The sequence below is a fragment of the Mercenaria mercenaria genome, chromosome 4, assembly GCF_021730395.1.
Source record: "Mercenaria mercenaria strain notata chromosome 4, MADL_Memer_1, whole genome shotgun sequence".
In the NCBI taxonomy this organism is placed as follows: Eukaryota; Metazoa; Mollusca; class Bivalvia; order Venerida; family Veneridae; genus Mercenaria; species Mercenaria mercenaria.
The window spans coordinates 40,014,090-40,142,127 of NC_069364.1; the positions used below are offsets into that span (position 1 = coordinate 40,014,090).

At 34.2% G+C, this 128,038-nt stretch overlaps 1 protein-coding gene across 1 annotated transcript; it reads right to left on the reverse strand.

Moving 5' to 3' along the window:
• Positions 1–13,945: 13,945 nt before the first annotated feature.
• Positions 13,946–121,307, reverse strand: LOC123552825 (receptor-type tyrosine-protein phosphatase beta-like). The gene is made up of 54 exons (XM_053542144.1): positions 121,266–121,307; positions 119,583–119,660; positions 117,469–117,672; positions 116,963–117,040; positions 115,346–115,456; positions 113,582–113,650; positions 109,741–109,866; positions 108,551–108,554; positions 106,846–107,151; positions 105,374–105,679; positions 104,082–104,387; positions 102,627–102,932; positions 101,639–101,944; positions 99,672–99,977; positions 98,090–98,395; positions 96,780–97,085; positions 95,484–95,789; positions 94,163–94,468; positions 93,174–93,479; positions 91,229–91,534; positions 89,911–90,216; positions 88,615–88,920; positions 87,292–87,597; positions 77,030–77,323; positions 75,717–76,022; positions 72,192–72,497; positions 61,264–61,542; positions 60,608–60,886; positions 59,930–60,184; positions 59,205–59,501; positions 57,354–57,562; positions 55,546–55,741; positions 53,029–53,355; positions 52,009–52,293; positions 51,487–51,651; positions 50,318–50,446; positions 49,242–49,387; positions 48,294–48,380; positions 46,213–46,279; positions 43,068–43,250; positions 41,296–41,445; positions 38,561–38,702; positions 38,278–38,345; positions 32,976–33,078; positions 32,705–32,800; positions 27,214–27,301; positions 26,362–26,452; positions 26,033–26,109; positions 25,717–25,851; positions 25,025–25,147; positions 23,997–24,157; positions 19,834–19,969; positions 16,632–16,713; positions 13,946–15,455 (listed from the first exon to the last, which is right to left on the reverse strand). The coding sequence occupies exons 1-54, from the start codon at positions 121,305–121,307 to the stop codon at positions 15,382–15,384; spliced, it is 10,638 nt and encodes a 3,545-aa protein (XP_053398119.1). The 3' UTR covers positions 13,946–15,381.
• Positions 121,308–128,038: the final 6,731 nt, after the last annotated feature.

Consider the following 128,038-nt stretch of genomic DNA (forward strand, 5'->3'; position numbering starts at 1 on the left):
TAAGGTGTGTGATTTTTGTCTGTGTGCGAAAGGACTAGAAAAATGTCAAAACATACGATATATGTAATAATGAAAATGATATATGGTCTGAATTGCAGTGCAGTAACGATTATTAATCTCAGATAATGTAAACTTCTTGTTACAAAAGCGTTCACAGATTTAAATGGGTAATATATAAAATTGAATTTCGCAATCTTTAGTCCTCTACAGTTGAATAGCCCTACAGCCGCACTCCAAGAAGTTAAGTCATTACCTATTGGGGAATAAAATCACGTCATTGATCAAGGAGAGAGACCACAGGGCTATATCATGCGTCTGTAATCTGGGTAACTTAAAGGTGAATGAAAGAAAGTCAGAGCAGACACTCGACACTCAAAGAAGTTGATGACACAGGCATATAAGCCGGCAATACAGGTCATATTTCGTCTCTGCTTTGCGTGAGCGCACATTTCAAAATATACGCGCACTTATATAGAGGATTTTACATGAGTGTCTCATATTGAATTTATTAAACGAGTTGAATGAAATGATAAAATGCGAGGCTCAGCATTTTATCAATTTCATTCATCGACTTTAATAAACTCAATGTGGAAAGTCACAAATGTAATATTTTTTACCACATGTAAGCTTTTCAAGCCGAAATATAAAACATTCTACTTTCTTTAGCTATTATAAACAAGTCAATTTGACCAACGTCCCCGATACTTTAAACGACGTCGACGTCAAAGCTTTATTATAGTGTAATGGCTTTATTTCACTCACGCGACGTCAAACATGTGATAAACTAGCGTATATCGTATTATCAAGTTTATGTGATGACTTTATTTCATTCCCACGACATCAAACATGTGATACAAAATATATGTGCAAATGTAAATATGTAGGTGCATGCTTATATGGACGTGCACGTGTGTATAAATTTACTAGAACACGGGTGGTAAACGCGCAATCCAATTCCCGCTGGGAATACGTTTAAAATGGGTTGCGCAACGTCCGGTGCTAGTGTTGCGCGTAAAAGAAGACGAAATTGAGGTATGGGAAGTTATGATTTTGCTTAGTATGAGACAAGAATAAATTTTCTCGAAAAATGCTATTCGACACAAATATGATAATGCATCATATGTGTAAAATATCTGGTTTGTAAGTTATGATTCGGCTCTATTATCACAAAAACTCATGCGACAAGAAGCGTGAAAAAAGTATGCAATCAACAAAAATGGACGTTTCTGACCTCATATGCCTAATCTGAGGACATTTGATGCGTTTTATGATAACTCAACTGTTATAAAGTAACGAATATCAAAATTATTTGCTTCAAATCCTGCTTACGGGGATATAATTGACAAAAAAATAATCAGGAATGGGGTTGCGCAACGGGAATGGAGTTGCTCATATACATCATAATGTGTATAATGTATACGCGCAACTCCATTCCCGGGGCGCAACCCCATTCCCGATTATTTTTTTGCCAATCTTTCCCCCGAAAGCAACATTTCATTTAATTGTGTCTGTAATATTCATGACTGTTTTACACGTGTTTGATCATTAGAAGCGTCACATTTCAAGAAAGAAGGCACAAGAGTTAGAAAATTGGCATTTTTCATGATTTTATGCTTTTTTGACAGTTCGAGTCAGCAGAGTTTTCGTGATAACAGAGCTGATTCTTAAATTAATAAGTTGGTATTTCACCATATGATCTTTATTCATTTTTGTGTCGAATAGCATTTTGCTTTTTTCGAAAACATTCGTAAATGTGTCATTATTTACAAAAACAAAAACCCACCTACCTCGATTTTGTATATATTGATGCGCAACTCCAGCACCGGAAGTCGCGCAACCCATTTTTTAGCGTATTCCCAGTGGGAATTGGATTGCGCGTTTACCACCCGTGTAGAATGTGCGTGCACGCTTAAATATATAATTATGACCACGTGTATAATTTAAACGTAAGTGCGTAAATTTGTGGGTGTTTACGCGTGCATGTATAAAATATACACGCGGACATATATATTTACACGTGTACGCATGTTTTTATACGTGCACGTATAATTTGAAATATGTGCATTTTAAACATCGACCCAGAATTTCATTTTTCCCTAATGTTTTCCTGACTTTTCTACAATTTCATTTTTCGCTGACCATTATCAAGATTTCCCTGAATATTCACTGACCTTGAAAAAAAAATAAAACAGTTTTCCTTGACTTTTCAAGGTAAGTGGCAACTCTGTAGCAGGCTATCGTTGGTTCTGTAAATATATTATCTAGGAGCTTGTCAGATGAGGTGCCACGAAAAAAGGGCCATGAATCCAGGGAAAATCATTTAAACATAACATTTAAACATTATACTGGACGGCCGATGTGCCATGCCAATTTCCAAATGCTAAAATGTCGTGAGAAGGAGATGAGATGTCGTGCGCAAAAGAAAAGATGTCGTACGCTCGAGATAAGATATCGTACACTCGAGAAAAGATGTCGTGCGCTCGAGATAAGATGTCGTGCGCTCGGGATAAGATGCGTGCACACGGGATAAGATGTCGAGAGCACAAGATAAGATGTCGTGCGATCGAGATAAAATGTCGTGCGTACGAGATAAAATGTCGTGCGCACGAAATAAGATCTCGTGAGCAAAGATAAGATGTCGTGCGCTCGAAATAAGTTGTCGTGCGCTCGAGATAAGATGTTGTCCCCACGAAATAAGATGTTGGGAGCACAAGATAAGATGTCGTGCGCACGAGATAATTTTATCTTAAACAACAAAAATGCATGTCCTAAACATACCACCGTAAGTACGCACACATTGAGTGTGTTCTATTCTGAAAAAGGATTGGATTAGGTTTAACCTAGGTTTGTAGTGTACATTTAATGCATGTGTACGTTTAATGTGGGAGAATTAATCCCTTCTCAGTTCTGATAACACTCGGATAACACTTTCATGGACATTGTTGTAAATAAGGTTTAATGAACGTGACAGATGCATATGAAGAGACAAGGCAGTGATAAAGTCATTTACTTCCATAAAATAGCATTCTAAAGACATGTCGAAAAAGGCATATGCAGAAAGTAATGAGCCCATTCTATGAAAAAAAGGCAATTATTGAAAACAGACTCGGATCCAGGACCGAGTCCAGAGTACGCGTGCCCACCCCCTCCCCGCAGTCGGCTGAGAGATGAACCATACTCATCAAAGTTGTACTAAAAATTTAGATCCAATAATGCACCAGAAGCCATCATTTCCGATGATTAGCTGGTGCTCCCATTCAAATATTTCTGGATACGGGCCTGGAAAGCACCCCGTAGAAAATGAGTCTTCTTGCACGTTTCAATGTCAGTATTTGCTACCCAGCACGTGTTGTACTACATCGCGTTCATTTTGTAGTGATGCTTCTATGAGTGATACTTCTTTAACTGCAGATCGATAATCGATAAATATATTCTTAATTTTCAATCAATAAAAAGCAAATTGTATTGTTGCTTTTAATGTTTCCAACTACCCTTTACATCAATACAACAGTAGTCACATTTTCACATCAGTTGTATGATTAACCTGTCATTTTATGGTTTTTTTTTTCTCTTCAAAGTTCTGCAAATTGACACATACATTTTTTATTTTCCGATAGGACTCTCCACATACCAAAATGATACGTATAAAATTTCCAGAGTTGGGATTGACTCATAAAAATATTTTTTGTGTAACAATTTTCACTGAACGTGTATTAGTCCGTAGAAATATTATATAGCTGAACAATTCACCTGATCTAATAGTATTAGTGGATGCGCTCCTTTGAACTTGCATTTGACTGACATTTTAAAATGTAAAAAAAAAATGGTTTCCATGAAACAAAGCGTTCGGAATCTTTACAATATACAACAAACTTTGAAGGTACAGTAACAGTAGGCAGTACAGTGCAGACATTTCGAATTGCAGCTGAATTATAAAAACTATGTAAAACAAAAATATACAATTTTAGCGGGTAATTTGCAGAACTAAAAATAAATTTGAATTGTTATAATAATGATGTGTCAACGACATAAATATAACATATTTTCAAAAATTTGTATCCATTTTGCATTTCTTACTACGGCAAGGATACCTTTTAAACTCTGTATGAAGGACTTACAACATCAAAAATGTACCACTGATAACAATTTATAATTTTTTTTTTGTTGCGACCAAGAAAGAGCGCTGCTATATTTTATCTACTGTTTTAGATTAAGGGCATATTAGAATAGAAATAATTTATAGCAAAAACGTGTTTTAACACTTTTTATACACCCGGGCGGTAATACGTCGTACAAATAATATCACTCGAGCTGCGCCCTCGTGAAATTATTACGCCCGGCCTATAACCGCCCATTGTGCATAAATAGTGTTAAAACACTCTTTCGCTATAAATTATTTCTTAAATAACGGCGTAGATATTGTATAAAGACCGAATAAATGCCACTTTGTTCTTCATTTATATATGCTGGCGAGCACTCTAGAAAAATACATATGGGATCATGCATATGTTTATTTCACAGAAAACATACAAAACTATATTCAAATTTCCGTTTGACTTGGCGTGCATAAAATAAGATAATTTTTTCGTGAAATCGTCAACAAATGTAGAAATTCTCCATATACCCCTAATGAAATTGTGTATCTTTTAGCGTCAACGGTTTGTATCTTTTAGCGAGCCTAAAATGTTGTATCGTTTAGCGTTAGTTTTGTATCTTTTAGCGAGCCTCGATTTTGTATCATTTAGCGTTGGTTGTTTCATTTAGCATCAGTTTTGTGTCATTTAACGTCAGTTGTATCATTTTGCGAAGTTGTATCATTTAGCGTTCCCACAGGGGAATCTTTGAAAATCTTCTTGTACAAAACCACATGGTCTGGGACTTTGATATTTGATATGTAGCATTTCTGTACAGTAGTCCTTTACCAAGACTGTTCAAATTCCCACCCAACCCCCTCCCTGGAATTAGAAATGGCCCGCCCGTGGCCACAGAGTTTAAATAGACTTGTGTAGGGAAAAGCCTTATAAAAGATTCTTGTCTTAAACGATAATGCCACGAGCTTAGATCTTTAGTATGCGGCATGCTCTAGTGGTTCTCTACAAAGTTTGTTCAAATCATGACCCTGGTTCAATATATGCCACGGCCGGGGGCTCCCTGTTTTTCATTGACTTATAGTGGAAAAAACTTTAAAAATCTTCATGTCCAAAACCATAAGGCCCAGACCTAAGATACTTTGTATTTAGTCAGCTATCAAGTTTGTTCAAATCATGACCAAGAGGTCTAATTGACTGCACCCCGGGATCAACAGTTTTTACATTGGCGTATATAGTGACTTTAAAATCATTTTTGAAACAATAAGGCTCAGAACTCAGATATTTAGTATGTGGTATGTTCTAGTGGTTCTCTACCAAAATTGTTCAAATTATGGCCCTGGGGTCAATATAGACCACCCCGGGTAGTCCCTTGTTTTACATAGACTTATTTGTTGTTTAGAAGCAGTGGCAAAGAAATTTCGACAACAAGTATAATGTTTGATACAGATTTTAACACTCATCTCAATAGTCTTAATCGTTACCTACTGACCTATTTTCTCGTTTTTGAAATTTCGACCACATGTAAAATGTTTGATACAGATTTCAATGCTTATCTTACAATATTGACCTACTGAACAGCTTTCCTGTTTTTGAACTTACAGCATAAAATTTTGGACCACTTTTAATACAAATTTCAATACTCATCTTGTATAGTCTTAATCTTGACCTTCTGACATACCTTCTTGTTATTGAAGGTACAGCATAGACATTTGGACCACGTGTATAACTTTCGATACAGTCTTTAATATTCTGAACCCTGACCTATTGACCTAATTTCTTGTTTTTGAAACTACAGCAAAGAGATTTGGACCCCCTGTATAATTTTTCCTTCAGATTTCAGAAGTTATCTTGAATAATCTTTACCATGACCAACGCACCAACTTTTTTTTTGTTTTTTAAGGCTTCAGCAAAGAAATTTGAGCCACATGTAAAGATTTTCATACAGATTTCAATACTAATCTCAAATAATCTGGTTAGAATTACACCAAACTTGGTCAGTAACATCCTGGTATTGATCTTTATCAAGTTTGTTCAAATGGTTAAGCCTCCGGAGCTGAAAATATAAAAACCTTTAACGACTTTTTTCATAAACTGCTCGATGGATTTTCATCAAACTTGGTCTTTAGCATAATTATAAATCTCACAAAGGTGTTTAGCTTAAATTATACTGACATCAAAAAGAAATTGTGCACTTTATATCGAAAAGATAGATTTTACTATCATGAGTGACAAAATAATCTTCCATACATTGCACTAATTTACCCAATATTTAAGCGCGTGGATGTCCTTCAAACTGACCGAAGGCTATTATACAACTTTTTGCACGTGCTCCCGTGTAACATGTTTGCAAGTACAGATTGTCACTGACCGATATCTTTACTGGTTATGTAATAATAAAATCAGAGTACATCTGAATTTCACTCGTTAACAAGATACCAAGGCTTCAAGAAAATGAACGAATTCAGGCACTTTTGCAACTTGCATCAGGCGTCAGCGTCTCTGACGTCGCTAGTCAATTTGAATGCCACAGAAATACATAGAGGATATTTGTTTGTTTGCAGTGAGATATCGAAATATATCATCACCGATAAGGGAGACAATTGAATATTTTCACGAAGGCGGAGCCTGAGTGAAAATATCAGAATTGTCTCTCTTATCGGTGATGATATATTTCGATATCTCACTGCAAACAAACAAATTTTCTTTTTATTTTATGCTGGTTTGTGAAGATCAACGAATTTTCTGTTTATTACGTGCATAAATGTTCATATAAATCCAATATTTCATGACGAAATTCGGATTTATTTAAGCTACCGTGTTACATATGATACATCCGCTAAATTACCATGGACACTTAGGCACATTAATATCGAATATTGGTGATTAGGTTCATTAAATCAACACGACGCCATTTGGTTTTTAAAAACAAAAATTGCATTTAAATATTTTGTATAAAAATACACAGTCCGCGGCTAACAGAGACATTGACAAATGCCGGTAGTTAAGTAGAAGCATATTTAAAACTTTTCGGGTCAATCCGTCGCCAGTAAAATCTACCACACGATAGTGAACCAATGGAAAAAAAGTAGAGGAAACACACAATCTGTAGCTACATGAATGGCAAGGCCTAGCAACCAAGCTGACAAAGGTAACACCCAGCGGGCATGCGACGTCGAAACGACGTCGGTTCTAAGTTGTTATTAGGTCGCGACGTCGACAACCAAAATACAACGTCTTCCCGACGTCGAAAGTGCGACATCGGTACGACGTCAGGTTTCGACGTTGTATCGACGTTGAATTTTGGTCGAAATTGTAATTGTTGCAAGTGGACCTGGTTAACGTATTACAATAAAATTTAGTCATTTTCTAAATTAATAAATTAATCGGAAATCGATAAAAGATGCATTGCAATTTCTCCAGGAACTGCATTCACTAGTTTACCTCCCTTGATAAAGTATGAGTCACAGCTAGGAGACGATTTTTCTGAAGTAAACATTGTACTTTTTTCATCTTTTTTAAATTAGATATTTTTTAAACTCATTTTTATCATAAATTAAACTTAAATGAATCACAGAAACTTTAAAAATATGAAATAAACAACTTTTTTTTACTTAACGCGCCAAAAACCCACGTGCTATATTCATTTCCGGTTGTAAACAACGAGAAACGAGTCAACAATTATACTTTCTAAATCCAACAAAGTTATCACTAGAGAAATTGGAATCAAATGAAGTTTCACATAAAAGTCCTGATTTAGAAAACTTCGATATCGACGCTTAATTATAGCTTCTAGAAGAAAACCATTATGAAAAATAGGTTGTTTACACGTTGGAAACCCGACGTTGAATCGACGTCGGGTGTCAACGTTGTTTCGACGTCGGGTGTCGACGTTGTTTCGACGTCGAGGTTTCGACGTCTAAAAAACTTACATTTTCAACCAAAACACAACGTCGAATCGACGTCCGTATCCGACGTCGTATCAAGACCGTTACGACGTCGAATGCCCACTGGGCATATTTAATTATAGCTAGCCTGTTCTATATAGGGTTGTCTAGCAGCTCATGACTCCTGTATGGCTTGAGTATAAGTATAATCCAGTAATTTTAAAGGCAGCAAAGGGAGGTAATTAACGAATATATTTCAAGGGAGATAGTTTATCTGGAAAAAAAGAAGTTCGGCACTGTGAGTGATATCAATTTATATCTCATTGCTATTTTCCAGTATTTCACAAATAAGCATAAAACAAAAATATCATAATGAACCTTCGACAATGTTACCATCAAAATGGAAGCGTTAGAGATCTTCCACAATCCGTCAGGCCAAAGATGACAACGGCACGTCAACGTCAGGATAGATACAAGACGTTAACGCATTTACGTCACAGGTTCAAAACTGCAACAAGCACTACAGTAGAGCAGAGAATAAGTAGGCTAATGGTTCTAAACCTGCTCTGGGCTAATGCAAATCCTTTAAGGGCTAGGATACCTTATGTCAGTCAGATCCTTAATAATCGACATCGTAATCTTCGTCTGGTCTGGGCCCGCCGTCATTTATGCTTGAATCGTGCCATGTAGTCTAAGGTGCTCTTTAGTGATGATTCGCGTTTTAATTTTAGCCCTGCTGACGATAGAGTTCATGTATTAAGGCGAAAAGGGGAACGTTTTGCCCAGAACTGTTTGTTAGAACGAGATCGTTTCGGCGGGGGAAGTGTTATGGTCTTGGGAGTTATCATGGGCGGTAGAAAAACAAACCCTGTGGTTATTCATGGAAATGTTTTGCGCCCAGCAGTTGCTCCCTTCCTACAACAAAACCCTGGATGCTTGTTTAATACATGACAACGCAAGGCCAAACACTGCTATACATACCAGAAATTATCTCGCTAGACATAACGTTAACGTCTTGCCAAGGCCGGCTTGCTCTCCGGACATGAACACCATTGAACACTTGTGAGACTCGCTCTGGCGGAGAGCAGGAAAAACCATGTCATCAACAATATCAATGATTTGACTACCGCCTTAATTCCTTCATGGAATGCCATGCCCAGACGTTACGTCCGGTCAATGCGTTCGATGATACTTGCCTTGATACGTAGAAGAGGAGGACATAACAGATATTGATTAACTTCCATATTTCTTGACAAATACTGAAAGCAATTAAGCATTTAGAAAGCAATACAGATTTTCAACTTTTACTTTTAACCCCTAGTTCATTCAAACGTAAAATAATGCACTTTTAATTACCCGAATTTGATTAAAAAATAAGGCATCGGGTAAAGTAAAGATTTTCAAACATTTTGATACCAAATGCCTATATTTCTTTCACAAAGGATAGAACTTTTATTTCTTAAACAAGTGCACAGATTCTTTTTGGTGTCAGTAGATTTCAAGGTCTAATAGTAAATTTCAGGTGAGCGAATTATGGCCTTAATGGCCCTCTTGTTGAAGTATAAGCATTTTCATTTTTACCAAGGGGGAAAACTTTGCTTTTACCGGGTCAAGGGGAATTATACTAAATGCAAGCAAAGGTCGTGTGCTATGAAGGTTGGTGATTCTGGCTAAAATACATTTTTGAGTAATATACATTTTCAATTTAGGACGGACGGACGAACGCACGCACGCACGCACACACGCACGCACGGACAAAGGGAGGACGGGAAAACAGCCGGACAGACAATGCTGAAATAATATCCCTCCGCCTGTGGCGGAGGCGGGGGCAATACATAAAGTTACTCAAATAAGAGAGATGTTCGGAGAAGTTAAATGTATAAATTGGCACATATTGACTGGACAAGCTTCTATCATATTTCTAATTGTCGGTTTAGTGAAGATACTATCGCTAAAAAATAATCATGTTAAAATAATAATTTTGAAAAAGATACAAATCGATGTCATAACATCACCTTGTATTTGTGAATTACTTTAAAATTATTAATCGTAGTTTCAAAACCTTTCATACTGTTTATACAATAGGGATATATTTAGATAAGTGCATGTCATATTGTATTAGCTTTTGATTATTTTATTCCAGATCGAAGAATAAAAGCAGTCTCCATGCAGTCTACAAAAATTGATAGATCAGAATGAAGTTCGCCATATATTAATTGTAAACCCAAAAGTCAACACCAGTTTCAAGCCAAGGAAACATAATCTGATAGACGATTCTACCGTGTTTGTGCAGTTGATGAACATTCTAAATGTTAACCTGCATGCAAAACTACATACAAATTATAAAATTGAGGTAACAGTCACAAAATTTGCCTAGCATTTACTTTGTCGGTTTTTAACAAAACGTCAATATATTTCATAACTATTCATTCCTCCATTGAAATGCAGCAGTTTCGGGAGACATGCGTTGTCTAGACGTTTTTCGAAATACTTCCATTTATAACACTCCCACAGTGTTGTATGTATTTCGAAATTTCAACGTGCATATGACAATATTATGGGTCGTACAATATTTTCCAAAAACAGGCATAATTATTTTTACCCTAAATATTGCAACTCTGCTAGCAAGATATATGGGACCCATATGGGCCCCTTATTGTTTTCTATATAGGGTCTACATGAGCTACCAATATGGGGCTCACATGGGATTTGCAAACGGGATTGGCATGGGTCACACATGGGCTTCAATATGGGTCATATATGGGTCTAATGACAAATCTATAGAATTGTAGCATGACCCTTATGCCGTCAGTAACAAGGAGGATAAACGGCGTAACCACGTAGTCCTCAAACTGAAAATAAAACAACATAAACAGACAAAACACATTTCATTGAACATCAAAACTGACTTAAAGTGACATTTGGTCAACCTTGGAGAAATAAACAGCCCGGTTGCCAGAAAAAAAAATGATTAGATAGCAGCAAATTACCAGGGACATTCTGTCTAACCATTCAAATCAGAAGGTCATATTTTAAAATGAAAGATTTCACAGCTTGATAACATATAAAAGAAGTGAAAATCTTAAACAACATTCTTGCATTAGTCTAAAATCGTCGTCAGTGTTGAAGGAACAAACTGTCAGCGAGAATGAGTTTTTACAAAGAAAAGTTTATTTTATCTATTTAAATTCAATTTCTGTCAATTTCCATTTTTTATAAATATTTTTCATGGAATATCATATAAGAAGAAAAAAAGAGAGAAAAAACAATCGACATCATCATTTTCAAAATTGAAATTTAAGCCAATTTTACGATGACAAAGATCACATTATAAATGCAAGTCAATAAATGTTGGTATAAATGTGCGTTAGCATGCATGTATACGATAGAACATGAAAACACGAGGGCCATGATGGCCCTATATCGCTCATCAGTGTTGATCTGGCCTACTGATCAAGTTTTTGACCCCACATGATACAGTTTCAAACTTGACCTAGAGGTCATCAAGACAAACATTCTGACAAGTTTCATAAAGTTAGGGTCACAACTGTGGTTGACCTGTAGTGTTTTAACCCCACCTGACCCAGATTAGAACTTTATCTAAAAATCTTCAAGATAAACATTCTCACCAAGTTTCGTTAAGATATGGTCATAAATGTGGCCTCTAGAGTTTTAACTAGCTTTTCCTTTGATTTGACCTTTTGACCTAGTTTTTGATCCCACATGACCCAGATTCATATCTGACCTAAAAATTATCGAGGTTAACATTCTGAACAAGTTTCATGAAGATACAGTCATAAATGTGGCCTTTAGAGTCTTAACAACCTTTTCCTCTGATATTTTAACCTGGTGACCTAGTTTTAGATACCACCTGACCCAGTTTTACACATTCTGATTGTTTTATAGAGATATTGTTATAAATGTGGCCTCTAGAGTGTTAACAAGCTTTTCATTTGATTTGACCTGGTGACCTAGTTTTTGACTCCACCTGACTTAAATTTAAACTTGACCCAACACTCATCAAGAATAACATTCTGACCAAGTTTCATTTAGATATGGTCATAAATGTGGCCTCTAAAGTATTAAATAACTTTTACTTGGATTTGATCTGGTGACCTAGTTTTTTATCCCATATAACCCAGATTCAAAGCTGACCTGAAAATCATCAAGATTAATATTCTGACAAAGTTTCATTAAGATATGGTCATAAATGTGGCCTCTAAAGTGTTAACTAGCTTTCCCTTTGATTTGATGTTGATATAATTTTTGACCCCACAAAACCCAGATTCAATATTGACCTAAAACTATCAAGACTAACATTCTGACCAAGTTTCCTGAAGATACAGTCATAAGTGTGGTCTCTAGATTGTTAACAAGCTTTTCCTTTGATTTTTTAACCTGGTGACCTAGTTTATGACCCCAGATTTGAACTTGACCTAAAGATCATTAGGATTAACATTTTGACCAAGTAGAGATATTGTCATAAATGTGGCCTCTAGAGTGTTACAAAGCTTTTCCTTTGATTTGACTTGGTGGCCTAGTTTTTGACTCCAGATGACACAATATCAAACTCGCGTCCAAGATTTTATTTAAGGTAACATTCTGACCAAATTTCATTAAGATTGGGCCAAAATTGTGACCTCTAGAATGTTAACAGTCAAAATGTGGACGACGGACGACGGACGAAGGACACAGGGTGATAACAAAAGCTCACTAGAGCACGTGGTAAGGTGAGCTAAAAGAAACAACGCAACAAACATATTTGGGTATTACTGATATTAATAGCAGGAAACTTTATTGGAAATGCAATAGTTTCTTACTAATATTTTTTGGTTTGATATGTAATATTTGAAAGAAAATGCACTAATTTTCAGTGAAATATGCAATCTGTGAATTTTACTTCCTGATAGTATGAGTTATGTATACCATGTCCACTGTCATCTCTGCTATTTATAATTTGTATGGAAATATTAAGCAATTATATTGCGAAAGACAAATTAATAAAAGGTATAGAAATAAATGGGCAAGAGATTAAACAGTCATTCTTTGCAGACGATGCAACCTTCGTTAATAGTGGAACAGAAAATTCCTTTGAACGACTAACTGATGTTATAACAGATTTTGGAAATGTATCGGGTTTAAAATTAAATACTGATAAATCTACTGTTTTAAAAGTTGGATCATTAAAAAACATAAATATTAAAACTAAACATAGAAATAGATTTATCTGGACATCGGAATCAGCAAAAACGCTAGGAATGACCTTTTCGAATGACTATGAACAAAACCTTGGTAATAATCTGGAACCTAAGATAAATAGTTTTAAAAACTGTCTTAAACAATGGCAACATAGAAAATTGACACTCATCGGCAAAGTAACAGTTATAAAGACTTTTGCTCTACCGAAATTAATAAACCCGCTTACAGTGCTACCAACACCCTCAGATAGCAAAATTAATGAAATAATAAAAGCAATGTTTCAATTTATATGGAATGATAAACCAGAAAAAATCAAGAGAGATACATTAACACTCAATTATGATGAAGGAGGTTTAAAATGACGGATTTCAAGTATTTTCTGAATGCATTAAAAGCATGTTGGGTTAAACGTATAAATGATGAAAACAACAAAGGAGCATGGAAATTGTTTTATGAAAACATAATATGTAAAATGAGAGGATCTTTAATATTTGAAAGTAATCTTAACAAAATGACATTGGAATGATATGCAAAGAAAATACTTTCTTAAAAAACATATTATTAGCATGGAAATCCATAAAAGATAATGAAAATGAAACAGAAGTAAGTCATCAAATCATATGGAACAACTCAGATATAAACATAAAATCAAAAAAAAACATTTTTCTATAAAGAGTGGTATGAAAAAGGCATTAACTATATACAACACTTCTTTGACTATAGGTCAAAGAGTTTTATTCCTTCCAAAATTTTAAATATATTTATGATTTGGAAAATATAGATTATTTAAAGTATCATCAGCTAGTTAAATGCATACCACAAAATATAAAGGTAAAGATGAAAGAGAGTAACATAGTATATGATAGAAATGAATCTTTACTTACAGCACTGTCTAAAACAAAAGCACCAAATAAGTTTTTGTATGAAATGCAAATGAAGAGAAAAGGAAAACAAAAATTAAAAAATGAAGCCAAATGGGAAGAATTTTTAGATAAAGAAGAAATAAAATGGAAAAATATATACAGACAAGTATTCAAATCAACTATAGACTCAAAACTGAGAAGTTTTCAATACAAATATATTCACCGTCTTATTTCCACTAATACGTATCTATTAAAGGTAAAATTAAGCAATTCAAGTCTATGCGATTTTTGTAACATGTATGTAGAAAGTCAAGAGCATTTATTTTGGGAATGCCAATATGCTCAACATATGTGGAATAGATTAACTGATTTCCTAAGTGCCTTAAACATCTCAGCATACTTTAATCGAGAAATAATCAGTTTTGGTCATTTTAGAAAGCGGACAAAATAGAAATGTATTAAACTTTTTGATCTTTTTAATGAAATCCTATATTTTTCAGGTGAAAAATAGAAAACTTTTACCTGTTTTTGACAATTTTATTTTATATTTGAAACTACGGATTAAAATAGAGCAGGAAATAGCCACAATACATAACAAAATAGAACAACACAGGCAAAAATGGTCAGTTTTTGATAGTATTGGAGAAATAATATGAGCTGTCTTAACATTTTGTATGAGTTAAAAAATGCATTTTTCCATCAATAACAGTATATATATTCTATCAGAACATCCAAATCTTGATTTTCTTTATTTTTCATTCTATTCCTTTCTCTCCTTTAATTTATTGTTGTTTTTTTTTACCTTTCTTTTTTTATCACATTTTTCCAATAATATAGACATATATAATAAAAATAAAATGAATATTGAAGATTAATTAAGAAAATACTTTGTTTATCAATATTGAAAAGAAATAAACTGTCACAAATGTATTTGTTGTAAATGTGCTGTATGTATTGGAAATAAAAATATATTACAAAAAATGTATACCATGAAAATGTAGTCGGTATTTGAACGTGAATAGATTCTAAAATTCAAGATATCAGTGAAAAACAATTTAGATGCAAGTCAAGATAATATGATGTACGACTTTGATTGATGAGAACATGGTCATTACACAATGACATATTTATGTAACTGATCAGGATGGATCTATAGAAGAATACATGTGAACTGTATATAGGTTACTCTATCAGGTCCCTATAAGCTCTCTATCGCACAATAATTATAGTGTCAAATAAGGCAATACAGACTGTGATGTCTGTCAAATATATATTTCACATAAAATAATATAGCACACATGTATACAGCGTATCCTGTTGAATAACCTGTCCTTTTTATGTTCCTCAATCCTTCTGATATCCTGAATTTTCGTAGATATTTTCCTCTTGCGCTCCGAATGATGTATTCACGTATACATCTACAACAGAAAAATAATAGCAATGTATTAAGAAACTAATACACATATCATATTTTCTTACATATTACCGCACATCCTTGAGAATATGGTTTCCAATCATGTAAAGTTCATGCCATACAATTTTGTTTCAAAACGTGACATCTAAAACTGTGTAGATAAACTTTCGGCAATCAAGTTTGTTTTGTTTATATATGTATAATTAAATTGAAGTTAAACAATCAAAGCAATCACTACTCTTTCTGAAAAATATTCCATTCATACATGTTTTTAAAAACGTCTTTAATGTACATGTTCTTACAAAATGTCTTTATTAAATGCAGATTTTATATGTTCTAGAATTTGTAATAATTAAAGTGAAAGTCTGTATAGATAAGAAGCATCTAGCTTAGAACATATGCCACACCTTTTGCTAAACGCTTTGAAATGGCATTATTAGATTTTTGGCAGCTAACTTTTCAATAATAAGACGCATAATGTCAGTATCTTTCTAAATTAAACATTTTTTCTAATCCTTCATTTTTTTAAAGAATACACATGCACACAATAACACCATTTTAAGTACATATTTTGTTTGCTCTGCGACCTCTCTTTGTGTTATATCACCTCTTTCAACTATTGTCTGATCATTTATAAAATGCAGCTATAAATTGGGGAACTGAAATAAACAAGTAGGAACAAAAGAATCTGAAAATATCACAGTAATTTAATATCACCCACACAAAGTGCGTTTTAAAAAGAGGCTTAAACTTAAATTATTACATAGATATGGAAAAAACAACGTCGGATAATGCAAGTGTTATAATGGAATTTTCTGTCCAAAGTGTTCTTTACACGCAGCAGTCATTTTCACTCTTTATACATAATTTCATTTTACAATACCACTGTGCACTAACAGATGCATAAGGCCATTAGATTAGACATATATCTTTAATAGAATTCTATTTCTTTTATAGACAAAGAGACTTGTGTACATAAAACTCCTGCATGCACGTTACTGGACCGAATGTATAAAAAGAACTTGTCGCTATGCGAATTGTGTCTTCATACATGAATCGTTTTATAACTCTTCATTTATTATGACATTAACGGTTAGTAGCATATCTCAAAGGATTACTATAAATAGCTTACTTTTTCTAAGACAAATGCGTAATTGTGAAAATATCAGAATCTACATACGTTCATCTTCATTCTCATCTTCTTCCTCTTCATCAGTTGTAATGAACGATTTCAGGCACTCATGGATGTAAACATACTGATCCTTCAAACATACAAGTTTAATTTTCATAAAAATATCACTTTTTTGAGTCAGTGCAAATGTACACATTGGTAAACAGGCCATAAATTAAATTGTACGTCAGTGGAATATGGACTAATTGTTTCTGACCCTTTAGGTCTGCGGAGTACAGTCAATGTTCTTTTACAAAAGAATTCGAATTCCGATGTTGCACATTTCACTACCAGTCATAAACAGAAACGAGTCTGTTCTTATTTAGTTTGGTTGCGGTCTATGTTTTAGAAGGATCTACTTAAGGCCTCACCAAATTAAAAAGTTGTTCATCGGATTTGTCGCTCGTATATTTTCAGAAACACGAAATATATATGTTTTTGGCCTGCGCTCGCCCCATTAAAAATTCAAGCCAAACTTTTATAATGCGATACTTGTCACGGACGCAACAGTGTACAAATGCGTATAATTCTAGTCCCAGATTGTTCTAAAATGAATTTTAATCACAATTACACACATTGTCTATAATATATCATGATACTAATATTTAGTTGCATTAAAGTTATTTCCCCTTATACAGTTACGCCATTTCATTTTAATGATTTACCAAACTGAGTCGCTGCAAAAGTCGGATTTATTTCATTGAAAATTGGATGGAAAAAAACACACTAATTTATTTAATAACATCAATCTACATTATTTTGGTAAGGGTAAATATGTATTGATGCATGTCACTTTTCATTTTTCTTTTTTTTTTTTTCCTGTCCAAATGATCAGCAGTTGTATACAAAAGTGGAATAGGTAAGGAATTTACATTATGAGTTGTGTTCAGACCAGGTTAGATCTTCAAATTTTCCAATCCCCGAGTAGAATTATGTAAATGCACATTAATCTGCATTTTATACCTTATTTGATACTTTGTTTCAACAAACTTAATCTGTTGAGAAAGTGTAAAGTTAGAACAAGAGCTGTCCGTAAGACAGCACGCTCGACTTTTCTCAGTGCTTGACTCTGAAATAGAGTTTTGCCAGTAAAAGGGGCTAAATAATCAATAGCTTTGAAAGTAACAGAGATATTGGACGTTATATAAACCTTTAACCAAACAATTATAAGTGAAAAAGGGGCATAACTCTGTCAAAATTCAAATCAGAGTTATCTGATTACAGTGTACTGTATGCCAATGTTATTACTTTTTTCGCGAGTTCGCTCTGTTGTGCGCCTGCAGGTCAAAGCGTACCCAAACCAAAATGTGTCCATGTTTTCTCAATTCCTGGCGAATTATTTTTAAAGTAAAAGGACTGTACATTCTATATTAAGGTTTTCATTAATTAATCGAGATCCAAAACAAGACAAATATATTTCTTTGCTCTTCGTTCGCTCCTGATTTGCTAAATAAACAAATAAAACTTTTTTTTTTTCGCTCACCGCCTTAATTTTTTAAGAAAAAAAATCCGATGAACAACATTTCAGTTTGGTGTGGCTTGAGGTTTATTTTCATTTTACCTTAATTCTGTATTTAAATTAGAATAATCCGTGTTGATTTACCAATCATTATAGTGTTTTTAGTCAACAAATATATGTCTACACGATCTATTAATGAAACCCTCTTCTCTAAAAGCTATGTCGATGCCCTCCAGCAAATACTTTATTCACTAAATTTGTCAAATAATTCAATGTAGTTCTCCAATAACCGCCACAATCATTCATACATAAATTTTGTTGTTTTTTTTTTGAAAAGCTCACAAACTGTACTTAACACCATAAAATGTACTAGTAATGTAATAATACAAAATACGAAGCCAAGATAGAGACATCTGTGGTGTATAAATCCGAACCTTCGTTGCAAGTCCGTCTTTCTTTACTCCCTACCATTTCTTTACATGCAAGAACAAGGACAGTAATTATATATTTGTCTGTACCATGGTTCCTCAATTAATCAACCTTATCGTGGTATCAGTACGGTGTAGTAAACAATTCATACATAGCTTATACATTGTTAATTCCATGACAAAAAAAATGAATATCTCTTTTATGTTTAACATATGTATTAAGTATGTCATACATGTGTCTGAATCATGTTAAGTTTGTAGGTTTAAACATCTACATCATCTTGACCTTCGATATGTTGTTACAAATAGTTCTTACTGTGCATGCCTTCTGCTATGTTGTAACAATTCTCTTATATCTGTCAGTGTCAAGTCTTTGGTCCCTCATTTCTAGGGCAAGACTGAATATATCTCCGACTTGTTGTAATAAGAAATCCCCACATATGTCTACGCCATATTCAGCCTATTTTTCTTTATTTCAAGGATTCAAGGACAAAATTAGATATGTTGTCTTCATCGTGACCTCTGGTATATTGTTACAATTAAACCTTACCATGTTTATTCCATATTCTGTCTGATTTCTTATTTCTAGGACAATGCTAAATATATCAATCTCTTTAATCGTGGTCTAAAAATGTTGCTACACTATAAGTTATACTTACCACTGTTGGTATAGTGTTCAGTTTGCGTCATGTCCTCTGATACGTTGTTCCTCTGTCTACCATGTTCAATCCATAGTTGAAGGTCATGCCTGAATGTATCTGTATCAATGTGATCTCTGATATATTACTATAAGTAAATCTAACCATTGTTTTTACCGTATTCAGTCAATGATTCGTCATTTCTAGGACAAGTTTGACATCTGGTATGTTGAAACAATTGATCCTTACCTCAGTCTATATACCCAACCTCAAAGTGATCTCTGATTTGTTGTAACAAGTAATTCGTACCTTTGTCTGTTCCAAATTCAGCCTATGCTTCCTCTTTTCTATGACTAGGTTGAAACAGCAACCTTGACGGGATCTCTGATATATTGCTACAAGCTATCCTCACCTCTGTCTGTATCAAGTTCAGCATGTTGCTGATCAATTTAGGACAAGGTTACATAATCATCCCCTTCCTGATATTTCATATGTTTTATCTTGGTTTTTATCATGCTCAGGCCATTGTTTTACATTTGAAAGACAAGACTGAATGTGTCAACCTAATAATGATCTCTAATATAATAACAAGCAGCCTTACCTCTTTTTGTACCATGCCAATGGGACAAGACTGAATATATCGACTTCGTTATGATATCAGACATATTGAAACAAGTAATCTTTACCTCTGTTTGTACCATATTGAGTCTATGGTTCCTCATTTCTAGGACAAGACTAAATATGTCAACCTCGTCGTGATCTCTAATATGTTGTAACAAGTAATCAACAGCTATAAATGTCCCAGTACGTCCTACACCGGCACTGTGATACAAAACAAGACTGACGAATTAGTAGATTAAAAACTGGTTACACTATTATCTATTTCATGTATTGTTATACATTATGTGTACTGTATTCAGTCGAAGTCTAGAACTCCTGTAGGCGTCACTGTAGAAATTTGAATTATCAGAATACACATATCATAACTTTTCTAAAGGAATATGTAAGATATTGATCGTGTACGATGGTCATTCATTATATTAAAAGCTATAAATTCATTAAATAATGGGTTCTTGCTTTGCATTTATGAATAACCAGTATTTGACGAGTTTAAGTAATTAAAAAAACTACTTAATAATGAGTCGTCTTTTGTTCGGCAACTAAAGAAACAAGTGGGTGATTGACCCTATAGCGCTCAGCTTTTCAAGGCTTCAAATGTGGCTGTATGGCATAATGGTACATGTACAGAGTTAAGTTTATACAGATATCAAGGCTCTGGCTATAATGGATTCAGAGAAGATTTTTCCTTTATATTAGCCTATATTATGTACATGTCACACAAATGGGCATGGCCATTTTTTAAACAAGGACAATAAGGGAACAGTTACGGTCGACATTAATACCCTGATGTCACACACCAAATATCCAAGAAACATTAAACATTAATCTAAATTGGGCCTGCTATTTCTGACAAGAAAAGTTTCCATTATATACATGGCGGCCATGTCTTATGACAAATCAAAATAATTTGAACAATCTTTGTAGGAGGTCATACAAGGACCATTTGTGTTATTTATTTTAAAATCGGAGACGCAGTTTCATTCTACTATATACAAATAGGGAAATGTAACCATCCCCTTTGGCGGCCATGTTTTTGACGAATCAAAAAAGTTTGTACAGGTCTGGAAGGACACAATAGGACCATTTGTGTAAAATGATTTTAAAATCGGGCAAGCAATTTCATACAGAAGATTTTTAAAGTTTTTTTATATACATATAGGGATAAGTGCCAAAGCCATCTGGCGGCCATGGTTTTTGACGAATCAGAATAATTTGAAAATCATTTGTAGGTCAGACAAGGACAATTTTGGTGAAATTATTTTAAAATCGGGCAAGCAGTTTCATACAAGAATATTTTTTAAAGTTTCTCGTTCATATATTTAGAGAAAAGTGACAACGTTGTCTGGCGGCCATGTTTTTTGACGAATCAAAATAATTTGAACAATATTGATAAAAAGTCACACAAGAAAAATTTGTGTGAATTGTTTTTTAATTTTCTACTTACTGGTAATTTAAACAGGGAAAAGTGACCACGTCCTCCGGCGGCCACGTGTTTAAATAAATTGAACAATTTTGGTAGAGAATCACAAGAGGACTATTTGTGTAAACTTATTTTAAAGTCGGGCCTTTATTTTCATACAAGAAAATTTTAAACGTTTCCACTATAAACACATACGAAAAAGTTATTATGCTCCCTCGGTGGCCATGTGACTGAAGAATTAGAATGATCTGAATAATCGTGGTAGAAGATTACGTAAGGACCATTTGTGTGGAATTATTTCAAAATTAGGCCAGCGGTTTAGGTGATGTGGTTCGAATTTTTTTCTATTTTTAGCTCTAGCGGCCCCTATTTTCTACCCAGCAAAACCGTTTGAATATAGTTGGCAGAGGACTACTGCCAAATTTTATCAAAATCCATTCAGTGCATTAGGATGAGATTTCGTTTAATCTGTTACTCCAAGTTGATACCGCCATCCTCCCCTAAACACTGAACCAATTCGGCAGTAAAGCCCCTCAAATGGTAGATCAAAAGCCTTAAACACGCTGATATGTTTTCAAGTCCAGATAAGGACAAAAAACTTAAGTCATAGTAGCCCGAATTACTAAGGCTTGTACTCATTTTCGTTGAGTCCTTTACGGATGAGTTTTTTGAAAACTGAAAGAAATCACCCAATCCTATATATTTTCCAAGCATGCAACGTATAGTAACTTTACCACTGTAAATATTAAATTTTACTCACCCTGCCCTAATCAATGAACCGAATCAGCAGTAAAACCCCTCAAATTGTAGATCACAATCTTAATTTCAAAGAATGTCTTCAATAATAAAGAGGGGCAAACACATAAGTCAAAGTAGCCCGAGATTAAAATAGGCTTGTAATGCGATGTGCACGCGGTTCGTACCTGCACTGAGTCGTATACGAATGCGTTATGTGAAAGATGAAAAAATAAATAAATAAAATAATCATATGCAACCTATAGTAACATATGCTCACTAAATATTAATCTGTTACTCCAAATTGATACCGCCATCCTCCCCTAAACTCTGAACCGATTCGGCAGTAAAGCTACTCAAATGGTAGATCAAAAGCCTAAGACACGCTGATATGTTTTCAAGGCCAGATAAGGACAAAAAACCTTTGTCATAATAGCTCGAATTACTAAGGCTTAAACTCATTTGCGTTGAGTCCTTTACGGATGAGTTTTGTGAAAGCTGAAAGAAATCACCCAGTACCATATATTTTTCATATGCATGCAACTTATAGTAACGTTTGCTCTGTAACTATTATATTTTACTCCAAACTGATACCGTCACCCTGTCCTAACCAATGAACCGAATCGGCATTGAAACCCCTCAAATTGTAAATCACAGTCTTAATTTCAAAGACATATCTTCAATTACAGAGAGGAACAAGCATATAAGAAACAGTAGCCCGAGATTAAAATAGGCTTGTAATGCGATGTGCACGCGATTCCTACCTGCACTGAGTCGAATACGGATGCGCTTTGTGAAAGCTGAGAAAAATTAACTAGTGAAATATATCTTTCATATGCAACCTATAGTAACATACGCTCTGTAAATATCGAAGGAAATGCTGATGACGGACGGACGGACGCATGCACGCACGATGGACAAGGCGTGATCCAATCTGATTAAAATCATATCCAATTGATGCTACATATCTTGGATCTGAGGACAGGCTAATGAGACACACCTTCACCAATCAGAGCCTTGCTTTCAATATTTTGTAAGTGAAAGCAGAAGTTTCAATAACTCTATATTTAAGCTGGAATTCAAGATTTTGATATGTGATTATCACGTATGGGCTTATAATTCTAGTAAGTAAGCTTATATAAACACAGGAGAATTATTTTCCATTCAAAATTGAAACGTTTTTGAGGGATACCGGAGGTAAACTGCCTTAATTATAAAGCTTTATATCCAACCATTGATAATTACGTTTTCCTCTGTGGTCTATTGGTCAAGAACGCAGGAAATTATTTATTTCCGCAGCGGCCCGAGTTCGATTCCCGACTCGGGAGTGATTTTTTTCTTGATTTCACATTTTTAAATATAGTTTAGAAACAAAATCTCATGTTCTTATGTTCATGATATGACGAAGTTTTATTCTAAAGAAACATTATTTTAGCCAAAATCAGAGTCCAGAACGCTTGTTGAAACAAGTCGTCTGATTGGTTCAAATAAAAATAGATTGGTGGAAATAAAAATAGCACTATTGGAAATCCGATCATACAGAATATGAATTTGAATAGGCTGTCTTCAGATCTAACTTATAGGAAGATCGAGAACTTTAGTCAGACTGAGAGTGATCACAATAGCTCACGAAGTGAAAAAGCAACGAGCATGGACACATTATCCTCTCAAAGGTATTTCTATTTCACATTACCTTTTTTCTGAAGAAACGTGATGAAAGTACGAGCAATTAGAGTCTGAGATATGTTTCATTTATCAAGTTTTCTAAACATCTAATCGGCTTTTGAAATAGCTCATGCTTATATGAAATCTATTATGTTATTGCAAGTAAATAAAATTGAGAGAAAGGCTTTGAACGTAATATGGGTTGCTTGTGGATGCAATAAAGTAAAATAAACTAAACGCAAAGAAGAACATTTCAAATGCATTTATATCTTTAGGGCGGGTAAAATTTTGGCATGTGACAATGGTTATTGTAAGCATTCATTAAACTATCTGCAAGTTTTACATTATGGCTACTTTATAAAACGAATTCATATTTCTGCATGTCTAGCCCTAAAAAGTATCAGTTACCTGCAGTGCACTACCGTCGGCCCCGATGTTGTTCTCTTTTTCCGAGTTGTGTACTGCCGCACAGCTTTTACAAATTCAAGTAATAATTCTGGAGTTTCGAGACAACCCATATCCGGCCATTTTAGGTAACTAAAATGCCTGACCATTTTCCGTTGCTCTCTCTAGAAACATGCAAAGATGAATGTACAAAAATAACATTAAAAGTAGTAACAAGTACGTACACTTTTAAACGTGCTATAGCTATGGGTTTCAAATACATGCTTTTCTGCATACAAAAACGGACATTATAGGTAAATAATTGTCTATAGTTTCTACTACTGGCATCCAATATCAAGACCTATTGTCTAAGCATTGTTGGGAAAAACTTTGTATTTATTGAAGGTCTCTACAAAACGTCCATATGAGTATCCAAAACAAATAATATTCATGCATGCACCTGAACGAAGGTTGATGCATTTTCTATCATGCAGTTTACCTGCAATAAACCAATAACGGTCCTTTAGGAAAAGTTGAATAAGTAAAATGTGTAAAACACAAATTTTATCTAATTACGATGAAAAAAAACACCTGTTTATCAACGGTCAATTGATATGTTAAGTATCTTTTAAATTCAAAAATGTTTTAAACCTAAACATAGTTCTCATAAGAGTAAATTTTAACTTAACATGTCAGATAATGACGGGATGAACAATAGTAGGGACAGGTACATGTCTAACGCGCTTTTATACTTTGTCCTATGCCTACGTTCTTATTTGTTGCATAATAATACATTTTTATGCAGATTTTCTGAATGTCACAATACAATTCATTGACTATAATCGGATATTATATATTTTGACATTTTGGCTTGTAACAGAACTACTGTATGTTAAAAGTATTTAGATTCAAATAACGTTTTCAAACATACAAAATATTAAGATCCATCTTCAATCATAGACAAATGAAGAGACACGTTTGACGAAAGTTTGCGATGTAAATATTCAAATACACACCATGAGAATAAGCGTACAGCAAGTTCGTAAACTTACCATTTTTACTTCAAATATCTTAATTGTGTAGTCTGACAGATTAGATTCTGATTGCAGAGACACAACCAAATCACCGTAGAACGCTGGTTCCCCAAGGTCTGGCCAGTACTTATCACACTTATGCTGAAATTATTTCAACATGTCCTTAAGAAGTAGAATTTTTAAACGAAAAGATCACCACAAACCTAATCAAAATCAACAAATAGATATTGTGGCATTAAGTTCATGTGAAAATATTTTTGCTGACAGACATTATCTTTTTTCCATTTAAACGTATGCATACTTTTCAATATAACTTTAATCGGCAACTTGCTCATTCAACGTTCTTGTTCAAATATTTGAAATTTACATGATCAAAGAAAGAAAAAATATATGTGATAAATGGTCATGAAGTGGTATGCCAATCTTTTTGAGTTCTATTTAGGTCCTGCATGTGACTTTGATCTTAGACGGACATGTCTGTCTCTTGCGGGCGACATACAGTCTGGTCATGCTCGATAGTTGTGACACATATAGCAGTTAAAGTTAAGACAAAAAGTGGTTGGTCTAATTAACAATATAAGGAACTAAAACAAAGATGGACAATGCTATTATTGCGTTCTCTCTTTGGGACAAGAACAATTATGAATAATGCATCGGTGTTTAACAAACCCCAGAATATGTTTTTGTCCTTGTCTAAATTTCAAACTTACCCGTCTTTTTTCCATAAGCTTTGTCAACATTACAATTGTATCTACGTTTTGCTCCCATATCATTCGCCAGAAATCATCGACAGTTGCTTGCATAACACCTTGGGTTGCAATATATTCTCTTCGAGAAGTATATCCCTTAAAATAAAAAAAATTATATATGAAGATGACATATCTTTATTTTATGAATAACCCCCTAATACAGGAATTCTTGACTTTGCATAAACCTTTTAATACGGAATCAGATACAAACGGATGATATATTGAAACACTGTAACAACTTGACATGTACAAGTGTCACTAAAGTAAAACTACATACAGGAATGTAGTTTGCGTTGATGTAGTCAGATCCTTCTATGTCATCAGATGGTCGTAGTTTTACTCTGGAGTGATCAACTGAAATGGAAGAAAGAAACGTAATATTAAAACGGTGCTTGAATTATCTCACCAAAAACAAGTACATACATGCTGAAATCGTTTTGTTTTGTGAATTTATGTATTTGAAAATAGTTTATTACATCTAAAACACATATTTCAATTGACATGTAAAGATATGGCCAACATATTCTAGACAAAACACATGAGGTTTTACATATGTCTAAAGATAATTTATATGATACGTTAAAATACCTTCAACAAAGTACTCACAAGGAAGAATATTTGTATATCTGTTTTTAAGTCTGCAACTCTGCTGCTCAGCTGCCGTCATTGGGTGATTAGGACTTTTTTCTTTCAGTAACTTAAAGAATAATAAACAGATGTTAAAACATTCTAAAACTAGGACAAAATGCCAAGACGACCACGCATAATCAAAATAGTGTTCGTAAGAAAACTGTTGTCTTTATCATTATTGTAACAGAAATCATGATATTCTTGTATAAAAACTATTTCGTCACTGGAACCTCTAATGTATTTACGGGAGAAAAATCATGTATAAAGAAAGCAATTCACGTGCCGTTTTTTTTTTTTTTTTTGAAATGCTGAGCCAGGTCCAGATATTTATTCTTGTGTTTTTGTTTACTCACTTTCGGAAACAGTTTATTAGTTTATTTCATTACTCATATTAGGGATTAATCAGCATGTCTTACTCATATATCATAAATAAGTCATATAAATCTTAGAAGCAGGTGAACACGTGTAAACAACGGCTCATACTTATAGTTTTTGCCAAGTTTGAACAGAAACAGAACACAAACAGGATTAGCAAACTCGGTGCAAATACTTAGGAAAAACAAGTTGAGGTTCTCTGCAAAATGTAAAGTGGAAAGAGTAATATACTTAATTAGGCATTCAAATATATTATTTCAGTCTACTTCCTTATTGGTTTCATCAATCGGATATATATATATATATATATATATATATATATATATATATATATATATATATATATATATATATATATATATTATAAAGCACACTGCACTATGAAGTATGTATTCCATAATTAAAATTTACTCGGAGGGAGATAAGCATTCAAATACAAGAAGTTTATCAAACCTTATATGCATCTGCGAAACGCAGATCCGAATCTGTGTGCATTTTTTCCACAGCATCTGGAAAATCACTTAGCTTGATCGGCCCTTGTCTGAAAAGTAATGACAATTCAATTAACATGGCAGTACAAATCAAAAGCATGCTGTTTATGACACCACATGCATCAGCTAGAGTTGCAAATGAGAATATATGATACAGATGTTTTGTTCAAAAGTTGTATATTTACGGATGCTGACAAAAATTGATTGTTAAAAACAAGAAATAGGATTGCCGGAAGCACTAGATAAACTACACATTCTGTCAAGTGGACACAACAATCTATTTACATACACAGAATCAGAAAAATTAGTATTTATATTCTGTTGTAAGTTGTTTTACCGCTGTTAAATCGAAAATATCTCGGGAATATATTGCGATAAAGTATATAAAAGTCTGCAACACTCTACTGGTCAGTAAAATATCTGGCTAAATCCTTCATAATTTCAAACTGAGTAATTACAAGGCTTCTGCAGTCAGTACTAACTTCTTCTACTTTACATACCACTATACCACATACTCTCATAAACAACAAACTAACTATTTAGATTTTAAAAAGTGACTGAGAGAATGATATATATCTTTATGTAATTCCAATAAAGCATTTTGTACCAATTGTATTGTGAAACATTATACAGTGTTAACCAGAAATGAAAGGACTTCGAACACTATCATATGCTTCTAGCCTACATTTTGAATGCAAAATTCTCAATAAGTATTTAAACAATATCCAAATCGTTCCGAATCACATATCAACCAATGTGTTAGTTAACATATTATAACAGAAAAACTGGTTTGTATCTGTTCTTATCAAGAAGTTTTGTTTTATTTAATCTAGGCCAGGGTATATTTTTTTGAAAACAATAGAATATTTAATTTCCGTAAAAGTATGATGTAATCACTTTAAGGAAGTTTCAAATATATGAATTCCAATTAAAAAAGTGACAAAATCTGTTTATTTAAGGGAAAAATAACATTTTAAGATTAAAATCCTATAAATAAACAAAAAAAAAAGAACGATATTTTTGCAAAAAAACCTGTACTTGATTTAAACTTACTTTACTTTCTTATCGATACACTGTTCATAACGTAAAGTTATTGATGCATTACATGTGTGAATAGGAATGCTGCAAATATACATACAGTGACCGGTCAGTTTTATTACAGTGGGCACTTGGTTATTCAAGTACATGTCTGTATAGCTCTGTTATAAGTGATGGCAGATATGTTTGTTTGTTTGTTGTTTTCGACAGTATTTCAGTTATGTAACGGCGGGCAATTAACCTAACCAGTGTTCATGGATTGTGTACCAGTACAAACCTGTTCTCCGCAAGTAACTGCCAACTTCCCCACAAGAATCAGAGTTCGAGGACGAATTATTTCAGACACAATGTCTTTAATCAAATCGTCACGGAGAACATTCGCCTCGCCCAGGGCTCGAACTCACAACCCCGCGATCCGTAGATCTGTGCTCTCCCTATCGAGCTAAGCGGGCGGGCTGATGGCAGATATGTGTGTGCTGTATAACTTTAATACTAAGAAAAGGCAGTTATCTTATTAAGGCCGTAGGGTTCTCGCAGTGACACAGACAATATTTGGCTAAAACATGTAATAAAAATGTATCCGAAATGATAGTTCTTTGTGGAGCTTGCCTAAGGAAGCTGTACCGGAAAAAGTTGACGCAGGATGAGTCTGACTGCAACCCCACTAAAGATAATGTTGTGCAAATCAGGGCTGAAGTTGTAGGCAACACGCATTCGAAATGTGTCATTTGTAGGGCTAAAGTAGAAGCAGGCCACTGCATAAAAATTCCACCTGAAGCTCGGCTTGACCTTTTAGTTCGTTTCCGAGTCTAGCCGTATTTGTATATGCCATCTGCATGGAAAGCGACTTGACACATCACTTTCATGGCATCATCTGAATGTGAAACCGTCACTGATATGACCTGCCAAGAAGCTACTTTTCTTGACCAATGCATCACAGGCATATCAATGCCAAGTGTTATTTCTGTTGGATAGACTATAGTCAGGATCAGATTAACTGCTGTGCATGCACATATTGCCTCTTTGTTGTGGTGTTTAGGCCTAGTCCGCCACATAGAACAATCTTCAGTTCAGTTTTCACAAAATGAAGAACATGAAGTAATGAATGCGTTTGACATTTAGTATGTGTCTAAAAGAAATAAATATAAACGCATAGAAAAAGATGAAAAAATAAAGGAAATGAAAAATATATAAAAATAAAAAAGAAATAAAAAAACTAATAAAACTAACTGGAAAACAAATAACTTCCTGATCGCTAGTGGCGTGCGCGTCGCGAGGAGGGCATGCAGTAGGTTGTCCGGCGTGTTGCAAGTATTTTACTGCATACATTTGCCAATCTACTACAAAAAAAACATCCAGGATAGGTCAAATTCAATGAAAAATCAACCCAACGAATAATACTGATTTCACAGTATTTGCTTCTCTCATTACCATACATGTATGCATAACATACCTATTTACACGCTTTGCAAATATTTGCATGTTATTTGAGTTACAAACAGATGTAAAAATATGTGACTGTCAAATTATTTAAAATGAATATAAAAAGTATTGGTTAGTTTACATTTGGAAACACCCTGTAGTTATATTTTTTTGTTTAAAAGTACTGTCCCCGCCCCCCCCCCCCCCCCCCCCCCCCCCCCCCCCCCCGCACCTACCTCCCCTTGCATCAACACAGTAGTTACAGAAAATGTGTATAATTAATATTTACATATCCCCATAGGGTGGGGGGAACAATGTTGTATAAAGAAAAATAGCTTTAATGTATATAAAACAGCGTACTACGTAATTCTATACAGAGCAAAACTCATCGTTCTACGAAACAAATATTGAAAAATAGACTTTACGAAATAATCTCAATGTACTTTGATGGTATTTGTAATTGAATATTCATTTCTAAGTGGTTTATTATTCACTGTTGGAATAGGCAGATTCATATAGAAAGTGTCCGAAGTCCTTTTTAAACAACATTTATATCATGTTTTCAACAGGTAATTGGTTTCTCAATGGGCACTACTCGTCGCAGATTTCTTTTTGTATTAAGCAAGACGTGTTTATATTGAGCTTTTTCTCTATATAGACAGGCGTTATTCTTGGCAGAAATATGTCACCACAGTTACTTCAATTTTAGTTTCAAACGATTAGAATTTGGCACACACAAGAAAGCACCAAGAACTTGTGCAAAATAGCACAATGCATACGGCATTGTGACATAATTCACTTTGACAAGAGATTTGTTGTAGCGACAGTAAGTTTACACATCGTTTTCTAAAACCTCCAACTTTTTACCCTTAAAGAAAACGTGCTTATTTGTTATTAAATGGCGGCACTGTCATAAATTTTTTAAATGCACGTTTGTGGAACAGGCCTGTAGCAATAAGGTAAACTGGCGGGTAAGCACCCCGAACAAATGTCAAAGTCTGATGATATTCAAAAATAGGCTTTGGGCAGTTAAATTTGTCATAGAATTAAATGAGAACTAATCTAACAACACATTATAGTCATCCTGGCTGGTCCTTAGGCCGAGTCAGCTTAGTTGGGACCAGCAGTCCGCAATATATAACAGATTAGGTCCTGAACTTGGAAAACACAATGTTGTCTCATACAACACTCATACAACAGCTATGGGAAGGTATACGTATCAGAGATTCAAACAAGGGTCGAAATGTAACGGAGTGTTATTATATGCTGAAATGCACTTTAAATTATCTACTATACTTGCATGTAAGATCTGGCCGGACATCTAGAGCTACACCAGATGTCCGATCTTGGTTTCAAATGGCATCAAAGATCTATAATTGCTTGTTTATTCGCAGTATGATATATGTTTTAATCAAAGGGGCAGGATCAAGGTCCAAAACCTTCAAGATATGATCAAAATAGTTAAATAGAATAAGTTAATACTGTATGTATACGGTCAAATTGTATGACCTGCCTTGACCTCTTTAGTTAGCTCATTAACCAGAGTTTACTCTCAGACTGTAGCTAGGCCATAGACGTACATGTCAATGTATAGTATAAGTGAAAAGTGCATGTCCTGGTTGTCAGTACACAAAGTCAAACATCTTTCCGGCATGGCCAGAATAGTGATGTCTTTGCTCCGTTGTCCAATCATATATTACCTTTTTAACCTCAGAATGTACATAAGAGTATATATTCCGGTCATAGGACATTGAATCTTGTCCGAAAACTTAATACACTAGTATGGCAATATTACATACACACGAACCAATATTTTGTCATAAAGTTGCATATGGTTGAAAAGGGTACGTTCGGTTTGCATTATTCTATTTCATTAAACTATCTCTTCTATGAAACATTCTATAAAAAATCTGAAAAGGAAGGACTTTTACGTACAGAGAAAAAGTAGGTGAACACAGCTTTAATTTATCTTCAAATCGCACAGACGGTTCCTTTACAATTAAAAATTATAGCTTGATGTCTTACTAGAAGTCATGACATTTTCTGCAATTAATTTGAATTAACGAAATTGCTAAGAAAAGGAGATTGTTGAGAAAATGATAAATAATTTTCTGTAACAACATGACACACATTCATAACTGATTTGTCATGTCTTAAATAAGTTGCATAGGAACGCTTTAATCATATACACTAAAATCAATTTAATATCGTTCTTAAAGAATATACAGTTAAATTTATGGAAAAACGATGTCACGTGCAAGTAAATTCCAATAATCAATTTGACCAGACTGTCTGGCAAAGTGTTTAAAAAGTTTATATCAGAAGTACAGGCTTTTGAAGATAAGCGCAGTGTTGGGTAATGTAGTTGTGACGCAGGAGAATGTAATGCCCTGTAGTATATCTGTTGTATATCATTAATACTATACAAACCCTAAAACGCTGAAATCACAAAGGAACTTATTCAGTAAGCCTTTATGCATATATAATTCAAGTAATAATGAGTGTTTCACGGACCTTTGCTCAAGCAAAATTTATGGACTGTATTTTAATAGTGATGTCTTTCAGATATCATCTTAATAAGAGGATACATTCATCAATCATTTAATATGTTTTAGAAAAAGTATGACCATAACTCCACAAAGACTTAGAGGATCCAGTTTTTTATCGATCATATACTAAATGAACAGCTCAAGTTAGAGAACGGACATTTATAAACACCGCCCTCAGCCGCCCAGGTGTTTCCATAATATGTCCGGTTTCACGGGCGTATAAAAGGAGCTGATGTGGAAAATGTTAATAAAGAGTTATGGTTCTTAAGTTTTGCAGACACTCTCATTGATATCTATCTATAGCTTAAGTTTAATTGAAATCTCTTCCGTACTTTAGGACAGAAATGTGTGACTGACCGATAGCCGGTAGCGAAAGCGACCATTATATAGAAATACAATAAAGATAGCTTGTTTCAGTGCAGGTAGCGACAAAAGAACACGTACCTGAAAGCATTCTTTCTCGTGGGTTCTATTTTGCCCATATGAATACCTTCGCCTGGTGTATGTGTACGCAGTCTTTCGTCATCTTTGGCAAAACAACTAACAATGATAAAGACACAAGTGTACAATTTTCACAACCTTTAGCACTGCTTAAACGAAATCTTGCAAATGTCATAAAAGATAAACAGTAAAATATTTTGACTAAATATTTTAGTGTACTTGTTGCGTTAAGTAATTTCTGTTTATTTTGATAGGTACATTACAAATTGCTTACACAAGCTGTTTCCTTCTCAGGACGACAACAACGACACCAACAACGGCTATGACTGCTAATGCTGATGATATACCAGCTACAATTGGTATCGTAAGGTCTGGAGCTGAGAATCACATATGAAAATAATAAACCAATTCTTAATATTTTATTTTAGACTAACATATTTCTCGAAGGGACTGTTTTTTAATCGTGATTATTAAAAATAAACAATTTAGGTTTTTTATTGATACTTGGTAACTAACTACCCGACGTCATTTTGTCGACCAATCTATTGACTGAATGCTGAAAATAGGCTGCTAAATGCACCACAAACGTAATATAGCACATTTGTTTTTATAAACTCTTGTTATCATCTAGGAAAAATGCTAAAAACAGAACTATTGAAAAGCGCTTGCTTTAATGCTTGCAATAGCATGCCATAAAAATAGTAGTATTACTTTGTCAAATAAAAACGCATGCAAAGTTTGAAATGTTCAGTCTGAAAACTAACTTCTAAACAGAAATAGCAACACTTCCCCTTGGAATTATAAAGCCGTATGCTTGAAAAATATGTATCATGCACATTCTTATTCTTAATATATCATTTGTCTTTGACCGCAAATTACACTATGTTATATTAAATACGAGTACAGTATAGATAATCGTAAAACAGAATCAGACAGGAGATGTCCTCCTTATAATTATTCATACTTTTTTTTTTTCAAATCAAAACAACGAAACACAACATTTCTTAAATTTGTTAAAGTTTTCATTTATGTCTCCTGATTTAAATACATGTTTTGAATCAGCCATTTTTGAATACATACATTTACTGTGTATTTTGTATAGAAAAGGTCAAGATTATTTTCAAATCAGTAGTGTAGTAACATTATTGGAAAGCCTTAGTCTTCACAAAAACTTAACAAAATGACGTTGAAAAATTGAACCGACAAGACTAAGTGATTTTAATGGATTTTCGAATACATTAAATCAAAACCATGAACAGTATTCTCTTCGGAACATAGTTATACTTTTAAGTAAGGGTGTAACAGAAGCCAAACAATTAGTAGCTATTCACTGTAAAAATGTAGACGTACGGATTGAATGTTATTCGGTGCGTTTAGACTGGTAAAATTACATATGTATAGCATCTGGCAAAATCTTTGCAAGAAAAAATAAATCTGCCACTGGAAGTAGGTGCACCTCTCGGATATTCATTTTTGCACCTATAACAAGTGAAGGATTCTTATTTTCTATAAACGAGTTTACACACTACTTTCTATCTGAACATTCCAGTTTTCTAGTTACAACTGAGGCTATCTCGTACAGGTATACTTTAATAGGTACATCAATAATACAGTATACAAGCTATGACTGACTAACCCACTTCAGCCCAAGTTGCACTGTCAGGTTTTAAGGACTAATTTAAGTATTGCTACATTTCCCGCAACTACAGATTACATTTTTTGTCCCGTTTCAGAGATGTTAGGTTTTACCTAGAGACCAATTACTGGATTATAGCGTTGTGCCTAGGAGGTATACAATACCGAATAAAGAAACATCAGCTATGCTGAAAAAGTATAATCTTTTGAAATACAGAGGTAACCGAGCTGGTCGCCCGAGGATAAAGTCTAAAGCAGATGTCCACTTGACAAATTTGACCCAAATTAAACTAGATCATACATTTATATTGCACACAGAAAGAAACAACTGAAACGTTCAAATTTGACCCATATTAAACTAGATCATTCATTCTTATTAAATACCCACTGAAAGAAACAATTGAAACTTTCAACTGTGCGAGGAAAGTCTGCTGACCTGCTCCAGCACATATTGGAGGAGGGTATAGACCTCTGTGTGATCACTAAAACTTGGCTACAGCCGGATGGTGATGCCGTTGTCAGGGGGGAATTGTCTCAGGATGGTTACTGCTTTGATGATGTCCCGAGACCCAACCGTAAAGGTGGAGGACTTGCCCTATTATACAGAACAATCTCAAAGTGTCAAAATGCCCAGCAAAAAAATCTTTCAGTCCTTTGAATGTGCTGAATGGAAAGTATGTAGCCAATCATTCATCCTCTACATCTTTGGAATATATAGACCGCCGTATTCGGAGAAACACCCAGTGACTCAGGCTATGTTTATGACAGTATTCACTTAGTTTCTTGAACAAATAACGACCAGATCCGAGTCTCTGGTGCTGTTAGGTGACTTTAACATCCACGTGGATAATAAGACAGATTGCTACACCAATCAATTCCAGCAGTGTTTGAGATCTTTTGGACTGTTTCAACATGTCAATGCTCCAACTCATTCTGGTGGTCATATTCTTGACCTGATGATCAAAAAGCAAGAAGACAAACGTGTGAATGTCTCAGAACCTTTGTCAGACTATTACATCTCTGACCACTGCTTTGTTAATTGTAAGATTGAACAGTGTCGTCCTCCCTTGATCAGGAAAGAAATCAAATCTCGCAATTGGAAATCTGTATCCAGTGAAAAATTACAAGCAGAATTAGGACAATTAAACAACAATGTGGTGAACTCGTCCGATGTCAATGATCTTGTGTCTGAGTTCACTAGAATCACGTCAGACATTGTTCCGAAACATGCCCCTCTAAAGGAAAGAACTATTCTCTGTAGACCGACAGTTCCTTGGTACTCAGGATACCTAAAACAGCTGAAACAATACAAACGATCAATAGAGAAAATCTGTATGAATGACAAATCTGACCTGTCAAAGAAAGTATATAGAGGTGTAAGAAACATATATCGTGCTGAACTTTCTAGGGCCAAGCATGAGTACTACCAGAACAAGATTGGAGAAGCAGAAGGAAACATCAAAAAGCTATATGCTGTAACATCAGATTTACTAGGAAGGTCGAAGGACAATCCGCTCCCATTTCACACAATTGCAGTATCTTTGGCAAATGACTTCCTACGATACTTTGCCGATAAAATAATCAAGTTGAGAAATGATCTTAACAATATACCAATTGAAACACCCAGCAATGGTAATTCTTCCTACTCTAATCCACCTGTGATTATGAATATATTTACTGCGTTCAAACCACTTTCCGAAAACGATATTTTGAAACTTGTATATGCATCAAAATCTACAACTTGTGAACTTGATGTGATTCCAACTAAGAAATTAAAGGAGCATTTTTCACAACTTGCTCCCGTTGTGACAGAAATTTTAAATCGATCACTGCTATCTGGTGTGTTCCCTAAGGAATGGAAAAGTGCTGTGATAAAACCTTTGTTGAAGAAGAAAGGTCTCCCACTTGAACTGCAAAACAATCGCCCCGTTTCAAATGTATCATTCCTCTCCAAAATTCTTGAAAAAGCTGCACTAACCCAAATCAATAAGCATATTGAAGCTACCAATCTCCTCCCAGCATACCAAAGTGCCTATAGAAAATATCATCGGGTTGAAACAGCAATGGTCAAAATGTATAATGATCTTTTGGAAACCATAGATAAAAATCTAGTAACAATCGTGGTCATGATCGACTCGAGTGCAGCGTTCGATACCATCGATATCCCGATACTGATTCAAATCCTTCAATATGAATTTGGTATACATAGCACTCCCTTGAAATGGATAGATTCTTATCTCACGAACAGAACAATGAAAGTTTTAGTCGAACAGTCAGCATCTGACAAGGAGCCGCTGAGGTTTGGTGTCCCGCAGGGTTATTGTGCCGGACCTGTGATCTTTACCCTGTATATATCAGCTCTCAACCGAATGGTGCAGAAATATCCAACCGATCTCTATGGATACGCAGATGAACACAAGATTGCGTTAAAAATTCAAGCGGGAAATTCTCAAAATGAGACAACTGTTCTTCAACAACTCGACAGTTGTCTCAATGAAATCATAAAATGGATGACAACCTTCAAACTGAAAACGAATCAGTCTAAAACTGAAATAATTAGTATGGAACCAGACAACAGTTAGCGAAATTGAACATCACAAGTGTAAACGTTGGAGGGTGTGACGTAATATGCGTCGATCATGTCAGAGACCTGGGTGTAACTATGACCAATACACTCAACTTTGACCATCACATCCAGAAAAGTGTCAGATAGCTCATGTGCAGTTACGAAACCTTAGGGCTATACGGAAACATCTCACACCAACGTCAATTGAATCATTAGTGCATGGATTTGTTCATTCTCACATTGACAGTTTATTTACCGAAATTCCAGCCTAACAAATCAACAAACTACAGCGAGTCCAAAATCATGCCGCTAGAGAAGTCATAGATGCTTCCTATGAACAACCAAGTGCTGAACTTCTGAAAGAATTACAGTGGCTTCCAGTTAAGGCTAGAGTCATGTTCAAAGTCCTAGTAATAGTCTTCCGTGTCATCAATGGTACCGCTCAAGTATATCTAAGGAAAATGTTTGTACCTTATCGACAACGGTGCAGACTACGCTCACAAAGTGACACTAACTTTAACATCCCTAGACGCGAACAAAATTAGCAGACAGATCTATGGCCGTCGTTGGTCCCAAATGGTGGAAGGATCTACTTAGCTATCTGAAAGACATTCAGTCTGAAGTCAGCTTTAGATCAAAACTGAAAACACATTTGTTTAGTCAGTTTCAACAATGAGTGTACTCTTGTTAAAATACAAAATATCAGTAGTGGTATAAAATATTATTTATACATGTCTAAATCTCTAAATCTAAGTTCTAGAATCCTGTTCATATTTTGAATGTATATATTTTAAACGTGAGTTATGTAATTGTAAAGCGCAGTAGAATATTTTATAATTTTTGCGCTATATAAATGCCATGTATTTGTATTTGTATTTAAGATAGTTTCCACAACATTTTACCTCGTATCCCCAGTCTAACATGCACAGCGACTTAGTATCACACTTTTCATTGCGGATGGATACATTTAACAATGTGTCTGCGGTTTACTTCGGTTCAGTACGTTTTTCTAGGGATTATTTGGTACAGCCGAAGACCAAAAACGTAGCTATTCGTAGTAATACGTACTACATGTAATACCTCACGTTTGCTTTGAAAAATCTTAAAAGGCATGCCTGGAGAAACCATCGTTATATGTATAGCCTTATCTAATACGTTTTTACTACGTATATTGTCATTTAACTACGTTTTATAAACGTAGTAATACCTAGCCCTTAATGCCTGGCAGTGGGAACTGGGTCTTGTCTGTTGTGCCTAACAACTGACATGACGTAAACTTATTGTGTGTGACGTTGTGTTTTGCGCACGATGTTAAATGGGTAAAATTGACAGAATTTAGTTACAATCATAAAGAAGTTAGCTTATAATAACTCACCCGTTGATATTGCCTTTGAATATTCTGTCTCGGTGCAGCCTCCGGCTGTGCAAACGAATGTTTTCACCCTATGTTGTATCGAGATATAATTGTTAATTATAGAATTTAAACAATTACCAGAGGTGCCCTGGAAATGGGAATGACAATTCAAGGTTTTCTGCATTAATAAACATATGTAAGAGACTTTGCGTACAGTAAAGATTAAAAATCCATATAAAAACTTTTATTACCATGAAGCTATTATATACATGTAAACGTATCATATCAATATAAATAATGAAACCTGTAACTACGTCCTGGTTGTAATTCTCCATTACAATATTTGTTATTTTGTTTGCCGGAACACTCCCCGTCTACTCCCACAATAAAATCTTCGTACACGTGCCCAGGCGTTGCTATTGTTGCAGCTCGTTTTCTTCGTTTACCTGAAATAGTACATTCTTCAAGTAAGACGTAAATGTAAAGCTTTGCCTGAAAAATTCGCGAAACATGCGAAAACAATCGCGAAATGACCAAGCCAATCTGTTTTATTTCAAGAAAAAAAAACACAAAAAAACAAAACAAACAAAAACACCTACCAAAGTAAAAAAAAAATATTATTTCTTTTGGTGAAACAAAACTTCACAGATCTTAACTACTTAAAGTATGGCCAGATGCGGTGTTCGTTATTAACGCGAAATTTCGACACACAATTTCGACACACCATCTTGAAATTTTGACTTATTATCTCGAAATTTCGACATACGCTATTTGAAATTTCAGCATACAACCATACATGCATGTATATGTACAGGTCCAGGATCAGATACCTTACTTAGCCCTATAGGTAACAGCCGGGGACCGGTCAATGTTAGTATTTCAAAAATATCACCATTTTGACCATGATTAAGTCTTCAAGGTTTTTAACACGGTTAGAACCATGTGTATAAAGGAGATATAGCCATACCCTTCATGAATATGTATCCATATGACCTTGCTACCGTTTGTGACCAAAAACGGGCAACTGTGGTTCCAGTAACTCTTGAATTAAGGACTGTTTATAGAAAATGATCGGTTAGTGTTCAGATTGATTTTGACCATATATGGAAAGCTTTTGATTTGCTTTAATCCCTACGACCAGGAAGTTGTAGGGATCATATATGTCTGCCTCGAGCGTCAGCGATGAATTTTATACGTGCCGTCAAAAGGACATGGGAAAAGCTGTCATTCACAAGCAGACATGTAAGATCAATTGTCTTGGTTATCACGTTCAAGACAAATAGTTTTGGGTTATGTACATATAGATTAAGATGTCATAGTAAAGCTTGTACTATGTGACGTCTCGTAAGTGCACGCTATTTCAGACAAGTTTTGCTTTAGGGAAAGACGGGAACATCTGTCCCTTACACGTGATCCGACAAATGTATATATCCTACGCAAGGTAGGCAATAACATGTGTATAAACGTATACAATTAATATTTGTTAAAGCTCTAGATGCCAGGGTAGCTCAAACCTGAATAGATGGCACGGCAATTTTAAGTATACGTAGATATTACGATACGATTTGACTACTGTTCCAGTCCCTGCATACTACGTACCTAAAAGTAAAATATATTAATGTACAGTGTATATGTACCCACTTTATGTTTTACTATTTAAGAGCAGTGAAAAGTTTTCCAAGCTCGGAAGTTTGGGAAAGGTATCAATAACAAATTACTCATCAACTTATTCGACATTTGACAGACTGATGGACGTTCAAATTTTGAGGATAAAGTGGTAAGGAACGAAGTTGAAATTTCGAGAAAGTATTTGTTTTAATGTGTCAAGTGTTTTCGAGATTTTGATGGTCGAGGAAGAACCTGGGCGCCACTCTGAGCATCGATTTATGAATGAGCGGGTACCTGGGAATATTTACCGATCTTCCGCAGCAAACTGGGTTGCTTTCTCACGTGAATAATTAGACGTTGGCCTCACATTAATCATTAGACGTATGTGAGGGACAAATGACTGTAATACAGTGAGTGACCTTAACCACTCGGCAACTGGCGCCCATTTAAATAAGTCGGGGTTTAAGTAAACAAGTCGCAGTTTCGAATAACGTAAGTCGAAATTTCAAATTGATAGAACAAATCCTCCAGACACGAATTAATGCTCGTTCGTACTTGAGTAGTACAGATGGTTTATTTTATACCAAACGACAACAACAAAACCGCACTTAACTGTCGTCATTTCGCATTTTTTAAACAATACATGAATACTTCCTGTATTTCTAGATTACTTTTGGTTTTGATCCCACTTAGTAAAGTCATATGTTTTTTAGCAAAACATATTGGTTTCACGATCTTCTAATAAAGAATTATACGTTACTTTTTTCATGTTTAACAAAAACGACTGCAACTAATTCAAAGTTGCTACATAACAATTATCAGCCCACCCGCTTAGCTAAATGGCGAGAGCGCAGATCTACGAAACCAAGGGTCCCGAGTTCAAACCCTGGGCGGGACGTATGTGCTCCTTGCCAATTTGATAAAATATATTGTGTCTGAATTCAATCGTCCTCCGCCTCTGATTCATGTAGAGAAGTTGGCAGTTACTTGCAGAGAACAGGTTTGTACTAGTACAGAATCCAGGAACACCGGTTAGGTTAACTGTCCGCCGTTACATAACTAACTGAAATATTGTTGAAAAAAATGCGTGAAACCCAAAACAAACAAACAAACATCATAGCGTCAAACGTCATAGCAAAGCACACGAAACCGGCAAATATTTTATGGATATCGTCAAGGATGCAGACAAGACTTCCCGATGTAGTGTTAGATCTACAACAGTGATCTTGTCGTTTGTCGTTATGTGTTATCTAATTTATTCGATTCAGTTGCATGATCTATATCTATGGGGTAAGACTATTACCCATTTGGTTTGTAAGTCATCCTCAAAGGAAACATATACAAAGTAATCTATGTTATGTTAATTGCTGTGTATCAATATACATTGATGCGACATCAATAAACAACAAATTTATATTTCTTAAAACATACTACCGTAAACAGTAGGACACTGCACTGTCCAATTTTCTGGTGTAGCTATGTAAGGTGGAATAGGATCCATGTCTTTAACTTGAAACCAGCTTTTATACTTCTCTTTCACTTTCTTGTTGAAATCCGTTGTGTTTCCTGTGAAACTTGTGTCTGATTGTTAAAACAATTGAAAATAACCTTTAGAACAATGTCATAAAATGAAAATAGTTTGTAACACAATAACATAATTAGTAATTTATATCTTACCACTTACCATCCGGCATATAATTATTGTTGTTTTGTAGGACTAAAAGTACACAATATGCATAGGTAAGTAACTATCTTATCGGTGAAGATATATTTCAATATGACAATGCAAACAAACAAATTGTCTGTTTATTTTATGCTGATTTCTGAAGAACAACAAATTTTGTGTTTATTACATGCTGACATGTTCAAATAAGTCCAATACTTCATGACGATATTCGGATTTATTTAGAGAACCGTGTTACATTTGATGCATCCGCTAATTTACCATGGACACTTAGGCACATTGATATCGAATATTGGTGATTAGGTCTGTGAAATCAACACACGCCATTTTGTTTTTAAAAACAAAAACGGCATTTAAATATTTTGTTTACAAAATACAAAATCCGCGGCTAACAGAAAAGTAAGCATATTTAAAAAATTTCGGGTCAATGCTGTCAGTTCGTTGACACCGAAAGCTTGCTTTGTTTGCCACAAACACACGCTGAAGGTCAGAAGAGAAAACAACACGAAAAACGTAAACAACTGAGGAATATCCGAAAGTCATTGGTAAATCAAGCTGCGGAATTAAATATCATCACGGATTCAATAGAAATAGCTAGGAAATATTGATCTAGGAGCTGCACAGCAATACAAATGGGGATGGAAGTTGTAACACAATACAACTGGCTTGAAACGATACTTCGGCGAAAATACCGGCATATAACGTAAGGTTGAGTTGATGTCTTGTGATAATCAACTCAGACAACAACCAACTAAATGTGCTGTCGCCAGTAAAATCTGCCATAGGATAGTGAACCGATGAAAAGTAGAGGAAGCACACACAATGTATGCTTCTATAGACACATGAATGGCAAGGCCAAGCAACCAAAGTAACATTTCTAGAGCAATATATTATTTCTTTTGCAAACTTTATTACAGCTAACTTGTTCTATATAGGATTGTCCAGCTGTACATGTCTCTTGTATGGCTTGAGTATTAGGATAATTGTAGAGTACCAGTAATTCTAAAAGAAACAAAGGGAGGTAATTTAAGAATATACTTCAAGGGAGAGAGTTTTATCTGGAAAAAAGTTCGGCACTGTGAGTGATATAGAGAAGTATCTCACTGATATGTTTCAGTATTTCACCAGTTAGCATAAAAAATCCCGTTTCTTTTCAAAACACTAGATAATCAGAGCCTAGAAAGATCGGTCAGAATATAGAAGAGTAATGAAATAAAACATTACCTAGTCGGTAGCCAGGCTAGTTCGCCAAGTGTAGTCCATCACTTGATATTTATCTTGTAAATGATTTTCAATGCATCATATGCACCAGATTGTCGGTCAGAATATTAAGTATCAGTGATTATCCAACCTCAAGAAATTAGATTGTATAATTGAAAAAAATAAAACTCAACGATTCTGTTGCAGTTTGTGTCATAACAATAGAAAGTTACTGTAATTATAGGTATCTTAATACAACTCTGTTACGAATAATTTAAATGTAGTTACGCAAAACATATAGAAAGAATTACTGCTGAACCTGTTGCTTGGTTTTCCTGGGCAACAACTACACCCCATCGTTTCAACTGACCATTACGTATATTACATAGGAGGTCTTTCAATGGAAGTTTCACGGCTATCTGTCTCTCATGATCCAAAAGCTTGGCCTTACTTGGCTGCATCAATAAACTATCTGCTGTTTCTTCGATAAGTTTCAACGGGGCTGAAATTTAACATTCACCAAACATGTAGGAATATATTTACGTTGAAGGAGTAAACGGTCAAAATAAATCTACCATACTGTTACTTTGCAGAAAATACTTGTGTGTTCATCAGGCACTAGGTATACATAAACATTTCAAATGTACAGGAAGACACAATTGTTATTTAAATAGGGACAGGCGATGCTACAAACGTACTAGTAGTGAATTTCATTTCAACATACACATTACGTGACTGTTTTAGTACAGTACTAATAGCAAACTTAGAGTGTTAAGCAAATGTCGTTGTAGACTATTGACTGCCGGTAATTAAATATCAAAATTACAAACTTTTTAACAAAGACAGAATAGAAACAAACTGAAAACAGAAACTTTTCTTAATAATTACAACAGGCAAACAAAATAAATATCGTTTGTAAGACAAAGTTTAAAACATTATATTCAGAATTGTTACACATGTACTCGTATAGTATTTTTTCTTTTCTTTAAACGATCAAGCCAGTTTCAGATGAATTAGTTATACTGAATTAAGTTCCAAATAAAATCTTAAACTATTTATTTTCCGCTGCTTTCAAAACGATTATAAAATAAAAGAAGAATAAGACGCATAAAACTTTGTACCGGCATGCGCTAGAAATATTATTCACTAACTTGGTGCTAGAATTTAGGCTAGAGGGTGCTGTTTGTTTTTCTTGATGATTAAGATGAATATTGAATCCTGTCGTTAATTTTGTATTTCTGCCAACTTCTTTCTTTAATTTACCAATTTGAAAGTATTCACAGTTGAGGCAATATTTTTTTTTCTATTTTGCTATTTTGAGCAAGGGTCACTTTAAATAATGCTGATGGCATTAATACAATAAAAGAAAATAAAAGATTATCTAATACCATTTTAATAACCTTATCAATCATAGTGCAACAGGAATAATATTGTAAAGTAAGTACAAGAATGTCTGACTTTGCCAGGCGCTATGTATTTTAAAATTTACAAAAACTTACCATTCCAAGACAAAATCAGAAAGAAAACCATTCCTGTTAGAACCAATCTGAAAACGGCTTATAATCTAACCATTGTACAGTCCAGACACAAATATTCGTAACTCGAATCCCCTCTCACAGATAGCTAATCGTGAGAATTAATCCTTATAAAACAATAAAATTATCTCCACAGTATTAATGGTACAAGTAAAGAGGTTCAAATGTCATGCAAAACATCAAACTTTGTTTTGCCCAAAATTGTGACAAATTTCTAACTTCAGTTATATAATAAGGAAAATCTACTCTTCTTCTAACTTGTCTGATATATATGATTGCAGATTTTAAAGATATCCAATGGCCATCTTTCACTTATATATTTATCTTTAGATATTCACTTCAATTGTTCAAGATCGTCATCAAGTGAATGTAACTTTACTTACTTAATATTAAAATTAAGTTTGTTTAAAGAGCTGTATTTATAATTAAAAATGTCATGCAGTAACAGGTAGCTGTTAAAAAACAGCCAGTTTCTTTTATTGGTAGTACACTTTTATACCGTGTTTATGCAGTGTGTATTTCAAATCAAACGCATAGTAAAATTTTTGTTTGTGAAACATCGATAGGATTGCATAATACAGGACAATACATGGCAGAACCGAGACACAAATCAAACTTGTGGAAATTGACAGGGTCTACACTATAACTTGAACAGTTCTTAACCAATTTTTTACCAGACAAGGTGATATTATAGCAGTATTCACCTAATAACTTTAGTTCTTATCCAATGTTCTCCAAACTTAGTCTGAACGTTTATGGGCATATCATCTGTTCAAAATTGATAACAAACCAGAGAGTCTTTGTCGCTCTGGAGGCACGACGTTGAGTATGTCGAAACTGAGAAAGTGGCAATTAGTCCGCTATTGCTATGACGGGTGCATATTCAATCTGATTAAAATCATATCCAGTTAATGATCCGCACCTTGGATCTGAGGACAGGCTATTGAAACACTCCTTCGCCAATCACAGCCTAGCTTAGTGAAAGTTTAGAAAAATCCATATTCAACCTTGGATTTCAGTTTTCGATATGTGATTATCGCGTACGGGTTTATAATTCTAATAAGTAAGCTTATATAAACGCACGAGAATTAGTCGTTTTTTCCTATTTCCCCTCATAATTGAAAACCGTTTCTAAGGGAAACCCGAGGTAAAATGCCTTAATTATAAAGCTCTATATTCAAACATTGATAATTATGTGCTTTTCTGTGGTGTATTAGTCAAGTACGCAGTAAAATATTTATTGCCGCAGCGACTCGGGTTCGATTCCCGACTCGGGCGTGATTTTCTCTTGATTTCACTTTTTAATGATAGTTTTTGAAACAAAAGCTCATGTTTTTATGTTCATAATATGACACAAGATTTATTCTAAAGAAAAATTATTTTAGCCAAAATCTGCGTCCTGTTCCGTTTAGCCAAACGCTAGTTGAAACGAATCGTCTGATTGGTTCAAATAGAAATAGATTGGTGGAAATAAAAATAGCAATACTGAAATCCAATTATACAGAAGATGAATTTGAATAGGCTGCCTTCAGATCTAACTTTTAGGAAGATCGAGAACTTTAGTCAGATTGGGTGTATATTGTGACAGTCTGGCTCTCTTGTTTTCATGTGAATTTTGGAATAGGTATATACATTTATGTATCTAATATCTAACATTCAATATACTGATGTGGAAGTTTAGTTTAAGAAAATGAAATTAATTTGTTGTGAACTATATTAATAGTTTTCATCAGGTGTTGGTTCTTTGTTTTCAACTGGCCATGCACCGCGTTATCTTTCCATTCCTTTAAAACGGACAGGGTTACATAGCCTAATGATCATTGAAATTGATAGGGTATATATTGAAGTATATTGATGTAAAATTTTCAATATTTGTAGAAACAAATTATAGGAAATGTACTGAAAAGGGTACACACGAAAGATACTCACCACCTGGACTAACAGTTATCGATTGTGTTTCCATCGTGCCATTTCCGACAGCCGTAGCAGCAAACACCTAACAGAAAATGTATCATTATTGAGTAACGCACAAAACGATGCAACAATTGTTGGAATCGATCAATTTTACCCCTTACAATGCTGGACAACAGCTGTCTTTGCGACCAGTGTAGATCATGATCTGCACTGTTCGCTATTCAGCCAGCATCTTTTTGGCATGCACCCCTTTTAACAGTAAATTTGGAAGATGGACAAGTTCATTCTATACATTTAGCAGGGTAAGGGTTATCATCGCGTTAGTTTTTAATAAAGTATCCCCTTTCAATAAAAGACACATTTAAATTAAGATGAGGATACAAGGTCTGTTCTTCTGTAACACGTGTAAAAATATTTCGCTATATTAGCAGTTTCCGATGAAATAAAAACATGATAAATTGACCAGAATATCTTTAAAACTAATTGCGCCTAATCACAAATTTTTCTATCGATTTTTACAACAGGTTACTCCAGTACTGACAAGAGTTGTTCATATGATAGCGCACTCATATTTTTCGACATCTTACAAGTTGAACAAGGGTCATAACTTGGCAAGACTTGTGTAATTGAATTATTGTATTAATACAATATAGTACTAGTTAAATTCTATTACAGCAATGAAAACAACAGGCATGCAAAACTTCAACCAAATCTTCAAATAAGGACCATAATTTGAATTAATTTCAACCAAAACTTCTCCGACTTGGGCATGTATGTACATTTGATGATAAATACATCTTGTGTGAAGTTTCACTTCATAGTTAGAGGGAAAATGCATATTAAAAATACATTAAATTCTAAGTAAAAAGGGGACATAATCCATGAAAAATTGCTGCGTGAGTTATGGACCTTGTGTCATAGGATGTGAGTGATGATTTGGAACAACTATTTTAAGTTTGAATCAAATCCATTTATTAATAACTGAGATAGAGTGAAAGTGCATCAAATTGTTAATCAAAAATTCTAAGTAAAAAGGGAGCATAATTCATGAAAGATTGCTGGCAGAGTTATGATCCTTGTGTCATTTAATGTGACTTAAGATGTGGAACGACTACTTTTACGTTTGAATCAAATCCGTTAAGTAATAACTGAAACAGAGTGAAAGTGCATCAAAACTTTAACCTGAATTTCTACGTAAAAAAGGGATAATTCGTAAAATATTAGTAAAAGAGTTATGACCCTTGTGTCAAATGATATGGGTGCTGATGAAGAATAATTATTTTAAGTTTGAAACAAATCCACCGAGTAATTCCAGAGATAAAAGTGCATCAAAACTTTAACCAAAGTGTGGACGCGGAAGGACGCCGACGCCGGGTCGAGTAGGACAGCTCTCCATATTTCGAATAGTCGAGCTAAAAATTAGGTAATAAATTTGATTGTTCTAGTGTAAATGCATATTGACACGATGTCCCGTTTGTTTATTTTTGGTTTATCGCCGTTTTTCAATAATAGTTCAGTTATGTAACGTTTGGCAGTGCTCTTGGATTCTGTACCAGTACACGCATGTTCTCCCCAGGTAATTGCTAATTTCCCTACATGAAGCAGAGTTGGAGGACGAATAATTTCAGTCACAATTTTTTTTATAGAATTGTCCCAAAGAACATACTCCCAGCCCAAAGGTCGAACTCATGACCCCACGATCCTTAGATTCGCACTCTCCCTATTGAGCTAAGCGGGTATTACACTTGCAACTTGACTATGTGAGTTATTCCAGGTGATCAGCGGTGTACACAAGCCACTTATTTTGAAGTTACCGACAAAACAAATACTCAAAATAGACATATTTATCATAGAAATAATGTTACAGACGTTAGTTGGTATAACTTTTACAAATATCAATGTCAAATATTGCAATTCTTTTCGATATACATTATGGTTACTTGGCAGCTGATCACATTTTTCTGAACTACAAACTACCTAATATAATAAAATCCGTAACATGTCATATACAAGCCTACGTTCGCTGTTTTTTCTTTCCAAGCAAAATAATAACCTAAAGTATGATCTATAATTTAAGATACACAATATACACTAACCTTGACAGAGTACACACCAGGAAACATGCCTTGATAAAAATAGTAAGTCGTAATACTGTCTTTTGTGCCAAAACTGACAGTTTTACCCTGAAAGAAACACATTTTGCTTTTAAGGTTTAAAGATCTAATAGATAAAGCAAATATGATAAACTTTTAAAACATAATAAATATTCTAGTTAAGCAAACACGTAAAACTGGTTGTCTTCTAAAACTAATACCTATTTTCCTGCAGAGGAGATAGAGGATACTTGTTGTTGTTATTCTCTTTATCTTTTTTTAAAGAATTATATTAGTATGCTATTAACATCACAGGGTTCTAAATGTATGCAAAACGTTTTTAAGAAAACAAATATTTATGGGTTTCCTGTTTTGTTCAATAGATATATCCTATGAATTTTAACCTTTACATATAATAAGGTATATTATAAACAGAGTGATCGATTCATTGCAATCAGTACCGAACATTACGAGAAAACATGAGTGTTTATACATGCCGTTTTGGCCTCTATAATTTGCAAATAAGGGTCATACGTGTTTGGAAATACCAGTCACACGAACCATTTTTACTTTAATAAGGTATGTCTCTTAAAGAATCTATACTCAAGCCCTTAATACTGTTCCTTTGGTGAATTGCCATGCATTTATTCTCCACACCCACAAGCGCAGAGTATTTGTGATGGCTTTTTGTCAATGCAATGTATGTCGTAAATAACGATTTTATCCTTTCGATTTGCAAAATTTCAAATTTTGATTTTAAATGTCTTGCCTGGCCATAAGTTTCATAAATTCTGAAACATGTGAATGTGCATTTCTATTCAGCACATATTGATCGCTTAAAAATATTGTTTTAGATGTAAGCGTATCCAAATATTTTGGTGTATGTGTCGCACTGATTACTGTTTGCGTAATTTGCGTATTTGATATTGGCAAATGGTTTTATATACATACATCATTGTCTTTGAATTCGATATGATATCTCTGGATGATTCCATTCTTATCCCTGTCTTTTGGTGGAGTCCATGTTACCTCTACAGATCTATCTTTAGTAACGTCGTCCTCTGATTTTAGACTCAAACGGCGAATCTTCCCCGGCCCTGTAAGAGTGTAACATCATAATTTCTTTCTGAAGTATCCTTTTTAAAGATAATAAGGGTTTTTTCATGGAATTAGAATCCTAGTTGTTTCACTTTCATGTCTTAGCTATTTCAGGTCAGTAAGCCTCAATCACTTGTGTGTGCCCATTTCAATACTACATACTAAGTATTTCGGCATTGATCTACATTATTTATTAATTCAAATTTCCACAGATCTTGTCATTTATATAAGAAATTAAATTCCTATGTACAAGTCTTTAAGGGTTGATTCTTTTTCTTTTGTATTTTCTTGATTAATTTCTAAAATGTTTGTAATATTTTTTTACAATCATGTTTCGGTATGATAAAAGAATTTCGCATTGCTGTTCGCGGGATATCAATATTGTAAACATTCTTGAAAATAATCCGCCTAGTTTGACAGTATTTTCATCATTTTGACAATAATAATTGTTCCACTAAAAGCGACACATTATTTAAATGATATCTATATCTCGCGCGGAATCAGCTGAAAACAAAACAAAACACTTTCGAATATCCAGGCTCTGATTAGTGAACGCGAGTCTCAATAGTCTGTCCTCATATCCAATCCGTAGTATCAATAGGAGATGATTTTAATCAGATTACAGTTCATCTTTCTTTAACTCAGTTATCCTCAGAGTAAACATACACAGTCCATGGTGTTATTCACCATTGACTGTGCAAAAAGATAAGCGAGTAAACAAAATAAGCCTTATATTGACAATAAGAATATTCAAGTTTTGGTACCGAAATAAGAGTTAAAAATGGCTTTCATGTTGAAACAACTGGTCAGGGATGGTTTTACAATGCGTTTTAGAATATTTTGGTATTATGCTATGAATGGCAAGGCGATTTTCAATAACAATGCACCTTTAGGCATTTTCAAATTAAATAACTATTAGTAGAACTAACGAGCTTCAGCAGTCTGTCCTGTTACTGATATAGAAGATGTGTTGCCGGCGTCAGTGGTTGCAATCACTGTAATATTATAATTCCAATACTCATCTAGACCTGACACTATGCATTCAGTAGCTTTGAAATCTGAAAATATACAAATTTTCTACGCTACTGCGAAAAAAATATTTCAAAATTAGATCTATCTGCAGTTGACACTTATGAAAAATTAGGAACGAAACTCACAAAAATAGGTATAAATTTAAAAGATAATCAAACCTTAGATTAATTGTAACTTATCGAATTATTAGTACTTGCAAGTGGTTGGATTCATAAACAAGAAAGATATCAACATTGTATGACATGTGTCTACAGATGATAAAAATAAAGTCCGTAATAGGACCGTAACTCCAGACAAATTATTATTATTATTGTTATACCAGATTTATATAGTGCCCTTTCCATGATAAACACGTTCAAAGGCGGTTTACATATACTGCAGCCACACAGGGCGCGAAATCATCCTCTACTAATACAGACAGAGCGATCTGACCAGAGGGACAGAGTGAGATAAAGCCCCCAGAACAGACAGAGAGAACTTTTCAGATACAGACGTGTCCGGCTAACTTAGCCTAGCTCTTTTCGAATAGACAGTCTGGTTTTTTAACGTGCCCAGTGTATAGCACCGATACACGCGAAGCCGTCTTTCCTGGAAAGAACCAGTACAGGCCTCTAGTTAGGTGGGAGACACTCAAGAGCATCTCAGAAATTTCCAGTGCCTGGACCGGGATCAAATAATCGGACATGAAATTCCAGGCCGTATGTTCATGCAGAGGATGTATGTTAAGTTTCATCTCAGTTGGATTGAAACTGTAGAAGGAGTTGAGTACACACTGTTCTGATGTAGTTGCAATATTCCTTAGTCCGAAAAGAGCCATACACAAAAATATTGAACATGGAAATCGTGACAATATGTGCATATTCACTTCATGTTAATGATGTATATCAAGTTTTATTACAAAATGGAAATACTAGAAGCTGAGTACAAACGAATACGTGACGGACGGACTGAAGGACTGGCAGTTCAAGCACTATATGTCTGCCGGGTCTTAGATTCCGGGGCCATAAAATATCCAGGTTTACCCTGAAACAATTATATCAATGAATAAACTTCATTTCTCTCTCACCAATCCCTGTTTCGCAAGGCTGTATCTTTATACTAGTGTTTTTTAAATCCATGACTGTAACAGTGTATTTTGTAGGACCAGTGTATAGGTTTGGTGTTTTCCAAGAAACGTTAAGACTCGTTGCACTCTTTGTAATGGCTTTTGGGTCTGTCGGCATCCTCGGCTCTAAAATATAAAATTTGAAAAGTTGGAACAATTGGATTTAATATTTTTACTTATTATTAGTTCGTCTAATTTGCATCTCATTAATTCGCTTATTCGTCAGAAATTATCAAAAATGTGCATTCGACTACATTTTCCTACATTGGTATGACCTTGTCTTGTCATATTTGAAACTTTGCTATGAAATACAGAGCTCTTGTAATGTTAATTGTTACGACAATCAATCATGTATTGGCAATACCCACCTTAGTCAACTAGGCACTATCAGATATTAATTTAAAGTTAAAAAAACAACAACAAAATGCAAAGGATTGGCGTTATTCAAAACAATTATGAAACAAACACACATTTAGTACTTACTAGCAATATTTGTCCGCAGACTTGTTTCTTGTGCAAATTTCCCAGGACCCTCTTTGGTGTTTGCAGCAATCATAATAGTATAGTTGCTATATGGTAAAATATTTCTTATCGTGTGATGTGTCTCATTTGAACTGGTTTCATTCGTCCAGTTTACGTTTGTGTCTACATTTCGAATATTCATTGTGTATTTTGTTAGAATGCCGTTTGTTCGGCATGGAGGTGACCAGTCCAACTCCGCCGTCTCAGCAGATGTTTGCACAGCTAAATTTTCGATATCACCAGGCGCTGAAATGTAAATAAAATCTTATCTACATTTAAATATGTGTATCAAAATAGAAATAGATTTGATAAGCACATGCACGGCATTGTTAATAATCCAGTTGTAAATAGACGCAACAGATCAAATTCAGACCCAGCTTTTTTAAAAAGATATTGCCAAATAATACGCTGTCTGTTTTGGTTTTTTCGTTTAAGTACATTTCTTTGACCTTTCAATATAACACTGGTCCCATATATATTATCACGGCCCTGGTTTAATCAAAATACAACTAGATTTGATTAGCATTGTTAATGTTCCAGTTGTAAATAGATGCAACAGATCAAAGTCAGACCCAGATTTTTCAAAAGGATATTGCCAAATAATACGCTGTCTGTTTTTGGTTTAAGTGCATTCCTTTGACCTTTCAAGATGACACTGGTCCCATATATATATCATCTCGGCCCTGGTTTTCTTAAAATCCAAACGTCTCTCGAAACAAGAAACTTTAATTCTTACTTACCAAGAATTCAAAGATAGAACGTTTGACCTCCTGTCGACATAATTCGCTTATCAGTTCATAAGAAAATGTATTTATCAGTATAGCCTGGCCATTGAATGAACACTATGGGACCAATATGAAATATGGTAGCCAAGGAAAATACATAAAGACCCTATCTGACTGAAGATACCCAGCCTGTTTGATGTATGATTTTCACTCTAAATCATTATAGGAAAAATAACTTTTGAGATTTTATACTGACTTGATTCTTTTGTCCTCAGATAGCAACCGTCGCACCAACCAAAGGGTCCCGCTCCCTCAGATGTAGATGCACCCATAGTTATATTGTAATACCAGTAAGGACGTAAATGCGACAAGCGATATGACAGATCACTTTTATTGTAAGAGATACTCTGCTCAACTATTTCGCCGTCTTCAGAATTCCAACAGGTTTTATTTTTCCATGCATATTTAATTGTATATTCTTTGATTTCCCCATTTGCGTCCTCTTCCTTTGGCGGTTTCAGTTTTATAATGATTTCGTCTTCGGTGGAATTCATATTTTCTATAGACGGTGGCGCTTCCGGAACTGTAATTTTGTAACACAAAGCGTTAGACATACACTCAAGAATAACAACGCCTCATCAATAAATGGAAACGTGTTTTCTTATTCAACTTGTTTGCAAAAGCTTTGAAATTCCCTTATTATCATGAATTGAATCTGAACAAATAGGGTACGTGTACCGACGTAATTTTATCAGCTCGATTTGGTCATGAATCTGAACTGAAAATAGATAACGTCGTATAATCTAAGTCACCAAGATAAGAAGATGTTGTGTGTATACACAAACATATTGTTGATAATATTCCTGGGATTCTATCATGTGTAAATTGTAGATTGTAATATGAACATGAACTCACAGTGATAATTACTGAAATGTTCAAAACAAAACTGGCCTCTATGACAGAAGTATGAATTAAAGTGGGAAACTGGGGGCTAATTTTGATCGCAAATGGATAAACGCATAAAACACTGAATAATTAAAATGTATTATCTCTATATAAATATCTTCCATCGTACTCTAAAATAATGTCATGAATAATTGAATTATAAAAACCCTAAACACCACCGTTACAGCACAACAAAAATGTAATTTACGCCTGTTCAGTGTAAGGCACATACAAAATACCGCTTGGTGATGATATTTCTTCTCATGAAAATTACAACAGTGTTAAAATCGTAAAAAAAAAATGTTTTCCTTCTTTAATGCAATATTATAGACCTTTTATCAGATCCGACTTATTAATAACTTTTATTCAACGGGTAAGCTTCCTAGTGTATAGCTCTTCCCCATGTAAAAACACGTTTCAAAATGAACTAAAATGTCTAATGGTTATAAAACCGCACAATCTCCATATCTGACTGAAAGTTCGGGTTGGAGTTATTTTCGGTTCACAGGGGTTTTGTCAGTGGAAAAGTTTTAACATTAGACTATACTAGTGGTTTGTTGATTACCTCGAAAGTTTTGATAAATTTAAAATGCAAATCCAATATTCTGTCAACATTAAACATTGCATTTGTTTGCACATATATATACTATCTAGTAAGAACACAGTCAACTTATCATGATAAAAGGCAAGCTTCAAAAGTCAGATGATCCCAGGTTTTGTCAGGTATTCAGGGTTATATTTGTATTCATATGCTTGGTCTTAAAAGGTTGTTCCGATTATGGAATAGTTGGGATCCGATTTACAGGCGTATTTTACTATAAAAAGAGGAAGCAAATTATCTTTAACAGAGTTTTCCATCTTACTTTACTTTCGGTTTTGAAGTGATTCAGTGTACACATTTTTTAAATTTATTTTGTTCTTCAACTCTTTCATAAACATTCATTTTACCTATTTACCTTTTTTCTACAAACTAAAAATATACATTTAATATGAATGTTGTTAATTTATTTAGATTCCTTTAAGACTGCCTGGACATAAGAGATTGCGCAAACACGCACTTGTCTGATAGAAGTTCTGCTTCTTATACTCATCCAGTGCGTCAAAATATCCAAAGAATGATTTTCTTTAGACAATAATACGACAGCATTTTCTTATTGTTTTTTTTTCTGCATGATATACAGCAATTTATGCTCTTCTTGAATGTTTAAGTTGAAATTTCATGTTCTGTATGGCGAAAGATTATGTATGGTACAGCTATCTGTAACACCTTACCTGTATCAATCGTGTACATACTTTCAACGTATTGCCATGTAGTTACTTATTTCATAAATTTCATTAAATTTTTCCTCGGGCTTTTTTCAAACTTATAAGCGTGCTTTTCTATTTACATACACGTTTTATCTTTTTGAAGACATTACAAGACTTTTCCTGGATTTCTTTGAACACATGTCATACGTAACAAGAACTGTTTTGATAGAAGTAAATTTCATCAAACTTTAGATAAAATCAACGGGGTCATTATTAAATTCAAGTGATTATAATACTTTTCACCTAATGATAAATTCTGACAAACCAGTATACACCTTTTTAAGACAATATCTAAGACCTGTTAACACGATGTTTGTATCAATTTTTAGGACATGCTAAACTTATTCGCATTTTCTTTTGTTGATACCGCAATTGAAATAAAGTTAATTACAGAGAATTAAGCGTAATTCACATATTTGTATCCACACTTTTCTCAGAATCTTGCGTGTCAAAGCGTGTCACTTTTATTGGATGACACATTAAAAAGGAGTAAATTTTGCTTTGACTTTTAAGAACTTACCACCAGTTTTGGTCTTTAGTTGCTGCCATGTGTATGTTCCCCAACATTTGGTATACGCCCGAACTGTAACATTGTAATATCTGTACGGGTGCAAGTCTTCCACCTTTTGTTCAAACGGTATGCTTCCATCTGTTATTGTCATGATTTTATTCTGGTGAGTGCCTTGACACCAAGTAGGTTCTGTAAATCCAACTTCCTATACCAAAGTAAAAATCAGTTTTAAATCATTTCATGATACAATGAGTAGCATTCGCAATGAAGCAGAAAACACTATGGGATATCATCCTATTGGGTATTTATTAAATTACACATGTAATCAGTGTACATCGGTATTTACAACAAAAGGAAAAACTTGAAAGAAAATTATTGCATTGTCCTGGTATATATAACATTTCAACTCGACATGAGAGATACTGATAATATTCATATCATATATTTCACACTCACGCAACACCTGCGATTAGAATGTTCAGTACGATCCGATAAATTTATTATTTATCAACGCAAACATAATCAATCAATGAAAAAACGTGTGTCACACTGGTGCACCCACTTCCTTTCACTGTACATGCTTTCATGACTCTAGGTAATTCTTTAAAGATATATGAAACACAAAATTTTATGCACTTTATGCATATTTCTAACTTAGTCAAAGATCATAACTCTGGTTTGGTGGAGTGAAATCCCAAAGAGAACATCATGTGCACAACTTCACATGCTATATAACAATCCTCTAATGTTTTTTTTTACTCTAAGTTAAATTCTTTTTATATATATGCGATACTAATATGTGTGCCCTTTTATGCATATTTTTACTTAGTCAAGGGCAATAATTCTTGTCTGGCTAAGTGAAATCTCAGACAAAACACCAGACGCTCAATAATATTCCTATAACGTTTCATAATCCACGGTCAATTCCTTAAGAGATACAAACCTTTAGGCCCTTTTTATGCATACTTTTGCCCAAGTGAAGGGTCATTACTCTGGTCTGGTAGTGTGAAATCCAAATAAAAACACCAGGTTAAGAACTGAACAGGCTGAATTACAAATCTGTGAGGTTTAATTACTCTAGGTCAAATACTTTTTGATATATGCACGACACATATTCGGACAAAAGTATGGAGAAGGGTTAATCTATGTGTCCCCGCCCCCATTATTTTAAGCGTGGAGGTACAAAAAGATACAACCAGTAAACCTATATTCAAACATTGTATAGCTGAACCTATATGCTAACACAACACTAGAGGGTTTGGTAGTTATCTTTCTTTATTGATTTTGCCATGTTCTTAATAATTTCAAGAAATTACAAATGTCCTATAGACAAGTTTTATTCCTTATAAAAAAGGGAATACCATTAGTAAAATAATGTTGTTTGTTTCTGTTTGTTTAATGGCTGTGTTTGGGATGCTCTGTGCTTCCGGGATAACTACCCTTATCTGTTAATTTTTAGTAAAATAAGATTAACTATGGGATGAAAAATTAAATGTTCATCTTAGATATGACACGGCGTTTTGTGTTTCTTAGATACATATGTGTAATTTTGAAACTATTTAAAACTGAGTAAGTTGTTAAATTGATAAAATAATATGATGACATAGCTTCTTTGAAATTTTTATGTAAAGTTAAAACAAAGTTTTTTCTTTTTTTAAAAAAAGCAGCGTCTTTTTAATTTCAAAAATGTAACGTCAACACTTTTTGAGAAATTGGAGAAATAACCAGTGTTGCACAAGAACTGGTGGAAAGTGTCATTATGACATAATTCACGGGAGGCTGTATCCCGTATGATGTTGCCTGTGTTATTTTGTTACCTGGCATTCGTAGTTATCGACATCTTTGCACGCATCATGTTTGCATAAATATGTATACTTTGCTTTCAGGCAGTGCACAGGCATGAACGTATCAACAACAAGAAATTGGTACTTCCGCACGATTCCATTAGGATTTAAAGGTTTACTCCAGCACACAGTTAATGTTCTTTTATCAGTCTTTGTGTCTGATATTTCGACATCTTCTGGCGCTGAAATTTAACAATGGCAAACTAAAGTAATTATATCAGGAAGTGATCATTTCCTTTAAATTAATTTTGCAAAACTTCAAGAAACGACGTTACTGTTCTAAATGTTTCTGTAACAGCAAGAAATAAGACATCATATTTCCAAATGTACCTAGAAAAATGTTTATCTGTAAGTTGCCTGCGAATTAAATGTGTAACAGAAGAGAAAATAAAAACTTATATGACAAAAGCAAATATTGAAATGTTTTATATATATATAATTATATTTGTTGTTTGATAACTTTCTTCTCCTCAAGGAATTATCAGTTTGCAACTTGGTTTCAAGGCCAAATTTAAAAGTGAATTTAAAATCCCTGTTTGAAAGGGTTATAGTGGTAATAAATAATACCACCTGAATGTATTAATTAGGATCACTACTCAATGTACTTTTTATGTTCAACTTTATATCTTTATTAAGAAAGAGATGTTGTTCTTGTGCTTTTCAATATTTTTAGTTTTCATTTATAAAGGTTTCGCGCTACATGGAATTCCCTTTATTAAATTGTTACTTTTATTGTTCTTAATAAAATGTTACAAGGCCTGCAAAATTAAGCACAATGAGTTTATTTCATCTCTTTGACTGGCAGGGTTATGGTTCTTTTGCACTTCATTTCCGTTCATGATCATCTGTCACTGCGAATACTCATACTAAACCCCTTCAGATGAGTCAAAAATACTGCCTTTAATTTACAGAAAACAAATAAGTACAAAAAATGGAGATAACCTTTCTATTGTTCATGGCAAATTTTTTACCATTGCGTATTTCTATTCCTCTTAATAGCGTGTATTAACTTAAAAAGTAACTTTAAAACCTCTTGGACACCAAAACATGTGAAAAATTATGTACAATTTGAAAAGGAGACAATTTTGTACAAAATGAGTTATGGGACTTGTTATGTTTAATCATATTTCACTGTGTAAATTCACATTCCATTCCCATGAGTTGAATCAAAGTAATAAGCATATATTTTAAAATTTGACAATAGTACAGAGAAATACCTTTATCATCGTTTTGGGCAGACTATTGGTTATAATGCCGTTCAATTCCTTTTAGAGACATGAACTTTACCAAGTTACATTAAAGTCCCTTTAATTCAATACAATCAGAAGCTTATCGGACATGTTTTGTCGACTTGCTTATGAGCCTGCATGTTTATGTATAGTTGCAATGAAGTTTATCTATTGGTTTAATAGCTGTTGAAGGAAAATAAATTATTTTGTCGCATGTTCTTAGTGCAATAGCCACATTTGAAAATCAAGAGGGGAAAATACACAAACAAAAATCATAAAAAGGTCAATTACTTTCATTTTAAACCTTTTCACAATTGAACAAACAATTTCATCTATTAGTCAATGTCCTCCTAGTTTATCGTAAGGATCTGTATAAAAATACAGGAAATATATTGTTTTAATGATGATCATATTTTTGTTTATCCATGTGGACGAAACAAAAAATACAAATGTAACTGACTACACCAAGCAATCTTATTAAGCGTATGATACGACTTATTAACACCAATGTTTGATAAAGGTAAGTATAACTGCAATAATTGTTATGTATGTTTAGTAAAAGATAAAACAAAATTTACATTATATTATAAATTACCTGTTTCTTTTGAAGTCGCATTAAGCTGAAGTGGAAACGGTTTGCCGACCTGATCTCCAATATTAGTTGTAATACTGACACTACAGTTCGTTCCGGGACCTAGATTTTTTGCGGTTGAGCACAATGCCGTCTCTGTATAAGTTTGGTTTTCCTTTAGTGTTGCGTTTACATTTGGGCTTTTACAAACAAAGTTGACAGTGTATTTAGCTGCATCTCCTTCTGTAGGCTGTAACCATTCAATCTTTATAGAGTCGTTAGTCGTCTCGGCAATAAATACATTCGCAACTGCTGCTGGACCTGCAACAAAGTCCTTAACGATATAATATGTAATGAAGATGATACAAGAAACTTGGTTCCAAATATATTAAAGTTAATTTGAAATTACTGCAGTGAATGCTTAATTATAAGCATGCATGAACAAACTCCTTTTACGTGTTAGACAACAGTTATGAATAACAAAGTGGAATGTATAGTTTCACTACAGAACTGCTTAAATAGACAGCAGACAAAAGGTGTCGTATCCCTTTTCGTATTTTATCGTTATTATAAATTATTCAAGGTACTACATTTTAGAATATAAACAAAAATTAGATTTTCACAATTTCATTCAAGGTCAAGTGTCAAAGATTATCAGTATTTGCCTCTTAATCAAACATAATATTTCGAATATTAATAACAAAATAAAGTATAAAATGCACTTAATTTTCGTTTTAGTTTATACTCACGTGTAAATGTTGTTATTGCAGAAAACCCGCCACTCTTAATTCCAGTTAGAATTGTGTAAACCTCAAAAGTGTATCGAGTGCCTGGCGTTAGTTCCGATAATACTGCTCTCTCTTCAGTGCGATTCAATATTCTCTCAGTTTTATTGTTGTACTGAATTTTGTAATAGTCGAATATTAAGTCATTGTTTCCAGAAAGATTTATTGTAACACTTTTAAAATCAACCGTGCCTCTAACTGCAGTGGACCTTTCAGGAGCTGAAATTATACCATAATTCTTGCAGACCAAAATAATTACACAAAATATTATAATAAAAATGAAATTTAATTCTTTTGTTTGTAATTTTTTGTGCTTTCTCATGAAATTTATAGTCGTTTTTCAAAATGTTTATAAGTCTATTTATTTTTCATACAAACGATGCTGTATTACAAAAAGATAGATCCAAATATAGCAACACATCAGTAGTAAATGTTTCAATTATAAATGGTCATATTCAAAACCAGATTTTATTTAAATAAATATTACATGTATGTAACTATATAATAATATTTACATTAGAAGTTATATACTGTTATTTATCTTGATATTATTTTCGCTCTTCAAAAAATATAAACAGAATGAACTGTACTATTGCTATAAAGTAAATGAAGTCATTTTAAAACAAATGGAAAACTACAAACCTGAGTACGAAGTCCCTGTCCCTGGGTTTTTACTTTTCAATACATTCTTGCTTGTATTTTTTACAGCATACACTTCTATTTTGTAAAATGTTGCTGCTGTAAGATTGTGAATTGTCTTCTTCAGGATTCCCTTGGTCTGAGTTTCAGAGAAACACGAAACATTGCAAATTGTGAATTGGAAATAATCGTACATATCATCCCAAACTCCATATTGGACTGTAAAATTAGTTGTATGCACCATCTGTTTTGGAATATCAATAAAATGAAGGTCACTTGGTCCTGTAAGAAAATAGAGGTGCACCTTCAAAAAATAGGTAGTAAGTCATAAAGGCATATTTTTAATTGTACATTACAGAAGCGACATTTAACACAGTTATATTGTGGACGCTCTGTTGTGCGTTGGAAAATCTATAGGGAAAAATAAGGTGCCAAAGTTAGTACATGTTTTATTTACTAATTCAATTAAGCACCATTTGTTTGAATAACGTTCAGGATATCGGCGTAGCGGAGGAGCAGAATGCAACTATATAACTTATTTGAAAAGATTTGACAATTTGACAGTCAAAATTGCACAGACAGGAAGTACCAAATTTGTTTTACTTGCAATTTTAAATTTGCTTTTTATACAAGAAAAGTATAATAACATGAAAACATACTTGTAACTGCATTTAATGTCCTGTTGCTGCTATTGAATCCCGGAACACTCGTTTGCACAAAAATACTATATTCTGTTCCAGGCTGTAAGTTATCAACTGGAACTGAAGACACATTTTTAAGCACCATCTTGGTCTTAGATATTTGTTCATCCGTTGATGTATCGAAGATTCGCAAAATCCAATGTGTGAAATGTGAACTTGGACCTTCATAAATTACAATGAAACTGTTGTTGCTGATGTCTCCCTCCGGAATGGTAATTCTCTTTGGAGGAAGTGGTACTGAAAAAAAAACGTTAACAATGACTGTAGCGCAAAAATATATCAGACACATTAGCGGTGATGTATTTTTTGAAAAGTTTCAAATAGTCCTCTTGAAATAGATGAATTTTAAAATCAGACATTGTAAATGAATTTTCATATTTAATTCATTCATTCAATTTTATAAATAAAATTTTGAAAAGGGTATGCATTTGTTTCAAATATTTCGCGAATCTCCTTTTCAAACTGCAATATATTTGAAACTAGAAACTTGGCAATGACACGAAACCAGTTGACAAAACATCCTTCGGTCTCAGCAGAGTTTGAGATTGAATTTTCGAAAGCAAATCTTAATTTAATTCCATTTGAGACTGACCATCAATACTGAATAGTCATTTGAAAATAGTCAGTAAATTAACATTGAGTTTTAAACTTTCAATTCAGATATAAATGTCAAATATATATCAAACTCATCTGAATGTAAGGCCAGGTTTTTGAACATTTGACGGACCGGAGATAGTTCTTATTTCATGTGAATATAATATTCAATGGAACTGGCAACAACAATTTCATGGCTGTAATATGTAGAGAAATTATATTAGATAAATGTAGTTTACATTACGCATGTTCAATCAACATTTAAGGAGGACTGTTGTAAAGTAAAGGAAATTGTACAGCCTAAATGCGAAACGACGACTATCACACTACCAAAGGACAGAATAAGTCATCCCAGACTTACGTTATTAGCGGGTAACAGTTAATGTAATTGTATTGACAGTGGCATTCACAATGACTTTAGCAGCTGCAAATACAGTGCTAAACTAAGTATAAAAATAACTTCGTATGTTTGAAATTTGGTCAGAAAACGTGATTCCTAACTTAAAGTTCTTACCCTGAAACCCAATCTCGAAGAAGAGCCATCCCTATAGGGGATTGATATCCCTAAGACACCGCTTTGATACTTTGAAAGTAAAATCTTAAAATAGCTGACCTTCAAACGTATCCTGACCTAATTACCTGGGTTGTGCACTCTGCTTGTCGTTTTGGTGAGGTTAACAATGGATGCTTGCTTTATGAAAATCCACCCAGCTGTTAAGAAGATATGGAGCAGACACGAATTTAAGCTATTTGATCCTTGACCTCTAAGTGTGACCTTGACCTTGTACCTAAGGATCAGGGTTATCCACTCTTGATGAGGTTACAATCTGACGCTAATTTATGAAATTTCCAGTGTTTTAGAAGTTATGGAGTAGACATGATTGATCTTTGAACTTTTAGTGGGTCATTGACCTTGAACGTCGTCTTGTTGAGGTAACCAATTAACGCTAGTTTATGAATATCTTCGAGGAAGTTTAGAAGAAATGGATCGGATTCTAATTTTAAGCTACTTGACTTTTGACCTTGGACCTAGTGATCTGTGAAATGCCTTCTCCGTGTCGTCTTGATGTAGTTAACAACTGATGCTAGTTTTACGAAAATCTTCTGAGCGGTTTAGAAGATATGGAGTAAAAACAAAGTTAAGCTAAGTGACTTTTGACCTCCCAGTGTTACTTTTACTTTGGACCTAGTGTCTGAGCTGTGCTCTTTGCACTTTCCTTCATGAGGATATTTCAAATCAAAGTAATTGGATGGGGTTGATTTTGTATTCTTTGAACCAGCGACCTTGAACGCCAGCAGCTCTCGATACCATACCGGGTTCAAGCCCCGAACTGACTGCACATTTTTCTCACCCTGTGACTTTTAGCGCTGTACGTTTGCCGTGACATGTTTGCTTAGTCAGTCTTACGATGCATGCAACATCACGTACCTCCGGATGACGAATTTCCAAATGGCGGCGGTGTATGTCACGGAAATGACTATAGTCTAGAGACATACCCTAACCCATCTTCACATAAAGGAAACAATCTGTGTATAGAGTGAAATTGTTGAGTGAACACCGTTTGTCAACCCTAATCCTGTCTATGTCATATCAATGCAATGGAAAAGTAAGCTATCTATGTTAAATGCTGTGCAGAATAACACAGCCATGCACGTAACAGTTCTGAAATTGTTTTCTTTGAATTTCTTATATTTCTATGTACTTTTTCCACACTACGACGCATACATTTGAATAGCAGAGGTTGTCCTTTTTCCTGCATATTTTACCTTGTGAAATGTTGTGGGTTTTGACTATTTCAAAAAAAAATCTTCTGCTTGTTGACAAATTTCATCACAAAAAATGTCCCACTTTCCTCAGGGCATTAACTAATTTGATCTTTACATAATTCTTTTTCGGACTGCTGACAGTAGTAATTATGCACGTATTTTCATGACTAGAGAGCACTAGGTCAATAGTCACCTGAGCCTACAATAAAGTCTTAGCGGATTTGTCTCCATTTGTTTTCCAAATATTTTACCCAAGATCATTTTTTCAGCTCAAATATCTCTTTTTCAGATATTTTAACTATCTTTTCAGATTATGTACTTTGAGTTAACTACACATATATCTAAAATATGTACAACGTAGTGCCTACTTGAAGTTTGTGTTTTTAGTTCCAATGCCTGAATAGTGACGTAAGGGGAGAATACGTATAAGGCAGCCGGTTAGCTAAATCGGTAGAACACTCGCCCTGTAAGTGAGGGGCCCAGGACGAACTGCATATTTTTTTCTCACCCTTTAACACAAACAGATTGATTGACGAACGGGTAGACAAGTGGAGGGCAAACCACCGATTTTTATACAGGTTTTTAAAGAAAACCTGGTGAATAAAGCAAGGGTGACCATAAAAATAATGCATTGATAAAGAGGCAGGTGGGAGAACAAACGGACGTGCATATATCCCTTATCGCCTTTAAAACTGTCATGTACTTTTTAACTTATCTCAGGATACATTTTTCATATTTTCAACTACATGTTGCCATAGCAACTAAACTCTTTTAAATTAAGAAATCATAGAGGGAAGTACATATTGTCTATATATAATGCGCAAAATGCCCTCTATGTGTATAATAAGTGTTTGATGTAAAATTTCTTTTACTTCAAAAGTTATCGTATGTTCCACATTTTGCGGAAGAACTGGCAGAATGATAGACAAACAGATGAACAAACTGACGTACAGACCGACGAAAAGTAAACCACTGGTTTTAATCGGTAATGGACTAAATTCAGGGTTTTCCAAAAAAAAAAAAATGTTTTTGGCTGAAAATATTATCCTATTGCAAAATTCATAATGTCCTATGAACTGTTGAAATATCGTTTATATGCAAAGCTTTAAACTGTGACAACGACGAAGATGTAGAAAATGGACGATTCTATATTATTTTTTTTAAATGACAGACGATTTACGCCTGGGACATTATTTACTTTATTGATTACCTTTTACTTAGGATCAGAATCGACATATTACATAGTGATAATATGGTTCATCGTGTAAATAATGGAACGCCTCATCTGTTTTTTGATGTCTACTGTATGATTATTTTATCCTGTGCTATCTTCATTGGCACCAACCCATGTGTTGGCCCAGTGTGCCTAACTTTGAACAGGACCCATCGACGTAACCATCAGACGTTGAACGTTTGACAAATAAATGCAGAATCTTTCTGTATAAAGCAGGTGTTAAACTCTGGTTCCTGATCTTAATATTCGACTTAAATAATATATAAAAAGACACTGTTACTCCTGTTTGATTCCATATCAAGAGATGAACACAATACTGTAATGACTTTGAAATTTAAAACTGAATGCAAAAATACTATAATAAACCCAGCACAGGCAAAGAATGAAACTTACCGAATAATGCAATAAAGAAAACATATTATCATAGACTTTACCACATAATATGTAAATGAATGTTCATCAAGTAAATTTACTATAAAAATAAAAATAATGCAATAAAGAATGCAAATGATGTCATCAGCTATGTACATGCTGTAACAAAGAAGTATAATACCTTAACCAGTAGAAACTCCGAAAACCGGACAAAGTCAAAAGTCCCGTTTTCAGAGGATTCCGGTTTTCAGAGGATTTTGCACAAATTTCAGAGAGGATTTATATATGTATATATTCTTATTTATTTCATTTGACTTATCATGTTCAATGTCTTTTAGTTTTTTTCTTTCCCCAAATCTGCATTGAATGTCTCTGTTATATATTAAAACTGAATTATTTCTAATAGAAAAACATCACTTAAAATGATACTTAATAATAAAAATAATGTTTTGCTTATTGTGGCGATATAAATAGTCTAGCTCCTATAAATCATGGAACATGCATTATGTGAATAGTTTTATATTTAATCATTAATACCAATGCTAAAAATAGTTAATAAGAATAAGATTCTTTTTCAATCTCAACAAAAATGTAATTTTATGAAAAATCACCTGTACATCAATAGATCAATTAACTTCTCCCTATAAGATTAAAATGTTTTGCACTTTATAAGCTTATATTTTATAACTAATATACAAAATAAAAAAACACACAGATAAATGTTTTTCACACCTACTTAGGTAACTTTTATGATTGTTAGTTGGTAAAAAAAAAATGTCACCTGCTTGAGATCATGTTTTTAAAATCAATTCAAAGTGATAATACACATAAGTTTTGACACTTACTGTCCGGTTTTCAAAGGATTTTTATAATATAATATTCCTTTGTGGCCATGAAAAACCGTCCGGTTTTCAGAATTCAGAGTTTCCGGTATTCAGAGTGCTTTTTAAATTGAACTTATAAGAGAAAAACTTGGGACTTTGAAAATCGTCCGATTTTCAGAGGATTCCGGTTTTTGGAGGGTCCGGTTTTCGGATACCATGAAGATACCGTCAGGTTAATGACGGCTAAGAAATAAGGAACCAGCCTACTCCTTTTTCAAATTAAAGTAAGGTACTAATTCTTTATTCCCTTTAAGGCGAATACTTTGTAAAACCAATGGGAAAGAAATCCTTACTCTCGGTAAAAAAATTGTTTCACAGCATAAACGAACATGATAAATCATAACACGAACAAGTAAGGTCGAACAACCGAAAAAAAAAGGAATAAGGAACCGGTTACCTATTCCTTTTTCAAAAGTTGAATAAGGAATTTTAAAAATCTGAAAATAAAAACAATTTAAATGTCATGAAAAACTCTTTAAAACAAGCTAAAGTAATAGTTTTTGAAAAGCCAAAGATGTTTTTCTAGAGGCTGAAAGTGTAGGCTCGTGAGTATAAAAACAAAGTTCGAAAATTCAAAATGTAGATACTAAACATTTAGAAGCCGTTGAACAGATCTATACAAGACTAACAAATGGGAAATTGGTGAAAATGTGTCATTTATAAAAAAATAAATGATAAAAATCGTAAAGTCGAATAAGGAATAAGGAACTGGTTCCCTCATCCTTTTGCAAAAGTCGAATAAGGAATAGAACATAAAGAAATGAATATACTTAAAATGCAATAAAATCTTCTAAAAAGTAGATATACATTACCGTCATGAGATGTTTTAACTGTGTAAACGGTATTTTTCACAGATATTAGTGAGCGTGCCTCAGAATGGTGGTATAAAATTCGAAAAAGTAACTAGACTTAACTGAACTAGTTCCCTATTCTTTTTTCAATTGTCGAATAGAGAATTTAACACATAAGAAACGAAAATAACTGAAATGCAAATAAAAATATATCTTCTAAAAAAGAAGATATACATTACAATCCTGAAATGATGTAAGTGGTATTTTCCACGGGTACTAGAGGGTTTGCCTAAAGTAACGATACAAAGTTCAAATAAGAAACTGGACTTACATTAGTCGAAATTGTCCAATAAGGAATAAGGACCGGTTTCCTATTTCGTTTTCAAATTTTGAATGAAAAGATCACATAAAACATGAAAATGATGGAAATGCGATGAAATCTTTTCAAAAACTTAGGTATACATTGCCGTCATAAAATGTTTTAGATTATGTAAGCGATATTTTCAACGAATATATGACAGTATGGTATAAGGTTCAAATAAGGAACAGAACCCAAAAAATGAAAATAGTACAGATGCACTAGAATCTTTTTCAAAAAGTAGGCTTACATTACTCTCAAAAAATGTTTTAACTATGTAAGCAGCGTTTTAAGCGCGTATGCTTCAAAACAGAGGTACACAGTTTGAATAAGGAACTGTAATGGTATCGGCTGACAATGTAAAATAATAACCTCGCAGGTAATGGGACCTGTGTCATTTTTGACGCAACTATCAGAGCATCTCTTGACAATTGAAGGTTTTGATGACCAATCGCCGACGATTTCGTCGGTATAAGCGGAAAAGAGAAAAGCGTGGTCGGCCAAAAGCGCCTTCCCGCTATATTACGGGGAAACTGTCTATTAACCAAACTATTAAATTGACTAGTAGCAGCTACAGACAGACATATATAGTAATTCATAATTAAATGAAGGTGTCGCGTATGCCGATTATTACTTACTGTAAGTGTTCTGGCTTCGAACTAACTGTCTATAACCTCAATACGCTGCCTTAAACTTTGAAACCAACAGTGTTTCGTCTCGGACATTTGCTTCGAACCTTGTCACAAACACTACCAAAGTTCAACACAATAACCTTAAAATATCAGCTTCAAGTCTGACCTCGACTTAAGTATACTTAACTCTGGTATCTAGAGAACCCAGCAAACATGAGTCGAAATCGTAAATATAAGGGAGCATCGCATATAATACAGAACGCCATTCTAGCACCGGCTTAAGTAGAATTCTAATATAGTGGAATGGATTCAATAATTCCAAAGGACCAAGGACCAGAAAATAGAACAATGCTGAATCCAATTCCGGAGAGAACTTTTACACCCGTTTCACTGCTATAAAAATTCACTATGCCTCCGCACATTTTGTATCAGATGACGGTTCCTGCTCTATTCAAGCTAAAGGAGAAAAAGATCAACTTTACGACAAGGTTTTATTAGCTCAACTGTCACGTATGACAAGGTGAGCTTATGTGATCGTCCTTTGTCCTTTGTCCGTCGACCGTCGTCGGTCCACAATTTATTGTGAACACAATAGAGACTAGATTTTGCAATCGATTTTAATCAAAGTCGCACTCAACCTGTATTTGCATAATATTTCGGTTCAAAAAAACCAAAGACAAATATCAAACAGGGAATGCCACGTACCAAAATCGCAGCCTCCCCAAAACGAAACCTACAGCACGCAGACGTGCACACCACAAACACACACACATACACACACACACACACACACACACACACACACACACACACAAAGCCAACACACGAGGACAAAACGAACAAAGGAACACAGTGGGGCACCGCCTTTAAACGGTCAGTGGCAAAAACACCACTGGGGAGCTTCAAGTCCCAAACTCGCCAGATCTCAACCTTGGTTCCAGAGTTACAGATCAGCTCACGCGGAAAACCCACTTTCCGTTTTTCCTCGAAGGAAAAATCTCGTATAGCGAGGAATTCCTCCGAGTATTGCCTAATTCTGACTCGGAGTACCGACTGTTATAGTTTTATTACTTTAGCGGAATTTCGTCGAGTCACTCCGAGAAATTACTTGACGGAACTCCGAGTCGAAATTATACAGGTAACACTATAATGATTTCCGGTATTTTATGGCCACTCCGCGCGACTCCGAGTCTGTAATAAACAATAAATCTGTCATTTCGAGTGCCGCGAGATGATTTGACGAAACTTCGAGGCAGTATTTCCTTACTTGGACGGATTATTTTTTTTTATATAATTAGCTTGTTCTTTTAATTGTATGACATTGGTGTGAAATTTGATATTGAAATAGTTTCTGACCATGCGAATTAGATTAAGAAGTACATTTATGTATAATAAACTAAATTATTAATCATACGAAATTAAACAAACTTTTATATCACGGCCGTTAAAGGAAAGTGATTTGTTAAATTTTAAATAATTTCTGACTTTGCGAATTAAATTTAGGAAAAAAGCCGTGTAATATTTTATGCACTAAATTAAGAATAATTTATAACTAGATGAACTTTGAAATAACACCCGCTAAAAGTAAATTGTTTAGTAAGATATTGAAATATATGCGAATTAGATTTAGAAGTAAATTTATGTAGAACGGACTAATTATTAATCATATATAATTAAACAAACTTCCAAATGACCGCCGTTAAAGGAAACTGCTTCGTTAAATTTTGATATAGGAACAATTTCTGATTTTGCGAATTTAATTTAGAAATAAAGTCATAAAAATGCACTAAATTACTAAATTATGAATATTTTATAACTAGATAAACTTTAAAAATACACCCACTAGAAAAGTAAATTGTAAAGTATTAAGAATTATATATTAAAAACTAAACAAACTTTCAAATAACTGCCGTTAAAGAATAGTGATTTGTTAAATATTATGTTGAAATAGTTTCTGACAGTGCAAATTAAATTTAGAAATAAACTGATGTAAAATGGAAAAAATTAGAAACCATATAAAACTAGATAAACGTTAAGATAATGGCCGTTGAAGAAAAGTGACTTTTATAAATTAATAAAAATTAAAGGAGAAATGATTTATTTTATTTATTTTGAAGGAATTATAAATGGGATAAGAAATACTACTGCCGTATCCACTTAAAAAGTGATAAAATATCACAAATAAACAGAAAAATTTGGTTTATTTTAAAGTAAGATAAAAATACTACAGTATTATTTTTATTTACAAATACTGTGTTATTTCGCGTATCACTATGTAAAATATAATCACCCTGCTCCGAGTAATCTGAAATCTGTCCTCGAAGTTACTCGAAGGCCTATTTAAATTTGTATAGGTAATTATTTATTCGTCTCGGAGTCACTCGAAGGAATTCTTCAGGTGACTCGGAAACAAAAGAAAGCAATATAGGTGTGTATTCCGCTAATTGGATTTCATCTCGAGTCACTTCGAGGATTTCCTTCGAGTGACTTCGCATAAATCCTCGGAGTCAGATAGCGAAATTCCTTGACGGAAAATGGCTGACTCGAAGAAACTTCGAGTCGGAGCCTTGGTACTCGTTTTGGCCATCCTCCGAGGATCGATTAGAATGGGTTTTCCGCGTGAGCTGATCTGTATAGCCCCTTAAGGGGCTAAATTTTGCTATTTTGACTTGTGTACCCGAAAAGGTCCACATTTTGCAATAGATTTTAACCAAACTTGCATACATTTTGTTTTGGCAAAACATCTTGGTTCCTTTCAAAAACTGGCCAGACCCTATCATGGGTTCAAGAGTTATGGCGCCTTAAAGGGCTTTTGCCGCCATATAGAGACTTCATTTATGGTTTGATTTTACACAAACTTGCCAAATATCTTTAACAGCAATAGATATTGTATTCCATGATGAACCCGTCAGATCCAATCATAGGTTCCGGAGTTATGGCCCCTGACTGACCCCTGAAAGAGCCCAAATTTGTTAATTTTTACCTAGTGAACATGGTAGAAGTGACATTTCACATTCGCTTTTAACCACATTTAAAAAAGAATTAAATCACAATAAGATCTAGGTTCCTTTTGAAAACCGGCTGGATTCCATCATGGATTCTAGAGATATTGCCCTGAAATGGGCAAAATTTTCTATTTTGACGGTTTCAGCCATATACAGGTTTCATTTATGCTTTGATTTGCAAAGAATATTTACCTTGATGATCTCTAAGCCAGCTTAGAAACTGGGTCATGTGGCGTCAATAATTAGGTCACCCGGTCAAATCAAAAGAAAAGCTTGTTATCACCCAAGAGGCCACATGTATGACCCTATATTAATGAAACATGGTCAGAATGTTCATCTTGATAATTCATATGCCAAATTCAAAACGGGGTTAAAGGGATCAAAAACTAGGTCACCTGGTCTTATCTTCATGAAACTTGGTCAAATTGTTTACCTTGATGACTCCTGTGCCAAGTTTGAAACTGGGTTATGTCGGGTTAAAAACTAGGTCACCATGTCAAATTAAAGGAAAAGCTTGTTAATACCATAAAGACCACATTTATGAACTTATCTTCATGAAACCTCGTTAGAAGGTTTATCTTTAATAATTCCTATGCCAAGTTCAAAACTGGGTCATACGGGATTTAAACTGGGTCATGTAGGGTCAAAAACTAGGTCACCCACTCAAGTCATAGGAAAAGCTTATTGTCACTCTAGAGGCCATATTTATGATCCTATCTTCATAAAACTTTGAAAGAATGTTTATCTTGATGATTCCTACGCCAAGTTTGAAACTGAATCAAATGGGAACATAAACTAGGCAACCACTCAAATCAAAATGAAAGTTTGTTAACATTTTTGATGTCATATGTATGACCTTATCTTTATGAAACTTGGTCAGAATGTATATCTTGATGATTCCGAGGCCAAGTTTAACAGGCGAGCGATATAGGGTTATCATGACCATATTGTTTTATAGATTCTGATCGCATTCATTTGCTTGAAACGATCGGCCCCTTGATATATACATTCACATCTAATATACAACTAGTGTCGATATATCTTATACTAATAACAGTGATATTTAATCTCAGTGAGTTATTAGATTTCAATGATAAAAAATCATTTCACAAATGACTAATGAGTTGTTGGAATCAATAAGAAAATATCTGTTGCCTTAGACTTTGGCCGATGATGAGATTTATAGACCTGTAAAAGATGTATCTCTTTACCTCATAACAAGGCAATTGTTTATTGAAATTGTACCTACTTGTGTATGTACGAGACTTTGGTCCTGCTTCACTTATTAAACCGGCAACTGAGGTATAGATGATAACTGAGTATTTTGTTCCTGGATCGAGTCCTTTGAATTCTAGAGATGTTACGTTATTTCTGCGTAGCAATGTGCAGTTGCCATTTTCTAGAGTTTCACATGTGGCGTCAAGAGATGTTGATACAGGAGATATGACGATATGGTAATGAGTATAACTTAAATTCTGATTATTCTTCCATGTGACTGTGAAACTCTTTTCGGTGACATTGCCAATACTTCCAGCGTCAGCAAGAGGCAGCGGTTCTACAGATATAATAAGAGAAACCTAATTTATAAAATGCTGTATATCAATATAAGATAAATTATAATACATGAAGCAGCATTTCTTTATGAGCCTTAATAACTTCCTGAAATATTTACATTAACTCGTAGATCGTGAGTTCGAGTTTAATTACAGATCAGCTCACGCGGAAAACCCACTTTCCGTTTTTCCTCGAAGGAAAAATCTCGTATAGCGAGGAATTCCTCCGAGTATTGCCTAATTCTGACTCGGAGTACCGACTGTTATAGTTATATTACTTTAGCGGAATTTCGTCGAGTCACTCCGAGAAATTACTTGACGGAACTCCGAGTCGAAATTATACAGGTAACACTATAATGATTTCCGGTATTTTATGGCCACTCCGCGCGACTCCGAGTCTGTAATAAACAATAAATCTGTCATTTCGAGTGCCGCGAGATGATTTGACGAAACTGCGAGGCAGTATTTCCTTACTTGGACGGATTATTTTTTATATAATTAGCTTGTTCTTTTAATTGTATGACATTGGTGTGAAATTTGATATTGAAATAGTTTCTGACCATGCGAATTAGATTAAGTAGTACATTTATGTATAATAAACTAAATTATTAATCATACGAAATTAAACAAACTTTTATATCACGGCCGTTAAAGGAAAGTGATTTGTTAAATTTTAAATAATTTCTGACTTTGCGAATTAAATTTAGGAAAAAAGTCGTGTAATATTTTATGCACTAAATTAAGAATAATTTATAACTAGATGAACTTTGAAATAACACCCGCTAAAAGTAAATTGTTTAGTAAGATATTGAAATATATGCGAATTAGATTTAGAAGTAAATTTATGTAGAACGGACTAATTATTAATCATATATAATTAAACAAACTTCCAAATGACCGCCGTTAAAGGAAACTGCTTCGTTAAATTTTGATATAGGAACAATTTCTGATTTTGCGAATTTAATTTAGAAATAAAGTCATAAAAATGCACTAAATTACTAAATTATGAATATTTTATAACTAGATAAACTTTAAAAATACACCCACTAGAAAAGTAAATTGTAAAGTATTAAGAATTATATATTAAAAACTAAACAAACTTTCAAATAACTGCCGTTAAAGAATAGTGATTTGTTAAATATTATGTTGAAATAGTTTCTGACAGTGCAAATTAAATTTAGAAATAAACTGATGTAAAATGGAAAAAATTAGAAACCATATAAAACTAGATAAACGTTAAGATAATGGCCGTTGAAGAAAAGTGACTTTTATAAATTAATAAAAATTAAAGGAGAAATGATTTATTTTATTTATTTTGAAGGAATTATAAATGGGATAAGAAATACTACTGCCGTATCCACTTAAAAAGTGATAAAATATCACAAATAAACAGAAAAATTTGGTTTATTTTAAAGTAAGATAAAAATACTACAGTATTATTTTTATTTACAAATACTGTGTTATTTCGCGTATCACTATGTAAAATATAATCACCCTGCTCCGAGTAATCTGAAATCTGTCCTCGAAGTTACTCGAAGGCCTATTTAAATTTGTATAGGTAATTATTTATTCGTCTCGGAGTCACTCGAAGGAATTCTTCAGGTGACTCGGAAACAAAAGAAAGCAATATAGGTGTGTATTCCGCTAATTGGATTTCATCTCGAGTCACTTCGAGGATTTCCTTCGAGTGACTTCGCATAAATCCTCGGAGTCAGATAGCGAAATTCCTTGACGGAAAATGGCTGACTCGAAGAAACTTCGAGTCGGAGCCTTGGTACTCGTTTTGGCCATCCTCCGAGGATCGATTAGAATGGGTTTTCCGCGTGAGCTGATCTGTAGTTTCATGACCTCACCTTTCTCATACGACATCAGCACAGTGTTTTCTTGGGGACGGAATAAAAATTAAGTGAAATAAATTATATCACAGTCGAGCTAAATAAATTAGTATAAGCTAAATATTTACATTTTAAAAGGTTTTGATTTAGTATTTAACAGTATGTTGTCGATTTCAACAGGAAATAATGCTGTTTACTACAGACATCATTGCCTTATTACTTGCAGGTAATTAACTTTTAGTTTATAGAGATAATTATTCATGACAAAATTGCAATGCGTCACAATACAGCAAATTTTGCAAAGTGAAACGTGGGCATGGTTTTATACGTCAAGTAATGGATTTGTTCGAAAGTTAAGTAAATAATCATCTACACTTATTTGTGTTCATTGAGTGCTTAATGCGTGTTACATTTTCACAGTAGGTACTTTAATGAATATTTCATTTTTCTATCCCGGTTGCCCGGCCAAAGCGTACGTATAAATTTACTGAACATACTTTGCCTATGGAATGATATAAATATAAGACCTATTGTGTTATATTTGTCAACCATAAACATTAACAAATATATGTTAAGCCGAAATTCATTAGAAATGCAAGTTTGTAAACATGTCATTACCTCCCTTTAGCTATATTGGTTGAGCAACCAGGAGAGACTGGATAAAATGTATTAGGAAGCTATACATTGTTTTATTTTGCCTTTTTGGTCAAGATTCTTGCTAATGTAAAACTACAAATTATACTGAAATATAAAGAAATAATCCAAACTTTGAATACTATTACATATTTAAGGGGTTTTATTACAAAGTTCATAAAAAATATAAAACGTACATTTCCAATAAGGAAATAACTCTCTGTAAATGGGCTTCTATGTTCATAAAAAAATCTAACAGAATACAGTTGAAGCCAAAGACTGTTTTAAAATGTTGATCATATGTGATTGGCCATCGTTTTAAAGTGTTTGTATGTCTTTTAAAACTTTCTTATTGTTATACCCAAACATTATTTAGAAGGATTTTGACTATATATGTATATCATTAAAGCTTTCAGAAAACCTATTTGGCGTAGAAATTGTTTTGCTATAATGGTTAAGTAGGGAAAACGATATTTATAAAAGTTACATTCGTGGGTTTTGTCTTAATGGCGAATTTACATGTCTTTTTAATTTACAAGTATTACAAATACTATGACGATTATATTTAATCTCAGTGAGCTGTTAGATTGAGATAATAAAACAATTGATTTCACTATTGACTAATGAGTTGTTGGATTCAAGAAAAAAATAATTGCTGCCTTGTAATCTGGCCGATATTAAGCTTTATATATCTGCAAAAACTATATCTCTTTTCCTCACAGAAAGGAAATTATTCATTGAAATTGTACCTACTCGTATATGTATGAGTCTCTGGTCCTTCTTCACTTATTAAACCGGCAACTGAGGTGAAGATGATAACTGAATATTTTGTTCCTGGATCGAGTCCTTTGAATTCTAGAGATGTTACGTTACTTTTGCGTAGCAATGTACAGTTGCCATTTTCTAGAGTTTCACACGTGGCGTCAAGAGATGTTGATACAGGAGATATAACAATATGGTAATGAGTATAACTTAAATTCTGATTATTCTTCCATGTGACAGCGAAACTCTGTTCGGTGACATTACTGATACGTCCGGCGTCAGCAAGAGGCATCGGTCCTACAGATATTATAAGAGAAATATATAATAACTATTTATATCAATATATGATAAATTTATAATAAATGCATCAGCATTTTTTCGCAGCATTAATAACATCCTGAAATATTTAAATTAACCCGGAGGTCGTAACTTCGAGTCCAATTGAGGTCATGTCCTCACCTTTTATACGACACCAGCACGGGGTTTTCTGGGGCTGGACTTGAGATTAATTCGAATAAGTTTACATCACAGTCGACCTAAAATAAATTAGTATATGCGAAATATATACATTATAAAACGTTTTGATTCAGTATTTAACACTATTTTGCTGATTTCAACAGGGAAAATACTATATACTACAGATAGCCTCCCCTTATTTCCGGCAGGTAATTAACTTCGAGTTTATACAGCCAATTATCCATGACATAAAACTAATGCGTCACTGTACAACAAATTCTGCAAAGTGAAACCTGGGCATTCCTTTATACGTTTCTTTTTAATCAAATAGAAATAAGAAATTAGAGTTAAAGCAAAAAATATCTTAAAATGTTGATGAAATGTGATTGGCCACCTTTTAACATTTTCTGTATGAAGTGTATCAATGTCTTTTTAAGCTTTTCCTATCATCATACCCGAAACAGAGTTAAGACTGGATTTCACTGTGTAGATATAATCAAAGCTTTCATCAACTGATTGGGTGTAAAAGTTGTTTTGCTACGGTTATGCAGGGAAAACGATATTTATTAAAGTTACATTCGAGGGTTTTGTCTTACTGACAAATTTACATAACATTTCATTTGAAAATATTACAATACATTATACCATGACAGAGATATCTAATCTCAGTGAGTTGCTACATTTCGATAATAAAAGAAATCCTTTCACAAATGACTAATGAGTTGTTGGATTCAATAAGAAAATAACTGTTGCCTTAGACTTTGGCCTATGTTGAAATTTATAGATCTGCAAAAAGATATATCTCTTTTCCTCACAGAAAGGAAATTATTCATTGAAATTGTACCTACTCGTGTATGTATGAGTCTCTGGTCCTTCTTCACTTATTAAACCGGCAACTGAGGTGTAGATGATAACTGAGTATTTTGTTCCTGGATCGAGTCCTTTGAATTCTAGAGATGTTACGTTATCTTTGCGTAGCAATGTACAGTTGCCATTTTCTAGAGTTTCACACGTGGCGTCAAGAGATGTTGATACAGGAAATATGACGATATGGTTATAACTTAAATTCTGATTATTCGTCCATGTGACTGCGAAACTCTGTTCGGTGACATTAACGATACGTCCAGCAAGAGGCATCGGTCCTAAAAGTATAATAAGAGAAATATGTAATAACGATCTATATCAATCTAAGCTAAAGTTATAATGAGTGCATCAGCATTTATCTCGGAGCCTTAATAACATCCTGAAATATTTACATTAACCCGGAGGTCTTGAGTTCAAGTCCAGTTGGGCTCATGACCTCACCCTTCCCATACGACCTCGGTATTGGGTTTTCTTGGGGACGGACTTGAGATTAATTCAAATAAGTTAACATCACAGTCGAGCTAAAATAAATTAGTATAACCTTAATATTTACTTTTCACAAAAAAATGATTCAGTATTTAAAAAATTTTGGGAAAAGGCTGTTAACTACAGATAGCCTTGCCTTATTACCAGCCGGTAATTAACTTTTAGTTTATAGAGATAATAATCCATGACAAAATACTAATGCGTCACTGTATAGCAAATTCTGCAAAGTGAAACGTGGGCATGGTTTTATATTTTCTACATACACAATAAAATCTGAACGGAGGATGAAGAATTTGAACTTCAAAATGTGGTTAATCAGATTTTATCAAGTAATGGATTTGTTCGAAGGTTTAGCAAATACTCATCTCGCTTATTTGTGTTCATTGAGGGCTTAGTGCATGTTAACATTAACAAATAAATGTTAAGCCGAGATTCATTAGAAATCCAAGTTTGTAAACTTGTAATTACCTCCCTGTAGCTATATTGGTTGAGCAACCAGGACAGAATGGATATAAATGCATTAAGAAGCTATACATTGTTTTATTTTGCCTCTTTGTCCAGATTCTTGCAAATGTAAAACCACAAATTATATTGAAATGTAAAGAAATAATCCAACATTTGAATAGTATTACATATTTAAGGGGAATAATTAAAAACGTTCATAAAAATATATAACTAGATCTATCTCTGTGTAATGGGCCTTTTTGTTCATCAAATTATATTGTAACAGACTACAGTTAAAGCAAAAGAATGTTTCAAAATGTTGATGATATGTGATTGGCCACCCTTTTAAAATGTTTGTATGTCTTTTTAAATTTTCTTATTGTAATATCCCAAACATTGTTTAGAAGGGTTTTGACTATATAGATATAATTAACGCTTTCAGAAAACCGATTGGGCGTAGAAGTTGTTTTGCTATGGTTACTCAGGGACAACGATATTTACAAAGGTTACATTCGTGGGTTTTGTCTCACTGGCGAAGAACTTAGGACACTATCATATGCTTATATCCTACATTTTATTTAAACAATACAAAAATCGTTTCGATTCACATATAAACCAATGTGTTAGTTAACTTATTACATCAGAAACTGGTTTGTATCTGTTCTTGTCAAGATGGTTTTCTTATTTAATCTGGGCTATGGTATATTTTATTTTATTTATATATAATTTCATCACTTTACGGAAGTTTCAATTATATGAATTCAAATTGAAAAGAAAGTGGCACAATCTGTTTATTTAAGGAAAAAATAACATTATAAGATTAAAATCCTATAAATAAATAAAACAGAGAACGATGTTTTTGCAAGCAACCTGTACTTGATTTAAATTTACTTCACTTTCTTATCTATACACTGTTTGTAATGTAAAGTTATTGATGCATTATATGTGTGAATCGGAATGCTACATATATACATGTATAAGTGATCGGTCAGTCTTATTACAGTGGTTTAGTTGGTTATTTAAGTACATGTACATGTCTGTATAGCTCTGTTATAAGTAATGGCAAATATGTGTGTGCTGTATAATATTAATACTTAGAAAAGGTAGTCATCTTATCAAGGCCGTAGGTTTGGGGTTCTCGCTGGGGATAAGTACCAGTGGCACAGACAATATTTGGCTTTGACATGTAATAAAAATGATTCCGAAATGTCAGTTCATTGTGGGGCTTGCCTAAGGAAGCTGTATCGGAAAAAGTGAACTCAAATCAGGGCTGAAGTTGTGGGCAAAACACATCCGAAATGTGTCATTTGTAGAAACAGGTCGCTGCATAAAATTTCCACTGAAACTCGGCGTGACCTTTTAGTTCGTTTTCGGGTCTAGCCGTATTTGTATATGCCATCCGCATGGAAAGCGACACATCACTTTCATGGCATCACACTTGGTCCGACAGCTCACGGACTTTTATTGCAACAATTGAGGCCAAAAGAAGTTTATACTTTTTTGGAAACAATATTTCATATCCTCCATGAAAACCCATTTCTTAAGTGTCAAAGCCGTGCCTATCTATATTTTGTTCACTTATGTTTGTGTTAGGGGAGATAAAACTCACCTGTTAAAATTTAGGGGGTAGGGTAAAGTTTACGTCTACCAGTTTTTTCACTGTTTAATTACAGTAGCTATCTGATTGTCAGTAAATGTATATATGTCAACCAATGTCAGCAAAAAGAAATTCATCAAAAAGGAATGAAGGGCAAACTCTATATTTAAGGTCAAAGGTCAGATTTATGTACAAATCACAAAAATTGGCATATCTGAAATTTATTTTTATTCTTAAAAATTAGTTTGTTATCTTAAGTCACTCAGCTTTATATATGTATATGTATCAGTCAAAGTCAGAAATGCAAATCTTATTGCTGAACGTTCAGGTCCACGCTGATAATTGAAGGTCAAAGTTCATTTTCATGCGAAAATGTGAAAAATGTTACCTTTAGTTTTTCTAACGATTTTAATACGTATTCACATTGTTAGTCACTGAAATAATTTGTTTTAATGTCTGTATGTCAGGCAAAGTCAGCAGTGCAGATGTAATCTTAAAACTGCCAAGGCTAAAGCTTATATCAAAGGTCAAAGGTCAAATTTGTGTGAAAAATTGCATGAATAGCTTCCTGTTTGAAATATAACAGCTATTTCTGATCATTATTTGTAATTGCTCGTGATTTTTTTAATGTATATTTGTCCCAAAATGTCAGTAATAAAGATATCGTCTAAAATCAGACAAGTTCAAATGTGATATTAAGGGTCAAAGGTCATTTTCAAGTAAAAGAATGTAAAACTAGCTCTTTAACTTTCTTCTTGTTAATAATATTTTGTCGATATTAATCAACGACATCAGTTCATTTTAATGTATAAATGTTAGGCGTTGTTTAGTATGCACATATAATTTCAAAACATTCAAGGTCAACCATAATATTAAAGGTCAAAGGTCAAACAAGTGAGTAATATCACCTATTTGTAATAATTTTTATTGTTTAAAAGTATTTGTTTTGTCATTTTAGTAACTGATCGTTGTTCATTTTACTGTATATATGTCAGACGATGTCATGGAAAGAAAATAAGTCAAGGTCAAACCTGGTATTCGAATTCAGGGGTCACTTTTGTATAAAAAATCACAAATTGTAGCATACTTACTCATTACTCATTACTTTGTTTAAAAAGAGCTTGTTATAATTTTCTGTTAGCAATTCATTTTAATGTATACATGTCAAGCAAGGTCAGGACTGTAGGTCTGATCCAATAAGGCAAAGCCAAACCTATTATCAAAGGTCAAAGGTCAAATTTGCGTGAAAATTAGCAAAAAAACCCACAGTATTTTTGCAATGATTTTCTGTATTTTTTGAGGGTATTTCAAAACTATTAAATAATTATTATTCATTTTAAAGTATATATAACAGATATATCATTCTTGAAATAAAAATGAAAAAATAGTCAAGGTAAAATCTGACATTAAAGATCAAAGGAGAGGGCCTTCAAAAAACTCGCCATTATGAAAAAACTGGCTGGAACAAGTTGGGGATCAAATGCAAAGATATTCTGCAAGTCTAGACGAAGGTACAAAGCTTCTGTGCATGCAGAGAAGGCAAAGAGACTACCATCCCACCCACTCCTCTCACAATTCGACAGCAGAACCAAGAACAGACTGAAAAGACCGAGTCTCAACCACATCGTCAAAGAACTGCAAAAAGGGAAAGCGGCAGCACTGGACACAGAGGCAGAGCCGCTCGAGCCCAATGAATGGGTTCACAGACAATGTGCTCCCAAGATCAAATTGGAGGTGCCAGGAGTAGAAGAAAAGGGAAAGCAACATCAGGCTTACCAACAATCTTTTACGCTAGAAATGATCAACAACCGCTATCTAGTGCATGGGAGTGGTGCCTACATCAAATTTTCAGACAACTCCTCTCTCACACTCTCTCTCTCATCCAGTCGGCAAGAAATGCTCCAACTACAGATCCAGATGCAAGCCCTCACATCGGCGATACTCGAACTGTATGAGCGAGGAGAAAAGGGACAATATATTCCTAACAGACTCCAAGTCAGCTCTTTAGACTCTCTCAGCAGGTCCATCAGACAACTTAATCAGATAGCTGTTGAAAAACATCAATCTGCTGTCTGAGAACAACAATGTAGCTTTTCGATGGATTCCTGCACATGTGGGCATAGCTGGAAATGAAGCTGCGTACAAACTTGCAAAGGAAGCATCCAGGCAAATACAGCCCTAACCTCCAACTTCATACAGAGAAACTCAGACTCTGTTGAAGAACAGCTTTGCGTCAGACTGGAAGAACATAAATGGAGGCTACCTGCCAAATCAGGACAGTCTACACAAGCTAAACAGGCACAGCCAATTAACTGTCTTCCGTCTAGGCACTGAAGACTGTGGCCTAAGAAAACATATAAAGAAGCTGGGTGTTTCAGAGAAAGCTAAATGTCAGTGCGGATCAGAGGAACAAATACAGTTTCACATTCTGCAGAGCTGTTCCTATCTGGAAGAAGCACGCAAGAAAGTTTGGCCAACAGACATCCCATCTGAGACCAAGCTGTGGAGAGATGCCAGCGACCTGCAGAATACGATGCAGTTCATTGCCGCATCTAATCATAAGATATAAAACGGTCATAAGAAGATGGAACGCTGTAAGGAAGTAAGTAAGTCAAGGTTAACATTAAATTGAATTAACATCAAGTTATAACAAGATATATTTGAACAAAGAAATAAAAAAACAGTGATATCTTTTGAATTTATTACCCGAAAATGAATTTTAAACTTTAACATCAGGGCTGATCTAGACTCATTTTTTATTATATCTTCATTGTTGACATTGACCCATATATATACATGTATGAAACTTCAAGGAATAACCATAAGATACTAATAATGACAAAATACCTTTAAACAATGAAAAGTATTGCAAAATGCTATTTTTGCAATCTTTCGCTCAAATTTCACCTTTTACCTTTGATATAAGCTTTACCAATCACTGTTTTTGAAATAAGATCTGCATTGCTGAAATTGTCTTGCAAATAAACGTAAGACAGAATTATTTTCAATTAAGAAAATGACAAGATAATTTTTAACGAAGAAGAAATTAAAAATGCTGTATTTTGAATTGTTACATGAAAATGACATTTGACCTTTAATGTCAGGTTTGACCTTGACTATTTTTTCATTATTATTTCAACAGTGATATTGTCTGTTATACATACTTTAAAATGAATAATGATCAGTTTTACTTGTAGTGACAAAAATAACCTACACAATAAAGAAAAATCATTGCAAAATTGCTGTTTTTTGCGAATTCTTACACAAATTTGACCTTTGACCTTTGATAATAGGTTTGCCTTTTACTTATAGGGACAAGAACTACATTGCAGACCTTGCTTGACATGTATACATTAAAGTAAATTGCTAATAGTCAATTATAACAACAAGCTATTTTTGAACAAAGTAATGAGTAAGTATGCTTCAATTTGTGATTTTTTTTATACAAAAGTGACCCCTGAACTCCAATACCAGGTTTGACCTTGAGTTATTTTCTTTCCATGACATCGTCTGACATATATACAGTAAAATGAACAACGGCCAGTTACTAAAATGACAAAACAAATACTTTTAAATAATAAAAATTATTACAAATCGGTGATATTATCGCAACATTTTACTCACTTTTTTGACCTTTGACCTTTGATATTTTGGTTGACCTTGAATGTTTTGAAATTATATGTGCATACTAGACATCGCCTAACATTTATACATTAAAATGAACTGATATCGTTGATTAATATCGACAAAATATTATTAACAAGAAGAAAGTTAAAGAGCTATTTTTTCATTCTTTTACTTGAAAATGACCTTTGACCCTTAATATCACATTTGAACTTGTCTGATTTTAGACGATATATTTATTACTGACATTTTGGGACATATATACATTAAAAAAATCACGAGCAATTACAAATAATGATCAGAAATAGCTGTTATATTTCAAACAGGAAGCTATTCATGCATTTTTTCACACAAATTTGACCTTTGACCATTGATATATGCTTTAGCCTTGGCAGTTTTAGGGTTACATCTGCACTGCTGACTTTGCCTGACATACAGACATTAAAACGAATTAATTTCAGTGACTAACAATGTGAATACATATTTAAAAAAATAGAAAAAGTAAAGGTAAAATTTTTCACATTTTTGCATAAAAATGAACTTTGACCTTCAATTATCAGCGTGGACCTTGACGTTCAGTAATAAGATTTGCATTTCTGACTTTGACTGATATATACACATTACAAATATAAAGCTGAGTGACTTATGATAACAAACTAATTTTTAAGAATAAAAATAAATTTCAAATATGCCAAGTTTTGTGATTTGTACATAAATTTGACCTTTGACCTTAAATATCAAGTTTGCCCTTCATTCCTTTTTGTTGAATTTCTTTTTGCTGACATTGGTTGACATATATACATTTACTGACAATCAGATAGCTACTGTAATTAAACAGTGAAAAAACTGGTAGACGTAAACTTTACCCTACCCCCTAAATTTTAACAAGTGAGTTTTACCTCCCCTATCACAAACATAAGTGAACAAAATATAGATAGGCACGGCTTTGACACTTAAGAAATGGGTTTTCATGGAAGATATGAAATATTGTTTCCAAAAAAGTATAAACTTCTTTCGGCCTCTTTTGTTGCAATAAAAGTCCGTGAGCTCTCGGACCAACTGAATGTGGAACCATCACTGATATGACCTGCCAAGAAGCTACTTTGACCTATGCATTACAGGCATATCAATGCCAAGCGTTATTTCTGTTGAATAGACTATAGTCAGGATTGCTGTACGTGTACATATTTTCTCTTTGTTGTGGTGTTTAGGCCTAGTCCGCCACAAAGAAAAATATTTAATTCAGTTTTCACAAAAAGAAGAACATGAAATAATGAATGCGTGTGACATTTAGTATGTGTCTAACAGAAATAAATATAAACGCACAGAAAAAGACGAAAAAATAAAGAAATGAAAAATATATCAAAAATACAAAAAAAAAATATAAAAAATGGAAAAGAAATAACTTCCTCATCGCTAGTGGCGTGCGCGTCGCGTGGAGGGCACGCAGAAGATTGTCTGGTGTGTTGCTAGTATTTTACAGCACACATTTGTCAATCTACTCCAACAAACAAGCAGGATAAGCCAATGAAAATTTAACCCAACGAATAATAATGAATTCACAGTATTTGCTTCTCTCACTACTATACATGTATAACATAGCTATGTGTACGCTTTGCAAACATTTGTATGTTATTTGAGATACAAACAGATGTAAAAATATTTGACTACCAAATTGTTTAAATGAATGCAAAAAGTATTGGTTAGTTCACATTTGGGAACACCCTGTAGTTATATTTTTGTTTTGTTTAAATTACTGTGTTCTGTCTGGTCTGTTGTGCTGGAAATATTTTGAAGTCTGATATGGCAAAAGAATATGTTTATTATGCAAAATGACTTGATATTGTCGCTGGAACATGTGGATTCCAGTAAGGTTGAATTTATATATAATATATATATATATTGTGAGTTACTTAATATTGTCTTTATGAGACTGGAAGTTGAGATCCCAGTTGTTTTGTAAGATGTATACTATTATACAGACACAGATACTGTCTTCCGAAATCTTTAGTCGGAGTCTTACTACCATAGCGTGAAATCGATGCATATATTGCATTATGAGGTACGTGTGTGTACCAGATATTTTAAGTGCAACAGCTTTTGTTTTATGAGACCTGATGTAGTATTTTTGTCAAAGAGTTGCAAAATCAGTCGAACGTGCTATTACTTTTTCATGTTACCCTTCATGATTTTCATGCAGAGAATTTTGTCGGAAAACTTATTTTTTCTCGCGGACGACATAATATATCTGTCGAATCATCAAGAAAGGTTACATTAAGTAAAAAAAAATCATGGAAGAAATCATTATCAGTTATTCTGTTTATATATTGGTGGTTGGTTTTGTATGTATTTCTGTGTGTATTTAGGTATTACTAGGCGTTTTATTTTGTAGAGTTTTTGTAGCTTTCATATGCATTCTTAAATACAATTATTTAGAATTTTTATATTAGAACATATTTTGCTTTTTGTTAGGAACATACTTTGGCTGATATCTTTTTTTTTCGAATAATGTAAAACGTAGGACATAGCTTGCAAAAAAAAAAAAGTACAAAGAAGTAAGGTTCTCAGTAACATAACGGTTTATGCGAAGTACAGATACCACTTATGAAAAGAAAGTATGAACTGTCTGGAATAAAATACGAACTGTCTGAAATAAAATACCGACAAACTGTCAAATCAAACTGGCAAAAAGTGTATTCCGAGTGAACATTATAAGTCTGTCATATTGCGGACTGTCAATATATAATAGCCGAAGGGAGACTCATTACATGCAACGGTTACATATTGGGAAGTACCTGTCAAAGCAAAATGATGACATTGCATTGTGTATTATGACAATTTGTAAACATGCAGTCTTGATTTTATCTGTCATTTATGACAAATGGGAACAATATAATAACAATAAAGTATTTTCGGTGGTCATCTGAAATATTGGAAATTACGTTAATGAAACAGTAATATCTTAACTTGGAGAACTCTAGAAAATGCATCTAAAATATTGGACATTACGTTAAGGAAACAGTAATATTATAACATAACTGAGAGAACTCTAGAACATTTCAGAAGTTAGCAAATGAAATTAGATGGATGAACATCATAAACTTGGAGAGTGCGGTACAACGTTACGGCCTATGACAGGAGATTCTTAGCTACAGAGATTGATGATGATGCGTTACGCTGTAGAAGAATGTTGAAACCAAGGGACAAATGTGTAGAAGGATCGGTGGCGAAACCAAGCGACAATGGCGGAGTGGACTGCAAGCTGAGAGCCTGTGGAGTTTGGCGAAGAAGATGGTCCAGCTGGAAAATTACAGAACACTAAAAAAAATATTGGTTTTGTGAAATATGGATGTAACACGGGTTAAAAAATAAGTCATGGAGGAAGAAAGGAGAAGTGCTACTACAAAGGCCGATATATATATATAAAAAGACTTTCTATGAATTGTGAAAATTGTTTAGTTTTAAATACTGTTCTCCTTTGTTCTTGTTTACATTAATTGCATAAATGACTTAAGATTTTTTCTTTAACACTGTTCTTTAATATCATTCTTCAGATTGTATTCTAATGTTCTTGATCATATTAAATATCATTCTACATGTCATATTGTACGGAGAGAGATGGTACTTCAAGTCTGAAAAATTAAAATTTGCAGTACGTTATTCTATTTAGAGCAAAAAATAACCGTTTTATGAAACAAATATTGAAAATTTGACTTAAAGAAATAATCTCAAATATGTATTTTGATGGTATTTGTAATTAAATATTTATTTCTCAGTGGTTTATTTTTCACTCTTGGAGTACGCAAATTCATACAGAGAGTGTCCGAAGTCCTTTACATGTCTTTTTAATTTACAAATATTACGAAAACATTTTACTATGACAGTGATATTCAATATCCATGAGTTCTTAGATTTAGATATTAAATTTTATATAATAAAACAATTGTTTTCACTTCACAAATGACTAGTGAATTGTTGCATTCAACAAGAAAATATTTGTTGCCTCAGAATTTGGCCGATCTAAAATTTAAACATCTGCAAAAAATATATCTATTTCCTCACACACAGGCAATAATTCATTGAAATTGTACCTACTCGTATATGTATGAGTCTCTGGTCCTTCTTCACTTATTAACCCGGCAACTGAGGTGTAGATGATAACTGAATAGTTTGTTCCTGCATCGAGTCCATTGAATTCTAGAAATGTAACGTTATTTTTGCGTAGCAATGTACAGTTGCCATTTTCTAGAGTTTCACACATGGCGTCAAGAGATGCTGATACAGGAAATATGACGATATGGTAATGAGTGTAACTTAAATTCTGATTATTCTTCCATGTGACTGCGAAACTCTGTTCGGTGACATTGCCGATACGTCCAGCGTCAGCAAGAGGCAGCGGTTCTACAGATATAATAAGAGAAATATATAATAACGATCTATATCAATCTACGATAAAGTTATAATGAATGCATCAGCATTTCTTCGCAGCATTTATGAAATAACATTCTGAAATATTTACATTAACCTGGAGGTCGTTACTTCGAGTCCAACTGAGGTCATGACCTCACCTTTCTCATACGACAACAGCGCAGGTTTTCTCGGGATGGACTTTAGATTAATTCAAATAAGTTTACATCAAAGTCGAGCTAAAATAAATAAGTATAAGCTAAATATATCTACTTTAAAAGGTTTCAATTCCGTATTTAACAATATTTCGCTGATTTCAACAGGGAAAATGCGGTTTGCTACAGATAGACCCCCACCCCCACCCCTTTTCCGGCAAGTAATTAACTTTGTGTTTATTGAGTTAACTATCCATCTCAAATTACTAATGCGTCACTGTACAGCAATTCTTCAAAGTGAAACTTGGACATGGTTTAACACTTTTTTGCATTAAATAAGAATAAAAGAACACAGTTAAAGTGAAAAAAAAGTATCTTAAAATGTTGATGAAATGTGACTGGCCAACTTTTAAAGACATTTTCTGTATGAAGTGTGTGAATGTCTATTTAAGTTTTACTATCATCATACTCCAAACAGTGTTAAGATGGGTTTTGACTGTATAGATATAATCAAAGTTTTCATCAACTGATAGGGTGTAGAAATTGTCCTGCTATGGATGTGCAGGTAAAACTATTTTCAAGAAAGCTACACTCAAGGGTTTTGTTTTACTAATGAATTTACATGTCTTTTAAATTTACAAATATTACAAAAACATTTTACTATGACAGTGATATTTAATCCCCGTGAGTTATTAAATTTATATAATGAAACAGTTAAACAATTGCTTTCACTATTGACTGTGAGTTGTTGGAATCAATAAGAAAATAATTGTTGCTTTAGAATTTGGCCGATGTTGAGATTTAAAGATCTCTTAAACCCACAAAACAGGCAATTATTCATTGAAATTGTACCTACTCGTATATATATGAATCTCTGGTCCTGCTTCACTGACAAAACCGACAACTGAGGTGTAGATGATAACTGAATAGTTTGTTCCTGGATCGAGTCCATTGAATTCTAGAGATGTAACGTTATTTTTGCGTAGCAATGTACAGTTGCCATTTTCTAGAGTTTCACACATGGCGTCAAGAGATGTTGATACAGGAGATATGACGATGTGGTAATGAGTATAACTTAAATTCTGATTATTCTTCCATGTGACTGCGAAACTCTGTTCGGTGACATTGTCGATACGTCCAGCATCAGCAAGAGGCAGCGGTCCTACACATATAATAAGAGAAATATACAATAAGGCTTTATATCAATCTACGATAAAGTTATAATGAACTCATCACCATTTCTTCGAAGCATTAATAACATGCTGAAATGTTTACATTATCCTGGAGGTTGTAACTTCAAATCTAATTGAGGTCACGACCTCATCTTTCTCATACGATAGCAGCACAGGGTTTTCTCGGGGAGGACTTGAGATTAATTCAAATCAGTTTACATCACAGTCCAGCTGAAATAAATTAGTAGAACCTGTAACCTATATATTTACATTTTAAAAGGTTTTGATTCAGTGTTTAACAATAGTTCACTGATTTCAACAGGGATCATGCTGTTTGCTAAAAATAGCCTCCCATGATTTCCGGCCGGTAATTAACTTCGAGTTAATAGAGTTAATTATCCATTTCAAATTTCTAATGCGTCACTGTACAGCAAATTCTGCAAAGTGAAATGTGGACATGGATTTACACTTTTTTTGTTCATTAAATAAAATTAGAGAATACAGTTAAAGCGAAAGAATATCTTAAAATCTGGATGAAATGGGATTGGCCACCTATTAAACGTTTTCTGTATGAAGTTTTCCTATCATCATACTCCAAACAGTGTTCAGGTGGGTTTTGACTGTATAGATATGATCAAAGCTTTCATCAGCTGATTGGATGTAGAAATTGTTTAGCTATTGTTATACAGGGAAATCAATATTTAAGAAAGCTACATTAGAGGGTTTTGTCTAACTGGCGAATTAATTTATCCTTTTTATATACAAATATTACAAAAACAATTTACTATGACAGTGATATCTAATCACCGTGAGTTGTTAGATTTAGTTAAATAAACAATAAAACAATTGCTTTCACTATTGACTAATGAGTTGTTGGACTCAATAACAAAATAATTGTTGCCTTAGAATTTGGACGATGTTGAGACATAAAGATCTTTTTACCTCACAGACAGGCAATAATTCATTGAAGTTGTACCTACTCGTATATGTATGAGTCTCTGGTCCTTCTTCGCTTATTAACCCGGCAACTGAGGTGTAGATGATAACTGAATATTTTGTTCCTGGATCGAGTCCTTTGAATTCTAGAGATGTTATGTTACTTTTACGTAGCAATGTACAGTTGCCATTTTCTAGAGTTTCACACATGGCGTCAAGAGATGTTGGTACAGGAGATATAACGATATGGTAATGAGTATAACTTAAATTCTGATTATTCTTCCATGTGACTGCGAAACTCTGTTCGGTGACATTGCCGATACGTCCAGCGTCAGCAAGAGGCAGCGGTTCTACAGATATAATAAGAGAAATATAATAACGCTCTATATCAGTCTGAGATAAAAGTTATAATAAATACATCTGCATCTTTCTCGGAGCATTAATAACATGCTGAAATATTTACTTTAACCTGGAGGTCGTAACTTCGAGTCCAAATGAGATCATGCCCTTACCTTTCTATTACGAAACCAGCATGGGGTTTTCTCGGGGTGGACTTGAGATTTATTCGAATAAGTTTACATCGCAGTCGAGCTAAAATAAATTAGTATATGCGAAATATTTACATATTAAAAGGTTTTTATTCAGTATTTAACACTGTTTTGCTGATTTCAACAGGGAAAATGCTGTATACTACAGATAGCCTCCCCTCATTTCCGGCAGGTATTGAACTTCGAGTTTATATAGTTAATTATCCATGGCAAAATACTATTGCGTCACTGTACAACAAATTCTGCAAAGTGAAACGTGGGTATTGTTTATGTGGGGGGGAGGGGTTCTTTCTTTTTTCTTTTTTTTTTTAAAAGCGAAAAAAATATCTTAAAATCTTGATGAAATGTGATTGGCCACCTTTAAAACATTTTCTGTATAGAGTGTCAGTATGTCTTTTTAAGCTTTCCTATCATCATACCCGAAACAGTGTTAAGATTGGGTTTGACTGTATAGATATAATCAAAGCTTTCATCAACTGATTGGGTGTAGAAATTGTTTTGCTACGGTTATGCAGGGAAAACTATATCTATTAAAGTTATATTCATGGGTTTCGTCGTACTGGCGAATTTACATGCCATTTTAATTTACAAACATTGCAAATATATTATACCATGGCAGTGATATTAAATATCAGTGAGTTGTTAGATTTAGATAATAAAAAAAATCCTTTCACAAATGACTAATGAGTTATTGGATTCAATAAGAAAATAATTGTCGCCTTAGACTTTGGCCGATGTTGAGATTTATAGATCTACAAAAAATATATTTCTTTTCCTCACAAAAAAGGCAGTTATTCATTGAAATTGTACCTACTCGTATATGTATGAGTCTCTTTTCCTGCTTTGCTTATTAAACCGTCAATTAAGGTGTATATGATGACGGAGTATTTTGTTCCTGGATCGAGTCCTTTGAATTCTAGAGATGTAACGTTATTTTTGCGTAGCAATGTACAGTTGCCATTTTCTAGAGTTTCACACATGGCGTCAAGAGATGCTGATACAGGAGATATGACAATATGGTAATGAGTATAGCTTGAATTCTGATTATTCTTCCATATGACTGCGAAACTCTGTTCGGTGACATTACCGATATGTCCAGCGTAAGCAAGAGGCAGCGATTCTACAGATATAATAAGAGAAATATATAATAACGCTCCATATCAATCTACGATAAAGTTATAATGAATGCGTCAGCATTTCATCGGAGCATTAATTACATGCTGAATTATTTACCTGGAGGTCGTAACTTCGAGTCCATTTGAATTCATGACCTCACCTTTCTCAAATGATGCCAGCACAGGGTTTCCTCGGGGAGGACTTGAGATTAATTCAAATAAGTTTACATCACAGTCGAGCAAATATAAATAAGTAGAATCTGTAAGTTAAATATTTACATTTTAAAAGGTTTTGATTTAGTATTAACAATATTTTATTAATTTCTACAGACAGCCTCCCCTTATTTCCTGCGGGCAATTATCTTCGAGTTAATAGAGTTGATTTTCCATGTACAGCAAATTCTGCAAAGTGAAACTTGGACATGGTTTTATACTTTTTTCATTACAAAATATAGATAATACTGTTAAAGCGAAAAAAAATATCTTAAAATGTTGATGAAATGTGATTGGCCACCTCTTAGACATATTCTGTATGAAGTGTATGTATGTCTTTTTAAGTTCTCAAAACAGTGTTCTGATAGGTTGTTACTCTATAGATACAATCAAAGCTTTCATCGGCTGATTGTGTGTAGAAATAGTTTTTGCTATTGTTATACAGGCAAAGCAATTTTTAAGAAACTTTAAGTAACATTAGAGGGTTTTGTCTAACTGGCGGATTTACTTTTCCTTTTCATTTACAAATATCACAAATAGAATTTACTATGACAGTGATATTTAATCTCCGTGAGTTTTTATATTTATAATAAAACAATAAAACAATTCCTTTCACTATTGTCTAATGAGTTGTTGGACTCAATAAGAAAATAATGTTGTCTTAGAATTTGGCCGATGTTGAGATTTAAAGATCTTTTTACCTCACAAAAAGGCAATTATTATTATTATTATTATTATTATACCAGATTTATATAGCGCAATTTTCATGATAAAAACGTTCAAAGGCGCTGTGTGGCGGCCGTAAAATGTCGCCCCGACTTCATCTCAGTGTTGTTATATTTTCTGGTCCTTCGGGATCATTGATTTCAATTCATTTAGATTTGAAGATTGAATACTGCTTAAGCCGGTGCTAGGGGGCGTGGGCAGTGTTGCATTTTCCATTACGGCTCATGAACAGACTCAATCAAACCGAGTCTGCAATTTTCACTGTTTGCCTTGTTCTCCCTGCTTCCGAGGGATCTACTTTTAAGATTTTATTTACATATAGCAAATGCAGCCAAACAGGGCGTGAAATTCATCTTCTACTAGTACAGACTCAGGGAGATCTGACCAGAGGGACAGAGTGAGATAAAGCCCCCAGAACAGATAGAGAGAACAGATTTAGATACAGGCCTGTCCGGCTAACTTAGCCTAGCTCTGCGAATAGACAGTCTGGTTCTTTAACGTGCCCAGTGTATAGCACCGATACACGCGAAGCCGTCTTTCCTGGGAAGAAGCAGTACAGGCCTCTTAGTAAGGTGGGAGACAGCCAAGAGCATCTCAGATATTTCCAGTGCCTGGACCGGGATTAGAACCCCGGACCTCTGGATTGACAGTCAAGCGTGTTACCACTAGACAACCGGCCAACCTATTCATTGAAATTGTACCTACTCGTATATGTATGAGTCTCTGGTCCTGCTTCACTTATCAAACCGGCAACTGAGGTGTAGATGATAACTGAATAGTTTGTTCCTGGATCGAGTCCATTGAATTCTAGAGATGTAACGTTATTTTTGCGTAGCAATGTACAGTTGCCATTTTCTAGAGTTTCACATATGGCGTGAAGAGATGTTGATACAGGAGATATGACGATATGGTAATGAGTGTAACTTAAATTCTGATTATTGCTCCATGTGACTGCGAAACTCTGTTCGGTGACATTGCCGATTCGTCCAGTGTCAGCAAGAGGCAGCGGTTCTACAGATATAATAAGAGAAATATATAATAACGCTCTATATCAATCTACGATAAAGTTATAATGAATGCATCAGCATTTCTTCGGGGCATTAATAACATGCTGAAAAATTAAATTAACCTGGAGGTCGTAACTTCGAGTTCAATTGAGGTCATGACTTCACCTTTCTCATAAGATAACAGCTCAGGGTTTTCTCAGGTTGGACTTGATATTCATTCAAATAAGTTAACATGTCACAGTCAAGCTAAAATAAATAAGTAGAATTTATAAGCTATATCTTATCATTTTTAAATGTTTTGATTCAGTATTTAACAATAGTTTACTGATTTCAACAGGGAAAAAGCTTTCATCAACTGATTGGGTGTAGAAATAGTTTTGCTATTGTTACACAGGGAAAGCAATTTTTTAAAAAAGGTATATTAGAGGGTTTTCTCTAACTGGCGAATTTACTTGTCCTTTCAATTTACAAATATTACAAATACACTATACTATGACAGTGATATTTAATATCCGTGAGTTGTTAGATTTAGATAATAAAAAAATAAAAAAAATTGCTTTCACTATTGACTAATGAGTTGTTGGATTCAATAAGAAAATAATGGTTCCCTTAGAATTTGGCCGATGTTGAAATTTAAAGACCACTTAGCCTCACAAAAAGGCAATTATTCATTGACATTGTACCTACTCGTATATGTATGAGTCTCTGGTCCTGCTTCACTTATTAAACCGGCAACTGAGGTGTAGATGATAACTGAATAGTTTGTTCCTGCATCGAGTCCATTGAATTCTAGAAATGTAACGTTATTTTTGCGTAGCAATGTACAGTTGCCATTTTCTAGAGTTTCACACATGGCGTCAAGAGATGCTGATACAGGAAATATGACGATATGGTAATGAGTGTAACTTAAATTCTGATTATTGTTCCATGTGACTGCGAAACTCTGTTCGGTGACATTGCCGATACGTCCAGCGTCAGCAAGAGGCAGCGGTTCTACAGATATAATAAGAGAAATATAAAATAACGCTCTATATCAATCTACGATAAAGTTATAACAAATGCATCAACATTTCTCCGCAGCATTTATGAAATAACATTCTGATATATTTACATTAACCTGGAGGTCGTTACTTCGAGTCCAACTGAGGTCATGACCTCACCTTTCTCATACGACAACAGCACAGGTTTTCTCGGGATGGACTTTAGATTAATTCAAATAAGTTTACATCACAGTCGAGCTAAAATAAATTAGTATAAGCTAAATATATCTACTTTAAAAGGTTTCAATTCCGTATTTAACAATATTTCGCTGATTTCAACAGGGAAAATGCGGTTTGCTACAGATAGACCCCCACCCCCACCCCTTTTCCGGCAAGTAATTAACTTTGTGTTGATTGAGTTAACTATCCATCTCAAATTACTAATGCGTCACTGTACAGCAATTCTTCAAAGTGAAACTTGGACATGGTTTAACACTTTTTTGCATTAAATAAGAATAAAAGAACACAGTTAAAGTGAAAAAAAAATCTTAAAATGTTGATGAAATGTGACTGGCCAACTTTTAAAGACATTTTCTGTATGAAGTGTATGAACGTCTATTTAAGTTTTACTATCATCATACTCCAAACAGTGTTAAGATAGGTTTTGACTGTATAGATATAATCAAAGTTTTCATCAACTGATAGGGTGTAGAAATTGTCCTGCTATGGATGTGCAGGTAAAACTATTTTCAAGTAAGCTACATTCAAGGGTTTTGTTTTACTAATGAATTTACATGTCTTTTAAATTTACAAATATTACAAAAACATTTTACTATGACAGTGATATTTAATCCCCGTGAGTTATTAAATTTATATAATAAAACAGTTAAACAATTGCTTTCACTATTGACTGTGAGTTGGTGGATTCAATAAGAAAATAATTTTTGCTTTAGAATTTGGCCGATGTTGAGATTTAAAGATCTCTTAAACCCACAAAACAGGCAATTATTCATTGAAATTGTACCTACTCGTATATGTATGAATCTCTGGTCCTGCTTCACTTATTAAACCGGCAACTGAGGTGTAGATGATAACTGAATAGTTTGTTCCTGGTTCGAGTCCATTGAATTCTAGAGATGTAACGTTATTTTTGCGTAGCAATGTACAGTTGCCATTTTCTAGAGTTCCACACATGGCGTCAAGAGATGTTGATACAGGAGATATGACGATGTGGTAATGAGTATAACTTAAATTCTGATTATTCTTCCATGTGACTGCGAAACTCTGTTCGGTGACATTGTCGATACGTCCAGCATCAGCAAGAGGCAGCGGTCCTACAGATATAATAAGAGAAATATACAATAAGGCTTTATATCAATCTACGATAAAGTTATAATGAACTCATCACCATTTCTTCGAAGCATTAATAACATGCTGAAATGTTTACATTATCCTGGAGGTTGTAACTTCAAATCTAATTGAGGTCACGACCTCATCTTTCTCATACGATAGCAGCACAGGGTTTTCTCGGGGAGGACTTGAGATTAATTCAAATCAGTTTACATCACAGTCCAGCTGAAATAAATTAGTAGAACCTGTAACCTATATATTTACATTTTAAAAGGTTTTGATTCAGTGTTTAACAATAGTTCACTGATTTCAACAGGGATCATGCTGTTTGCTAAAAATAGCCTCCCATGATTTCCGGCCGGTAATTAACTTCGAGTTAATAGAGTTAATTATCCATGTCAAATTTCTAATGCGTCACTGTACAGCAAATTCTGCAAAGTGAAATGTGGACATGCATTTACACTTTATTTGTTCATTAAATAAAATTAGAGAATACAGTTAAAGCGAAAGAATATCTTAAAATCTGGATGAAATGGGATTGGCCACCTATTAAACGTTTTCTGTATGAAGTTTTCCTATCATCATACTCCAAACAGTGTTCAGGTGGGTTTAGACTGTATAGATATGATCAAAGCTTTCATCAGCTGATTGGATGTAGAAATTGTTTAGCTATTGTTATACAGGGAAATCAATATTTAAGAAAGTTACATTAGAGGGTTTTGTCTAACTGGCGAATTAATTTGTCATTTTTATATACAAATATTACAAAAACAATTTACTATGACAGTGATATCTAATCACCGTGAGTTGTTAGATTTAGTAAAATAAACAATAAAACAATTGCTTTCACTATTGACTAATGAGTTGTTGGACTCAATAAGAAAATAATTGTTGCCTTAGAATTTGGACGATGTTGAGACATAAAGATCTTTTTACCTCACAGACAGGCAATAATTCATTGAAATTGTACCTACTCGTATATGTATGAGTCTCTGGTCCTTCTTCACTTATTAACCCGGCAACTGAGGTGTAGATGATAACTGAATATTTTGTTCCTGGATCGACTCCTTTGAATTCTAGAGATGTTATGTTACTTTTACGCAGCAATGTACAGTTGCCATTTTCTAGAGTTTCACACATGGCGTCAAGAGATGTTGGTACAGGAGATATAACGATATGGTAATGAGTATAACTTAAATTCTGATTATTCTTCCATGTGACTGCGAAACTCTGTTCGGTGACATTGCCGATACGTCCAGCGTCAGCAAGAGGCAGCGGTTCTACAGATATAATAAGAGAAATATAATAACGCTCTATATCAGTCTGAGATAAAAGTTATAATAAATACATCTGCATCTTTCTCGGAGCATTAATAACATGCTGAAATATTTACTTTAACCTGGAGGTCGTAACTTCGAGTCCAAATGAGGTCATCCCCTTACCTTTCTATTACGAAACCAGCATGGGGTTTTCTTGGGGTGGACTTGAGATTTATTCGAATAAGTTTACATCGCAGTCGAGCTAAAATAAATTAGTATATGCGAAATATTTACATATTAAAAGGTTTTTATTCAGTATTTAACACTGTTTTGCTGATTTCAACAGGAAAAATGCTGTATACTACAGATAGCCTCCCCTCATTTCCGGCAGGTATTGAACTTCGAGTTTATATAGTTAATTATCCATGGCAAAATACTATTGCGTCACTGTACAACAAATTCTGCAAAGTGAAACGTGGGTATTGTTTATGTGGGGGGTTTTTTCTTTCTTTTTTCTTTTTTTGAAAGCGAAAAAAATATCTTAAAATCTTGATGAAATGTGATTGGCCACCTTTAAAACATTTTCTGTATAGAGTGTCAGTATGTCTTTTTAAGCTTTCCTATCATCATACCCGAAACAGTGTTAAGATTGGGTTTGACTGTATAGATATAATCAAAGCTTTCATCAACTGATTGGGTGTAGAAATTGTTTTGCTACGGTTGTGCAGGGAAAACTATATTTATTAAAGTTATATTGATGGGTTTCGTCGTACTGGCGAATTTACATGCCATTTTAATTTACAAACATTGCAAATATATTATACCATGGCAGTGATATTAAATATCAGTGAGTTGTTAGATTTAGATAATAAAAAAATCCTTTCACAAATGACTAATGAGTTATTGGATTCAATAAGAAAATAATTGTCGCCTTAGACTTTGGCCGATGTTGAGATTTTATATCTACAAAAAATATATTTCTTTTCCTCACAAAAAAGGCAGTTATTCATTGAAATTGTACCTACTCGTATATGTATGAGTCTCTTTTCCTGCTTTGCTTATTAAACCGTCAATTAAGGTGTATATGATGACGGAGTATTTTGTTCCTGGATCGAGTCCTTTGAATTCTAGAGATGTTACATTATCTTTGCTTAGCAATGTACAGTTGCCATTTTCTAGAGTTTCACACGTGGCGTCAAGAGATGTTGATACAGGAGATATGACGATACGGTAATGAGTAAAACTTAAATTCTGATTAATATTCCATGTGACTGCGAAACTCTGTTCGGTGACATTGACGATACATCCAGCGTCAGCAAGAGGCATCGGTCCTACAGATATTATAAGAGAAATATATAATAACGATTTATATCAATCTAAGATAAAGTATAATAAATGCAGCAGCATTTATCTCGGAGCTTTAATAACATGATGAAATATTTACATTATCCCACAGGTCTTCAGTTATAGTCAAAATAGGGTCATGACCTCACCATTCTCATACGACATCGGTATTGGGTTTTTGTTGGGGACGGACTTGAGATTATTTCAACTATGTTAACATCACATTAGAGCTAGAATGAATTAGTATAAGCTAAATATTTACATTTCACTTATCTGTGTTCAGTGAGTGCTTAGTACATGTTACATTTTCACAGTAAGTTCTTTAAGAAAAAATTGATTTTCCTATCCCAGTTGCCCGGACAATGCTGCGTACGTACAAATTAAATGAACATACTTTGCCTACTGAATGATATAAACATAAGACTTGTTGTGCTATATTTCTCAACAATTAACATAAACAAATATATGTTAGGCCAAAATTTATTAGAAATGCAAGTTTGTAAACTTGTCATTACCTCCCTTTAGTTATATTGGTTGAGCAACCAGGATAGACTGGATATAAAAGGATTAAGAAGCTATACATTGTTTTATTTGGCCTTTTAATCATGATTCTTGCTAATGTAAAACTACAAATTATATTGAAATGTAAAGAAATGACCAAAAATTTGAATACTAACACATAATTAAGGGGAATTATTACAAAAGTTCATAAAAATTATAAAAACATACACTTCCAATGAGGATCTATCTCTGTGTAATGGGCCTTTTGTTCATCAAAATAAAACTGTAACAGAATACAGTTAAAGCAAAACAAAGTATTGAAATGTTGATGATATGTGATTGGCCACCTTCTTAAAATTGTTGTATGTCTTTTTAAATTTTCGTACTGTTTTGACTATATAGATATAATAAAAGCTTTGAGAAAACCGATTGGGCGTAGAAATTGTTTTGCAATGGTTACGCAGGGAAAATAATATTTACAAAGGTTACGTTCGAGGGTTTTGTCTGACAGGCGAATATATATGTCTTTTTAATTTACAAATATTACAAATACATTTTACTATGAGAGTGATATTAAATCTCAGTGAGTTCTTAGATTTAGAATATAAAACAAATCCTTTCACAATTGTCTAAACGGTTGTTGGATTCAATATTAAAATAATTGTTGCCTTAGAATTTGACCGCTGCTTAAATTTAAAGATCTGCAGAATATATATCTCTTTTCCTCATCGAAAGGCAATTATTCATTGAAATTGTACCTACTCGTATATGTATGAGTCTCTGGTCCTTCTTCACTTATTAAACCGGCAACTGAGGTGTAGATGATAACTGAATATTTTGTTCCTGGATCGAGTCCATTGAATTCTAGAGATGTAACGTTATTTTTGCGTAGCAATGTACAGTTGCCATTTTCTAGAGTTTCACACATGGCGTCAAGAGATGTTGATACAGGAGATATGACAATATGGTAATGAGTATAGCTTGAATTCTGATTATTCTTCCATATGACTGCGAAACTCTGTTCGGTGACATTACCGATATGTCCAGCGTCAGCAAGTGGCAGCGGTTCTACAGATATAATAAGAGAAATATATAATAACGCTCCATATCAATCTACGATAAAGTTATAATGAATGCGTCAGCATTTCATCGGAGCATTAATTACATGCTGAAATATTTACATTAACCTGGAGGTCGTAACTTCGAGTCCATTTGAATTCATGACCTCACCTTTCTCAAATGATGCCAGCACAGGGTTTCCTCGGGGAGGACTTGAGATTAATTCAAATAAGTTTACATCACAGTCGAGCAAATATAAATAAGTAGAATCTGTAAGTTAAATATTTACATTTTAAAAGGTTTTGATTTAGTATTAACAATATTTTATTGATTTCTACAGACAGCCTCCCCTTATTTCCTGCGGGCAATTATCTTCGAGTTAATAGAGTTGATTTTCCATGTACAGCAAATTCTGCAAAGTGAAACTTGGACATGGTTTTATACTTTTTTTCATTACAAAATATAGATAATACTGTTAAAGTGAAAAAAATATCTTAAAATGTTGATGAAATGTGATTGGCCACCTCTTAGACATATTCTGTATGAAGTGTATGTATGTCTTTTTAAGTTCTCAAAACAGTGTTCTGATAGGTTGTTACTCTATAGATATAATCAAAGCTTTCATCGGCTGATTGTGTGTAGAAATAGTTTTTGCTATTGTTATACAGGCAAAGCAATTTTTAAGAAACTTTAAGTAACATTAGAGGGTTTTGTCTAACTGGCGGATTTACTTTTCCTTTTAATTTACAAATATCACAGATAGAATTTACTATGACAGTGATATTTAATCTCCGTGAGGTTTTATATTTAGATATTAAAATAATAAAACAATTCCTTTCACTATTGTCTAATGAGTTGTTGGACTCAATAAGAAAATAATGTTGTCTTAGAATTTGGCAGATGTTGAGATTTAAAGATCTTTTTACCTCACAAAAAGGCAATTATTATTATTATTATTATTATTATTATTATTATTATACCAGATTTATATAGCGCAATTTTCATGATAAAAACGTTCAAAGGCGCTGTGTGGCGGCCGTAAAAAGTCGCCCCGACTTCATCTCAGTGTTGTTATATTTTCTGGTCCTTCGGGATCATTGATTTCAATTCATTTAGATTTGAAGATTGAATATTGCTTAAGCCGGTGCTAGGGGGCGTGGGCAGTGTTGCATTTTCCATTATGGCTCATGAACAGACTCAATCAAACCGAGTCTGCAATTTTCACTGTTTGCCTTGTTCTCGCTGCTTCCGAGGGATCTACTTTTAAGATTTTATTTACATATAGCAAACGCAGCCAAACAGGGCGTGAAATTCATCTTCTACTAGTACAGACTCAGGGAGATCTGACCAGAGGGACAGAGTGAGATAAAGCCCCCAGAACAGATAGAGAGAACAGATTTAGATACAGGCCTGTCCGGCTAACTTAGCCTAGCTCTTTGCGAATAGACAGTCTGGTTCTTTAACGTGCCCAGTGTATAGCACCGATACACGCGAAGCCGTCTTTCCTGGGAAGAACCAGTACAGGCCTCTTAGTAAGGTGGGAGACAGTCAAGAGCATCTCAGATATTTCCAGTGCCTGGACCGGAATTAGAACCCCGGACCTCTGGATTGACAGTCAAGCGTGTTACCACTAGACAACCGGCCAACCTATTCATTCAAATTGTACCTACTCGTATATGTATGAGTCTCTGGTCCTTCTTCACTTATTAAACCGGCAACTGAGGTGTAGATGATAACTGAATAGTTTGTTCCTGGATCGAGTCCATTGAATTCTAGAGATGTAACGTTATTTTTGCGTAGCAATGTACAGTTGCCATTTTCTAGAGTTTCACATATGGCGTGAAGAGATGTTGATACAGGAGATATGACGATATGGTAATGAGTGTAACTTAAATTCTGATTATTGCTCCATGTGACTGCGAAACTCTGTTCGGTGACATTGCCGATACGTCCAGCCTCAGCAAGAGGCAGCGGTTCTACAGATATAATAAGAGAAATATATAATAACGCTCTATATCAATCTACGATAAAGTTATAATGAATGCATCAGCATTTTTTCGGAGCATTAATAACATGCTGAAATATTAAATTAACCTGGAGGTCGTAACTTCGAGTTCAATTGAGGTCATGACTTCACCTTTCTCATAAGATACCAGCTCAGGGATTTCTCAGGTTGGACTTGATATTCATTCAAATAAGTTAACATGTCACAGTCAAGCTAAAATAAATAAGTAGAATCTATAAGCTATATCTTATCATTTTTAAATTTTTGATTCAGTATTTAACAATAGTTTACTGATTTCAACAGGGAAAAAGCTTTCATCAACTGATTGGGTGTAGAAATAGATTTGCTATTGTTACACAGGGAAAGCAATTTTTTAAAAAAGGTATATTAGAGGGTTTTGTATAACTGGCGAATTTACTTGTCCTTTCAATTTACAAATATTACAAACACACTATTCTATGACAGTGATATTTAATATCCGTGAGTTGTTAGATTTAGATAATAAAAAAATAAAAACAATTGCTTTCACTATTGACTAATGAGTTGTTGGATTCAATAAGAAAATAACTGTTGCCTTAGAATCTGGCCGATGTTGAAATTTAAAGACCTCTTTGCCTCACAAAGAGGCAATTATTCATTGAAATTGTACCTACTCGTATATGTATGAGTCTCTGGTCCTGCTTCACTTATTAAACCGGGAACTGAGGTGTAGATGATAACTGAATAGTTTGTTCCTGGATCGAGTCCATTGAATTCTAGAAATGTAGCGTTATTTTTGCGTAGCAATGTGCAGTTGCCGTTTTCTAGAGTTTCACACAGGGCGTCAAGAGATGTTGATACAGGAGATATGACGATGTGGTAATGAGTATAACTTAAATTCTGATTATTCTTCCATGTGACTGCGAAACTCTGTTCGGTGACATTGTCGATACGTCCAGCATCAGCAAGAGGCAGCGGTCCTACACATATAATAAGAGAAATATACAATAACGCTCTATATCAATCTACGATAAAGTTATAATGAACTCAACAACATTTCTTCGGAGCATTAATAACATCCTGAAATTTTTACATTAACCTGGAGGTCGTAACTTCAAATCCAAATGAGGTCACGAATTACACATATAATAAGAGAAATATTCAATAACGCTCTATATCAATCTACGATAAAGTTATAATGAACTCATCACCATTTCTTCGGAGCATTAATAACATGCTGAAATGTTTACATTAACCTGGAGGTCGTTACTTCAAATCTAATTGAGGTCACGACCTCATCTGTCTCATACGATAACAGCACAGGGTTTTCTCGGGGAGGACTTGAGATTAATTCAAATCAGTTTACATCACAGTCCAGCTGAAATAAATTAGTAGAACCTCTAACCTATATATTCACATTTTAAAAGGTTTTGATTCAGTGTTTAACAACAGTTTACTGATTTCAACAGGGATCATGCTGTTTGCTAAAAATAGCCTCCCATGATTTCCGGCCGGTAATTAACTTCGAGTTAATAGAGTTAATTATCCATGTCAAATTACTAATGCGTCACTCTACAGCAAATTCTGCAAAGTGAAATGTGGACATGGATTTACGCTTTTTTTTTTTTTATTAAATAAAATTAGAGAATACAGTTAAAGCTAAAGAATATCTTAAAATCTGGATGAAATGGGATTGGCCACCTATTAAACATTTTCTGTATGAAGTTTTCCTATCATCATACTCCAAAAGTGCTCAGGTGGGTTTTGACTGTATAGATATTATCAAAGCTTTCATCAGCTCATTGGGTGTAGAAATAGTTTAGCTATTGTTATACAGGGAAAGCAATATTTAAAGAAAGTTACATTAGAGGGTTTTGTCTAACTGGCGAATTAATTTGTCCTTTTTATATACAAATATTACAAAAACAATTTACTATCTCAGTGATATCTAATCACCGTGAGTTGTTAGATTTAGTTAAATAAACAATAAAACAATTGCTTTCGCTATTGACTAATGAGTTGTTGGACTCAATAAGAAAATAATTGTTGCCTTAGAATTTGGCCGATGTTGAGACATAAAGATCTATTTACCTCACTAAAAGGCAATTATTCATTAAAATTGTACCTACTTGTATATGTATGAGTCTCTCGTCCTGCTTCGCTTATCAAACCGGGAACTGAGGTGTAGATGATAACTGAATAGTTTGTTCCTGGTTCGAGTCCATCGAATTCTAGAGATGTTATGTTATTTTCGCGTAGCAATGTACAGTTGCCATTTTCTAGAGTTTCACACATGGCGTGAAGAGATGTTGATACAGGAGATATGACGATATGGTAATGAGCATAACTTAAATTCTGAATATTCTTCCACGTGACTGCGAAACTCTGCTCGGTGACATTGCTAATACGCCCAGCGTCAGCAAGAGGCAGCGGTTCTACAGATATAATAAAAGAATGATATAACCACGCTCTATATCAATCTACGATAAAGTTATAATGAATGCATCAGCATTTCTTCGGAGCATTAATAACATGCTGAAATATTTACATTAACCTGGAGGTCGTATCTTCGAGTCCAACTGAGGTCATGACCTCACATTTCTCATACGATACCAGCTCAGGTTTTCTCGGGGAGGACTTGAGATTAATTCAAATAGGTCTACACCACAGTCGAGCTAAATCAAATTAGTATAAGCTAAATATTTACATTTTAAAATGTTTTCATTCAGTATTTAACTATATTTTGCTGCTTTCATCAGGGAAACTGCTGTTTGCTAGAGATAGCCTACCCTTTCTTCCGGCAGAGCTTTGAGTTAATAGAGTCAACTATCCATGTCAAATTACTAATGTGTCACTGTACAGTAAATTCTTCAAAGTGAAACGTGGACATGGTCTTACACTTTCTTGCGTTAAAAAAAATAAAAGAATACAGTTAAAGTGAATAAGATATCTTGAAATGTTGATGAAATGTGATTGGCCAACTTTTATCTATTTTCTGTATGAAATGTATGAATGTCTTTTTAAGTTTTCCTATCATTATGCTCCAAACAGTGTTAAGATGGGATGTGACTGTAGATATAATCAAAGTTTTCATCAACTGATTGAGTGTAGAAATTGTTCTGCTATTGTTATGCAGGTAAAACTATTTTTAAGAAAGTTACATTCAAGGGTTTTGTTTTACTAATGAATTTACATGTCTTTTACATTTACAAATACTACAAATACATTTTACTATGACAGTGATATTTAATTAAGTTGTTAGATTTATATAATAAAACAATGAAACAATTGCCTTCACTATTGACTGTGAGTTGTTGGATTCAATAAGAAAATAATTGTTGCCCAAGAATTTGGCCGATGTTGTGATTTAAAGATCTCTTAACCTCACAAAAAGGCTATTATTCATTGAAATTGTACCTACTCGTATATGCATGAGTCTCTGGTCCTGCTTCACTTATCAAACCGGCAACAGAGGTGTAGATAATAACTGAATAGTTTGTTCCTGGATCGAGTCCATTGAATTCTAGAGATGTAACGTTATTTTTGCGTAGCAATGTACAGTTGCCATTTTCTAGAGTTCCACATATGGCGTGAAGAGATGTTGATACAGGAGATATGACGATATGGTAATGAGTGTAACTTAAATTCTGATTATTGCTCCATGTGACTGCGAAACACTGTTCGGTGACATTGTCGATACGTCCAGCATCAGCAAGAGGCAGCGGTCCTACACATATAATAAGAGAAATATACAATAACGCTCTATATCAATCTACGATAAAGTTATAATGAACTCATCAGCATTTCTTCGGAGCAGTAATAACATGCTGAAATTTTTACATTAACCTGGAGGTCGTAACTTCAATTCCAATTGAGGTCACGACCTACACATATAATAAGAGAAATATACAATAACGCTCTATATCAATCTACGATAAAGTTATAATGAACTCATCACCATTTCTTCGGAGCATTAATAACATGCTGAAATGTTTACATTAACCTGGAGGTCGTAACTTCAAATCTAATTGAGGTCACGACCTCATCTTTCTTAAACGATAGCAGCACAGGGTTTTCTCGGGGAGGACTTGAGATTAATTCAAATCAGTTTACATCACAGTCCAGCTGAAATAAATTAGTAGAACCTATAACCTATATATTTACATTTTAAAAGGTTTTGATTCAGTGTTTAACAATAGTTTACTGATTTCAACAGGGATCATGCTGTTTGCTAAAAATAGCCTCCCATGATTTCCGGCCGGTAATTAACTTCGAGTTATTAGAGCTAATTATCCATGTCAAACAACTAATGCGTCACGGTACAGCAAATTCTGCAAAGTGAAATGTGGACAGGGATTTACACTTTTTTTATTAAATAAAATTAGAGAATACAGTTAAAGCGAAAGAATATCTTAAAATCTTAATGAAATAGGATTGGCCACCTCTTAAAGATTTTCTGTATGAAGTGTATGTATGTTTTTTTTTAAGTTTTCCTATCATTATACTCCAAACAGTGTTCAGGTGGGTTTAGACTGTATAGATATGATCAAAGCTTTCATCAGCTGATTGGGTGTAGAAATAGTTTAGCTATTGTTATACAGGGAAAGCAATATTTAAGAAAGTTACATTTAGAGGGTTTTGTCTAACTGGCGAATTAATTTGTCCTTCTTATATACAAATATTACAAAAAAAAATTACTATGACAGTGATATCTAATCACCGTGAGTTGTTAGATTTATTTAATTAAACAATAAAACAATTGCTTTCACTATTGACTAATGAGTTGTTGGAATCAATAAGAAAATAATTGTTGCCTTAGAATTTGGCCGATGTTGAGATATAAAGACCTCTTTACCCCACTAAAAAGCAATTATTCATTGAAATTGTACCTACTTGTATATGTATGAGTCTCTGGTCCTGCTTCGCTTATCAAACCGGGAACTGAGGTGTAGATGATAACTGAATAGTTTGTTCCTGGTTCGAGTCCATCGAATTCTAGAGATGTTATGTTATTTTTGCGTAGCAATGTACAGTTGCCATTTTCTAGAGTTTCACACATGGCGTGAAGAGATGTTGATACAGGAGATATGACGATATGGTAATGAGCGTAACTTAAATTCTGATTATTCTTCCACGTGACTGCGAAACTCTGTTCGGTGACATTACTAATACGCCCAGCGTCAGCAAGAGGCAGCGGTTCTACAGATATAATAAAAGAATGATATAGCCACGCTCTATATCAATCTACGATAAAGTTATAACGAATGTATCAGCATTTCTTCGGAGCATTAATAATATGCTGAAATATTTACATTAACCTGGAGGTCGTAACTTCGAGTCCAACTGAGGTCATGACCTCACATTTCTCATACGATACCAGCACAGGTTTTCTCGGGGAGGACTTGAGATTAATTCAAATAGGTCTACACCACAGTCGAGCTAAAACAAATTAGTATAAGCTAAATATTTACATTTTAAAATGTTTTCATTCAGTATTTAACAATATTTTGCTGATTTCATCAGGGAAACTGCTGTTTGCTAAAGATAGCCTACCCTTTCTTCCGGCAGAGCTTTGAGTTAATAGAGTTAACAATCCATGTCAAATTACTAATGCGTCACTGTACAGTAAAATCTTCAAAGTGAAACGTGGCCATGGTCTTACACTTTTTTGCGTTAAATAAAAATAAGAGAATACAGTTAAAGTTAAAAAAGTATCTTGAAACGTGGATGAAATGTGACTGGCAAACTTTTATCTATTTTCTGTATGAAGTGTATGAATGTCTTTTTAAGTTTTCCTATCAGTATGCTCCAAACAGTGTTAAGATGGGATGTGACTGTATATATATAATCAAAGTTTTCATCAACTGATTGAGTGTAGAAATTGTTCTGCTATGGTTATGCAGGTAAAACTATTTTTTAAAAAGTTACATACTAATAAATTTACATGTCTTTTACATTTACAAATATTACAAATACATTTTACTATGACAGTGATATTTAATTTCCGTAAGTTGTTAGGTTTATATAATAAAACAATCATGAAACGTAATAAGCACTTAAAGGGAGGAATATTCCTCCCTTACACGTTTTGTAACAAATAAAATCTATAGTTTACTAACTGAAAGGGTGGAACCTTCCTCCCTTTCTTGCCTACGTTAAAGCCTTTCAACAACACAAATATTGTGTATAATATATTACACTGAATGTGAAGGGTGGAACGTTCCTCCCTTCTGCAAAATTTGATAATTCCTGTCGTTTCTGTTTTACATAAAAAGGGAGGAATATTCCTCCGTTGAACAATTCATGTTTTTTAAACAGTCTACCTATAATGCAAAGGGTGGAACGTTCCTCCCTTCTGCAAAATTTTTGAATTCATGTAGATTCTGTTTTACATAAAAAGGGAGGAATATTCCTCCGTTGAACAATTTATGTTTTTTAAACAGTCTACCTATAATGCAAAGGGTGGAACGTTCCTCCCTTCTGCAAAATTTTTGAATTCATGTAGATTCTGTTTTACATAAAAAGGGAGGAATATTCCTCCGTCTTAACAATGCATGTTTTTGAAGTGTCTACCTTTAATGAAAAGGGTGGAACGTACCTCCCTTTCACAAACAAATTGTTTTTATACATAAAACACTGAAAATAAGTTGACACGTTTTACCATAAAAAAGTGTACTAAAAAAGGGAGGAACGTTCCTCCCTTTCTTAAACGTCATGCTTACGTATCTAAGTTAGAGGGAGGAATATTCCTCCCTTTCAACAGCAAAATTTTTCTTAAAATGTATACCAATGGAAAAGGGTGGAACGTTCCTCCCTTCTCCAAAACTTAAGAAATCTTTGTATGTATACCAATGAAAAGGGTTGAAGGTTCCTCCCTTCTGAAAAACTTAAGAAATCTTGTAATTTCTGCTAACGTAATAAGCACTCAAAGGGAGGAATACTCCTCCCTTACACGTTTTGTAACAAGTAAAGTCTATAGTTTACTAACTGAAAGGGTGGAAAGTTCCTCCCTTTCTTGCCTACGTTAAGGCTATATATAAAAATAGCAGAAAAGGGTGGGACCTTCCTCCTTTTTTCGATAATTTAAAATTGATGCCAACGTTATTTTTATTTCACAAGTGTTATTGAGGGGAGGAATATCCCTCCCTTTCAACAATACATGTTTATTAAAGTATACTATATGCAAACGAAAAGGTTGGAACGTTCCTCCCTTTCCCGAAAATTTTTGTCTACGTTATTTTCACTCCACAATTATTTTAGAATAGTGCCCCTTTCAACAACTAGTTTTTCTTTACAAATAAAAGTGTATAGTTTTCTCAGTGTGACTCTCCCACTTATTTGTTAAGCAATAGTAGAAAAGCTGCCATTTGTAATTTGAATGATTTGCATACAACTGATTTCAAAGAACTAGCAAAACCACAGGAAACATATTTAGATGCAAGTCTTTTCGTGTTGTTGTTAATTACAAATGGCTCTGCTTGCAGCAGAATGTATGAAATTGCCAACTATTAAATCCTACCACAAAAGCAGTCCTGAATTTTTGTATACCCACTGAAATGCCATGGGAAGTTTTGTTTGTTTTGGGTTAAACGCTATTTTTCAACAGTATTTCAGTTATGTAACAGCCGGCCATGATAAGTAGTATCTCATTTTTAATGTTATCAGAATAACTTGGTATCTTCTTAAATATTACTACATATGGTATCTTTAGTTGGATGACACAGTGACCAAATCCACATTTATATAAATATGAACAGTGTCAAGACAGGAAGTTATCACAAAATGTACCTTCTCAAAGAATAGTTTCACAGCCTTCCTGTCTTCAATGGTCCATGTTGATTCCTCTAACTTGATGTCATGCTGTAGTTCACCATCTATTATTGCTGGATGTCCCTTTAACGCCACTTTCACATGCTGTTAACAGAAACAAGAATTCAAATTTTAACAAGGGGGGCCATGATCGCCTGACATCTCTGACCCGAGTTTCAAACCTTGAATGTGTTTACAATTTTCTATGAAATATTTTTACAAAATTATTTGAAAATACACCTGCAGATTCAGAGGAGAAGTTTCCAATGCATTCAAGACAACCATTAAATGATGTGAAAATCCTTGTTAGATGGTCAATACAGGAATTATACAGCAATATTGTTTGAAGATTTTTCAATTTTTAGCTCTGGCAGCTTGACAAATCCGAATATTTTCAAAGTTCTTAAAAAGAGAAACCCAAAGAATATTTGTATGAACCTACTTCAAAATCCAACACAATTCTATACCTGTAACAAACACAGCTTATCCAGGGGCATAGATGATATTATTTGTTTAATTAAACACACTTCGAACACAAAAGTCATTATATCTGTTCTAAATTTAATATTGATGTGGTCTGTTCAATGTTTTAAAATCATACCATTCTATAGTTGTTACAAGGACACAGAACATATCCTAATTTTGTAACTATGGCTGTTTCCGTATGATATGTTAAGGAAGGTTTGTGCAGTGATGTGATTTTTCTTGATTTGCATTTAACTAATGGTTTATATTTACGCCAAGATTAACATTCATGAGGTGAGGGACCTTACAAATATAGCAAAAATTTAACTCTTGCGTAAATGTCTGCTTTTACAGTTTTTTCTAAATCATGTAACTCCATGATTTTAACTTTATATAATTGTAAGAGCACCCCAGATGCAAAATGTCACATGATGAAAACCACAGTACTCCCATAAGGTTTTGAGACTCTAGGTCATATACTTTTTGAGATACATGTGATACAAACTTTTAGACCCTTTATGAAATTTTTGACTAAGCCAAGAGCCATAATTCTGGCCTGATAGAGACAAATGAATAAAATATGTCCCGTACCTGTAAATCCCAACAAAACACACCCTAATATGAAAGAATTCAGCCCAAATAAAACAAGAGCTGTCAGAGGACAGCAACCTCGACTAAACAAGAGGACCATGATGGTCCTGAATCGCTCACCTCTTCCCACATGACCCAGTTTTGAGTATGACGTTGTTTTTTCTATTATTTGACATAGTGACCTAGTTTTTGAGCTCATGTGACCCAGTTTTGAACTTGACCTAGATATTATCAAGATAAAAATGCTGACCAATTTTCATGAAGATCCATTGAAAAATATGGTCTCTAGAGAGGTCACAAGGTTTTTCTATTATTTGACCTATTGACCTAGTTTTCGAAGGTACGTGATCCTGTTTTGAACTTTCCCTAGATATCATCAAGGTGAACAATCTCACTAATTTTCATGAAGATCTCATGAAAAATATGGCCTCTAGAGAGGTCACAAGGTTTTTCTATTTTTATACCTACTGGCCTAGTTTTTGATTGCACATTACCCAGTTTCTAAACTGACCTAGATATCATCAAGGTGAACATTCAGATCCATTTTTATGAAGATCCATTGAAAAATATGGCCTCTAGAGAGGTCAAAAGATTTTTCTTATTTTAGACCTACTGACCTAGTTTTTGACCGCAGCTGACCCAATTTCAAACTTGACCTAGATATCACCGAGATGAACATTCAGACCAACTTTCATACAGATCCCATGAAAAGTATGGCCTCTAGAGAGGTCACAAGGTTTTTTTATTATTTGACCTACTGACCTAGTTTTTTAAGGCACGTGACCCATTTCAAACTTGACCTAAATATCATCAAGGTGAACATTCTGACCAATTTTCATGAAGATCCATTCAAGGGTATGGCCTCTAGAGAGGTCACAAGGTTTTTCTATTTCAAGACCTACTGACCTAGTTTTTGATCGCAGTTGACCCAGTTTCAAACTTGACCTATATATCATCAAGATCAACATTCAGACCGACTTTCATACAGATCCCATGAAAAATATGGCCTCTAGAGAGGTCACAACATTTTTTCATTATTTGACCTACTGACCTAGTTTTTGATGGCACGTGACCCACTTTCAAACATGACCTAGATATCATCAAGATGAACATTCTGACCAATTTTTATGGAGATCCATTCATAAGTATGGCCTCTAGAGAGGTCACAAGGTTTTTCTATTTTTAGACCTACTGACCTAGTTTTTGACCGCACGGGACCCAGTTTCAAACATGACCTAGATATCATCAAGATGAACATTCAGACCAACTTTCATACAGATCCCATGAAAAATATTGCCTCTAGAGAGGTCACAAGGTTTTTCTATTATTTGACCTACTGACCTAGTTTTTGACGGCATGTGACCCACTTTCGAATTTGACCTAGATATCATCAAGGTGAACATTCTGACCAATTTTCATGAAGATCTCATGAAATATATGGCCTCTAGAGAGGTCACAAGGTTTTTCTATTTTTAGACCTACTGACCTAGTTTTTGACCGCATGGGACCCAGTTTCAAACTTGACCTAGATATCATCAAGATGAACATTCAGACCAACTTTCATACAGATCCCATGAAAAATATGGCCTTTAGAGAGGTCACAAGGTTTTTCTATTATCTGACCTACTGACCTAGTTTTTGAAGGCATGTGACCCAGTTTCGAACTTGACCTAGATATCATCATGGTGAACGTTCTGACCAAGTTTCATGAAGATCTCGTGAAATATATGGCCTCTAGAGAGGTCACAAGGTTTTTCTATTTTTAGACCTACTGACCTAGTTTTTGATGGCACGTGACCCAGTTTCGAACTTAACCTAGATATCATCAAGGTGAACATTCTGACCAATTTTCATGAAGATCTTGTGAAATATATGGCCTCTAGAGAGGTCACAAGGTTTTTCTATTTTTAGACCTACTGACCTAGTTTTTGTCGGCACGTGACCCAGTTTCGAACTTGACCTAGATATCATCAAGATGAACATTCTGACCAACTTTTATAAAGATCCCACAAAAAATGTGACCTCCAGAGTGGTCACAAGCAAAAGTTTACGGACGCACGGACGACGGACACCGCGCGATCACAAAAGCTCACCTTGTCACTTTGTGACAGGTGAGCTAAAAAGGGACATAATTTTGTAAAACTGCAAAACAGGGTTATTGAGCCTGTACAGTCCATATCAGCTCAAGACAGCGGACAAGTGTGTTAAGTTTTAATCCATTCCCATTAGTGGGTACTGAGATACCAGCTTACATACAAAAACTTAACCAAAAAGACGAAAAAGAGGCATGTACAGTCCATATCAGCTCATGACAGTTGACAAGTGTGTTAAGTTTCAATCCATTCCCATTGGTAGGTACTGAGATACCTGCTTACAAAACCTTAACAAAAATTTTCTAAGTTGAAAAAGGGGCATAATTTTGTAAAATAAGTAAAATAGAGTTATGAAATCTGTGCAATGCAAGTTAGTTTATCACAGTGAATAAGTGTGTGAAGTTTCAATTCATTCCCACAAGTGGTTACTGAGATACCAGCTTACATACAAAAACTTAACCAAATTGGGACGCTGACGCCGATGCACTGGCGAGTCCAATAGCTGTACCTATTCTTTGAATAGTCAAGCTAAAAAGATCACATCAACTGCCACTATAACCAATCGAAAAATGAAGCCTAATCAGAACAGGATAAACTGCAGCTGGCTGTTAAAAACAGGAAAGACTATAATTATGCTCCACCCACTGTAAAAGAAAAATATACAAACAAACCTTTTTCTCAATATTCACTATAAGGTCTTTACTTTTCACTGGGAAACTGACATTTAATGGAATCATTACCTGTGAATATAAAATGCATGTATAACAAGAGCTCGTCGAACACGAAATGCCCCCCTTGATGCATTTAGTAATTGCACAAGGAACAGAAATTATATGCACACTGTAAATAAGTATATGTAAACCATGTGACCCACAGGGCGGAGCCATATTTGACCCTTGGGGAATAATTTTAATAATCTTAGTAGAGGATCACTAGATGATGTCATATACAAAATATCAAAGCCCTAGGCCCTGTGGTTTTGGACAAGAGGTTTTTCAAAGTTTTTTCCTATATAAGGCTATATAAACCATGTGACCCTAGGGTTGGGGCCATATTTGATGCCAGGGAAATAATCTGAACAATCTTGGTAGAGGACCACTAGATTTTGCTACATACCAAATATCAAAGCCCTAGGCCCTATGGTTTTGGACAAGAAGATCAGAAACCATTTAACTGTTCCTGGCCAATGTGACCTTGACCTTTGACCTAATGACCTCAAAATCAATAGGGGTCATCTGCTGGTCATGGCCAACCTAACTATCAATTTTCCTGACACTAGGCCCAAGTGTTCTTGAGTTATTGCCTGGAAACCATTTTACTGTTCCTGGTCACTGTGACCTTGACCTTTGACATACTGACCTCAAAATCAATAGGGGTCACCTGCTGGTCATGACCAACCTCCCTATCAACTTTCGTGATCCTAGGCCTAAGCGTTCTTGAGTTATCATCCGGAAACTGCTTTACTGTTCAGGGTCACTGTGACCTTGACCTTTAACATACTGATCTCAAAATCAATAGGGGTCATCTGCTGGTCATGACCAACCTCCCTATCAACTTTCATGATCCTAGGCCCAAGTGTTCTTGAGTTATCATCCGGAAACTGTTTTACTATTCAGGGTCACTGTGACCTTGACCTTTGACATACAGACCTCAAAATCAATAGGGGTCATCTACTGGTGATGACCAACCTCCCTATCAACTTTCATGATCCTAGGCCCAAGCGTTCTTGAGTTATCATCCGGAAACCGTTTTACTATTCAGGGTCACTGTGACCTTGACCTTTGACATACAGACCTCAAAATCAATAGGGGTCATCTACTGGTGATGATCAACCTCCCTATCAACTTTCATGATCCTAGGCCCAAGCGTTCTTGAGTTATCATCCGGAAACGGATAGGTCTACATTACGACCGACCGACCGACCGACCGACATCTGCAAAACAATATACCCCTCCTTTTTCAAAGGGGGGCATAATAAAGTATGTATGGTAAAACCTCGAACACAATGCATGAAACTTCAATATTTTAAAATAAAATCTAATGCTTACAGCTTTTCCCCCTTTATATTAAGAAGAATGATGTAAGCTTAAGGTAACTACTTTGACAAGACAGGTTCCATTGAAATGGTTAGAAAACATAAAGTCAATATGAAAAAAACAACAACATTTCCTTTTGTTTTTAACATGTTTTACATTGGATCTGTTATAAACTGTGAGTTTTCCTCCCTGAATTAAGAAGGCTGATATATGAAAGTTTAATGATCTAAATATATTTGCATACTTAATTTAGAGTCATAGTATATACACTTTTGTCTCACAATAATGTTTGCCAACTAAAACTGATAAAAAGATGTTCATTAAAATAGCTCCTATTTTTACAACTTATTAAATTAAATGTCAAATACTGTAATTACCATTGTATATATTAATACTAACTTCTAACTCCTCCAGTGTCTGTGTCCAGCTGTACTTTTCTAGGTCAGCTCCGTTACCATAGTTAGGTTTGAGCTTTCCTTTAGCATCTTCATCTTCTTCTTCATCATCAGACTGTAAAATTGTTTGTTTTAGGTTTAACACAGTTTTTTAACAGTATCTGTATTTCAATTATGTTATGACGGCAGTTAACCTAACCAGTGTTCCTGGATTCTGTACCAGTACGAACCTGTTGCCACATGTAACTGCCAACTTCCCCACATGAATCAGAGCTGGACGTTGACTGATTTCAGACATAATGTCTACCATCAAATCGTCATGGAGAACATTCGGCCCACCCAAGGATCAAACTCATGACCCCGCGATCTGTAGATTGTCGCTCTCCCTATTGAGCTAAGCAGGCGGTGATTTGACTGTAAAACACATAAGTATACTACACTGTTCATATCTGATGTAGAGACAAGTGTATGTGGGTAGACTGTGGTAGTGTCTTGGTAGATTGTGGTAGCATGGGTAGATTGGGTAAGTGTATGGAAATATTGCGGTTGTGTGTGGGTAAATTGCGGTAATATGCAGACAGGACGTAGTAGAGTAGGACATACTGTGGTGTGACAGACTGCGGTAGTGGGCATGCACTCTGTGGCAGTGTGTGGGCACACTGTGGTAACTAGTGGGAAGACTGTAGTTGTGTGTAGACATAGCGCAGTAACTGTGTGGGGACTGTGATTTTGTACAGGTACCAGTATATTTTGGTAGTGTGTGAGCATGTTGTGGTAGTGCAACAGTGCAATAGTTTTGTGTCCAGACTGGGGAAGTTAAAAGACATATTCAAGTAGCGTGTGGACAGAACATGGAGATTTGTGTGCAGATTGTAGTAGTGTGTGCATAGATTTTGGTGTGTAGGCAGAATGTGGTAGTTCAAAGGCAGATTGTGAGGTGTACGCACAGATTGTGATATTGCATTGTCAAGCTGTAGTAACACTGCAATGGATTGTAGAGTGTGGTAAATAGTGGGCATTTGTAAAACACACATTTTGCTATAAAGGTATTCACATCTTAATTTTGTCCTCCCTACCTTGCCAAGTATTAACTCATGAGTTTCAAAAGCACTGCAATACCTTTGAATCACAGACAAAACTTTTTACCACTAACAAAGTCTGATGTCTGGACAATGCCTCCAAAATAGTATAAAAAGCAAAACATAGGGTAACATAATTGTTAATGACCAAATAAAATGATTTCAGATTAGACAAAATGGTGAAAATTTGTCCATTCTTTGGCATTACATTTCAAAGAAGCAAAAACAACTGATGTTTGTCCCAATTAAATTGATGTGGAAATTTGACTGGTTCCCAACACTAGTATGACTGTGTAAAAATTTTGATAATGTTGTTCTCCTACCATTTCTCTACATAAAAAATACATTTAATATTTATCATTGTATACTATGACTCCTGAAAATTTTCATTCTTTAATGACACATTTAATTTGAATTTAAGTTTAGGTCTAATTGTATTCATCTTGCACAATTTGATTCATGTTTAACATTAGAAATAAACACAATATTGTGCACAATAATATATAACACTCTAAATCAAATAACTTTGACACCTATCATACCTTTTTATCTTCTTCCTTATCTTTTGTTCCGTCCCCTGTACCATTTTCTGCTGGACTAGCTTCTGGCTCAGACTTTTTCTGTGTGAAAGACAAATGCCAATGTTTAATAAAATTTTAATGGGCCAAAAACCATAGTTATTACTTTATCAAATGTAAATACAAGGCAGCTTATCTGTCTTAAACTTTAGAATCTACCTTACTTTTGTGAACTTAGAGACAATAATATTGTGTGATAATCTCGACAAGATATTCGACCATTCAAACACAGTTTTAAAGGCACAGCTAAAAACTTACTTATTGCCCTGTTAACTTAAATCCGATTATTGGTTATTATTCAAAACTGTAACATAGTTTCTATAATCTTTGCAAAAATGCATCATAATTATGCTGCCACATTTCTGCACATTAGTTTCAAACATTTCCATCCCCCTCAACAAAAATCAACTCAGCACAAGTTCTCAACAGATTTACTCTAGAATCTAGATAGTAATCTGCTCTTCTCAAACCTGTTCTATTTCCTTTTGTAATTTTTCAGCCTCTTCATCAGTCAGTTCTTTAATTTTTGGCTCGATCTTGGCTTTTTCTTCTTCTTCTTTTTTCTTCTTTATTCTTTCTTGTCTTCTTCTCTCCTCTTCCTCCCTCTCAGCTTTCAACTGTGCTTGTTTCTCTAATGCCATCTTCTCAAATTTCTTGAACTTACTCAAAACCATCTGTTAAATCAAAAGAAGTGCCAAGAAACTTTTTAATTTTGTTGGTATAAAATTTTGTGGTTTTGACATGGGTTTAATTTTCGCTGTATTTGCGAGACCCTATAAAATTCATTCTCGCGTAAATATAAGTATATTTCAAATTCAAGTATGATACCATTTTTACAATTTCGTGAATATTAAACCTCGCAAACATACTCAAAAATTCAAATTCGCAAAAATTTGACCCAGCGAAAATATGTGCTTTTACAGTATTTCACAGGGACAGGGATCTGTAGGTTTCAAATTTTGAACATACCAGTAATTGGGAATTTGTTTGTTCCTTCAGATGTTCCTTATGAATTCAAACAACATGAAAACTGAACTTAGTTTATCATGAGATTGGCACACCCATAACAAGAGCTGTCCGTAAGACAGCACGCTCAATTTTCTCAGTGCTTGACTCTGAATTAGAGCTTTGAAAGTAAAAAGGGCATAAATCTGTCAAAATTCTAATCAGAGTTATGGGGATTGTTTCTTATGGGCCTTTGATAGTAAATATTTTAAGTTTCAAGTCAATAGCTTTGATAGTAACAGAGATATTGGACATTAAATAAAACTTTAACCAAAAAATTCTAAGTTAAAAAGGGGCATCACCCTGTCAAAATTCAATCAGAGTTATGGGGATTGTTTCTCCTGGTGTATACTTTGACAGTAAATAACTATATAAAGTTTCAAGTCAAAAGCTTTGATTTTACCAAAATATTCTAAGTTAAAAAGGGGCATAAATATGTCAAAATTCAATTCAGAGTTATGGGGATTGTTTCTTCTGGTGTAGACTGTGATAGTAAATAACTGTTTTAAGTTTCAAGTCAATAGCTCTGATAGTAACAGAGATATTTGACTTCATCAAAAACTTTAACCATGAAAATGGGAACTTGGCTTATCATGAACTGACACAGCCACGTTAAAATGGACCTTAGTTTATTGTGGATTGACGTAACCATGAAAATGGGAACTTGGCTTATAAATGGACTGACACAGCCATGAAAATGGGAACTTAGTTTATCGTGGATTGATGTAACCATCAACCATGAAATCCATTTGAAAATTATTCTCCCAATAGTATAATGATTTCACAGTAGATATCTTCAAATCAATTCAATTATTCATGACTTGATGTTGTGCTTTTTAAAGGGACTAACCCACAGATTTGAGGCGAAAAATAATTTCTCTCAAAAATCCATAAAAATGAGTACATTGGAAGTGACTAGTGGTACAAACTTATTGACAAAAGATTTCAGCAAGATGTACTGTTATAAATAACCAAAATATTGTGCAGAAGACAGTAAACTGTTTCAACGCTTTTGAAAGAATGCAGAAAATTTACATTCTGATTGCATTTTTACCAAAATCTCACATTTATTTTCACCCACTTTATCATTTTTCAGTGTCTTATATACATTCTATGCCAAACTTGATGGAAATTAACATATTGAAAATTTTCACCCAAACTGTGGGCAAGAAGCTTTAAACTATAAAGCCTCTAGATGCATCATCTTACTCCAAGTATAAACAAAACAGAAGAAAATTAAACGCTGTATTAAAGCTGTAATTTGACAATACATCTCAAAACTATTGTACATACTGCAGATGCAAGAAACTGAACATGAAAACTAAGTATATAAATCATCACTGTAAAAAAGGCTACAGGTAATTCAAAAAGACAAGTTTATCTTACTCTAAAGCAGCTTTATGCAATTTTTCTAAACCAGACTAATGTATTTATAAAGTTTTAGCAATAATTCACAAATACCTGATTCAGGAATAATTAGCCCCTTGATAAAAGAAGAAAAGTACCCATATTGTATAAAGGCCATTTACTAGTGCAATATAAATCTCTACGGGAATATTCAACAGGAGAAATGGCTTACCTTCTCCGACTCTCCCTTTTGTCCCCCAGTATAAAAGTCAGTCTTCCTAGCAAGAAAACTAAACAGCTTTTCCAGCAACTGAAAATAACCAAGATGGCATTTGTTACATAATTATATAGAAATATTTAGAAAATGTCCCAAACTGTCTTTTCATCAGTACAATGGTAGGTAACTACAAGAATGGCCTCATCACTACTGGAATACCAGAGAGTTGTGCAGGACAAAAGTAAACAGCATTTTACTGTAGAAAGATAAGAATACAAAATTTATGGTATAACTGAAAAGTTGTTTTATACAAAATAGAATTTGTTGTTATTCCATTCAGTAATTCATAGAATGTTCCTGCACAGATATGTAACAGTAAAATCTGATGTCTTTACCTTGAATTTAATCCTTCCAGAGTGAACAATTTAGACAACAGTTCTCATGGTTTTAACAATATTAGATGACGGGCAATAGAAGGGCTTTAACAAGAACCAACAGACAGTCCAAAGTGAATAACAGTACGATTTCCATAATAAACAAGCAAATTCGATGAATTGGTATCCCCCGCCGAAAGGGTTTGTGGTGAGGAATGGCAAAAAGATATATCCGGCAAAAAGTTAAGGATGTTAATAAGAAGCAAATAATTTCATTAGTCAAAATCAATTTAACAGAAAACAAATGTTTAATTAAAGAGTACATAATAAATGTATGATACTTTGATCCTGACTAAAGAATTTATTTTGAATGGGATATGCTTACTGTAATAAGCCTAGCTTTTAAAATTAAATGCAGTTAATTGAAATGTGAGCTTGAAGTTTAACTGGAATGAAATATTGTCTTTGAGTGGTTTGGCACCAGGTGTTGCTGTTTTACATGTACATTTGAACTTAAAAGATCAGATGTCCTTAAGAGAACACAGGTAAGATATCTTGAACATGGCTGAGGGCAAGGTTTGTGCAGTCACAACTTAACATGTTGAAGGTTTGAACATTTAAAAAAAAAAAAAAAAAGGAATGGAAATATATATATGTATATATAGATATATGTATATATTTATTTTTTTAGGGGGTGGGGGTGCAGGGGAATGGGAGAGGAAACAAAATTTCACATGCTGATTATAAATATTGATTGAAAATTAAAAATTAAAAAAAAAAAAGGTAAAAGAGTGAAGTTGGAGTGGGGGGGGGGGGGGGGGCAGAGGATGCATGATCAGTGGTGGGCATGACTGGGTGGAGAAGTGAGGTGGGGGAATGGTACAACTTGGAAGGTTTGAAAAAAATCTAAAATAAGAAATGAAAAAAAAAATTTTTTTTGGGAGGGGGGTTGGGAGGGGGAGGGGGTGTGACCAATGCAAGTGGGTGACCAGGTGTGGGTGCGCAACTTCACATGTTTATAATAAATGTTCACAGAAAAGAATGAAAGAAATTTAATGAAATTCTGCCAAATGGTAAGTTTGTTATGTACAAATATGTGGATTTTTAGACAATTAAAGGGCAATAACTCTGAAGTTACAAAAAGAAATCCGTACAAAATTGTCTGTGCACAACCACATTATAGTGCTCTAAATTCTGTTAAAGTTTCATAGTTCTAGGTCAAATATATCAAAAGTTATGATGCAGAAATTGGCATATCTATAGATCTATAGTACCCTATATAGTTAACACTAGAAACTTCTAAGGGCCATAACTCTGGTGTTACTTGGGCAGTCTGTCTGAAACCTGATGGGCCCCATAACCTCATAGTGGTGAACATGTACATGAAGTTTGTTTGAAAAAAAATCTAAAATAAGGAATGATTTTTTTTTTTTTTTGGTGGGGGGGGGGGGGTGTCGGGGGATAGAGGGGGGGGGGTGTGTGATCAAGGTAAGGAGGTGACCAGGTGTGGGTACACAACTTCACATGTTTATAATAAATGTTCATGGAAAAGAATGAAAGAAATTTAATGAAATTCTACAAAATGGTAAGTTTGTTATGTACAAATATGTGGATTTTTATACAATTAAAGGGCAATAACTCTTAATTTACAAATAAATCCAAATGAAATTGTGTGTACACAACCACATTATGGTGATCTAAATTCTGTTTAAGTTTCATAGTTCTAGGTCAAATATATCAAAAGTTATGATGCAGAAATTGCCATATTTATAGTACCCTATATAGTTAACACTAGAAACTTCTAAGGGCCATAACTCTGGTGTTACTTGGGCAATCTGACTGAAACTTGACGGGCCACAAGAACTCATTGTGGTGAATAAACTCATTGTGGTGAATATGTATATGAAGTTTTAAATAAATATTCCCAACCATTTCCTAGATATGGCTCCGGACGGACGGACGGACGGATGGAAAGACGGAAGGATGGACGGACGGACAACGCCAAAACTATATCCCTCCGACTTTCGTCGGGGGATAATAATATACAAATATTGTTCAACCGACTAATGTGATGTTGGCAAAGCCCTAACGCAGCTGAACAGTAACCGGTACCCTGGAATCAGATACTCCCATAATGCACAAACTATGGTGGAAGGTGTTTTAGCATTGGTTGTACTGGAGAGTAAGATGAACTGGTGGTGTCAGAAGGTAGAGACAGACTGGCTGTGATGGAGATTAGGGATTGACTGGTTGTGTCTGACAGCAGAGACTAGTTGTGTTGGAGTGTAGAAACTGACTGGTTGTCTCAGAGAGCAGAATCAGACTGGTTGTCGAGAGCAGAAACAGACTGATTGTGTCGGAGATGCAGAAACAGACTGATTGTGTCAGAGAGCAGAAGCAGAATGTTGTGTCGGAGAGTGAAGACGGACTGCCTGTGTCAAAGGGTAGAGTGACAAGTTGTGACAAGAGCAGAGAGGAACTGGTTGTTTCAGAGAGTAGAGAGGAACTGGTTTTTTCAGAGAGTAGAGAGGAACTGGTTGTTTCAGAGAGTAGAGAGGAACTGGTTGTGCCAGAGAGTAGAGAGGAACTGGTTGTGTCAGAGAGTAGAGACAGGCTGGTTGTGTCAGTCTTCACAAGTTCTTATCATCATTAATAATTTTTCAAGCAGTAAATGGTAATGAAAATACTAGAGACAAATAAGGTCAGGATATAGGCTAACTTATAAATGCAGAGTAAACTAGAGATGTGTCCATAGGGCAAGGATGCTGCCTCTATGTGGTGTATAAGGAGTGTTTAGTGTAATTGCATTGACAACTGAACATTTAGACGGAACCATTAATAAGATCGTGACCACTGACTTTATGGATGTAAGCCTTGCAATGTCCTCCTGCTACATTGAATTATTAGGTCTGGACAAGAAAATTTACCTTAAATACATAAGCTTTAAATGTGATACTGACCTTGTAAATCTAGCACAAAGTTATTTGAATATCCTTCTATGCATATAAAATGCACAGACTGGAAAAGAAACAAAAGCCCTGCCAAGCATGGCAATATACGCTTAAAGGGTTATAATATTTATCATAGGTGGACGGAAGCAAAATCGAAAGACTTTTTTTGGTGGGAGGTGTGTGTGTGGCTGGGTTGAAAGCAAGGTTTCTGTAGATTGTTGCAGTCTGCACGTCTTATCATCACCTGCCTATATTCCAAGTCTGAAGTCAATAACTTTATCTTTTAAGTTGGCTCTGAACATGAAATTTGATGGGCAGCTTTGACCTTGCTGTGACCTTCACCTTTTACCTACCACCCTGGTCTTCATACACTCTGCACATTTTCTCATCACCAACCCACATCCCTTAGTAGTTTGAAGTCAATAACTTGAACAGATATGCTACGTACACTAAATATGATGGACAGATTTGACCTTTGAGCTAAAGTTGTGACCTTGACCTTACACCTACAGACCTGGTGCATGTTCTCTGCACATCGCCTCATCACTACTTATCTACATGCAAAGTTTGAAGTCAATACCTTAAATGGTTAACAAGTTATTTGCAGACACAAAATATGACAGACAGATTTGACCTTTTAGCTCAAATTGTGACCTTGACCTTTGACCAACAGACCCTTGTTGATGTGCTCTGCATATCATCTTAGCGCCACCAACCTACATGCCAAGTTTGAAGTCAATACCTTGCATGGTTATTTAGTAATGCTCCAGACACAAAATATGATGGACAGTTTTGACCTTTGAGCTTAATTTATGACCTTGATCTTTGGCCTTACCGTCTATAGAGCAGGTTCAAGTGCTCTGCACATCGTCTCATTGCCACTTACCTATATGCCAAGTTAATACCTTTACTGGCTATAAAGTTATGCTCTAGACACGAATTATAATGAACAGACGGACGGATACACATGCCATTACATAATACATCTTGTTTTTCCAAAACAGGCATATAAAGTTACAGTGTACCTTTAACCTCTTTGTGTGACCTTGACCTGTAAGCTTGGGCTCTGGGTGTTGCAAACATGATACCTTCAGAAGGTATCATGTTTGCAACACCCAGAGCCCAAGCTATGTGGTCACTTGTGCCAAGAAATTTTAAAATCAATGTATTGTGAAGTTATAGGATGGACACAATTTTCTGAACAGTCATATAAACATACATATGCATGTATACATACACACACTGACAGGGTAACAGTATTTATAAACACCCCCAATTTCAAGGTACCCTCAACCATTTTGAATGGCAGAGGCCACAAAAAAACAACAACACTTCGCAAGTTGAGAAATAATTTTATTAAACATACAATAACAATGTACAAGTTAACAGTAGCTAGCAGAACTGTATTTTCATAAAGCTGAAGATACCTCTTAAAAATATTTTGGTTCTCAGTACATTCTAATATAAATTTCTGTTTTATTAAATGGATGAAACAATTAACAACATGAGCATTGTGATTTTTGTCCTGCAACAAGTTTTAACTGAACACACTGAACCTAACTCTTCAAAATGGTGATGCATTTTATTCCTGAATTTTTGAGAACCATAGCCGTATAATGTTGCTAAACAATTTTTACCACTTTCTCTTTCAAGATTCCAATAAACCTTACAACATATATGTACATTACACTATACTAAACTATGAAGTCAGTAGTACTTGTGGAGGATAAATTTTCATGGACTTTGCACTTAAGTCAATCTACAAAAATTCCAATTCATTTTATCCTGAAAGGAGGGTATATGATACAGTTACAATTTCTTATAACAAAATCATTTAAATTCAATAAGCCTACAGTTTACTCTTTTAAAATTTGTAGTTTTATAATACAATATGTAAGTATTTGAAATCTGACTGGAAAATCTGGCATCTGTCGAAATTAAACATCCATGTCTCTTATCATGGGTTTCATTAATTATTGTGAAAGGTGGAAATTGCAAAGTTGGTGGGATCTGTGGGTTCTCCCATTTACAATTTACAACAGGAGAAGTAGCTGGGACTTCAGACCTCTATGGAAGGGGAAAATCCCTGCCTGTCAGCCCTTAATGATACCCCTGCTTTATAGGTTGTTGTAAATCAATTTTAATGGCCACAATATATAAATCTAGTCAACATCATCAAAGAGATTTATATACAATTTTCTGTATTTGCAACACATAAACTTCATAATAGGTATGGCTTTGAAAAGCCACAATTTCATTGGAAATTATTAATACAAGTAAACCCACAAAAATATACGTAACGGACACATTGTCAACGAAAAAAAAAATACAAATGTATGTATATATCATTGAACAGAGAAAAGCTGTTCAGCAACTATTTTTAAACATCCATTTTCATCTCAGTCATATTCAATACAAAGGACAATAAACAAAATTATAATACATGTATACATAATATACTTATCCTAAACTGCTAGGCGCTATGGCAGAATGTATGAGAAATCTTAACAGATGATAATTTTTCTTTTATAAAATATAGGTTCACTGAGCTTAGAACTAAATTTGGCCATTTATGTGGGCTGAAGGACCAAAAATTTTGTTTATTAAGGTTTTAAATTTGAAGGTGAAAGTCATATGAGGGTAAAGGTTATTTATATAGAGATAAGTTTGTAAGTCTTGCCATTAGCATTGATGAGTGCGAGTATGAGCCGTATGGGCGGCGGTAACCGCCAAAATTAGTAAATATTAGTAAACAATCCGTTCATAAACAAGGCATTCAGTGCAGTGCATTTCAACGCTGTCTAGTCTAAAACTCCATCCAGTCCAATATATTTGCATTCAACGCATTGTATTTTGAAACCATTTAATGCAAAACTTCATTCCATCCAACTTAACATGGAACAATGCATTGAAAAACTTGTTGCGATGCACCGTAATATGAAATCATCCAACAAAACATGATACCATGCAACTCAATGTGAAGCCGTTTAACACAACATGAGTCCGTGCAGTGTAAAATGAAATGATTTATTATAACATGACGCCGTCTAATGCATATTGAAACCGCTTTGTGTAATTAAGAGCGGTGTATAAAAACTTGATGCCATGCAGTCCAATGTGAAGACGTTTAACGCAACATGAGTTCGTGCAGTGTAAAATGAAACGTATCATTAAAGCTTGGCACCGTCTATTGCATACTGAAAACGTGTTGTGCGATTTGGAGCGGCGTATCAAAATTTGATGCCATGCAGCCAAATGTGAAGCCTTTTAACGAAACACGAGTATGTGCACATTGAGTTGCATGGTATCATGTTTTGTTGGATGATTTCATATTACCGTGCATCGCAACAAGTTTTTCAATGCATTGTTCCATGTTAAGTTGGATGGAATGAAGTTTTGCATTAAATGGTTTCAAAATACAATGTGTTGAATGCAAATATTGGACTGGATGGAGTTTTAGACTAGACGGCGTTGAAATGCACTGCACTGAATGCCTTGTTTATGAATGGATTGTATATTTACTAATTTTGGCGGTTACTGCCGCCCACAGAGCCGCACATCTTGTCCATTAAATTGAATAAAATTGAAAATATCAATGTTTATGGGGTTATTTTTCAATGCAAAGTCATATACTGAAATTACCAATATGATATTTTCTTGTCCATTTAGAGATATACGAACATTCAAATACAAAATGACTGAAGCTTTCCATTTTAGATTTATAAAATGTACCAACTATTACACATTACACTGTCAATGTTTGACAATACTTTTTTTCTATGTTTAGCTATTTCCATTCCGATCACATCAGTCTTTGGTCAGTTTGACAATCTGGCTGTTAATGTTTTGCATGCTCCAAATTTTACTGAGAAAAAAGCAACAAAATAGTGTAATTTATGCTCAGTCATGGAATTTTAAAACCAATAATCTCTTCTAAAACTCAAAAGAAACTGGGTTAAAACAGCTTCTAAACTTTGATGTCATTTTTAACTACAACTTCAAATTATCAATTAGGTAAAAACAATTAACACAGAAACGAAATATGTCATATGATAGTATTGTCTTAAACATGTTTAAACATGCAAGCACACCACAGAAAACAGCTGCTGACCTAATCTAACCTAAATGCCCTATAACTTTACCCACAATATTAATAATAACCAGTTCAAACATTACTCATCATATTGGTCCAGAGAAAACTAGAGCTATCACTAAAGGTGATGAATGTACCCCCCACATGCACTGACACAGTACATTGCAATCTGACGCACACAAGATTGCATAATTATGTGGACTGTATGTATATAGACTGTATGTATACAGTATAGTAACAAAAAACAAAGTCCCATAACTATGCAGAATATTTATCTAAAAGAAAGTAACATGCACCATGCATAACTAGGGTTGGTACTGATCACTTGTGTGAAGTTTCATTAAATAGTGTGTAAGGGTTTGGTAGATTAGGCACGCACAAGATTGCATATGCAGACTGTATGTACATAGTATGTTAACAAGAAACAAAGTCCCATAACTGCAATTTTTGTCGCTGAAAGAACCTAACATGCCCCATGCACAACTACTGTTGTTACTGATCACCTGTGTGAATTTTCATTAAATTGTGTCAAGGGGATGAGGAGAGATGGTGCGCACAAGATTGTGTCTATGTTACATGTATCATGGTTCATACAGAATATCAGAGACAAAATTCAAGTACTTTTCAAGGACTTTTCAAGGACTATTTTTTTTCAAAACCACGACCTAATCTGAAAAACTTTTATTATGTAATGCAAAAATAAAACAACCATCACTTGTCACACCTTTGAAAATGACGTAATTCGATTATTTGATTGATCAATGTAATTCACTATTTTGCTGAGGTTTATCACTATTCTTGTGATTTTTTAGCGCACTCCTACTAATGATACCTCAAAATTTTGTCACACGACGTACAAATCTTCGTTCTGTCTGCTCTAAAGGGCTTCAGCCACTGTTTATATTCGTCTTTTGTCTCCCGCTTACTTGAGTAAACATGTTTATTTTTCTTACTCATTTTAATTCACTGGAAACACTCGCAAATAGCTAAAAATTGCGAGTTATTATTCCCCGTACTTTTTTAAACAGAAACGGAAACATGCAAACTGTGATA

Excerpts from the sequence above, each read along its gene's own strand:
- LOC123552825 (XM_053542144.1), bottom strand. The coding sequence starts at position 121,307 with ATGAGGTTATGGGGCCCATCAGGTTTCAGACAGACTGCCCAA. Across the intron at positions 91,535-93,173 it reads AGAGACTCATACATATACGA|AATCGCTGCCTCTTGCTTAC; the intron begins GTAGGTACAATT and ends TTATATCTGTAG. Across the intron at positions 59,502-59,929 it reads TGCAATAACAACATTTACAC|GTCCAGCAGCAGTTGCGAAT; the intron begins GTGAGTATAAAC and ends ACTTTGTTGCAG.